General features: G+C 35.2%; 1 pseudogene; it reads left to right on the top strand.

Moving 5' to 3' along the window:
* The first annotated feature begins 116433 nt into the window (after window positions 1-116433).
* Window positions 116434-116828, top strand: LOC133089679 (small ribosomal subunit protein eS17-like; annotated as a pseudogene).
* The last annotated feature ends 27351 nt before the right edge of the window (window positions 116829-144179 follow it).

Below are 144179 nucleotides of genomic sequence, written 5' to 3'. Positions count from 1 at the left end.
ATTGGTTATCCCCGCCACATGTAAAAGAGGCATCATAACCCTCGAGTCATCTGCTAAAAAGAGGTCATTCCAATTCCATGAGCTTGGCTCTTTGGGGTCTCAGAGGGGTGTGTGCCTGGAGCTGAGGAGGTCCCTTCTGAATGGGCAAATACAATTACCCAGCTTCAATGGATGTTGCTGCCATTTTAGGTTCACTGATTCCTCTTCCCCTCAACCTGGCAGCCCCACACCATGTCTTTGTCTCACTGCAGCCCATCACAGAGAGCTGCCCCAGATAACTACAAGTTAAAAATGCTTGGGTGAATTTCTTCTAGAAAGCGGGGTCTCTATCAAATTCTTATTTAAAATGTGTGTGCCCAGCTGGAACATTTATTTATCTCAGATTGATAAGCAAGCCAGGCTTGTTTTCATCAGCTCCAAACTTGCTTTGACATGGGAATGTTGACACTACCAACCTGGGCTTAAATCTGATCACATGCTTTTATCGAAAGGGTGGCCAGCAGGCTAGGATTCCTCTAATGTGACAGTGCTTGAATGTACTATCCAGCTTTAAATGTAATAACATTTGAAAAGCTTCCTCTAACACTAAGAGGGGTTGTAGCATTCTTGAACAGATGCAGTTTTAAGTGCTGTGCTGTTCTCAGAAAAGTAACCAGGAATATGGAAGCTTTACTTACTATCCTCCAATCCAAAAAAAAAAAAAAATTACTCTCTCTCAGTCTGCTGCTTCCAAAGGAAAGTAGAGAGTATAAAGGGTATATATAAAATTTTTATTTTTCCTCTTTGCCTTGTGTCATATGAGCTGTATTTTATTTTTCAATAATAATTCATAAAATAAAGATGGAAAAATAAAAATTTTCTCCAACTTGCTTTATTATTTGTAGGATTTTTTTCTGACAGATCTGATTGTGACAGAGGAATATTAAAGGCTGACGCCTGCTATTAAGTTGGAATTTTTGATGAGGTTCAAAGATGGATCTCCATGACCTGGAAAAATAAATCAAGGTCACTGATTGACTCATACAAAGTCTCTTCAGCCATTTATATTACAATGTAATTATAGCAAACTGATGTACAATCCTGGAAGAGCTCTAACCTACTCATATTGATACATATGCATTGTACGATGAATAAATGAAAAGAGAAAAAAACAATATGCAAAGGAAATTGTCTATATTCTTCATTATAAGGAGGTTCTAAGTACTGCACAGCTACCATAAAGATTAGTTTCTGGATCCCCATCCTTCAGTGATGTTCAGATTGTCTTGATTTACTATAATTTTTCTGGTATTCACTTATTATTATTTGAATTTAATACATACTCTTATTATTTTACTTGATCTTAGAAATTAGCATTATTTCAGAACTGAAACACTCTCTGACTATAATATTGAAGAAAATCTAAACATCCATTATCTTGAAGAAACATCAAAGTGTGTATTGAGGTTTCCTATGCTGCAGTGACTTTGGGAAATTGTAGGAGGAGAGAAATGCTCATATTTCCAGAAGCTTTTTCCTCATTTATTTCAGGGTTAGATTCAGTCCTATTAAGTCAGCTTTTAGCTCTCTTGTCAAGGAGTGGTAGGATAAACATACAAAGAGAAGTATTCTATGTGGCTATGTGCGTTGGGGATGCAACTTTTTCTTTGCAACGTTTTCTTCCTTGGATGAAGAGGGAAGGGTTGATTGGCAGCTACATTGCCTGAAGTATGAAAGAGGGTAGTCAGAAATGTCTTGGTTCAAAAAGTACAACAAAGGATTGCTTAGCCTTTTCCTTGGTCTTAATCAAGAGCAATTCTTTTCATTAGCTATTCTTTGAAGGAAATTGAAAAAAAAAATACCACACACACAGAAAAGGTAGAAAAGATCAAGCTGTGGCTATGAAGTATTGTGACAAAATTCCTGTACCAGAGAAAATGGAAAATAGAGATACAGGTAGATTTTTCTTCTTTCTAATTCCAGGAGATTCCAGTATACTGTTGAATCTCACTTAGTCAGTAGGTGAATGCAATGCTTAAACACAGTGTACGTATTTAATTATCAAATCAAATTCTTTTTTATAGGAACAGGTAAAATATATAATTTACAGCAAAGTTTCACTATTGTTTGAAACGGATTCCTCCTTTCAGTATGCATGAATCTCGTGAATCTTCCCATCTCAGAGTTTTTGATTATGTTCCTTTGGGCTGTGTCCCCTAGATGTTCTACCTGGCATCCCCTTCATCCAAGATTGAATTAAGCTTTTCTTTACCTAGTTGGTATTATTGAAACTATCTCTGTCTCTCTATAGCTGGTCTAGCTATATAGCTTTCTATATATTTACTACATTATAATGCTGGGAATACCCTAACATGACCTTCTTCTAGAATATATTATTTATCATTCTGGGGATATTTTTTCATGTTTACTTTAAAACCTCAACCAAGAGTCACTGAATTCATCTTCTTATGTCTCTTTTTGTAAAGGCATTTTTAAAATTAAAAATTTACTATTTAATTTACAAAGTAATCATCTAAATATTTTCAAAGAGAAGTTGGAGTTTTTAAGATCATTTCTGGAAATTATATAGACATCAAAGTTACCTTCTATGGAACATTACTACCAAACTCAGAAGTTATGAAAATAGAAAAATAATTTATCTTTTATTTCCTGCTGATTAAAATTTTATGTCATGTCAACCTTAATTAAGACTATAATCTCAAATTTGTGTTTGTAGTCTCAAGAAGACTACTGGTAACTATGTATGTCACAAAGGTAATCTAGCTACACTTGACTAAATAAAGGAGACAACATATTTTCTCAAGAAAATTTGTAATTCAGTGGATACCACATTAGACACAGGAATAAAAGAAACGTATAAGCCAGTGAAATAAAATGAATTCTCATGTCTCTAAATATTTACATTTGCAGAATGTATGATGTAGAATGTCCTGAAAGTTGACTGAAAGGAGCATTTGTCTCCAGGTATGTGGGAGTGGGGCATAGCAACACATTTAAAAAGCTGAAGAGATTGCAAACCTAAATCACATCAGATGCTGCAGGGTAGCATAAATAGGATTGTATCTCTGTGCATTTTCAGTAGTTAATATGCAGATAGAGCACTTCTGTGGAATTAGTTTGGCTCCTGTTCAGCTCCCAGCAATATCAATATTAAATCTCTAGTACAGTTGAATAAGTGGGGGATTAACATATTTCCAGATTCATTTTATTATGTTCCTTGATGGTTGATTTCTTGTACTGAAAAAAATTACTTCTGAAGTTATTCCATCGACAAATGGTTTTATTCTAAAGATGTGGAAAATTGTAGACATTTTAGGTGTAACAAATCTATTTAGTAGCTTTAAGAAAAATTAAAAGGAAAAGGATTCCCTTCTGCATCACTTTAACATGACTAGTCGTTGATATTTTTGTACAAATAGCATTTTCTAGATACAGTTGATTAATATTAGCTTTGTTGCTAATTTATTAAAATATCACATTTAAAATGCTATTAATTACCCACTTTCTCTCTTTTTTTTCTCTTCTTTTTATGTAGGTAGGTATAACAAAAAAGTGTATAGCTGCTATCCCTAATGTTCCCTATAGTGAGTTCTATTTTTCTTGTGCTTTGTCTGCAATTTTCCTCTTGAAATTTGTATACATAAAAATTAGAATATCAACCACTAGTATTGTAGATTCTGCCAGACAGAACCATCAATAAGAAAAAGGGGGGAAAAAACCCCACTGCCTTTCATAGATCACCCTTCAACCATTACAGTGACAAAATAATTGTAGGACCAGTAAGATTAGTCAGACCACATGGGCACAGGACACCGAATCTGTGACAGAAGCAAATGTGCTATTAAGAAAGTAGCCAAGTAAGGGCATGCTGTTCTGACACTTCGAGTGCTGCCTTTGAATATAGAATGCCTTCTTTGAGTGAATGTCAGGGCACGGTGATTACCATAATTAAAACATACGTATATGGCACATTTGTAACTGTTTAAAGTTCCAGCAAGTAAAGATTACTCACAACTGGAAATCTGCCACAGTGACTGTGGCCTAAGGACACCGCAGAGTTCAGGTGTTATAGGTAACACCCATCTAAAGAAAGCACAGCCCTACATTCAAGGGTTTTGTTTGCCTCATGGAAACATGCTACCAGAGTCGATTTATGCCTGCTATGGTTTAAAAGAACAAATAAACTCATTGGCTCCAACCAATTCTATTTTTCTTACCAGGCAGCAGAAACTGAGAAGTTGTGGGTCTTATCTTTTATAGGGAAGCCAGAAAACATTTCTCCCTTTGTGAAAGCCTAGCAATAGAACAGTCTGGAAAGTCACATTAATTATTATGCTTTGAAGGTTGAACTGATGAGCATTCCATCAGTTAGTGTCTGGGTGTATGCTAACTTTTAAAATGCACTAATATCATGAACGGCTATGTGTGGTTATATGTACCCAGTAGATTATAGGGGTTTATGTACTTACAGCACCTGGTTGACTTATTTTTAAAAAATCCACTGTTTAACTCGCTGCTTTGCCTCTAACATTAGCTTTTTGGCACAAAATAAATGTTTTGTTTTAATAACAGGCCAGTCTAATAGGAGGTGATGGTAGTATAACAGAAAATCATTTAATAACCCAGGTAAAGATATAGTTTTGTTTTCTAAGAATGAGTATTGCCAAGGAATCTTCTAGCCTATTTTTAAAATAACTTAAACTTGGGGAAGAACTGTGGACACTAAATTCAGGCAGTTACTTGCTTTAAAAAAAAATCTCCTCTAAACTGTACTTCATATAAAATGTAAATTAATTTCATTCACAAAACATTTTATACTAGAATTTTAAAAGAAGGTATTGGAGAGACAAAAAAAATTCCTCGTTTATGCTAATTAACTGACTCAACGAATACTTATTATTAAATAGTTGTACAATATTGATCAACTATTTATTAACCAAGGGGGTGCTAACTTACCTTAGGACATATTTGGAAAATTTTGGGGCACCTTTCTTGAAGTCCCAATGAATTGGGGGCACCACTGGCATTTAGTGTGTGGAGCCAGCCCTAGTTATCTTGCAATGCATGTATTATCTGCCTCTTCCCAGCTAAAGTAGGCAGTTTCCACCTCAGACATCTCCGTCTCTTCTTCTCTGGCTGAGAGTTTTCTCCAGCATCACAGGAGCTTACTCAGCCACAAACAGGGGCAACCCCGAGGTGGGGAGTAGTTAAAGACCCCAGTGGGTCATAGGAATCCGTGGATAAATGCCCCAGCCTTCCCGTCCTTGGGCAGAAGATACTTCTGAGGCATGTTCTGCCTGGTCTCTCAGAGGCGATCCCGTGGGCTGGGTCCCATTTACCCACAGCAACATCCCACAGGTTAACTTACCCTGTATTCTCTTTTTTCCTGCCTTATACCCGTGTCCGTTTCTCATTGTATGTTTTGGGGAGATGCCAGCCTATGACATAATCCCTCACAAAGAAGGATCGTTCTCAATCCCTTACAACTATTGAATGTCCTAAGTATTCAGTTGCTTGTATATGCACACATACCACTCTTATATAATGTTTTATATACATTTATATATATTTAATAAGTCTAGAATCTACCTATAAATATAAAGCAGACTGCATGTTTTCAATATATATTAAAATTTTCAGGAATACAATTATGTATGGTAGGAAAAATGGGAAGATTTTACTTAATTTTGTTTCCATCTTCACCAAGAACTTTTCAGCATTTTGGAAAATCTTGTTACCAGTGGTAGAAATTTGTCTTTTGATCAGAACATTGTGGCTGCAATGTAGAGAACTTAACAAACAGGACAGGGTTGATGCTATAGACCAATTAGGCAGAATTGGCAATTTTTACAAAGGAAATAAGGGTAACTGGGACTAGAGATATAGTCACGGATCTGAAATAATTATATATATAATATATATTATGTATAATAATATAATATAATATAATATAACAATTTGGTTTGGGCAGGTGGAGTTGAGCTGTCATTGAGATACTCAAAGGGAGATGTCAGGTAGGCACCTGAATATGTGAGAAAATACTGAAGAATGGGAAATTGGAGAACAGGTCAGGGTTAAAGATATAAATGTCGTATATCATCATCCTACAGATAGTAATTAATTCTGATAGCATAGTTGAGATTGCCCAGGAAGAGAATGTAGGGTGAGACAAGAAGCCTGAAAGGGAGCTCAAAGGATCTCTGATACTTAATTTTTGGGTAGTGTTCAAAACAAACTGTAAAGCAGAAGCCAGCAAGGCAGAGGAAACCAGAAAAATTGTAATCACAGCAGCCAAGGGAAGAGAGTGCTTCCAGAAAGATTAAATGTCAAATTCTGCTGAAGGGACACAATAACAACTAAAAATTACTGTGGGTGATTTTGGCTCCACCATAGAATACTTCCTCTGTAAATTTGGGAAGTTACTTAAAATTCCCCCATCCATATGGTCTAAATAGAATTACTGACCTCATAGGAATATTGTCAGGATTAAGTGAGATAGTGTTTGTCTAGGACTTAGCAAACAGTCTCAATTTATGGAAATTTCAGCAAGGAAGAGGAGGACCCTGGTTGAGTTTACAATGTCCCTATAACCTGCTCTGCACTCACGGTAACCAAGAGAAACTGAATTGCTGATTCCTAGCTTAAAAGAAAGGTGGCAAATCCAGATAGTATAAAGTGATCCCTAAAGCAATTCCAGTAGCTAAAAATTCAGAGAGCCGAGGTTGTTACAGAACCTAATTACAGTTAAACCACATTTATTGAGCATCATTGGGAAATGATGGGATCTACATCAGGGCATTTTTCAGGTGCTATACTGTTTCATGTTACTTCAGTTACTGTGTCTGCTTTTTAAAGTGTTTCTTGTCATCTCCTCTCTCTGGTAGTCCATGGTGATTTCAAGTTGTGGTCAGGATGCCTGTGACTACCAATCATTCCTTTCTTCCCCACACAGTCACTAATTTACTGCTTTAATCAGTTATGAGGCTATTGCCTTTTCTTTTTCCCATGATATGGCTTAAGTTTGGGGTAATGAGTAGGTTCTTTATGCAAATATCAAATGCAGGCGTGTATTAGATTTATATACCAGGCAAATTTGCTGATGGTCATCTCTGGTTGATAATAAGAATTTTCACCCATGTCTTCAAAGGAACAACTTACTTTAGTTGGTCTCTGTACCTTTGGTGTACATATGAATCATCTGGGGAGCTTGCTAAAAATGCTAAAGCCCAGCCTTTGCTGCCACAGATTCTGATTCAGTAGGTCTTGTCTGGCACTGAGAAGTCTTAATTATTAAAAAGCCACCAACATAATTCTGACATATATCGAGCAGTTTGTGAAGGAGGTGTAGTGACTTAACATTGTAGAGAGTCTAACTAGATATACTGGATTTGAATCCTAGCTCTGTCACTTACTAGCTGTGAGAACTTAAGCAATTAAGCTTGTTTCCTTATTTGTAAAATGAGACTCATAATAGTAGCTGCATTATAGGTTTATTGTGAGGATTAAATGAGTCAATCATAAAAGTACTTAGCACAGTGACTGGCATATATTATGTGCTTGTCTTAGGTTGAGTTCCTTGGAAAACAGAGCCTAAAATAAGGACTTGGGCATAGTTGTTTATTTGAGAATTAATCTTAGGAAACGAAGTGAGGGATGAAGGAGAGAGAGAGGGAAGGGAGAAAAGCCAGTAGAGGGTAAATTAATGGGCTGGTTATGACGTGACCAGCTGGGGTTCAATACCATGGGGGCCTTCCAAGGGGCACCCTAGAATTGTCCCACCAGGAAAGAAGGAGGCTGGGGAATTAATCCACTATCTCCTGTCCCCCATTGGTTGAAAGTTACGACAGGGAGGAAACTTCATTCAGTTATGGGCTGATCTGTCTTCCTTGGCTTTAGAGAAAGCTTTGAGGCTCAAAGCAGAAACACCACTGGCAATTTGAGAGGGTCCTGGCGTTATGCATGGAACTGAAATGGGGGTGGGTTATGTGATGGGATTCATCACAGGCATCTGCTACAATTGGTAAATCCAAATGGCATGTTATGTGCTCAATGTTGATGGTTGTTATCAGATTTTAGACATAGTGCCAAGTTCTTTACATGCTTATTCCACTTACTTTCATGAAACCCTCTGTGGTATTACTATGTCCATTTCACAGAAACTGATAACTGGGAGATGAACAAAAATTAAAATGCACAATATCATACCAAGAGGAGGTAGACAGGTTTTAAAACTAAGTTGTCTTTCGCCATAATTATCTCAGCCTCACTAGGGATAAGGCTGAACTGTGGTAAGAGAGAAGAAATATATATTCCCAGAATTTAAGTTCTTGAAGGACTTGTAGGAACGGCAGCAACTTTGTATGCCTTAAGATTGCAAAAGTTAAAGAAAAACTTTACATATTTATTTATAAAACACTGGATCACTGCCAGTTTGGATTCGTGCTCTTTATAGTCAACTCTGAATTATTCGTGGATTAGGTTGTGTATAGCTAAACTAAGTTTTTCTTTTTTCCCCTCATTCCTCTTGGCATTTTGCCATTAAGCAGTTACTCTATAGAAGTCTGGTCGTGAAATCTTGGCCAGGTGAGTTTTATAACTTATGGGTCGGTCCTATCTCAGTTTGATGGAAAGGAATTTGAAGATTATGGTAGGACTGGATGAATTATTTAACTAGTCAAATAATCCATGATTTATAGAATTTCAGAATTAAGTATTGCCTTAAAAGTTATCTAATTGGTTTAATTTCCTAATAGGCGAGTTGTTATTTTTGTCAACATGTTTAAGAACGCAGCCTAAAATGACTGATAAAATTATTTTTGAAGCTAACAAAACCCAGAAAAGTACAGAAATAACCTATCAGTCATTAACGTCTAATGATTTTTGGCAGATATTGGTAAGAAAATAATTCTTATTATGTCCATTTTGCACAAAAGACAATTCATGTAATAAAAGAAATTATGTGATGAGTTCTGGACCTACTGACTGATCATCTTGAATTAAAAACAATTACTTAAAAATTTCAGCTTGGTGTTTAATTAATATAATGAAATGATATAATGCAATATATTCCTTGTAAAACTCTTGTCTGTTGCAGCATAGAGTTGAAACAATACCTCAAAGGGAACCTTTTTTTTTTTTTTTTTTCTGAAGACTATTTTGCTAAGATTGAAACGTGAAATCTCTGGTATGCTGAGGAGTGATTTTGAAGTGGGGCCGGGTGCTGTGCCTGCACTTGGGCTGAGCAGACCAGCTGTGCTAGTTGTTCTGTAGGAGGGAATACCTGCTGAGAGACTAGCCTGCATGTGTTCCTTAATTTCCTGAATTATCATATCCTTATAATCAGTACCTGAGCCGTGACGCCATTATGAAGACTGAAATACTAGGTTCCAGGAGAGTTTCTTTCTAGGAGATGTAGTTTGAAGTGGAATATTTTATTTGGCCTCTTATCACTCAATATGTGTGTGTGTGTGTGTGTGTGTGTGTATGTGTGCGTGTGTATGAATTTATACATATATGTATATACACATAGATTTCTATGTTTGCCTTACCTAAGCCATGAGCCACTTATGTTAATTTATCATAATGAGGTTTCAGATCCCCAGATGGTCTTCAAGTAGTTAAGTAAGAAATATTATCTCACTTAAGGCTGAACCAGACAAAATATATTTGGATTATGCATACACAGAGAGAAGAAAAAAATCATGTCTTACAGACACGCTGCAGGGTCCAAAATAATGGATACACTTTTAATTGAAAATGACAGTGATATTCTTTGCAGTTTAGTGATTAACTTCTCTTTGCATGAGAGTGGATACATGAAGTAAATTGATCCACAATAACCACAGTTTGGAGGCTTCATTATTCCTTGTTTATCTTTTAAATATTCTTGAACCATGAGCTGCCATTTTTATTCCATGAAGTTGAGCACGTCATACAGACATTATGGACTTTTGCAATTAGTAAGAATTTAAAGTTTTAAATTCAGAAAACAAATGATTGTTACTATTAGGAATACTAATTCATTTTTTAATAGAACATTTTGATAGGATTAAAGAGTCAAACGCGTCTTCCTTTATACTTTTCAATTGCAGTTATTGGTAAGACTAAGTATACATCGTTTGAAACTCAAAGGTTTCAAGCATGGGTGAGATGGAGGATGGTGTAATAATATAGACAACAAGATAGGGTGTCCAGGAGAGAAGCCCATGTTCAGGGAAAATTAGATGCTTAGATTAGGGCATGTTGGGTCTGAAGTGGTGAAGAGACATTCATGTGGAAGAATCAGCAGGTCATTTTTGCATGCTCTGCTGAGCCAAATGCTCCGATTTCCTCAAGCAAATTAATAATGTTTACTTCATGTTTGAAGTGACCCTATGAATTCATAAAAAAAAGCAAGTTCAAATTAATTTGGTGATAAGAATCAAGCGTGAGCAACAGTAAATAGCTCAAAATAAAAAGGCTCAAAAATGTGGGCATCTAGCTTAGAGTGGGTGCAACTCTGGGCTAAGCATGAAGCCTACAGCATTAAATTGTCTAGGCCCAAACTGCACCCTGTGCTGATGACTCACACATCTATCTTTCCAGACTAGATTTCTTTGTGAAGCCCCCTGGATTAGTTCACTTAAATGACCATAGGACACATTCTAAATATGCTAAAGGAAGAAGTCATACTTTCCCTATCCAGCATCTGCTTGTCCTGCGTTCTTTATGTCAGTGAAGAGCATCTCAGGCCTATAAAATTAACATCCTAGAATTTGTGTATTCTCTAGGACTTTCTTTTTTATTTTAAAAATAGTGTGAATGGAATATTCCTTTATCTCTCTCCTTTCTGCTTCATTTGAAAATGGTCCCCAAATAAGACTGTAGTTTATAATGTGTCATTTTTACCATATATTGTCATTATAGCTGTGTTATTGGATTTAAAAATACACGAATAAACATCTTATTATTCTCTTCCACTGTAAACCACCCCCCAAACAAACAAATCCCTCAAACTGAATTAAGTTACTCTCTGCTTATGAGTAACCAGGGGTTAGTAGCTCTTGGTTCATGATAGCAGTACATTTCCCCAGAATATGTCTCCACCATAGTCAATGAACAAAAACTTTCATTTCATACCTGATGATATTGGCCATGTGCTCTTCTGTGAAAAGGATTGGGGTGACGGAGGGGGTGAGGAAAACTCTTATCTGGCTTATTTATTTATTTATTTCCATGTTCTACTCGCACAATTCTTTCTGAGTGTGTTCAAGCATCTTGATAAATTACGAGTTGCAGAGTGCAAAATTTAAGTGCCAGGCTGCTGCTGTTCTAAGGCAACTTATAGAGGCATCAGAGCAACAGGTCTGCTACTTCCCACTTCAAACTTATTTCATTGCAAAAATTGGCTGCTAAAACCAGACAAATTGTAAAAAGGAAAAAATTCTTAAAATTATAATTAAAAAATTATATACTGAAAACATTCCTCATCCAAATCTGCTGAGATCTTGGTCTTTATTATTTATTTATTTTTGCGAGACATGATTGCTGTATGGTGAAGTACTTTAATAACTAAATTCAAATAATGACATCTGAGTTATCACATTATTATAGTGATTTTTTAAATTAGTAAATATTTGTATTATAATGAAAACCTATGAATCAATAAATGAAATTATTCCTATTTAATACCTTGAGTTATCAATCTAATCTTCCATTTACTTGAAAAATGACAACCACTTTCATCAAGTCAGCTAGAGCTTAAAAATGGGGTTTGGAGAGTTTGGCCAAGTGTTGCATTCTTCCCAAGTTTGCTTTTTAAAATTCCCCATTTTCATATTAATATTAAAACAAGAACAAAAGTATTTGACATACTACTATAATAGTCCCTGTCTATACATATGTTGGAGTCAATTGAAAACATAGTCTAATATAGTATCTCTTGGGGTCGGAGTTATCATTTTACTGTCAATTTTTAATTCATTATTGGCCAAAGCATTTCCAAGACATTAATGTTGAAGATTTCCCTAGCCAGAACATCAGTACCCTAACCAGCTTGTCAGAGTGACTGAGGGTTAAAGATAGTGCATATACACACCGATTCCTTCACCAGCATCTCCAATCTAACTTCCCTAGGGAGGTGGCAGTCATTCTCTAGCTAAGCTAGTTTTCTCCTTGGCTCCATTTTCCTAGCATGTTACAAGGCCTTGGAGATGCCTTCTGTATTTGCTCCATGTCTCGTTATTATATTCCAAGAGATTCAGTGTCCTAATACAAGAAGATCCCTATACTTCCTGCTCCTGTGACTGTTGATTTGGTAGCTCTTGTTTTCTGAGCTATACTTACCCTACTTCTTAATTTCTCTGCACAGTACCGTGCATGATATTGCTATATTATTTTTTTAAAGATATTTTTGATGTGGACCATTTTTGAAGTCTTTATTGAATTTATTACAATATTGCTTCTGTTTTATGTTTTTTGGTTTTTTGGCCACGAGGCATGTGGGATATCAGCTCCCCAACCAGGGATCGAACCCACCTCCTGTGCATTGGAAGGTGAAGTCTTAACCACTGGACCGCCGGGGAAGTCCCGATATTGCTATATTGAATTCAAGTTTGTTTTCTTTCTTCAAATACTTATAAATTTGAGCTTTCTTCCTTTTGTTTATGTTTTCTTTTTGAATTTGGCAACGATTTTCAAGCTGATTTTTGTTTTCTTTTGTTTTATTGAAGGACATGCTTGTTCTAAAAATCTAATAACACAGAAAAATAAAAGAATATAATAATCAACCTAATTCACATCGATCACCCAGGAATACCAGTTTTAATATTAGATCTCCTCACATATATGCATATTAGTATAATTATTATTTATGATTAGTAAATAATAATAATAAATTAACTGATATTAGTTATCCTCACATATATACATATATACAAAAAGGAAGATCATAACAAAATTTGATATATAGACAGCAAAAAGAATTTTATAAAAATTAAATCATATTATAAAAGCTTTAAAAATAAAGCATTTAATATAACATAGAAACAAAACCAAAGAAAAACTGAAGGAAATTCTGTACCTCATAAATGTTTTATTTTGATTTTTTGTGTCAAAAATATATTGCTTCTATAAAGTTCTAATATTAATATGCAATACCATTAAAGAGATGGAGTCTTTTTCTTTTTAAAAACTACTTATTTCCTAGTGGACTCCTAGTAGAGTTTTTCTAGCATATTTTTCCGCTGAGCATTTAGCCCTTTGAAACTTCTGTCTTTTTGCAATTGTCTCTTTTCCACCTCATCAAGGATCTAGGCCTTATCTCATTCCCCTAAAGACATTTAAAAATCCTAGGTTCCCCAAATTTGTAACAGCTTCAGTTTGTCATTTTGGTTATCATTCATTCAGTCTGTTTTGCTTTCAGTAATACATTAAAAAGTGCTTTTAAAATAATTTAAAACACTCTTTTGTGTTTTAGAACAGGAGAATTATTCTGAATATTTAGCTTGCCATATTGGTAGAAGTGAGATCCCCCATTGCATTTTCATCTCAGCTTTGTTTCCCCCCCTAGATTTTGGGTCCTATTTTTGTTTAGTTTTATTGATTCATAAGCTTGTTCATGTTATCTTGTATTCTCTTTCTTTCTTCCTTTTTTTTTTTTGCTTTTGTGGTAGAATAATCTTTAAGTTTTCAGGGTATTGATCCATTTCCTTTAAGTCTCAATTAATATTTTTTTTAATTAAGATGATCTTGACTAAAAGTATCAGAGATGCAAAATAACAGTGCCTTAAATAAGATAATGTTTCTCTCTCTTGTTGAGTGGGTGGTCTAGGCTTGCCATGGTAATTCAAGTCCAAGAGACCCTTGTTTCTTTCAGTTCACCACTTCTAGCAAAAGATAGTGGGTACTGCTCCAGCCACCACTTCCAGTTTTAAGCCATATACTAGAACAAGGGACAAAGAATTTTTAAAGTGTGGAAAAGGCATACACCAGTAATTTCATAAGAAAGGTTCAAAGAAGTGACCAAATGACACTTGGTGTACATATTATGGACCAAAACTTATTCATATCTTGCTGCAAGGAAGACAGACAAATGTGTTCTTTATTCACTGTCTAGATAAAAATCAGAGTTCTGTTACTGGAGAAAACAGATTTTGGAAGTAGTGACTTTTTTCTGTCACATTACTCTGATGAGAATGAATGGTTTGCAAGAGAAAGAGTAAAGAGATCCCCACAACATTCTATGGTAGGTGCTATTATCATCCTCATGTTAGAGGTGAAGAAACTAAGATGTAGAGGGATTAACTTGTTGAAAGCCACAGTGGTAATAAATGGCTCAACTGGCACTCATTCCAGAAAGTCGGGAGCCCAGGCTTTTAATACCCATATGATCCTGCCTCCTTTTACAAAATGTGACTATTCCAAGGTCTACAAAATAATAATGAGAATTCTCCATATATTTTGAACATATTAAATTTCATAACCATGAAGATTAACATGTCATTATTTTCTAAATTTATATAATATGTGAAAAACCCAATGTTTACTCACTCAGCTTCCTGGCTCCAAGCAGGAAAAAACAAACAAACACACAAAAAACCCAAAAAACAAACAAAAAAACAAAAACCAAACAAAAAACCTTTCAGTTTTGATTAGTCAACTAGAGGCAGCTTAAAGAGAACATCTACTCAGGGGGCCTTTTTTAATGTACCATCTTCAAATGATTTAATGTGTTTTCCATGATTATCTTTGACACTTTGAATAATTAACAAAGACATTTATAATTTTTGAAAAAGCTAGGATACTCTTCTTCCTGGATGATGAGAAAATTCAAAAGATTTAAAATTATGACCATCATCTGACTTGTGAGTGACCATGAAGTCATCTACTTACGCATCATTTGATAGAGGAAAAAATCCACCAAAATATTTCTTCAGATAATTGATTGACAAAGATTATGCAAAACCTTATTTTTACTTACAAGTTGTAAATATTTGGAAGCTTTATTAGCCCCTTCAAATAATCAAGATATTGCTTATTAAATAGGTACAATCACGATATTATATATAGGTATACACACATACATACATATATGTATGTATATATAATATATATAACAAATATATGTATCATATATAATATTCAATATATATAACGTATGTATGAAATAAGATTTGGTAATGAACTGAAGTGGTTAGCTTAATCAATATAATATGATAATCTTGCTCTTCTGTGCAAATGATGCTAAGGATGTTCATATAGCTACTATGTGCTCATTCTCTTATTCACAAGTCTGTCTGCCTTCATAGCATTAGGAAACTTAACTGTCTTGTTCTCCACTCTATTTCTTGCACATGTCTCTGGCTTGTAGTAAGATTTCAATAAATACTACTGATTGAATGTTTTTGTTTCCCAGCCAAAGGTTTGTAAGAAGTACATGTTTGTATTCATTCCATATTTGTAAAATTTGCCTTGTTTTTTAAAAAAATATTTTCATATGGCTCAGAATTTAAAACAGCATATCATGAAGTATCTCTCCTATCCTTGTATCCAAGACTTTTAACTTCCCTCCCTAGACTCAGCCCACATTACCAGTTCTCATGGGTCTTCAAGAGATATTTTATGTACACACAAGAGAACAACTTTACATATACCTTTAAAAAAGCTTTTTCATACAAACCTGGTGGCATATTCTATATGTCAGCATGTAGTTACAGACAGTAGAAACTAGCTACATAGCTTAAAGAGAAAGTTTCTTCCAAAAAGTTATAAATAGCTCATAGAAATATTGGAACATTTAAGAAGCAGACTTTAGGCTGAAATCCAGGGATACTATGAAAACTACACCTCATCTAGGACTGGAACTGTGAGAGAAAGTTCTGTTGGCTAACTATGCAGCCACATCCATGATTGTTGACAGGAGATCCACAGTGCCTCTGTCTGGATTCACACCACAACATAGACGCCTTACATTTTGCCTCTCCCTCTCCCTAGGAAATTTCAGGTTATATTCATGTCTCCCAAGATTGTTTCTTTCTCCACGTGGGTTGGTTCTGAGCAAAGGTTGAGGTGGATCTGTCTCACTGGTAGGACCCAGACCATATTTGGAACTCTAGCTCTTAGGTATCAACAAAACACATTTTTCCCAGGTATATATATTCTGTTTCTTGTTTTTTTTTTTCCAATTAACATACCTTGCAGCTTATTTTATGTAGTAATAAAGATAGTATAGCTTTTTTTAATGGATACAACAATAGTCTAATATGGCCTTACTGTGATTTACTCATTCTGCTCCAGTTAATGGACAATTGGGTCATTCTAGTCTTTTGCAATTGTAAACAAAGCTGCAGTAAATAACTTTGTATCTACATTACTTTTGTCTTTTCGCTTGCGTTTGAGAATATCTTTGGATAAAATGCAAAAAGTGGCATTCCTGGGTTCAAGAGCAGTCTTATAATGTGCACATGTATTTTCAGCTCAGGAGTAGAGAGAAATCAGTGTTCTGTGGGATGAAACTTTGATCAGTGGGAGAAGAAGCCAGCAGAGAAAGTCGTCTCTCTCCTTTCCCAGCATGGGCTGGTCTGAGAAGCAGCTGTTTACATGGTCTGCAAGATGGTCTCAAGAGACTGAGCAGTTATGCTTGATTCCAGGTGGTTGCTGGTTTGCTAATTCACTTGGTGTTGGCTCTCCCTCACTTCTCAGTCCTATTTCCCTTTAACCTAATCCTTGTTCTCTGGGGTTGCACTCTTTAAGAAAGCAGTTGGCTCATGTTCTTCTTTTGGGACAATCCTGTATCCTGTATAAGCAAGGAGACATATAATAAACAAAATGTATAAATAAAATACATACTATGTTAGATGATGTAAGTGCAGGGGAGAGAAAAAACAAACAGGGAAAGAATAGAGCTGATATTCGGCAGGTACACACTAGGGCAGTGCAATAAACATAGTGGTTTGCTGTTCAAATCCCTTCTTCCGGACTGAGGATTCATCTGCACTGATGGGAGTGTAGTCAGTTGTTGGGTCTCACCTGAATCTCTTTCTGAGAATTGCCCTCAGTTGAAGAGAGCCCCTTCCATAGTAATGTTCCTTTTCCTAGGGCAGCCTGTATGCAATAAATGGTTCATGTGGAATGTAAAACTTAGTTGTGGGCAGTACTAAAGGGCCATCTCAACTTCTGAGTTTGTGGGATCTGCCAACACCTTTGCTGGAATTGCTTTACAGTTCAACTCACCCCTTTGTTCCATCCTATTTTATTCACTTTCTCATAGGTATTGCTCCTGTGGGTACTCCCTGATACATTTGCTTCCTGCTAGTCTCTGTTCCAAATTCTGTTTCCCAGGGAACCCTACATAAGATATTAGGCCATATGATTTGGTAGAATATTGGAATACGGATAAGATGACTCCCTCACCGTGGGATGACTCCCATCCCATGCTGCCACCCTGAGCTCTCTCCTCTGCTGCCCTGGTCATGCCAGGACCTTCCTCAGGATCTCCAACCTCCCTTACTCTCTAGAAGTTCTGAAATTCAGAAGGAACCTAGAATAGTAAAATACGCACAGCTGCAAAACAAAGTTTGAATATAAATTTTGACATTCAAATTCTAAATTCTTATAACATCATGTTTAGATCGTGGCATCTCCATTGCCACACCCATCTACAATTATGTGTAAATGACAATGTAAACCAATGAAAAGGCACATTCTCTTATATTTATGCAATTTACAGAATAAGAAGATAAACTATTTTATAAAGCCTGCTGATGAAGTATTTTTTTACTGTCAGTAAATATATGGATAAAATATATGGATGAATGGACAAATGGATAAATGGACTGATAATAGAGACATACATGCAAATAATCATAATAGCTGTACTTTTGATTGAAAACAGAAAGATCTCATCAATTAAGTCACTAAGTATCCAGCTCTTTGATTATCTTTGTGAGAGTATGATCTTAAAGGTACTGTGTTAAAAAATTGGACCACAAAATAACCCATGACATATTTAATAATAGCAAATTTTCAGTCTTCAAGATTTAAATATGGTCAATATTATATAGCAAATATTTATTGATTTGCATAATGCTTATATATTTAGATAGGCATTATGCAAATCCAGAAACACTAACAGAAGAGTGAGTGGCTCTGGGTTTCAACCCCCTTTAAAATATATGAAGCCACTTCTAAGGTTCATTTTTATTAAGATTACTAATTTACTCAATTAAAAGGCCTATCCTTTAAGAGCATGTCTGTCCCAAATTTAGTGTTAAAGTTAAAATGAGAGGATGTTCCTTTATTAAAATGATAGTAGAAGTCACTTAAAACATACTAACACTTGGCAAAATAAAAGTTGGCAATCCTATGTCTGCCCTAGTATTGTCATTATTGACATTTACTCTTTTTGAAATCCCAGAAGTCTAGGCATTTGGAGTGACAAGACTCTGCTTCTTTTTCAGATGCAAATCCAACCTCAAAAGAGTATAATGATCATAACAAGAATGGTCACTTACTGGATGATTCCTCATGTAAAGCTGTATAACTTATCTTCTTTATTTGAAATATGTAAAGGACAAGATGTATAAATTGATGCAAATATGAGATTTTAGAGACTTGAGGTAGTCTCTGCGTCACCACAGGGTTAATTTGAAATTCACTCAGCTTAGGTGGATGTTCTTAGCATTAATGCCACTGATTATTTTAGGTTAAGAGAGAAAGAAGTGGATTTATGACACAAACACAAATGGGAAGAGAAACATGTAACAGACAGAAATGCAGCAGGGCAGTTTTTTTGTCCTTGTAATCTTGATAGTGTCTTCCAGGAGACTTCCTGGGGTTAAACTCCTCTGGAATCAGCTTTCAACTGTGGGACCTGGCAACAGATTGTGGCAAAGTCTGACAAGGCTCCCTGGAGGCCATAGCACTCTTCATCACCATATGGCCTGAAAGGGCTTTTCACATGTTACAATATTCTGAAGTAGGGTCTCTTGGCTAATCTTCAGAGTACATTCTTAATCTCATGAACCTAATTATCTGTAAAGAACAGTTTAAGGGGTCCTTCTTAGAATTATTCATACTAGTCCGTGTACTTTTATCTGGGGGCGTATGTAACTGTCATTATGCAGTGATTACATTGTGGTTTTGAAAATGTATTCTAAGAAGGATTAAAAGGATTATTCATCTCCATGGTGATCCGTGCACCCATTGTTGATCATAAACACAAATGTATCTGACTCATTCACATTTTCAGAATACCTTAGCTTTCACAGGCATGTTAAATACTCATGTTTCACATAGGTAAAGAAGAAGCTGTATGGAAATACTGAATTTCCTGCTAGAGACCAATATAAAATTTATATGAAATTACTTTTTAAATTTTATATGAAAATATTTGTTCTCATGTTGTATTTCAGAAACATATAATTGAGAGATGCGTTGTTGATTATATTTCACCTCTTCTTCACAACTCTGCTCTGAATACCCTTTCTTTATAACAAGCATGGGCTCCAAGGTGATTGTCTTTATGGGATATTCATGGCTGTTGCTGTAACTTTAGTTTAGTTGTCATAAACTGTGCCATGTGAAATGAAGAGAGACTGGATAACATATTGTGAGCTTGTTTACTGAGAAGAGTGTTTTCAACCTCATCATGGACAGTCACATTCCAAGGAACAACACAATGACAAATGACCCTATTCCTTAACATGCAAACGTTCAAATAATAAAAAGACAAAAATAACAATCTATTATTCATGAAATGCTTAATTAAGTTTAATACAATTAAAACTTCAAAAAATCTATTACTTTAGCAGATACACATGCAATACACTATTTCTAGTAAACTTTGTTCACTAAAAGTAAGTTCTCATTCTTTCGATGATATATTGAGCTGGAATGATAATGTAAGTCAAAATACATCCCCCCAAATAAAATAAGAACATTTGTAAAAATAAATGTCAAATAGCAAATAGTTCTAGCTAAATGCCTCTAGTAGCCTTAAGACCGAATTAAATAACCAATATTATTATTATTTTTTGCTTATAATAGCTTACCAGGAAATAACACTTTTAGAATATGTTATATTAAAAATTAAATCTTCAGCTATTTGGGCTAAGAAATATGCTTGAAGAAAATGCATGGTAATAAACTGGTAGTGCAACATTTAAACTTTCAGAATATCTTCTTAATAGCTGGACAGCCACAAGCAGAATAGTTACATCAGAGATTCCATCAAATGAAATACAGAATTGAACAGGAGGACAGTTAGTAACAGTTGTGGAACTAAATTACTGAAGACATCACTTAGACACATTGTCCCACCTCTACTCCTTTAAGTGAACCTTTAATAGGTTCATTTGGTAATAAGCTGAAAGGGGAGAAAAGTCTTGCACCCCAGCTGCACTGCTCATTCACCTGTGCAAACAACTTGAACTCGACTTCTCTCCCAACGGTTTCCTAGTAATCTTACCAACATACAGCTGCTATATGTAAAGCATGAATTATAGTAGAGAAGGTCCTGCTGTGTTGTGAATCACAGTGCATTCGACCACACTTCAGCAGGTTATGGGATGAAAAGAATAAAATGTCTGCAGAGACCTTATTCTATCCCCTTTTCCAGCTGGTAAAGTCAACGCACAGCAGCTTCCTGGAATGCTTTATTCTGTATCCAGCTGTACCAGACATGACCTGTCCCATTCCCTTGCCATCCTTTAGTATAAAAATAAATGGTGAGAGCATCTTTCCTTTCTTGAGGCACTGGGGGCCAAATCAATTGCCTAATCAAGTGAAAGCAAAACATCTGCGATGTATGAAATGGGAGGGTGGCTTTCTCCGGAGATTTTTATAAACTGATTAAGTCAGGGCACCGCTAATCCTCTATGCCGCACTTCAGATGTTACATTGACAAGGAAGATTAGAGTGAAAAGATAATGGTTATGTCACCAGTGTGCAATAAACAACCTGTGAAGAGCCAGCAGAGGTCCAGAAATGTTCCCATTACAAATGTAAATGTGAACTTTAGCAACTGGGCTGGAGAACGCCGTGAGAGACGCCTGCCTCTGTGTCAAGGAGATACAAAGGAGAGCAGAACAGAAAAGGAGTTTATTCTAATGACATAAGACATCTACCTCCACGTGCTTATCAAATGCAGTTTAGGATATATGATAACATCTGTGCTACTTAATCATAGAGTTGTTTTGGACATTAAGTGATATTTTGAAAGTGCTTTTTAATTAAAAGGAATCCCAAACAGTGGTATTTGTAAACTGGCAGAATAGTGCCTATACAAAACCGAGTTCCAGAGAAAGTAATCTTTAGAGAATAAAGCTCTGATTAGAGCTGCTCAGAGGGTCCAAGTTATGCATTAGAAGGAATCATGGAGTAAAGGAGACCTTAGGGTTTCAGTTCACACACACCCGTTCATCTGTAAACCTGAGCACATACTGCGTACACAAACTCCTCAGGTAACAAAGTCCATTTCAATGTTACTTCCATATTTGAAGTTACTTCCAATGTTGAAGTTAACTTCTACCTTTTAATCTTACACACATCATACATATGAAAGGTGGTTTTTAGAAAAATTTTAAACTTGTAGCAAGCAAGAAAATATAAGAACAAAATGACATTATTACAAAAAAAGATTATCAGGTGAAATAATTGCCTGCCTTCTGGTAAAAGGATAATTAAAAGTAAAAGTAAATGCATCTCAAAAAAGTCCTGTGCTAATTTGTAATTTTTTCTGGTCATTCAGTATTGATGGAAATAAGAAAACTAGCATTGTTAGCATACTAAGAACAAAAACTAAAATACATACGATGGAAAATGATAAATGTTTTTGAGAACAATAGATATTTTCCTCAGGATAAAAGGTGATTATGGAATATCTGCTATGAGAGAACGGACACAAGGATTAAAAAGTTATTTTTCCTGTGTCTGAGAACTTTACAACCAGGGAAAAAAGAAATATGAGTAAATGTATAATAGCCACACAATGTGACAAGCGCTCTGGAAACTAGAAACATGTTCTCCCGTAGGAGAGCATAGGAGAAACAAAATAACTAAGATAATGGGTGAGTTGTGGGGGGGGATTGGGAAGGGAGGAGATGAGTTTTGATGTTAGTTTTTTTATTTTTAACTTTTATTTATTTATTTTTTAACATCTTTATTGGAGTATAATTGCTTTACAATGGTGTGTTAGTTTCTGCTGTATAACAAAGTGAATCAGCTATACATATACATATATCCCCATATCTCCTCCCTCTTGTGTCTCCCTCCCACGCTCCCTATCCCACCCCTCTAGGTGGTCATAAAGCACTGAGCTGATCTCCCTGTGCTATGCGGCTGCTTCCCACTAGCTATCTGTTTTACATTTGGTAGTGTATATATGTCCATGCCACTCTCTCACTTCGTCCCAACTTACCCTTCCCCCTCCCCACGTCCTCAAGTCCATTCTCTACGTCTGCGTCTTTATTCCTGTCCTGCCCCTAGGTTCTTCAGAACCATTTTGTTTTTTTAGATTCCGTATATATGTGTTAGCATACGGTATTTGTTTTTCTCTTTCTCACTGATGTTGTTAGTTTTTAAATATAGAGCAAAATTACTGGAGAAAAGGTGGGAGGCATTTCAGACAGAGAATAACATGTGCAAAACTGTGGATGTGTGAGGTGTCATGACTCCTTCAATAGTTCAGGGTAAGAGGTTCCCAGAAAGTGAGGAGGGATTGAAGAAAAAATAAGGCTGCATATATAAGCAAGGATCAGATCTGAAGAGTTGTGTTTTCTTCCTATGGAATTTAGACTTCTGCTTGAGGGCTCAGGTATCATCTAGCAAGTACTTTAAAATATTTTCTGAATGAGTATGTGACATTTTTTGGACAGGTTTTTGTGACATTTGTTTAGATGAGCAGTTTAGAAAGATCAATCTGTTAGCAGTGTGGAGATTGAACTAGAGGGTTGATGCTTTAGGCAAGAGGACCAGTTAGGAGTCTTGCATGATATAGGCAAGGAGTGATGAGGACCTGAACTGAAGAGGAGGGCATAGGGTTGAAGAATAGGTCATTGATTGTGCCGGAGGCAGAATCAACAGGATCTGTGGTAGATTACATTGGTGAGCTCAGAGTTCAGTGCCGTTTTGCAAATTAAAAAAAAAAAGATGCTTATTCTAGACAAATGCAGCTCCTCTAGGCTGGCAAGCAGGAGACCACCTTGTGAAAAAGGTGTAGCCCTCTGCCTGACAGAGCACAGGGCTTGGGAAGCAGATGGTAGTCTAGATTTCAACCCCTACTTGTCATCGTAGATGGACACCTTTGTGTGGTCCACAAACTGCACAGTCTTACATAGCACAGGGGGACTGTTCTCAGATTTCTGACTTGAATAACTTCATCACTGGGATACAATTTGCTGAACTAAGAAAATCATCTGGAAGAGTAGATGTTGGGGAAAGAAAAATGTTTTAGACTTATTGAATTTGGTATGTCTGGGGACATTCAAAGGAAGGTATCTTGATTTCCATTCAAAATATGGGTCTGCAGTTTACAAAATTGATTGGAAACAATTTATAAGTGGCAGAAAAATGCTGGGGTGAGGTGGCTTCAATATTTCTCTTCAGGACTATCTTTGGGATGAGAATATAGTTGGAAGTGGAGGGAGTGAGCACTTAGAGATATGGTTATTGGAACAATCAAAATCAAAAATGAAACAAGTCCCGTAATGTGGTATCGAGGAAGGTCAGGGTCAAAAGGGTTTTAGGGCATTTGCCATCTCAGAAGTAATTGTGACCTTTCTAGGCAAATAAATACTTAGTGTGATGATAGAAGCAGTGGGTATGTTGGGGTGAGTTTATTTTGTTTTGTTTTTAGATAGGAGAGTTCAGATTACTCTGTCTGCTAAAAGTCCATTTTTCTTCATTCCTTTGTATTAGTAACACATATTAAAACATCATGTTTACTGTGCTTTCTTAATAGAATTTTCTCTTCAGTTTTGTCTTTTACATGTTTCAGTTCCAGCTACGTGATAGACTCTGACCTTTATTTTGGGAAATACAGCAATAAAAACATAAAATAATGTGGGGATATTTGATATTAAGCATTTCTTCATAAATTCATGCATTTATTAATCTATCATATTCTACTTATTTATATATTTATATGACTTAGGAAGCAAATGAGGGTTAAGGATTTTGTGGTAGTCAGCCTCCAACGTGGCTTTCAATGAATCTCACTTCCTAATATTCACATCCTTATGCAGTCCCCTCCCATATTGTACCAGGGTGGTCTGTATAAACAATACAATGTGGAAGAAGTGATGAAATGTCATTTTCGGGATTAGGTTATGAAAGACTGTGGCTCCCATTTTGGTGTTCTCTCTTTCTTGGATTACTCCTTTTGGGGGATGCTACCTACTATGTCACGAGCAGCCCTAAGATGTGGAACTGGGGATTGTCAACAACCACTATGATTGAACTTGGCAGTGGATCCTTCACTCCTCGTTGAGCTTTTCTATGACTGCAGCCAGGCTGACAGCTTCACTGCAACACCATGGGTGACCTTGACCTAGAACCAGCCAGCAGATCAGCTTCTGGACTCTTGAACTTCAAAAGTTATGTAAGAAAACAAATATCTGTTGTTTAAAACTGTGACATTTTTGGAGTAATTTGCATAGCATAAAATATTTAATACATATTTGGATCATCTCAATTTGATGTTTACCAATTTCTTTCTTAAAAAATGAAAACTAGAGAATATATAATGTAGATATATTGTACATGGTTATTTTTTACTCAATTTATTCTTCAGGACTGAAGTACAGTTTTTTATCCTCAGAATACTGAGATTTAGGTAATCCTTTGAGGATTCAGGTTAGTCTACCTGCAAAGTCTTAATCTTCTTAAGTTAGATAATTGATTAGTGCTTCAACAATGATCTAGAACTTAGGACTCTACAGAGTCTCTCTCCACATTGGCTGTACATGATGTTCTCCCAGCTATTCTCCTCTCTCCAGGTTTGCAAATGGCACTATCCCTTCGGCTAGTTGTGGGGTTAAGAAGGGTGGGCACAGATCTCAGCTGATTCAAGCTCAGGCCAAAGGAATTCCCTCATCATTTTTTTTCTCTCCTACTCAACCTTTTATCTAGACTTTCTTTCCTTTTCCTTCCTCTTCTCCTTTTCCTCCCTGCTGCCCTTCCTGGCCTCTTGTTTCTCCTCTCAAATTATAAAATATTTTTGGAGTGAAGTCAGCAGTCCACCCTTGCCGTTTTTGCACTTTCAGGTGATGGATGGAAAGACCATGAAAAAGCATTCAGCCTTTGCCTCCTCTGGTCTTTTTCAGTGAAGACAGCCGCTTGCAGAGGGGGAACCAGGGACTTTCTGGGAAGTTTTAAACCTCTGGGTGGTGAAACAAACAAACAGACAATCAAATCTATATAGGACTGTGTATATACAATGTAGATACAGATTTATACACACATACACACTCAGACATGTATATCTATATTATATATCTATATCTACATATTTGATTTCAGAATACTTTTCATGCAAATATGAAAATATGCAAAAATTCTATGACTCAATGTCTTAAATAACTGTACCATTCCATTTGATTTGAGTTTATAGAACAATATGAACTACTTAAAGTTCTTATCAAGCTAACTGTATTTTGCCAAAAAAAAATCCTTTCTGATTGGTGACTTGGGTTAAGTACAGTTTTTAAATGCTAGGTTCAAATCAATGCAAGTGTATCATGTGCAGAGTAATTCTCAATTGTTATAAAAATTATGTCCACTATGCTACTTGCTGGGATTCTAGTAATCATCTAAATTCCATAAAACTTAAAATTTTCAAATTATCCTCAGTAATTTAAATGTGTTATTAGGCCTTTCATGAAGCATTTTTCTTCTTTGAAGAAAACAAGCTAAGTTTCTCAAAAGCACTGCAGGATAAGTTATAAGTGACTTTCACTTGTAATTTGCAGATGCTGTAATAGGAATTTTCCTTTTACCACCATCTAAGTCCAACTATTTTGCATTCTAATTTGCAAGTAAAAATTTGCTTTAAAAGTTGGTATAGAAGTTTGTGCGGATTTTAAGAGATTTAAGGTATATTTTTGTAAGAGTCAGAAATTAGGTATGAAACTGAAGATGTGACTCCTGAAAAAGATGGTAAAGAATATCTGGAAAGGAATAAACGAGGGAATATAAGTATCTTTTATTTGACATCTTACTTTTTAGAAGCAGACGACATCCTTAGGAGTTTGCATATGTCATATAAAACAAGCATGTTTTAGGCTCTAACTTTCCTTATTTTTCATAAGAGAAATGAAGAAATATCAATAGACACCCTACGGAGGGAAAAAAATATCCAGATTTCTACCCCTAGTGATATTGGCCATTCAGATGTGACATTTGAGACAGAGAGTGTCTCAGTGTTACCAAAAGGATGCTATATGGCTAGAGATGTTGTCATCTTAATAGGGCATACACAAGGTCCATGGCTTTGGTACTCAACCCTAAGAAAAACTGGTTTTCTTCACTAGGAGTCTTAGAGATTCATATAAGAAGGTTAAATGAAAGAACATAGCCGCCACTTTGTTTGGAGTCTTTATTGCCATTAGAAAAAGGCTACTTACGGATTAAGTTAGTAATGCTTAACATTAGCAGTTCTTCAATGAGCATTAGGCTAAGAATTAATTGGTTTGAGTTGTTACCACCCTTCAATCAATAATTCAGAGTACTGCAATGGATTAGTTATTTCAAATGCCTGAAAATTCAATGAATGCTGAGAATTTCATAAGAATCATAAATGCCAGAGTTGGAAGGTACCTTGTGTATTCCCAGGTCTAGTCCTGTCATTCAGGAATGGAAACTAAATCCGAGAGGTGAAATGAGTACTACAAGAACATGTGGCTAACGAATTATTCAGCTTTCCAGACCTGTTTCGGGCCACATGCAGAGATCCCCGATTTCTTTGGAAGAAACAAAATCCAAATAAATGTACATGGAATGAACATATAAATCAGAGAAAGGTAGCATATCTTCTTCACACCTCTAATCCTTTTAAAAAGTAGGTATGATAAAAATCCTATATAAATACAGACATCATCCCTATACGCTGCATAGACCTCAATAAACATCTCAAATTAGAAATGCCATTACCATATTAAAACTCAGGAGGCTTGAAAAAGCTGAAATTTTCTTTAATTGGTTGTGTAGTTAGTTCACTGAATTTGGTAAATAGTAAGTTTATTGTGTTGCAAGAAATGTGGTATAATGCAGTGACTTAGGACCCAGGGTCTAGAACCGTAGCTTCAGGTCCATGATGACATGAGAAATTTCTGTACCTTGGGAGAAGGTATGGGACCTCCTCTCTCATTTCATCTTTTCTAAATTTATTTATTTGTTTTATTTTTTGGCTGCGTTGGGTCTTCGTTGCTGCACAGGGGCTTTCTCTAGTTGGGGTGAGCGGGGGCTACTCTTCGTTGTGGTGTGTGAGCTTCTCATTACAGTGGCTTCTCTTGTTGCAGAGCATGGACTCTAGGCACGTGGGTTTCAGTAGTTGTGGCGCACGGGCTTAGTTGCTCCATGGCAATGTGAGATCGTCCCGGACCAGGGCTCGAACCCGTGTACCCTGCATTAGCAGGCGGATTCTTAACCATTGTGCCACCAGGGAGGCCCTCATCTTTTCTAAGATGGGGCAAGTGATGATATTTGCCTCATAAGGCTATTATGGGGAGTAGTAAGCAGATGTATAAGCATAGTATATGCTGCTGTGTATGTGTTAGTCTTATTAGCAAATAATAAGTTGTCAAACTTTACTATTTCAAAAGATCCTTTTAATCACTAATAAAAAAGGCCATATTTAAGGGGGAGTAGAGGATTTTTACTTTGCCTTATTGCTATGCTTAATCAACATAATTAAAATAGTTTTCTATAGTTTGAAAATATGCATCATTTTAGGGAAAGAAATAATTGGTGCTATTTATCAGAAATATACTTTTTGATTGCTATAAAATATAATTTAGAATAGGAAATCAGTATATATATATAAATAAGAAATGAATATATATATGTATATATATCCACATATATTTACAAACACACACATTTCTTATATAGTGGAGAAAGATTTGTCAAAGTTTTCTTCCTGGAATGCTTTGCCTTTAAAGGTAAACTGTAAAATCTGTTGCAAGAAAATTTTCTAAACTATGAGCCATATTACATTAAAAGGAAAACATATATGAATGTGGGCTGAAAACCCCACAATAATTGCCATGTTAATAATGACTGTATCTATGGCTATAACATGCAATATTTAGTAGCTGTGATGCGGTAGATTAACAAAAGAAAGCTCTAAATGAATCAATTAGCTTTTTAACAAAGGAAATATATTTCTGCTTTTTGCACTGTAGCAATTTCCATAGATGGTAGCAATTTACAAGGATTAATAATACAAATCTGAGTTTCGTGGAAGGGGTCCACATGCAGAGTGTTTCTTTGCCACACAGTTCTCAGAAACAATAGGTAACTATTCATTACTTTTACTGTGCATTATTATTACTTCAGCTTAAGATGGGGACAGAGAGATCCTCCAAATTGGATATGGACTAAGAGGCTTGAAAGAACAATGCTTCCAAATGATCCTTATTGTGTATCAGAAGTCATGGTATGTCCAAGGAGAGTGTGTAGCTGAAGGTGGGCTGGTAAAGAGCCCCAGGAGAATGCTCAGCATCACATCGCCCACTGACATACAATTACAAGGCTTTGAATCCAATCCATGACACAATCCATGGTGATTACTCAGAGAAGCCAAAAGACAGATAAAAATGCTTAATTTGCTTGTTCTCAAATGTGGCAATTTGCCTAATGAATGAAATTGACTTCATAAAATGCCAAGGTTATCTTTTCGTTTCAAATCTGGAATACAAGCATACCCAGATCCCAGTACTCGCAGCTACAATGGATTCAAAGTGCAGCACATGGAGTGCCACGTGGCTGCAATCCTACAGAAACAGGTCAAAATAAACAGGAGTGGTCAGCACAAAGATTTTGCTAATAGAATAAGAGAGAACCTCAAATCCTGGTCAACCAAGATTATCTCTAAACACTTGCACGTAAGGATATAGAGCTGTAATTTATCAAGGCATTTTCTTTCATTTCAGCATCCTTCAACAACATATTATATTGTCTGTGTGACACATGAGTACTGTGAGGTAAGCACAAAAAGGAAGATTAACCTTTCTGTTTTACATGACAGAAAAGTCCCGGGATGTAGAGGGGGGGATCTATGGACCTCATGGGTAGTGCTGGTGGTGCCGCTGGTGGTGGTGGTGATGACAGTGTGCCTGAAGAAGGAGGAGTTTTGCACTTAAGCCCAGGGGATTATTTCTGGAGCACAGAGCTGAAGGTAGAGTACTAACTGCCCAAGATCACGTACTTCATCAGGGGGAGAAACAGAGCTTGCACCTGGACCTTTAGACTTATATTCTAAGGTTCTGTATGGAATGTGCTCTCTTAAAGTCGACTCTGAATGTAGCTGCTCTTTGCAGTGTGTTCTCCACAGTTAACTGCCATGGATGGGTCCAGCTGGATGACATCTTTTCTGTAGAGATTCATCCATATGGTTTTAGGGTCTCAGAAAGATGGCTGGGAAGTATTTATATTACAAGACCGAATGACATCCATCTATTATATTATTTTAGAATTCATTTTGCAGAGTTCAAAAGAGAATAAATGAGACATAGGGCCTCTCTGAAAAATTATTGTTTTGGACAGAAATCAAAAGTGCCGAAGATTTTAGAAAATTCAGTTTTATGTATTTGTTAAGCAGAAAGAATAAGTTAAAAAGTGTAGAAGTGTAGAAAGTAGGAAACATTTAAGAGACTGAGTCATTCAGATAACTATCACCTGATTGATTCTTAAAACTGGTGAAACTAAAGGGTGGGTACTTGGCATTCATCAGTGGGCAGAGTTTCTTATAAATCAGAAAAGATGAAGCCCCCAAAACAAGGGCTGAGAAGCAATGGTGGGAACAGACTCAAAATATGCAGGTGATGCTTTTAATTTTAATCAGCTAGCAGGTGTTTTTTGGCATAGACATTAAGTGAATTTCTTTAAGATAAAGAAAAGGACTAGACATTTCTGATTATTATTTTAAAACTTAGGTCAATAGATGAGCATCTAAATCAGGGACTGGTGATATTTTCTTTTTTTCGGTAAAGGACCAAATGGTAAATATTTTCAGCTCTGTGGGTCACTTCGTTTCTGTTGTAACAACTCAGGCCTGCCATTGTAACTCCAAAGCAGCCATAGACCCAGTGTAAATGAATGAATATGGCTGTTTTCAATAAAACTTTATTTACAAAATTGGAAGTGGATCCGATTTCACCTGCCAGCCATGGCCATAGTTCGCCAACCCCTAGTTTAACTCTTTATTAGCATTGATTCTTATTAATACTAGAAAACCAAAATTAAAGTCCTGGCAATAAGAGCATCTTTTTTTTTCTTGCCAATTATTTCCCTTTTAAATGTCCTATACATACCAACCTTCCTAAAGTAATAAGTGTACTGAGTAGAAAATAATTAGTGTGTCTCCTCTCCCTTAAGATACGAGGAATATAGTTGAAAAAGTAATATACACTTAGCGGTTCACCAGCTCAAAACATTATTTCTATTGTAAATATGTATCAGGATGACTGAAACCCCACATACTATATTTTCTGAATATTCAGTAGGGAATTAACTAGTAGTTCTACATCATACTTAGAAAATGGAATAATATCTATATACAGTCATAAGGCAAAAGCTGAAAAAAGAAGACTAAGATTAACTTTCCCTTTCCCATGTGCAATCAGACCATGTTGGAATCAGTATCCTCATTACTTGCCCACAACACGCATAAGCATATGTATGAATACATGTGTGTTTGTAGATTTATGTATAACGCATAACTTTATAAAAATGCTCCCACTCACATAATTGTAGAAATAAACTAGTTAGATAAATGTTAATTCCATAAGCACTTTCTTTTCCTACCTAATTAGACACGAGTTTTACAAAAATTTTATGAAGAAAACTTACATGTGCTTTCTCAATTTAGAATGGCAAAAAAACAAAAAAATCCACAATCATCTTTAGTCAAATGTGGCAGAAGACATGATTCTAAAATGACAGTGTAGGAAAAGTAAGAAGTAAAGACTAATGGCCTATATTTCAAAGTATAAAAGGCTTATTACTCTAGGTCTGTTTTCTGTCAAATGCTTCCCTGCTCATTCTTATCCATTTTTCAATTTGGCATTCCCTTATGTTGCCAAAGCAGGTGCCTTGCTCACAATAGCAGGAGTATGTGTTTCAAAAGGTCCCACAGGGAATAATTTAACATGCAAGATTACTTCATGACTAATGATGATCTCTATAAACATTCAGGTGCTATTTGACTGCCTGGATGGTGGTGGTCCAACCTGGTGACAGTCGCCATGTGTTTTATCTCATCTCTCCTTCCACAGTTTCAACATAGTCTAATACATGTTGGAAAGAAGCTCTGGGATGTTATAAGGAATAAAGTGATGAATAGAAGCTATTAAAATTACTACGAATAAAACATTGAACGTAGAACTTTATCATCTCTGGTTTTATCAGTGACCTAGGAGGTCCTTTTGAAGCTGTATTCCAAACCTGAAATACTGACTGCTGGACCCCGTAAGATAACAAGAATCTCATTCCAGCCAAGCTTAGGATTGGGAATGTTGGTGGGGAGGAGGAAACTGGTAAAATCAATATGCTACCCTAGCTGAAGCTTCAAAGCTACAGATAATAATGCGTGTGAAATGCTGCATAAACACTCGATGAATATGAGGTGTCTTTTGTATTACTGTAATATTTAAATCATATATTTTTATTAGGTAAATATTTTAAATGACCTAAGTTTATATTTTTTAATTTTGATGGTTGACTCTAGTCATTTTGAGCTCATCCAGCAGCATCAGCAAAGGAGCAAACACAAAAAGCAAATGTGTTTCTGACCTAAAAAGACACAAAGTATATTTTGATATTAGCATGTACAACATAAGAGAATACAATTTATAAACATGCTCTAAAACTGATCATTTTACTTCTTAGCATAATTAAAGTTAAAAAATAACATTTTAGTAGTAAAAATTTGAATTCTACACAATTTCCAGAAATATATCTAAAGCTGTAAACATTTTAGCTGCAGATAAATCACTATGGAAATACTTTAACCAAAACAGAAACGTTCTCCACCACCATCCCCTTATAACATCCAGCATAGTCTGGTGACCTATGCAAGCAAGTAAAATAAAATTTTCAGTTTTCTGCATTTTTGGTAGATGGATTAGCATTTTTCTACATGACTAAAATTTACCGCAAGCTCATTGTTTCTTCCCTCTTTTCATATAGATATTGAAATTACAAAGCTCTTTAAAACTTCCTAATAAATAGGAGAATTGCAGTTAAGAGCATTGATTTAGGAGTGAGACTGCCTGGCTATGGACCCTAGATCTCCTACACCAGCTACCTCATCTTGGGCAAATGACTTGGTGTCTTTGTCACCCAACTGCTTCAACTCTAAGCTAGGGGAAACAATAGTGCCTGCTTTCTGGAATTACTTTGAGCATTAGAAGTAATGCATGTAGAGAACTGGCAATGATTTTGACACACAGGGTGTATTCAAAATTACTTTATGTTAATATTATTATCCCTTTAATTTATTTTTAAACATATAGTTAAGTTTTGAAAAAAAAATGGCATCAGAACTTGGCAACTTGATGAGTTGTTGTGTGGCAACAACTGTTCAGCTCCACACAGACTTGATTAGTCTCCGTCTCACTCACCACAGCGACGCCGGGACCCAGCACAGTGCCTGACACTAAGGTGCATCAGTACCTGTCAGATGCATGAACAAATGAATGCAGTAATGAACTTGACCTCAAGGCCAAGGGAAAAGACTGGGTGGTTTTCTCTTTGGCCAAGAACAGCCAAGGAAGCATCTGTAAACTAATTCCTGCTTAATCTCAGATGCCTTCTGTCACTGTGTCCCATCTGTTTTGGCCTCAGAGGCTTGCCCTAACATTGAGTAAATGTTCTAATTTGGTATCCCACTACTTCAGAATATTATTTACAAACTTCTGTGTTGATTTTCCCAGCCAAGTTTGAGAACCTGGATTAAGTAGGACATGGCTTAAGAAAGAAGATATGTGCAGACCTCCAGAATACTAATGTTAATTATAATAGCACCTATGTGTATATACTACTATAGGCTAGGTATAAGTATATATACTCTCATTTAATCCTCATGCAAATCCTGCAAGGTTATTATTTCCATTGTACATAGAATTAAAAAATGAACACTACAAAAATTAAATACATTTGCTGAGATCCTACAGCTCAGTTAAATATCAATCACAACTACCAGCTAATATTTATTGAATGTTAAGTGCCACACATTCTTCTATGCCTTCTATATGTGTGTATCTATTTGCAATACTCTGACCTGGGTACTATTGTAGTTGGAGAAACTGAGGGTAAGAAAGATTATGTAATTGGACACAGGACACACACTTAAAAAATGGCACAGCTAGAATTCAAATCTAGGCAATTTCACTCTCAACCCCACATACTTAACCACTACAATGCAAGGATTGCCACTATGAGGTCAGTATTAAAACTGATTTCTGTTTTATTTCAAAGCCTATTGTTTTCTTTTATAGTGAAGTTCAACCTTGATCTCAGTTACAAATATGTTATGGACTTTAAAATATATATTCCCTTATTCATTCTGGGTATGGAATCTTTGCAAAGGCAATTTAGAGATTGATTGAATATAAAGATGAGGTTACATTATTTAGTTTTCTTATACATTATTACATTTATTATTTTTAAATTTAAGCTGAAATTAAATCATAATGGTTAAAAATTTCAAGCTTGATGGAATTTCTAACTGGCATTCCCAGAAATACCATAATCTAAAGTTAGAAATGGAGGTAGTCCAAAGCAATCTACAGATTCAATGCAATCCCTATCAAAGTACCACTGGCATTTTTCACAGAACTAGAACAAAAAATTTCACAATTTGTATGGAAACACAAAAGACCCCTAATAGCCAAAGCAATCTTGAGAAAGAAAAGTGGAACTGGAGGAATCAGGCTCCTGGACTTCAGACTATACTACAAAGCTACAGTAATCAAGACAGTATGGTACTGGCACAAAAACAGAAATATAGATCAATGGAACTGGATAGAAAGCCCAGAGATAAACCCACGCACATATGGTCACCTTATTTTTGATAAAGGAGGCAAGAATATACAATGGAGAAAAGACAGCCTCTTCAATAAGTGGTGCTGAGAAAACTGGACAGCTACATGTAAAAGAATGAAATTAGAACACTCCCTAACAGCATACAAAAAAATAAACTCAAAATGGATTAAAAACCTAAATGTAAGGCCAGACACTATCAAACTCTTAGAGGAAAACATAGGCAGAACACTCTATGACATAAATCTCAGCAAGATTTTTTTTGACTCAACTCCTAGAGAAATGGAAATAAAAACAAAAATAAACAAATGGGACCTAATGAAACTTCAAAGCTTTTGCACAGCAAAGGAAACCATAAATAAGACAAAAAGACAACCCTCAGAATGGGAGAAAATATTTGCAAATGAAGCAACTGACAAAAGATTAATCTCCAAAATTTACAAGCAGCTCATGCAGCTCAATATCAAAAAAACAAACAACCCAATCCAAAAATGGGCAGAAGACCTAAATAGACATTTCTACAAAGAAGATATACAGATTGCCAACAAACACGTGAAAGAATGCTCAACATCACTAATCATTAGAGCAATGCAGATCAAAACTACAATGAAATATCACCTCACACTGGTCAGAATGGCCATCATCAAAAAATCTACAAACAATAAATGCTGGAGAGGGTGTGGAGGAAAGGGAACACTCCTGCACTGTTGGTGGGAATGTAAATTGATACAACCACGATGGAGAACAGTATGGAGGTTCCTTAAAAAACTAAAAATAGAACTACCATATGACCCAGGAATCCCACTCCTGGGCATATACCCTGAGAAAACTGTAATTCAAAAAGAGTAATGCACCACAATGTTCATGGCAGCTCTATTTACAATAGCCAGGACATGGAAGCAACCTAAGTGTCCATCGACAGATGAATGGATAAAGAAGATGTGGCACATATATACAGTGGAATATTACGCAGCCATAAAAAGAAACAAAATTGAGTTATTTGTAGTGAGGTGGATGGACCTAGAGTCTGTCATACAGAGTGAAGTAAGTCAGAAAGAGAAAAACAAATACTGTATGCTAACACATATATATGGAATCTAAAAAAAAAAAAATAATAATGGTTCTGAAGAGCCTAGGGGCAGGACAGGAATTGAGGACACAAATGTAGAGAATGGACTTGAGGACATGGGGAGGGGGATGGGTAAGCTGGGACGAAGTGAGAGAGTGGCATGGACTTATATATACTACCAAATGTAAAATAGATAGCTACTGGGAAGCAGCCACATAGCACAGGGAGATCAGCTCTGTGCTTTGTGACCACCTAGAGGGGTAGGATAGGGAGGGTGGGAGGGAGATGCAAGAGGGAGGAGATATGGGGATATACGTACATGTATAGCTGATTCACTTTGTTATAAAGCAGAAACTAACACACCATTGTGAAGCAATTATACTCCAATAAAGATGTTAAAAAAAAAAAAGAAATGGAGGTAGCATTCTTCGACAGACTCCTTTAATAAAGAAACTAAATGAGATGAGTATATGACATAAAATTGCATATAACTTGTGCCTTTTACTTAACCATTGTTCTTCGTAGAAAACTGTCTCTGCTCCACCTCTACTCATCACCTTGTTTGGTTGACACACAGTAGTCTTTTTATTTACAAATGTGGAGCTCTGTAAAATAAAATATTCTTTTTATGAGAATACTTAACCTCATTCATACGTGTTAGAGTTTAGGTTAAGCAATAATTTAGTTCAATTAGAGATTAACACCTTTGTGAGACATCACAAGGAACTAAGTGAAATAAAGTAAAACTGTGCTTTCCAAAAGAATCAAAATCAAGTAGACAATCTGGGTTTGGATAAGGAATTTATATGTTTAGTTAAATTTTTAAATTTTAAATTATTTAAATAAAATAAAACAAAATTGTCAGTCATGTTATACAGTAAAATTAACTTTTTGGTAAATCCCAATTCAAGGATTTAAGAAGGGGGAAACACTTCTTAGGTATAACATTAAGATTAAATGTGTTTTAAATCAACATCCAAAACATCTTTTAGTGTGGTATGGGATATAATGTAATTCCCCCTCCCCCGCCTCCAAATTGTCCCTGGACATGTTTAAGGTTGATGAAAGCAAGTTGGGAAAATCCTAAGATACCAACAATCAACAAGAATTCCCCAACGTAGGACTGTACATCCCCAAAAAAGGTACTTAGAAATTTGACGTAAGTTAGATACTTATATTAAATGCTACAACCTGATAAAAGTAGGCATTATTATTACCATTCTACAAATGAACAAATCAAGCCTTTGAGATATTATAACTTCCCAATGGGTCCACAGCTAGGAAGTGGTGGAGCTGGCGTCTAATTCCAGGCTCTCTTTACTCGACAGCTTGAACTGTTTATCCACATTATATTGTGTTGGCACACCAAGCAGCTGCATTCATTAACTATGTAAATAAAAACACTAATCGAACACAAATTATGTGGTGTAAGTCATGATATGTTCTTTAGATGGGAAAATAAGACAAGGCATTCTAGTTTCAGCTCTCAAGGAGTTCAAATCTAGGAAAAGAAAAAAAGCTTCTTGGACAGATACTTGTAAAGCAGTGAGATCAGTGTAACCCCAGAGGTGATTGCACTGTGGAGTGAGAGCATAGATGACGAATAAGCTGTCTTAAATGATGAGTTGAAAAATTTTCCAGATAGACCATAAGGAAAAAGGTATTCCACATAAGGAAAATCATATGTAAATCATGAAACGTGGGATGCCGTGGTATATTAGGGAACAGCAAGTGACCTGTCATGGGCTGGTGTAAAGGCAGTAAAGTGAGGCGGGTAAAATCATTGGCTCTTCACAGTCAAAACAGCAGTAATGTGTGTTTTACCCCCATTTTCCAACAGGATGTCCAGTCTCTTTAGAGCAATATTTAAGGCTCTTCATCCTCTGGCCCCTGCTTACACACCCCAAGTAATCTCCTTTCCCTGTTCTCTTTGTAGATAAAGATATATCCTTTATCCCAAATAATGATCTTAGGGAGTGTATACAATGACTCAATCACTCTTTTAAGTACTTAAAATATACTAACTCATTTATTCTTTTTAGTTTGAAACAATTTTAAATGTACAGAAAAGTTGCATGAGAAAAGTACAAAACACAACTTCTTTACACCCTTCATCCAGAGGGCCCATGCGGGTTTTGATAACCAAGACTATGTGTTCTTTACAGAAAAAAAAAAAAAAAATCCAATTCAGGATCAAGCATCATCTTTTGCCATGTATCTCTAGTCACCTTCAATGTAAAACATTTCCTTTGTCATTCTATGACTTCTACAACCTGTGTATGTATGGATATTAAAGGGTCCTATTTATAAAATGTCCCATCATTTGGGTTTTTGTGATGTTTCCTCATGATTAGTTGCATGTTACTCATTTTTAGTCAGAATATTGTGGTGGTACTATGTTCTTATCATGTGATAAAATCACGCTTAAGAAGCAAGATGCTAGCATAAAAAATTTCCACTAGATTTCATGATTCAGTCACTATTGGTGATTTGATTCTATACTTCACATTATTTACTAGCAATCTGTCTCTATAACTGGAAGACGGTGAAAACACTTCAAGAGTAATGGCATATAATTTACCTACTTGGAAACCTCACACTATTCTCTGTGTAGAGCAAGTACTCAATATGAAGCTAACAAATTTATCAAAGGAAATTGAGATGAACTTGAGTCACTTAGGTAACTTTACAAAAGAGCAATTCTAGAACAGGACAGCAAAGGATAGAAATTGAGAGAGAAATGTTATAGGAGTTTGGATTCAAAAGAGAAAAGTGAGAGGAGATAGGATTTTTAGGTCTTTTGGGGAATGTCTTGGTAAAGAAAGAATCACTTTGAGGCTGCCTAATTTGCTTCCACAGCAAAAACAAATTAAATGTTTTACTAGCAATCTGAAAAATGGTAGTTTATTTAAACTTAAAAACTACCTCAGGATGTAAATATTGTTATTTTCTCATTTTGTAGACAAAGAAGTTATGACAAATTAAGGATCTTGTCTAAAGTCACACAACCAGAGAGTGGCAGACACAAGTTCCAAAACTATTAACCTTTCATTCTAGTTCCCTGGTTCTCTGCAAGGGGGCTTTAAGCTACATGATATTTAATACCATTTGTAGTTCAAAATTGTATGATTAATGAATCTGAATGAATTATACCTATGAGAACAGAGAAGAGAGATGGGAACTGAGGGAGAAGATTATATCTCATAGAGATGGCACAATTTGTTATTCAGGGGGTCCTTTAAGTTAAGATGAAAATCTTCCAGCAAAAATAGTAGTACTAGGTAGAGGAAGAGGAGGGGGAGGGACAGTAAAGGCAGCAGTAGTATTTGTCATAGTTGTAGTAGCTACTGAGGGTATCCACTGTGTACCATGCATTGCTTTATATCATTATATAATGTTTGCTTACAAATTTTCCTTTCTGGCAGGAATTCCTATATTTTCAGATTTTGGACTGCTTTTAACTACCATTTATTTTCATGCAGGCCTCTGGCATTTGAAATGAGATGGACAAGAAAATTTTTCCTCTTTCTTTTCAAATTCTCCCCACAAAATGACCTTTAGGGCTCTAGTTCAGTTTTAATGGCAGGCAGGATGTAGCTGCTCTCATCCATGTCAAACATCCATGAATTGTCATTGTTTTCTCTCTCCATTATCATTTAGACAATCAATATGTATTTAGCTTCTTTAGTAGATAAGTCAATGATTCCAAGCCTTCACCATTATTTGAACTCACTCTAATTTGTGTCTTTCTGGTAATGAAAGGATGAAAAACAATCATATGGTTTTCCAGAAACAGATCATTAGTTGTGTAAGAGAAGGATTATCACCTTTTTTATGGTGCAATACCTTTTTGAACCCCACTCAGAATAGTTTGTGTGTGTGTATGTGTGTGTGTGTGTGTGTATACTATAATAAAATTGTGTTTAATGGTGCCATATTGATACATATTACAACTTTATCTCCTAATAGTCATTTCTTTACTTTTCCTCTTGTGTATCTCTGCTTATTCCCGCCCCCCCCCCCCACACACACACCAGTGATAAGGGGGTAAGGTAAGTATTAGCATGTACTAAGTATAATAGAATTTCCAAAGTATACTTAGGACAAAAATAAAGTTGATATTTAAACACAAAGTTGTTTTGAAGAAAAATTTAAACAGTATAAGTCATATGTGCAATACAGTTAGCTTTTGCTACAATAAAACTTACTCAAAAGCTAATGGTTTATGATCACTTCTTTATTTCATAATTTTGTGGAATGGTGGTTTTGGCTGGCCTCTGCTGGCTAGTTCTTTTGGTCTGGGACCAGCTTGGTTGATCTCAACTGGACTCATTCATGCATCTCTCAGCAGCTGGCTGTTTGGCTGTGGACTAGCTGGTTTATAATGTCCTTGGCTGTGACAGCTGCGATGACTGGGGTCTCTATCTAAAAGGTTTCTCACCCCTCAGCAGGCTAGGCAGGTATTCATATGATGGCAGAGTTACAAAGCTGTATGAAGTTGCATACCAATGGGCAAGTGATTTTTCTGTTCACTGTCTTATATCACATTTGTCAAACTGTGTCAGGTTTGCTATTACCCATTGGCTAAAGCAAGTCTCATGACCAACCCTAAAGTCACTATGGGAAAGCAACCACCAAAGTGTGAGGATAAAGGGGAGATGTAAACAAATTTACCATATTAAATATGGTGACTTTGTGAAAGTTGCATACAAATGCCCAATATAGGCAGCATGTTATATATAATTATAAACAGCAGTATTTCAGAAATTATGATCAAACTATATTCTACAATTTTGGTAAACCAAGAAGTGATTTAAAAAAAAAATCTTACTTTCGTTATTTTTCAGGGAATCTGCAATTATTAGAGATTAAAATGTTCTAAGAACTGTAAAGACTCTAAGTGAATTATAAGATATGAACTTAGCTTGAAGAACTGTATATATTTTGGAACCAATAAGAGTGATATCCTTAAGCAAAATGTGAAAGTTTATAAGAAGAAAGTAGTAATAAAACATTTAATTAATTTACTAAAAATAGATTGTAATATGGATATTTTGAGGAAAATAATATGCTTTCCTCTATTGCCTTTCTAAATACATAGCATTGTTCCTATTCTACTGGTATCTGTATCTTCACGATAGATTAGTTGTTAAGACAATAGGCAATTTTAGGAAATTTAATACCTGTAAGATGAGTAGTTAAACGGGGAATGATGGAACAGCCACAGATTAGCAAAATCTACCATCCAGGGCTAAAGGTATAAAAGCTGGAAATGGTATTACCTTGATCTAGAAACCTGGGCTGTCTGGTAAGAGCTAGACCATAGCAGGCACTGCTGATGGAGGGAAGAAAAGGAGATACCAAAGAATATGTCCCCCAAAAGAGGGAAAGAGAGGGGAAAAGTACCCTGACTTTTCCCTGTCTTCTGCTCTCCAGTTTCCTATCAGTGCTTCTGTTTGACTGAACCTAGCCGAACTTGGAAAGGGAGCTTGGGAAACTGTTTGTAGAACAAGGGAAAGGAACAGATGTGAGAACAAATAAGCAATGAGGTGAGTATTCTATCTGGACTGAAGAAGGGGTAAGGGAATGAGAGCAGAACTTTGTTACAGGAGAAATACTAGGAGTAAAAAGGTATAGATTTTCAACCTCTGACATACAAAATAGACTTATGCCGCATGACAGAATTCTTGTAAGCCGGGCCAATGTATTAAGAGATTTTCCAGGCCTCATTATCTTTCCTTTAGCTTATTGAGGGTCAAGGCTTGAGTATGCAACCCTAGAATTCTCCAGAATTGTACAGAATATTACTACTGTTGTCGTTATGATTTGACTATGATGTTGAGGTTGGAAGAAAGGAGGATAAATCAATATACATCATATTTTCTTATTCCTCTATCATTTGCCACAACTTTATTTTTTCCCCACAGATGAGGTACCTATAATATAAGTAAAGTATTTTTATAGGATAATTTCACTTCTCAGAAACTATATATAAAAAGTAATAGCCAGTTTTCTGTCTTGAATAAACTGGAGAAATGATAGTACCATTTACTGAGAAAGAAAAGCAAAAGCGTGTGATATTCAGATGGTCTATGCTTACAAGTTCAGTTTTAGACATATTGAGTTTGAGGGGCTTGAGTCATCCAGTAGGAAATGTCATATAGGCCAGGGGTCCCCAACCCCTGAGCCATGGACCGTTACTGGTCCTTGGCCTGTTAGGAACAGGGCTGCACAGCAGGAGGTGAGTGGCAGGCGAGCAAGCGAAGATTCATCTGTGTTTACAGCCGCTCCCCATCGCTCGCATTACCGCCCGAGCTCCACCTCCTGTCAGATCAGCAGTGGCATTAGATTCTTATAGGAGCATGAACCCTACTGTGAACTGCACATGTGAGGGATCTAGGTTGCGAGCTCCTTATGAGAATCTAATGCCTGATGATCTGAGGTGGAGCTGAGGCGGTTATGCTAGTGCTGCAAGTACAGATTATCATCAGCAGAGAGGTTTGACTGCACAGAGACCATAATAAATCAACTGCTTGCAGACTCATATCAAAACCCTATCAGTGAGTGGCAAGTGATAAGCTGCATCTGGTGGCAGGCTTTATAGTGGCAAGTGAGTTGATGTACTTCAATTGTACAGCTGCATCTGGTGGCAGGCTTTAAGTCAGAATCCGACACTTATTTTAGTCTGCGCATGGCCCACCCATTATTTTATTTGCCACTTCCATCCGTGCCTCTTTCCTGCACTGTGCACTTGTCTCAGTCACAGTTTTGGTAAGCCCACAACCTGACCCTAGCCAAAATGAGTAAAAAACAAATGTCGCTGGAGAGCTTCTTTGAAAAGGGGGAAAGACCCAATAATGAGACAGCAGAAGACTCTAAGACTGCCAACAAAAAGGAAGCTGCATTTAAGAGAAAATACCAAGAGTCCTACTTAAATTATGAGTTCATTGCAACAGGTGATTCACATTCTCTAAGCCCACTTTGTGTAATATGTGGCTATCCAACGAAGCCATGAAACCTTCAAAACTGCTTTGCCACATGGAGACCAAGTACCCTGCATTAAAAGACAAGGCTTTGGAGTTTTTCAAAAGGAAAAAAACATGAACACGAACAGAAGCAATTACTGAAGGTCACCACTTCATCAAATGTGTCTGCACTGAGAGCATCATTCTTAGTGGCTAACCGCATTGCTAAAGCTAAGAAGCCCTTTACTACTGGTGAAGAGTTGATCCTGCCTGCTGCTATGGACATTGGTTGTGAAGTTTTAGGAGAGGCTGCAGTTCAAAAGGTGGCATGTGTTCTTCTTCTGGCTAGCACCATAACTAGACCAATTGATGAACTAGCAGAGGATATTGAGGCACAATTGTTAGAGAGGATTAATGAGTCACTGTGGTACACAATCCAGGTTGACCAGTCTACCGATGTTGACAACAAGGCAGCAATGCTTGTTTTTGTGTAATATATTTTTCAGGAGGATGTACATGAGGATATGTTATGTGCACTTTTGTTGCCAACCAACACCACAGCTGCAGAACTATTCAAGTCTTTGAATGATTACATATCACGAAAACTGAATTGATCATTTTGTGTAGGTATATGCACGGGTGGAGTGGCTGCCATGACTCCACGGCCTTCTGGTTTCACTACTCGGGTCAAAGAAGTCACTTCTGAATGTGAGTCTATGCACTGTGTCATCCACAGAGAAATGCTGGCTAGCTGGAAAATGTAACCTGAACTTAACGTTTTGCAGGATGTGATTAAAATTATCAACCACATTAAAGTACATGCCCTTAACTCACGTCTGTTCATGCAGCTCTGTGAGGAGATGGACGCAGAGCACATCCACATCTGTGTATAAGAGAAGACACTTCTGTGTCTTCTCTAATACACAGAAGTGAGATGGCTTTCTAAAGGTAGATCACTGGCCAGAGTTTTTGAGTTACGAGAGCCACTCCATAGATTTCTTTTAGAAAAACAGTCACCACTGGCAGCACATTTCAGTGACATAGAATGGGCCACAAAACTTGCTTACTTGTGTGACACATTCAGCCTGCTCAGTGAAGTCAATCTGTCACTTCAGGGGAGAACGACAGCTGTGTTCAAGTCGGCAGATAAAGTGGCTGCATTCAAAGCCAAACTGGAATTATGGGGGCGACGAGTGAACATTGGGATTTTTGACATGTTTCAAACATTAGCAGAGATTTTGAAAGAAACTGAGCCAGGACCTTCTTCCTCCCAGCTGGTGCATGATCACCTGTCTCAGCTTTCAAAAGAGTTTGAGCATTACTTCCCAACCACAAAAGACCCCCAAACTGGGAAGGAATGGATCCGTGACCCATTTGTGAATAAGCCAGGTGAAATCGACTTTGTCTGTGCTAGCAGAGGATCAGCTGCTTGAGATTGCCAATGATGGTGGCCTTAAAAGTATGTTTGAGACAACTTCAAATCTCCGTACGTTCTGGATTAAAGTCAAGGCAGAATATCCTGAGATTGCCACAAAAACACTGAAAAGCCTGCTTCCATTTCCAACATCCTATCTTTGTGAAGCAGGGTTTTCTGCAGTGACAGCCGCCAAAACGAGATCACGGAAACTGGACATAAGCAACACACTTGGGGTGTCACTGTCTCCCATCACCCCCAGGTGGGATCATCTAGTTGCAGGAAAACAAGCTCAGGGCTCCCACTGATTCTGCACTATGGTGAGTTGTATAATTATTTCATTATATATTACAGTGTAATAATAATAGAAATAAAGTACACAATAAATGTAATGTGCTTGAATCATCCTGAAACCACCCTCCCCCAATCTGTGGAAAAATTGTCTTCCATGAAACCGGTCCCTGGTGCCAAAAAAGTTGGGGACCACTGATATAGGCTACTGGATTTATAGTTCTAAAAATATTAGGATGGGGTTCTAATTCACAAGATTAAAAAATGATTTCTGTTCAAGATTTGCATTTATTTAGATTTAAAGTGGTTTCATCAAAAACAGTGAAATGATCAAGACTGTTTAATTTCCAGGGGTAATTAGCACAGAATTCAGTACTTTGATCTTTTTGTTAGACAATTTAATCATATATGTTTTTAAGGTATATATCTTTTTTTTTTGAGCATGAATCATTTTATTTATTTATTTATTTATTTTTTTAACATCTTTATTGGAGTATAATTGCTTTACAATGGTGTGTTAGTTTCTGCTTTATAACAAAGTGAAACAGTTATACATATACATATGTTCCCATATCTCTTCCCTCTTGCGTCTCCCTCCCTCCCACCCTCCCTATCCCACCCCTCTAGGTGATCGCAAAGCACAGAGCTGATCTCCCTGTGCTATGCGGTTGCTTCCCACTAGCTATCTAATTTACATTTGGTAGTGTATATATGTCCGTGCCACTCTCTCACTTTGTCATATCTTACCCTTCCCCCTCCCCATATCCTCAAGTCCATTCTCTAGTAGGTCTGTGTCTTTATTCCCGTCTTGCCACTAGGTTCTTCATGACCTTTTTTTTTCCCTTAGATTCCATATATATGTGTTAGCATACTGTATTTGTTTTTCTCTTTCTGACTTACTTCACTCTGTATGACAGACTCTAACTCCATCCACCTCACTACAAATAACTCCATTTCATTTCTTTTTATGGCTGAGTAATATTCCATTGTATATATGTGCCACATCTTCTTTATCCATTCATCCGATGATGGACATTTAGGCTGCTTCCATGTCCTGGCTATTGTAAATAGAGCTGCAATGAACATTTTGGTACATGACTCTTTTTGAATTATGGTTTTCTCAGGGTATATGCCCAGGAGTGGGATTGCTGGGTCGTATGGTAGTTCTATTTTTAGTTTTTTAAGGAACCTCCATACTGTTCTCCATAGTGGCTGTATCAATTTACATTCCCACCAACAGTGCAAGAGTGTTCCCTTTTCTCCACATCCTCTCCAGCATTTATTGTTTCTAGATTTTTTGATGATGGCCATTCTGACTGATGTGAGATGATATCTCATTGTAGTTTTGATTTGCACTTCTCTAATGATTAATGATGTTGAGCATTCTTTCACGTGTTTGTTGGCAATCTGTATATCTTCTTTGGAGAAATGTCTATTTAGGTCTTCTGCCCATTTTTGGATTGGGTTGTTTGGTTTTTTTATTGAGCTGCATGAGCTGCTTTTATATCTTTTTTTTTTTTTAATTGATTTTTCTTTTGGTGCAATTCAGTGCTTGCTAATGTCTGTTCCTTGTATTCCGTGCCCTCTAACCATAGGCTCTTGGACTGGCTGCCCCCACCCCGTCCTTCCAAATCTTTCTCTCCACTCCCTATTATCAAACATAGTTTTTAGGTTTCTCAAGGAGTCCTTTACTACTTTCCTGATGGAGAAATGCTCCTTATCAAACACTCAGAGCATAAGATAGCTTTCTTTGGGAGCAATTACCATACTTGCAGTGTTACTCTCTTTGTGTTTATTTGGCTAATAACTTATATTCTCTTAAGAATGTTGTATTCACCTTGGCCTACTTCAATACCCAATTCAAAGTCTGACACGTAGCAGTGCTCAATAAATATTTGTGAAAGAAAAACTAAATGAATCAATTAGAGAATAGCTGTTAAAATGCAAAGTATTTAAGTAAAGTACTTAATACGTTCAATTTATTAGTTCATAATTTTTCCTATACATAAGAACTACTGATACCACTAGATATCTCTTTTAAGAATGCTGGTTTTAAAATATGATTTTTCAAGGGCTCTTTCTACAATTTACTTAAGTCTTTGTTTTATTTCATGGAGAAAACTAAAATTATGTTAATCTTTTCTTGTTGACTTGGAGTCATTATGAGCATGCTTAATTATCCTGTATATTATTAGAGTTGGTGTTTACCTTTGGTTTTTTTCTTAGGCATCCTTTAAATCTAATGTATAATTCTTCCATGTGTCACATTCCACCTCTTCTCATAGACTCTTTGACTCTAACCAACCTTTCTTCTCATCCCTTAAATTGTTCTCCTCATCTATTGTTGTCAAGGAAACAAACTAACCAAGCTTTTTAAAAAGATAGTTAAAATCTGAGTCAACAAGGAACTGAGTATAACTTTTAGGACTGAAGTAGAAAACATTAAAGCCAGGATTTATTGAATTATTTCAAACCACAAGAAACTTTTCACTTATATTTGAGTTTACAGATTTATTAAGGGCATTGTTTTTTCTCCAATCCAAACCCTCAAGAAGTAAGGTATTCTCAAAAGGGAAATGATGCAGAGGTGGTTTGGTGGAGCTTGCCTGTATAAAGTCTAGCTGTTTGGACCATGAGAATATAATCCAGACACCACTTCACATATGGCATCATGAATCCAAACTGAAGATAGTAGATCTATGATGACGTAAAAAACTTTGTGAGTATAAGCTGCTAGAACGCAAACTTATAAAGATATACCAAATCTGATGCACTCAGGCTTTTGTCTACAGTGCATGCTCTAGAACTAAGAGTATGAGATCTCAATTCAGGACATATATCGTAATCTCTTACAGAGGTTTGAATAATTTTTCCAGTCTTATTTTCAGAGAAGTGCAAAATTCAAGAGCTAGTAGATCTGGAACTGAGTCTCACATGTCTTTGTGTATATGAAGTCCCCCCAGTTATTCTGTTGCATGGCTGGATCAAGAAAGAGCATTATCAACCAGGCAACTGCTGAATTTCTAAATGTTTACAGTGTAATTTCACCCTAAATTTTCATTCTTGGCTCTGAAATAATCAGCGCTACTGTACTGTGGTGAAAATCTCTCTGGCACTCATATTATAGAGGTTGAGTTGAATATTTCCCAAGAGTAAATGCAGAGGACTTTATTCCACACATTTATGATATTGTGCTCAGTGTGTTAGAATCAAACTTACATTCTTACCATTTTTTGTTATGGTCAGTTTTAGAACTTCAGTCAATTATAGGGCTACCGTATGATTTGTCACTTATATCAACCTCTTAAATTGGGTAAACCAACAGTTTAAACCTCTCAATTCCAGTTCTAGGAAGTAAATAGATTTATGTACTACAAGAAAGTTGAGAATATAGAGAGAAAATATAGCTAAACTAGGGCATTCTCTAAATGAGCACACACGTGACAGTAGACTGGAGGAACCTTTTAAAACACCATGGAAATGGCTGTCTATGACTGAGATATTCAATACTGGTCAACATCTACATTTTATCTGGAAAACTTCTGCTCAATCTGTGCTATTGATTAATTTAGGCACAGTGATATATGGTTTTTGAATATACCCATGACAATATGAATCAATTTGGGAAGAACAAGACTATGTTTGTATCTTTTTAGCTTCCTAATTATTTTACATTTTAATGTAACAGAATTATTTTTCTTATTTAATTAAATTTTACATTAATACATAAGTGCGGACATCAAAATGGTACTAGTAAACATGTAAGGAGAGTGTCGTCCAGGAAGGGTAACCCTGACTTTGGCATCTTAATTCTATCTTTAGATTCCACTGGTGAGAAACTGGTAATCTATATATCACTTAGTTCAATGAATAGTCACCTTTCCCCTAAAATTATTATAATATATGTTATTATAAAATTCTATCAATAAAGTGAATCATAGTCTGGACTCTGGATGCAGACCTTCTGGATTCAAATTCTGGCTGTCTATTTATTTGCTCTGTGATTAGGAGCAAGTTACTTAATTGTTCTGTACCTTGGTTTCTCTAAAATAAGTACAAAAGTAACGATACCTTATAGGGTTATAATGAAGATTAAATAAGTTTCTATATATAAAATGATTAACAGATAATTAAGTAACAAATAAATATTAGTTTGTATTGTAGTTTGTACATTAGTTCAAATAATAGTTGTAATAGTAGTACTAGTGCTAACACCATAGTTTTACTTGGAATGGAGAGGAATTAGTTAACTCTATGATAGACATCATAAAATATTGAATTGAATTTAGTTTCTTCATCCTAAAATCAAGGGAAGATACTTTTTAGGAAAGTGAGTACCAGTTTGTAAAGATACTATGGGAAAAAATTCTATCTGGACTTTTCTTGTCTCTGATTTTTGGAGATCATTTGAAAATGGATCTGAATAGAAATATATGTAGCTTACCAGAGGAGCAATATACGTTTGTAGGTTGCAAAAAACAAAGCACAGTGTGGAAACTACAAGGTAACTTCAATGAAAAGTAGAAACACAAAGTTATTTTGTATGTAATGTAAGAAGTTCTCTGGAAAGTTCTTTTAATTCCCAAGTTAGAGGCATCATGAGTACTCAGAGTTGAGAAACTCTTCCATTGAATCATGTCGAGGAAAAGAAATATCAATGTAAGTGGACTGCTTTACAGCCTTTGTCAATTAGCAGGCTGAAGAAGACTACAGTAGACTGCATTAGAAGTCCTCATGAAACTGAAGATTCTCAGCGTATACACTGGGTCAAAAGCTAATCTGTTTGATGTTCCATAGTATGCTAAATGACAAAGAAAAACCTTGATCACATTTAGAGAGAACTAAAAAACACAGAATAGTGCCAACTTAGAATCTAACTACAGAACTGAAATCTACTGATTACTGACATGAGCAAGTTTCTGTGAATCTTACTTTATTTCTACTCAATGCCCAAGAAAACTGACATTTCAGAAATTGTGTAAAAAGGTTAATTAATTAATTTTAATTTTAACCTCCTTTAAGGTTAATCTTCATAAATATGTACTAAATAATATTTACAGAGTGCTTACTATATGACAGACACTATTCTAAACATTTTACAAAGATTAAATCATTTAATTCTCATAACCATATGAAGTAGACACTAATAATCTCCCTGTTTTACCGGTGAGGAAACTGAGGCACAGAGAGGTAAAGTCAGAATCCAATGCCTCTATTACTACCTACCTAGTTAAAAGAATTTGTGTTTTATCTTCTTGTTCTGATATCATACAGATATGAAAATAGCAGATAATAGTAATAAGAGTGACAGCAAATTTTTCTGATTATTTGAAAAATATTGCTTATTATTTATTAGTTTTTCAGTCATTTTCAGAGAAGCTAGAAGGAATTACCAGTAGGATTTTTGAATGTGAATAAAAAACGGCTATAGCAAATGCATTTCTACATGTGGAATTTTATTGGGGTCAAGAGTGAATAAGGAAATCAACACAAGAAAATAAAATTCCACATATTAAAAGGACAATTTACACCCATAGGTTCATTTATGTGTTCCAGATTAGGCACAACTCTGAATATTTATTTTCAAAGTGGAAAGAGTCAAAGGGAAGAAGCTATGTTTTTTTTTTGTCTCAGGGTACAGTCATTTTACAAAGTGGAGAAAATTATATTTTAAAATTTGAATCTGTTTACATCTATTTCTCTGGTACTTTCATACAAGAAAATAAATTTCCTCCCTTCCTTTAGGTGTGGGTGAAAAGTTCCCATTTTAGAGAAAAGCAGCACAAAATTATGAGCTCTGAATCATCACTGTTGTTCTACATCGTGGGGATAAGTTTGAGATATGAATAAGTTGAGCTATGTCTCTGCAACTGTGTGATTTACTTAGGGTGCTGCTACTGAAAGCATCGTAGTTGCTTAATTTGTCTTTTGCCTTATCATCTTTTCTTTTACCTTCTTTATTGTGGTCCTATCTAGTTTAACTGAGCATGCTCTTCCCATGATTCTTTGCTCATTTTTTAGGGTCCTGGGGAAACAGCATACATATTTATAAAGTTAGGACCTTACTGTAATTTCACAGTGCTTAATATTGCCATAGATAACAATAAGACTTGCTACATACTTTGAAAGCCATGGACTACCATTTCTGAAAGGTAATCCTGTGGACTTCTTTCAGGTTAGTCACCTAACCAGAATTCTTTACAGCCCGATTCAAATATGGGATTCAGACTCACTTCCTCACAATGTCTGCCCTGATTATTAATGTCAAGTCACTCTAGCTCTCTTTTAGTGCTGTCTCATTAACACTTCTGGATCCAGCTGAGTCTATGTCACTTCACCCTGGCTGGCATGTGTATGGCAATAATGTGAATGTCCATTCACCTAAGTGGAAATGTTCTCTTTTCTTTCACACTTCCTTTCTAGAATCCCTAGTTATGAATGCAATTCAATAGAATTACTCAGTGCAGTTCCCTTATATGGTTCACATATTCTCTATTAAATACCGTGAACAATTTGTTTCTTCCATTATTGAGTAACTACTGTTTGCCAGACATCATGCTAGAACCCAGATGTACAATGGAGAGCTTATGTCTAGATAGAAGAGACAGATAATAAAGAAGGAAATACATGATAAACAGGAAAATTAGAGATTTTGGAGAGTGATGCAAAGCCGACAGGGTGTTATGGTATGGAGTATTGGAGGGTGGGGTTATTGATGGAGGGAAGGAATTTAAGTGGCATGGGTCAGCAGCAGAGAGGGTGTGTCCTTTTTCTGAGAGAAGAGAAGGAACCAGCAGAGTGATGAGCTTGGGGACAATACAGAGGACAGAGGGCACAGCAAGTGCAACAGGAAGCCTCAGGAGATTCTTTGATGACATATTGAAGGTATTGAAACACAAGATGAGGCTGAAGAGGTTGGAAGGCACCTTATTGTGGAGAACTCTGCAGTAAATGATACAGCAGTGTTTCTGTTCTTTTTAATAGTGATGATAAGCCACGACAAATTATCAACTCTCCCCCGGGCTCTCATGTAATAAAGGGCCTGCATAGGTAAAATGTTTTATGCGGGTTAGAGTCTGGTCAAAGAACAGTGTATTCGTGTGAAAAAACAGGCTATTAAGATGATCAGTTCACATCTCTGATTATTGGTATCCTATTCTTCCCAACTGGATCAAGTCGACCAGGTTACCTAACATATTATGACATACATAAAAGACATGGTCCTTGTAAATATAATGAATCTATTTATGCGGGACTTTGCAGTACTTTTGGTAATAATAATTGAGTTAGTGTTGCTATATCTGTTTTGTATCCTTTACTTTTATGAGAAAGATAAGTACATTTGTTAAAATATATGTAGTGTGCTTGATGTAAATGTACCTTTTACAAAGAGAGACTATGCCTCTTATTAGCATCTTGTTTAGGCATTTAAGCAGTATTGCAAATATAGTCCCTATCCTTAAGATAAAGAAAATACAGCAGGGCTTTGAAAATCACGTTGAACAATATTTTGCAAATGATCATGAACATATATCAAGGCTTATCTGTACAGGTGGTTCTTGTACAGGAAACAGCATTATACACAGTTTGACTAGAGGTCACAAAGGAATAAATACAGTTCTTTTTGAACTTGACAATAATTTATTGGAACGTAGCTTGCTTTAAGTAACAAAGTAGCAGCCTAAGCCTCACAATTCTCCATTGTATACACTAATTTCACTGACTTGATTCATTCTGGGGATAAACTGGTCCTGAGTGAAGGAGAAGGAAGTTTGTGTTCAAAGATGCAATGTTAACCCTTTAGTTAATACTAGAGTAAGAGGCTTCCAAGAACACTTATCTTAATTTTTATTATCTTTGGGAGATTGACTGAAATCCAACAGTCAGTGATTCAAGAGTCTATCTTCTATCTATCAATCAATCTATTTAGCTAATCTATCTGTTAAAATTAAGTCTAATGTAGAATTTGGGCACAATCTCAGTATATCTAACTAAGATGTATAAACACATAAACCTCAAATTATACCTTAACTATAAAGTGCTAACTTTGGTTTCTTAAATTCTATTAGAGTCCTCTGTCCAATTATGGCTTATTAGATTTTTCTCTGCTTCCTGAATCAATATTTTTTCCCCTTTATCCTTTCTCTTGATAAGGTAGGCAGGGTAGCAAAGATGTCAGAAAAAAATAATTTTTATAGAATTTTATTCTACCTGGGGATAGAAAATATGTTCACAAAATAGTGAACTTATTATTATTCTATCTATATTTTGAAAAATTGATTTTCTAATTTGCTAAGTATATATTGAACAAGTAATTCGTGCATCACCTTGCACTAGGAATTGCCCATGTACTTCATTCCGTGTGTGTTCCAGGATTTATCTAACCACTTCGCTCTGGCAAACCACAGTCTATTTCAGTTTCTTCATTAATTAAAATGCTTCAATGGATATTCTTGTCCACGTGTTTTTGTAAAAGCCCATGCTCTTAAGCATTGTAATATATGCTCTAAAACTGGGAGGAATCATCTTTTTAACATAGGTATTTTACACTTGGCAGAAAGTAAAAAATGACTTAGGCTCAAACAGAGAGGCAGCGTGGGGAGCAGGGCTGAGGTTTGGAAGATTATTTTTAAGGAGATAAGCATCTCATCAAACACTGCAGAAAATTCTCATCCTGAGTCAGTGATGACAATTTCCCCAGACCACATCTACATTGATCTTTGTGGAATTTATAAGTAGTCTATGAGGTCTGAGTTGGTGTATCAATTTTTCTACCTATTTAACTACTATTTATCTTCCCATAGAGGTTGCTTTCTATATGCTCCTCTTTTTTTTTTTTTTTTACAACACTTATTGTTAGTCTAAATTTTAAAAATGCTCCCAATTGAACTCTAAATACTCTTCCTTGTATGAAGGATAGACAATAAAACTGCCACCCATGGCTTTGAATTTTCTTTTGTCTCTGCTCTCTATAGCCATATTCCCTCATAGTTTCAATGATGACTGAGATGTCAATTTTTAGATAAGGTAAAAAGGCTTTATTGCCCTTTTGGTTGGTCAGAGCAGAAATGGAAAGAAAATTATTTTTGATTTTAAAGGTGATTTGCTTAAAATAAATTAGTTCAAAGTGTTTTTTCTTTTCTTACAGCTAAATGTTTAAAAGACTGGTGAAAAGGAAGTGTGGTAATTTAGTAACTGTAAGAGGACAAACCCCTTAACCCTCTGTAGATGTTACTTCAACATGATTTCTTGTGTTAATTTTTATAGTTTAATATAAATTCAAAAAGATACAATTGCTTTAGATATTTATATTTAAGTTACAAGTATAAAAGCTCAATGGATAGTTGTAAGTCCAACCTCCCAAAATGTACTAATAATATCCAAATAAGGGTTAAAATGAGGATAAATTGCTTTTAAACATATAAGTGTATATTAAAAAAATTCTCTCCTTTTACAAAAAAGCATCGAATTGTAGGCAGCTAGATTGGAAGAGTTGCTTATATTATAAATAAATTATGCCTCCTGAATTTTAAATTAAAAACCTTTTTTTTTTTGTTCTCTAATGCATGACACAATAATGTATAAGTGACAAGCTTTGTTAAGAGAAAATCCAGTTTTATAAGTACACAGTTTAATAAGGTAAACATGAATGGGGTTATAATATTTTAAATGGAATAATACACTTATCTATTAAATAAATATAGTATTCCTTCACACTAAGAAGAGTAGGTAAAATAACATATATCCTTTCCAAGCTTTATAGTTAAAATTATCCAAAATGTCAGCGGTCAACTCAATTAGAAAATACCTCAACTGAATTAATTGAAAATAAATAGTTTAATGGATATGTGATTAGAACTTTAAGAAGGAACTCTCTTCTTCACAATCTAGCATCCACACAGAGGTATCAGGGGTAGCCACAATTTTATAGGCTGAAACAAAAAGTTTCCTTATAATCAATTTATCAGAACTGAACAGTAGGGGACGATATTTCACCAGCTTGTGCAAAATCTTTCAACATTAAAACAGAAAAAAAGCCTTTAAGCGCGTGATATAGCTAGCCAAAAGTAAAACAAATCTGACAGTTGATGATTAAATTAAACTACTTTTATTTAAAAATGTTTCCTTTTACTTGTTTATCAAAATCAGCTTTTGTTACTTGTAGAATGTTTGGCTGTATCTCATCAGCTTTTTTTTTAATATTTAGATTTTATTGGAAAGAAACACTTATCATTAGTGCTATTTCCACTACATCTTCCCAATTAGAATTCTCCATAGAGGAAGAATTTACATTAAAAGAGATTAATTTATATTGGAAATGTTTTATCCTCTAGCTTTGCCAAGAAAAAAAAGCCAAGAGTTAAAAACATATCAGGAGGGGCAATGTCACTGATGACGTTTCAATGGAGTTTATATCAGTGCTTTCAATTCTATTCTATGTAATGCTCTGGGCAAAAATTAACCTTATCAAAATTACATTTTTTTAAATTGCGTTCCCAATAAGAGAGAGAATTCAGGCAAAGAATGGTTCTAGAATTTTCACTGACTAGGTTGAATTTCACAAAATAAATGGCAGAACATAAATCCATATTTATATACAGATAAAAAGCAAGTGTATTATTGTAAAATATTCCCGAATAGTTTTTGCATGCTTTTGAGGTTTGCTACATATTTCTAGCATGAAAACCAGAATTGGGAAATATATATGTTATTTTAAGTAGAGTGTATTTATTGGTTACAATTATGTGGTTTTGATATCAAGCATTTTAACTATATATAAATGAATAATTAAAATTAATTAGTAAAAGGTTTTAGCAAGAAATTTCATAATTCATATTTCTGTATTTTTTCTAGAAATAGGATTTCTATTTAATACTCTAAGAAATGATGCTGAAGTAATTGGAGTATAAAGCCTAATATATATCTTAGTTTTTCATCCATTTACTTAATGTGGATTAGAATCCTACTTTAAAAAATTACAAAATATAATGCATTGAGTGACTATATGAAGGCAAGTTCAGTAAATTGTTGTTAAAACAATGTTTCTGAGAGTTTAATTAATCATGGAATAATGAACAAATCGCATAATCTCTGTAAATCTTAATTTCCGTGATCGTCAAAGGCCCAGAAAACCAAATACAAATTTTACCCCCTTTATAAGTTTGTCAATGATTGGATTGATTTGTAGAGAGTATTTTCTTAGGAGATCTGATTTGGCTAAAAGAGAATTTTGCTGAAACAAATCATAGTACAATGCAAAAATCATTTACAAGACAAAAGTAGGACATGGTTTGAGAGGAATTTCTCATACTGATAGGAGCTTAGCTGGAAAATAAACAAGACCTTAGAATTCGTTCTGGGTTTCACAATTAATGACACTTATATATGACTTGGATAATGAAAGGGATATAAAAGATCAATAAGGGTAAAAGATGATTAAACAAGGAAGAAAAAATATCTGAGCGGATGGACTAAGCAGCCCTCAAATGGCATGCTGTCCCTAACTTCTCTCATGCCTGAGGATTTTGCAAACCAAGAAGAAAGATCCTGGACTAATAGTATTACATATAGGATTGATTTTAGACCTTGTCATCACAAAGATTTTATATACAACACAGTAATAGATTGTGCTTTATCTTTGAAGATCTTTTCAACATACCAAACACAAAAGAACAACTACCTGGCATAATGAAGTTCATGGTCTCATTGAGCACCCATCAAATTCAAGGTGTTTGTCTAGTCCTACAGAAACCATCTGGCCCAAAACAACAACACAATAGAATCCCCTTCGCTATCCTAGGAGCATGTGAGCTTTGTTTTCTGAGCCACATGTGAATGTATGTGTAGAAGTTTAAAGGCACTAAAATAGAACTTTTAAATTACTATGAGTAAAAAATGAGTCATAGATTTAGTGCAGTTTTTCTCCATGGGAACAATTTTGCCCCTTACGGGACATTTAGCAATGTCTGGAAACATTTTTGGTTGCCATGACTTGAGAGGGGTGATGCTACTGGAAATTGGTGGGTAGAGTCCAAGGATGGTACTAAATATCCTACAATGCACAAGGCACCCCCTCCTTTCTCATGACAAAGTATTATCTGACCTACATATCAGTAGTGCCAAGGCTGAGAAATCCTGATTTACAGGGAAGAGAAGAATAGTCAGGAAAAAGATAATTCTCTCTGCTACCTTTGAGGTCAAGTGGAACAAAGGAGTAAAGAAATATGAACGATTCTTTGGCTGGAGACAGGTTGGCGAGCCCTGAGAAAAGCCCTATGGAGATTTTTCAAACAAACACTATGTGCTAAGAGATGTGATCCCTTACTGTGACTTACAAATCTTCAATAAAAGTACAATGTATCTGTTGTGCTTGATATCTCTCTAAAATCCTGTGCAGGGACTGAGTGTTGCAATTAAGGCTGTTGAGTCCATGAAGATGCGAGAGAACAAATGCTATTTTAGTCAATACTTAGTTGGTGCATGCTAACTCACTGATAGTTCAAGTATTGTTATATTTTCACAATATTTGATAAATAATAACTATCTTGAACTCCCTAAGTGTTCTTGATGCTCTGACTACCCTCCATACCTCTCACAATCCAGCATATAAAGGGATGATGTCTGACCCAGTTGGGGGCCCAAACTGGACTCCAACACTAGGCCAGTGTCTTTTCAGATGGTTTTGTGTCCCTACTATACTGCGGTTAAATATTTTGAACTTCACTTGTTATACTCTTAATACAATCAAACCTCAATCCTCCAAAGTTGGCACCTAAAGGACAACCTATGTAGGGGGTCATGGGGAGGGCAGTAAAAACCAGTTACTCTTTCATAAGTTTAGATTTTTCTTTCTATTGCAAGATTGGAAGTAGAGTTTTAAATTTATTAATGAAGGTGGCATATTTCTGATGAGAGATTTAGTGTGTGAATCTTGTCAATATGCTAATTTTCTAAGTAAAGCTAGGATATTTTAAATAGCATAATATTTATTTGCTTAGTTTAGGACCCTTGAAGTGAAAATGCTTTGAGAAAACTGGCTCAGTGTCAAAATAATAAACATGTCAAGGAATGGAAATCTCCTTAAAAGCAAAATGAAGATGGGAATGGAAATGTCACATTTGGACTGTACAAGTTCTCAAATCAATGATCTCAAATGCATTTTCATTATCTGAATTTACTTGCTATATTTTTAAGAAATTTTTATGGTTGCTATAATACTCATGGCACAACAACTTGGATTGGTTTGCATTTTTCTCTAAAGGGAGATCTCTGAAGTAATGTTGTGCATAGCCAAAGTAAGACAGAGGTCCTGGATACTGAAAGGCTATGGAACTCTACATTTGTGTGTAGGAATACAAGATCAAAATGTAGCCTGAGCCAGAAAGCTGTATAGTAGTAGATATCTTACTGTGGCATTTGAACAAGTATTTTTCTTTTTTTTTAATCTTTCTTTTTTTACTGAATTATAGTTGATTTACAGTGTTTCAGGTGTACAGCAAAGTGATTCAGTTATACATATATATAGATATGTATTCTTTTTCAGATTGTTTTCCATTCTAAGTTATTACAAAGTGTCGAATATAATTCCTTGTGCTATACAGTAGGTCCTTTTTGTTTATCTATTTTATATATAGTAGTGTGTATCTGTTAATTCCAAATTCCTAATTTGTCCTTCCCCCCTTCCCCTTTGGTAAGCATAAGTTTGTTTTCTATGTTTGTGAGTCTATTTCTGTTTTATAAATAAGTTCATTTGTATCATTTCTTTAGATTATACATATAAGTCATCATATGATATTTGTCTTTCTCTGTCTGACTTACTTCACTTAGTATGATAATCTCTAGGTCAATCCATGGAAAATCCTAAAGGTGCCACCAGAAAACTGCTAGAGCTCATCAAGAAATTCAGTAAAGTTGCAGGATACAAAATTAATATACAGAAATCTGTTGCATTTCTATACACTAACAATGAAATATCAATTAAGCAAATAATCCCACCAATATACCATGTTCTTGGATTGGAAGAATGAATATTGTGAAAATGACTATACTACCCAAGGCAACCTACAGTTTCAATGCAATCCCTATCAAATTACCAATGACATTTTTTACAGATCTAGAACAAAAGTTTTTTTAATTTTTATGGAAACACAAAAGACCCCAAATAGCCAAAGCAATATTGAGAACGAAAAACAGAGCTGGAGGAATCAGGCTCCCTGACTTCAGACTAAACTACAAAGCTGCAGTAATCAAGATAGTATGGTACTGGCCCCAAAACAGACCCATAGATCAATGGAACAGGACAGAAAGCCCAGAAATGAACCTGCTCACTTATGGTTAATTAATCTATGACAAAGGAGTTAAGAATATACAATGGAGAAATGACAGTCTCTTCAATAAGTGGTGCTGGGAAAACTGGACAGCTACATGTAAAAGAATAAAATTAGAAATTCTGTAACATCATATATAAAAATAAACTCAAAATGGATTAAAGGCCTAAAGGTAAGACCGGGTACTATAAAACTCTTAGAGGAAAACGTAGGCAGGACATTCTTTGATATAAAACACAGCAATATCTTTTTGGATCTGTCTCCTAGAGTAATGGAAACAAAAGCAAAAATAAACAAATAGGACCTAATCAAACTTATAAGCTTTTTCACAGCAAAGAAAACTGTAAACAAAATGGAAAGACAAGCTATGGAATGAGAGAAAATATTTGCAAACTATGCAACCAATAGGGGATTAATTTCCAAAATATACAAACAGCTCCTACAGCTCAATATTAAAACAAAACAAAAAAAAACTAAACCAAACAAACAAAACCACAACCCAATAAAAAAATGGACAGAAGACCTAAGTAGATATTTCTCTAAAGAAGACATACAGATGGCCAACAGGCACATGAAAAGATGCTCAACATTGCTTATTATTAGAGAAATGCAAATCAAAACCACAGTGAAGTATCACCTCACACCAGTCAGAATGGCCATGATCAAAAAGTCTACAAATAATAAATGCTGGAGAGGGTGTGGAGAAAAGGGAACCCTCCTACACTGTTTGTGGGAATGTAAATTGGTGCAGCCACTATGGATAACAGTATGGAGGTTCCTTAAAAAACTGAAAATAGAGTTACAATATGATCCAGGATTCCCACTCCTGGGCATATATGCAGAGAAAACGCTAACTCAGAAATATACCTGCACCCCAGTATTCACAGCAGCACTATTTACAATAGCCAAGACATGGAAGCAACCTAAATGTCTATTGACAGAGGAATGGATATATATATGTTATATATATAATATATATATTATATATATATACACACACACACACACAAAATGGATTAAATGGAATATTACTCAGCCATAAAAAAGAATGAAATAATGCCATCTGCAGCAATATGGATGGATCCAGTTATTTTTCTTAAATGAGTAGAAAGTATCAGTTATTACTTTCATGAGATGTTCTTCCAGAAGCATTATATTGTAAGACTAAATGACATTTCAGTGAAATACCAGCCTACGTAGCATATTGTTTTGAAGAGTGTCAAATTCTGTTACAGAGGTTTAGTAAAGAAAAAGGTATCTGATTTAAAGAAATGGATATTTAGATGATGAGCTTCACAGCATGGAAAATGGCAGTGTACCAAAACCAGAAAGATCAGATGGCTTTGATAATGAATATTTGTATTAAAATAATTTTCTATTGCTTACACTGATAAGAACTAAATAAACTTTGCGTTCAGCCCACATGTATACCCAACTCTATATCCACACCCATCCAGTTTGCTCTCATGAAAACACTCACATATGCACACAGATACATGTCACTCTGCTTGTTTTCAAAGAATCAAAACTCCAGTGCCATCAAGACACATTATAATCAAATTGTCAAAATCAAAGACTAAGCAGATTTTACAAGCAGCAAGAGAAAAGTGACTCACCAAGTACAAAGAACCACCATAAGTCTGTAAATGGATTTCTCAGCAGAAACCTTACAGGCCAAAAGAAAGTGGGATGATATAATCAATGTGCTGAAAGGAAAAACTACCAGCCAAGGATACTATATCTGGCAAAATTATCCTTCAAAAGCATAAGATAAATAAAAATATTCTCAGATAAACAAAAGCTGAGGGAATTTATCACTACTAGAGCTGACTTGCAAGAATTGCTAAAGGGAATCTTTCAAACTGAAATGAATAGATGCCAAACAGCAATATGAAACCATATGAAAATATAAAGCTTGCTGGCAAAGGTAAATATATAGACAAATACAGAATAATATAATACTGTAATGGTGATGCATAAATCACTTTTAATTCTTATTTAAAAGTTAAAAACAAAAGTATAAAAATAACTATAACTAAAATATGTTCATGGATACACAATATAAAGGGATGAAATTTGTGATATCAATAGTATAAAGTGGGGGAATGAAAAAGTGTAGAGTATGTGTATGTGGTTGAAGTTAAGTTGTTGTCAGCTCTAAAGAGATTATTATAACTATAAGACGCTTTATGTAAGTCTGATGGTAACCATAAAGAAGATAGAGAAGATATACAAAGAAAGTGAGATAGAAATCAAAGCATGTCACTACAAAAAAAATCAACAAAACATAATGGAAGACAGCCAAAGAGGAGAAGAGAGGAAAAAAAGCAGCAAGACAGACAGAAAACAATTAACAAAATGGCAATAGTAACTTCTTCCCTATCAATAATTACTTTAAATATAAATGGATTAAACTCCCTGTTATGATGTATGTGATTTTTTGATGTGATTCTTGTGAATATACATATGTTTGTATATATTCATATATATATATTCACATATATATATGATACAATAGGAAAGGAGTTCTTTGAGGCATGGTGTTAGCTCCATCAAGCATGAACTAAAGCCTAGACTGGAGATTGACTCCATGCCTTATGAGGTTTCACTTTTTGTTATTGTTGTAACTTAGCCAAGATTGATCTGTGTGTGCTGATACAAATAAATGGAAAGATACCCAGTGTTCATGGATTGGAAGATTTAATATTGTTAAAATGTCCATACTATCTGTGTGGCTGAACCACACTGACTCCATTTTGTCGGCTCCATCTTAGGCCTGCAGTACTACGTGCTCCCCTTTCTGTGTGACTGAACTTTAGCCTACTCACACAGAATGCACCCTAACCAAATAAATTCCCTGCCAACTTTTACCCTTGCCTTTGTCTGATACGAAAACTGGAAGTGTGCTGTTTGCTGCTGCATAGATAGTGAATGGTCAGGAGATCCCCCCATGGTGAAGAAAAATCCCCAGTTACAGTCAGTGCAGATGTGCTTCTCACTTAGATTCTATTTTTAGCTTTGTTCCCTTAAATCTCCCTATGCCCCTTTGGGTGGTGTGGAGTGCAGCTATGAATGCCTCTAGTTTGTTCATCCACCCACTCTTTCCTGCCTATATATAAGTTGCCCACAATAAACTTCATAGTTGCACTTTATGGAATTGCCCACTTCATATTTTGGCCTCCTTCTCAGTTCAGAGGATATTATTCAATATCTCCACCTTCCAACACTATCCAAAGTAGTGTACACATTCAATGCAATCCTTATCAAAATCCCAATAGCATTCTTTAAAGAAATAGAAAAATTAATTCTAAAATTCATATGGAACCACAAAGGACCCCAAATGGCCAAACCAATCTTGAGAAAAAAGAACAAAGCTGGAAGCCTCACACTTCCTGATTTCAAAACATATTATAAAGCTACAGTAATCAAAACAGCATGGCACTGGCATAAAAATGGACATATAGGTCAATAGAACCGAATAGAGAGTCCAGAAATAAACCCATACATATATGGTCAGACCTGATCATGGACAAGTGTTCCTAGACTACATAATGGGGAAAAGATAGTCTCTTCAAAAAATGGTGAAGGGAAACTAGATATCCACACACAAAAGAAAGAAATTGGATCTTTATTTTATGTCATACACAAAAATAAAGTCAAAATAGATTAAAGACATAAACATAAGACCTGAAACTATAAAACTCTTAAAATAAATCATAGGGGAAAACTTTCACAATGTTGGTCTTGGCAATGATTTCTTGGATATAACACCAAAAGCACAGGTGATAAAGCAAATAGACAAATGAAGTATACCAAACTAAAAAGCTTGATTCACAGGAAAGGAAACAATCAATACAATGAAAAGCCACCTACAGAATGTGAGATATTGTTAAACCATATACCCGATAAGGGGTTAATATCCAAAATATATTTGGTACTCTTACACCTCAATAGTAAAAAATAGACAAATAACCCTGCTGAAAATGGGCAAAGAACTTGAATAGAAATTCCTCTAAACAACACATACAAATGACCAAGAGGCATATGAAAAGATGTCAACATCACTAATGTCAAGGAAATGCAAATCTAAATCACAGTGAGGTATCACCTCACTCCTGTTAAGATGCTTATTATCAAAAAATGAGAAAATAACAAGTGTTGTCAAGAATGTGGAGAAATTGAAACTCTTGTGCACTGTTAGTGGGAATATAAAATTGTGTAGCTGCTATGGAAAACAGTATGGAGGTTCCTCAAAAAATTAAAAATAGAATTACTGTATTATTTAGAAATCTTGCTTCTGAATATTTTCCCAAAATAATTAAAATCAGGATCTCAGAGATACAGTTACATTACCAAATTCATTGCAGCAATTTTAGCAATAGCCAAGAGGTGGAAAGAATGTAAATGTCCATGGATGAATGAATAAGGAAAATGTGAGATATATGTACATATATATATATATATATATATTAGAATATTATTCAGCCTTAAAAAGATATCCTGCCATTTGCAACAACATGGATGAACCTTGAATATATTATGCTATGTGAAATAAGCTAATGACTAAAGGACAGATTTTACATGATTCCACCTTTATGAGGTATCTAAAGTAGTCAAACCTGTAGGAAAAAAAGTTGAATGATGGTTGCCAGGGGCTGGGGAAAGGAAGAAATGGGGAGTTGCTATCTAGAGATCAGTCATACTAAATAAACAAGTTCTAGAAGTCTGTTGTACAACATTGTGTTTATAGTTAAAAATAGTGTACTGTACATTTAAAAATTATTAAGAGGGTAGATCTCATGTTATGGATTTTTTTACCACAATAAAATAAAAAAAGAAAATAAGGAGGAAAGCCGTAAATATGGAAGACAGAAAAATAGTGGACTATTGGGTCTATGTGGGCAGGGGTTCTGCCATCTTGTTCACTGATGTACTCCCAAGGCTTCGAATAGAAGTATCACAGTTGTTTGACTCAAAAAATGTATTGACTAAAGGAAATTTAAGATCTGCATTGTTCCTAGGGGGAAAAAGGAAGAAAGGACACCCAAAACCCAAAGCATTTGCAAAAAAATTATCTAGAACTGGAAAAATAACATGCTCAAAATATTCTTGAGAAATACAATGAAACCTTAAAAATTAAAAATGTACTGACAACATTTGAATTAGCATGGTGAAAGAGAGTGAGAAAATGGAGAAACGCTCCCAGTTCTAGTAAGATAAAACGCTGACATATCTTTACATATATTCTTTTTAGGTGTTAGAATGTTGATGTTGAATAAAATATATTAAAACTATGATAAATGTAATAAAAATATAAATCATAAAATATAATAAATGTTAATGCAAATCTTTTGGCAAAGGGGAAAAAAATGAGAAAACACATGGGAAACCCTCAAACTAACACTAATTTCTCTTAATGTGTAGAAGGTTATTATCCCCCATTTGTCTACAACTTCATGTTTTAAAGACTAAATGAATAAGGAACAAGGCTTTAACCATTGGGTGAAGTAAGGAGTTTAAATTGAGACCCCCCATTTAAACTTGGGCCTTGGAAATTGTGCTCCTAAGAGACATGATAAAAACTCTGTTCTCTGGCATGGTGGATTTGAGAAATTAAAACTGTTGACCTGTGCTCTCCATAGGTTTAGGATTTAGATTTATACTTCTCACTTAGTTCAACACCCCAGATAAAAAATTAACGACAACAAAAAATGGATCTTTAACTGATGATGCCTCTCAGGTGCTTGGCAGAAACAAATGCAAAACCATTCTGGAAGGAACTCATACATATTTCTTAAAAATATATACTTTTTTTTAGAAAAACTTGTGAGGTTAGCTCACAAACATACATAAATATATAAATACATACATGAAAGTATATAAACAATATGCTAGCAACAGATTCCAAAAGTTCTGAGAACATGAGGCTCCATGACAACAATGTCCCATGACCTTATATAGCATCTATATAATGACAAATCATAAACGTATATCTCCAGCTTGACCTCTACTCTGAATGTTCATATATATGAGAATAATAATATATGAATAGTAATATCACTACACTTATAAATATACAAATATATTATGAACTCAACATCTCCAATTGGATATCTAATGGCCATCTCAAACTTAGTATGCCCAAAATTATTAATTTCTTTAAACTGCTCTTCTCCCTGTCTTTACCATCCTTAATTTCTAATTTTCTTTCACATCCTTTGTCCAAATATTTGTACATCTTCTAAGTCAACCTTTAAAATGCATTCTAAGTTTGATAACCTTTTACCACTTTCTCCAAGCTTACCCTAGACCAAGCCATTGTTAGCTCCTTGTACTCCTGCAGTAACCTTCTAAGTGGCTTCTTATCTTCTACTCTTATCTTTCAGTTTGTTCTTTACATATAAACCATTCATTAAACAAGTATTTATTGAACATCTACTATGACCCAAGTACTCTTCTAGGTTCTTAACATACATTAGTGAATGAAAGGGACACATTTTCTATACTTGCAGTGTACATATTTGGCGAGAATTTTTTTTTTTTAAGTCAGATCATGTCATTCTTCTCAAAATACTCTGATAGTTCCTATCTCACTCAAGGCAAAATCTAGACTCCCTATAGGCATGAGGTCTTAAACAGCCTAAACCCCTTTGGAAAATTCCTGATCTCACTCATCTCCTACTGTTTCCCCTTACAATTCAATTTCATCTACACTGTTTTTGTTTTTAATCTTCCTCTTTTATGTGAACCATGCTTCTCCCTCAGAACATTTATGTTTCTGTTCTCTCTGTGAAGAGTACTATTCCTTTTGTTCCTTCACACCATTCAAGTCTGATCCAATTTCACCACTCTCAGTGCTCCCATGATAACCATTTTAAATTGCGCTCATATCTACCTCTTGATCCTGATTTATTTTTCTTTAGATAATTCATAATGTACTAGTATTTTTTATATTTACTTGTCATACCTCCCTACGCCTGCAGTTTATAAACTGCACCAGAGAGCACTGGGCCACCACAGTGAACTCACAGGGGCACTGCTGGATATTGTAAATATGTGAGGGCAACATCATTGTACTTAGTATGTTTCAGAAGCCACATAAACTGCTAATTTGAGGAATATTAGTTTTAATGTTAGATCAATTACATTCTTTTGGGGTGTCATATTTTACAAAACTGGGTTTTTGTTGGGGTGACAGTGCTAAAAATGCAAGTACCATGAAAAAAATCAATATGAACTAATAAATGAGGATGGTGGGTTCTAATGTAATTCCAAAGTCTGGGCAGTGCCCAACAGCTGCACACTTTCCATTACTAATTCATTGTGGTCATTAAACAATAGGATAAAATATTTTTTCAACTTACGTGTACTATTGTTTTAAGTGATGTATTAGGACATAAATGCGTTGTTTAGACCTAAATACTTTTTTTTTTTTTAATTTATTTGGCTGTGTTGGGTCTTCGTTGCTGCGCACAGGCCTTCTCTAGTTGCGTAGAGCGGGGGCTACTCTTCGTTGCGGTGCTCAAGCTTCTCACTGTGGTGGCTTCTCTCGCTGTGGAGCACGGGCTCTAGGTGCGCAGACTTCAGTAGTTGTGGCACGTGGCCTCAGTAGTTGTGGCTCACGGGCTCTAGAGCACAGGCTCAGTAGTTGTGGCACACAGGCCTAGTTGCTCCGCGGCATGTGGGATCTTCCCATACCAGGGATCGAATCTGTGTCCCCTGCATCGGCAAGCAGATTCTCAACCACTGCGCCACCAGGGAAGTCCCTAGACCTAAATATTTAATAAATGGAACTGTTAAGTATTTCTTTTGGCCTAGGGCTGCTGCAAAAAATTACTGAGAAACTAAGGGTGCTGTGAACCAAGACAGTTTGGGAACATGAGCCCTAAACTATTAGGTTCATGCAGGCAGGGACTTTGTCTCTTTTGGCTTTTTCCTCAGTACCTAAAAGAGAATTGACATATAACAGTACTATAGCATTACTCAGAAGTAGCATTGAAAGACAGTAGTAAAAGGAAGTCTTCCTAGGGAGAAGGATTTTAGATATTTCTTGTGGTTCACTTTATGTGAAAGAGATGGCCTGAGGCTTGGATTGATACTGACTTACAGTGGCTAATAGTTTAGGTGGTTGATAAGATAAAACTAGAAAAAAGTGATAATTAAGAAATCCAGGTGAGAAGTATGTGCTTGGACCTCTCATAAGTGGAACAGGATGTGGAGATAATAATACCTCACAGAATGCCCACCAGAGGCCATTCATTAAAAGGAGACTCTCATTAAACAGATAGACAAGATGACCTATCCTGAAGGTATCAGTTGGCTTCTTTCCCTAGACAACCTTTATCAAAAGGCTTATGTACAAAGGCCTATGGACACAGGGATTGAAGCTATACATTGGCTCAGCAACATGGACTTCTTTTCACCAAGATTGTTCTGGCTTCTTTCCCAGTTGAGTTTTCAACTTGCCAACATCAGAGGACATTCCTGATCCCCTAACAGGGCACCATCCACCACTGGCAGGTAAATTACATTGTCCCCTTGTCCCATGGATGGGAGCAGAGATTGACACATTTTATGCAAATTAGGTTTCTTCCCTTTGGGTGGTGCTTCTGTCAAAACAACCATTCAAGAACATTAAGAATGCCTTACCTATCACTGTGATAAAATTCCATACAGCATCACTTCTAATCAGATGATTCATTTTATGCAAAAGAATTTCAACAGTGGGCTCTCCCATAAAATTATCTAGAAGCTTTATGAGGCTCAGTGGAACCTGGCTTTCATTACCCAGTAGCAACAGGTTTGATAGGATGAATAAATAGCCTGCTGAAGACTTAGTTGTGGTGCCAGCTGGGAGAAAACATGAGGCATTTTCCTACTGGATATGCCATATGCTATAAACTTGTGGTCGATAATTGCTGGGACCATCTCATACCCAGAATTTGTTGTTCTAAGGACAAAAGGGTAAAGATAGAAGTGGTCCCTTCATTATTCCACTAAATTACACACTGGAAAACATTTTGCTTGTCTTCTCTGCTACCTTGGACTTCGTGTGTTTGGAAGTCCTACTTACTACTCAGGAGAGGAATCCTATCTGAGAACACTGTCATAGGTCAGATGAATTGGAAGTTGAGGGCTTTCCTGGACTGTTTTGGGTATGTTGTTTAAACAAAAGGCTGAGAGAGGGGGGTCACGTAAAGTCAGGGAGAGTGATCCTAATTATCAATGGGGATATTGACTTTCAGCTATACATTCGAGGCAAGGAGGAACAAGAGCCCAGGGGGTTTACTTAGGTACCCCTTAGCACTCTCTTGCCTAATATTCCTGTCAGTGGAAAGCTATAGCAACTCCATAAAGATAAGATCACCAAGGACTCAGATCCTAGGAAAATGAAGGTTTGGTTCACACCAGTAGGGAAAGGACACTATCCAGTTTAGATGATGGATGACTAAAGCTAAGGGGAGCATGGAATATGTGATGGGAAACAAAAACTGAAATTATCAATTTGGGTCTCATGATCAGTTATAGATGCAGGATTATAGCAGTGATTTTTTTCCTTCCTTCCTTCCTTCCTTCCTTCCTTCCTTCCTTCCTTCCTTCCTCTTTCTTTCCTTTTTTCGTTTTTCCCTCTTTTTTCATTTTTTCTGCTATTTTACTATTTATTTTTTCCTTTTCTTCTTATTTGCTCATGACCTTTAGAAAAGAATACAATAAATTGTGAACTGAAATTACACAGCCATGATCTGAAAACAGAAAAAGAATACATTTTACAAGGCAAAATGTGTGGATTTTACAGGATATTTTCATTTTTCCCCTTCATATCTCTACCATTTGACTCCTTGCTTATTTCTTTGGGAGACAAAACTGTATGGACTTCATTATAGGATTCCCTTGCCTTTGGCTTCTGGTTGGATTAGGCCAATGTGGGGTACCAGCAGGAGACTGCGGGGCAGGTGATGAGTGAGGTCCTGTCTCCTTCCTTGTCTGCATTGGCAGTAGCTCTAACCCTCTGTTTTAAGGCTGCATCTGCTGTGAGTTGTCCTTCCCTGTTTTACAACTACTCTCTAAGTTCCAGTAAACGCTCCCTCTACTTGTACATTCAGATCTTGTGCTAGGAACTGCACCAGTCCTTGTTAGTTTCATTTTTTTTCCCACCCACCCATTTACAAATGGTTCTTTTATTAAATTCTCAAGTGTGCTATTTAAATGTGCTATATCTTACATGCCAGGACCCCAACTGATAAAAATAAATAAACTTAAGCAATAGTCTTTGTGGATATACATTGAGGGCTGTTTAGAAAACTTTGGGTGTTGTGGGTAGACAGTCCTACTCCAGAGCCTCTCTTAACTACTCTATATCATCTTCAGGAAGTTTGAAAACACTTTTTTGAAGTCTTTGCCCTGATTCTTTAACTCAGACTAAAGTTTGGTTACATTGTCTCATCCTTTCCTTCTATTTGCAAACAATTTCTCTGTTGTCTGCTGTCTTACTCAAGATGATACAGTGAAACTGTACCCCATCTTACAAGGTCAGCAAGTGCCAGTCCATTTATCTGTGTAAAGCTTAGCTGAAACATAAAATGATTAACAACTTATTACAGATGTTTATATTTGAATCTTGTACGTATAAATATTATTTAGGCATACACAGTGTACTGATTATTGCATTTCAGCTAAACCAACCGCCAAAAATAATTATCTCCTGGAGAATAATCAATAATCTCACTTCTCATCCATCTGCTAATGAACCTATATACTTTGCAATTAGATTTCCAATTAGTATTCCATTCTACACAGCAAAATAATTACCTTTTCTCTGACTTGTTCCATATTCTCAATGGAAAAAAATCCCTTTCATGTTCTCTTTATCCAAAATCTGAGTTTGAGACAAACTTTAAGCTCAAACAAATGGTACAATGGTTATTGGCAAGAAAAGAAAGAATGGTACAATGGTGTGCAGCAATAATGAAACACAAAATACTCGGAAGCATTTCAAGCAGGTGGTGCCACGTGTACCCATCTAATTCCTATCCTGACAGTCTGCCACCCACTTGTTAAAAGGATGGAGAACTTGATACTGGTTCAGTTTTGGTGGGGAAAGGGGCCTGTGGCTCTAGCTCAAGTACTAAGTCAGATATGGAGGAGGGGATTATTACTGTTAGTGCCAGTGGATAATTTTCTTTCTGTGAAACAACTGTGGGGATCCCCCCAACAAATCTAGCTTTGATATTGGCAAGCTATCAAATGCGAGGCTGGACACCTGTGGGCCAGGAATTCCCAGCTGTACTTTTGTCCTGCTGTTCCAGCTGGCGGGCATTTCCTGACAAAGAGTATAGAAGAGGGTCTGGATGAGGGGGGAGATAATCCATTAGAGAAGCTCAGCCTGCTCTGAAATCAAGAAATATATTAGGAGATCATTTTAAGGGGTGTCGTCTTTGGGGAACCCATAGAAGAAGAATGAACCCAAATAAAGGAGTATCTTTTAAGAAATTCCTAGGGTGTTCTTTGTTTCAATACATTATGGTAGGGATGCTATGTGATCGGCTCTGGAAAGAAATAATGTGAAGCATGTTGAATGAATAAACACATGACTAATTGAATCAATCAATGAGTGTTACAGTTTTGTTTTTTTTTTTCCCACATTCAAACACCATAATCAGGCTATACATGCAGAGTTCACTTTTGCATCTTTTTACTGAAGATGCTGTTGTTAAAGATGTTATTATGTCTGCCTTGTGTTGGGATATAAAATTAATCACAACTATTTCTGGCTCTGTTTGTGTTTGGTCATAGATGAGTCACTTTACAATAAGCTGTAGATTCCCCACCATCTAATACTTCTGCACATCATTGCAAAGAAATTGGACTAATATTGTAAGAAAACATAGTGGTAACTTTCCCAGTCATAGGAAAATCCAAGCTTCTCTGATAGATAATCCTAATCTGAGCGTTTCTTTTTTAAAGAAGTAAGACCATGTGCCTTTGAGAAAATCTGTCTATAGATATTATTCCTCAGCAAATGATAATTTGCTTCAAGTTACTTTATGTTGATTTTCTTCAAGTTGTACTTCTTGAGTAAAATCACCAAGATAGGCCATGTCTTAGCATAACCCTATGATCTCTGGCCATTGTTTTCTTTCTGGTCAATGACAGCAGAGGAAGAGAGTCATAATGGTGGTGATATCTTTAGATTCAAACTCAGCCCTTAATTTATCCATTTCCCAAACATGCGGTCACTGATGGACAAGAGTATTTACGTCATATTCTCCATCTACCTAGGTGTTGCATCTGAAATCCCTTCTGGTTTGTGTGGCCATAATTATCTAACAATAGTAGGTAATCTATGGAATTATCTCATCTCCCGTAATAGGGAGAAGTAACAGGCAAAAGATGTCTCTTGGAGAAACTAAAGTAGCTAGCATTATAACAGCAATTATTGAGAGCTAACATGAGTTATCCAGGTTTGGAGTAGTTAAAATTGTCTTTTATAAGGTAATGTGTTCTTCCGCTATTAAGTCATTTTGTTATTACCTGTATTCCAATCTCAGAGAAGGAAGAGCCTGACAGCCCTGGTGGTGTGAGGTCCAAAGTAGGATCCTGTTACTAAATTCCTTTTAGAAGCCTAGAATTTCTTCAAGAAAATGAATGTCTTATGCTGCTATATCTTAATGGATCAAAGGGGCCTGTAATTTGTGTAAAACATCTATGTACATGGCAACATATCAGAGTTCCATGTTAAAAGAAAATCTTTCTAGTAGGGATATAAAGGGACTAAAAACCTAAGAAAAATAACAATGGAAACTTTATATTCATTTTCTAGGCAACCTATTCAGATTGTCATGTGAAACAGCATTCAGCACCATACTTAAATCTCACACCAAGCAGAGTAACTAATCTCAGTACAGTGGTGACAGGTGCAAGCCTTATGGCTTTTTACTGTAGGTTCGCTGGGAAAAGGCACCTAATAATGCTGCCCAGGTTCATACTGATTCAGAGAATCTGCTTTCTTACATCTTTAAGTCACAGATTTTCTAATTTTTTAGAATGATGTTTATTTCTATTAGTAATCATTCAGCTTGGTAAAAATATTTCCACTTTTCTTTTTTTTCTGCTCACCCTGTTGTAAAGAATTTTTGTTGTTGTTGTTGTTTCCTTTTACTGCTAAAGGAATAAGACTGGTTTAGAGGAATGTGTGAAATGGTTATGTGCAAACCACTCTGAATTTGAATGTATTTAACATTTCTGCCAAAGAGCAATACTACCTAAAGCAAATGTTTATTTAACATTATGCATAGAAAAGATCAGGTGTGCACTACGACATATGCAAACAGATCCAATTATATGTGTTATATTTGCAAATGGCCATGATGCCATCATTTATTTCTCATATCATTCCTGCTATAGTGGTTCATTTGTATTTTTAAAGACATGAAAATTGTAGGATGAGGCTCTTCTTTTGGCCAGGTACAGATTTAGTCTCGTTTACTGGCTCTTTTAAATCATAAGATACCTTTGTAATTTTGAAGAAGAGGAAATATCATTCATAAACTCCTTTTACTTCACAATCCAAACAAATAAATAGTGACCGTCACCCCACCCACGCCAACACACACACACAGAGAACAACATTATAATTTAACAGGAATTCACATTATTTCGTAGTTAATGAATATTTTCACATTTGTTTACTTATGGAGTCACAGGGGTTGGGTGGAGGGGCTTAGGGAGGAAGAGGGTGTACTTGACTTATGATGACTGCTGTCCCCTCGTCCATCCTAAATTATTCTCCTACTGGAATCTCACCCTTAATTTTACCTATCAACAAAGATTCTAAATAACCTATACTCATACATCCTTGATGGTCTGAAGAAAGCTCACCAAATTACTAACATAGATACTCTTTTAATGCTGCCAATTAATGAGTGAAGAAACTGAGGCATAAAGAGGTTAGGGGACATTCTTTAGGACCATGGTTGGCTTCATGGGCATGAGACCTGCTGTTGTATAGGGCCTCATGCTCAGAAGGGTCCTGTACTTGAATTAGTGCTCAGTTGTTACCCACTTAATAATTTTTGAAAAAGGGTTTATGTGTTTTAACTTTGCACTGGGCCCCAAATATTATATAGCGGATCCTGTATGGGATACATGACCAGTTAAGTGTAAATTGGATTCACTACTCTTACAACAATATGATTTGAACTCAAACTCTTAAAATTTAATATCTATTGTTCATTGTTATCCTTGTAGCAGTTAGTATGAGCTGCATGGAATAGAAAACACAATTAGGACTCTGTATCAAGGCAGGATCACTGAGTGGCTTGATCTAATCTGGACTTAGCTTTAGGAACTGCTTATGGACCAGCTTTTGCCAAGGCATGTGGACATGTAGGAGTAAATTAAATTGCTGAGCAAAATTAGAACTTGTGAAGAAAGGAGGAAAGAGACTGTATATTAACAAACAACAGTATTTATCTCAACTCTGAATTTTTTACTTAGTAGGTTATTAGTGCTTTTAATTGCTGTAATTATTGCAATACATTATTTAGAGAAATGTTTTTCCAAGAGTAGAGTCTGTAGATTAATTTCACAAGTCTGCTATGGAATGAAATAATAATTTAGTAAATTTTTCATAACACTAAATTTATTTAATTTCAAATTTACTCTTTTCTCAATATCTGTCCAAATTTTAGTGTCACAACATTTTTCCTTTATAGAAATAACAATAGATAACAGATAGAAAACTTACTTGACAAAATTGAGTTTGGTAATAATATAGCAGTTCTCTTATTATGATTATTATCATTGGAGTTATTTTTTGTTACTTTTACTGTTTATTGAAATCTTTGAAATTTAATTGGAAAAATTTAAAAATTTAAAGTAATAAATATTTCTGAGACAAAATTTGGGCCTCAAATGTGGTAATTAAGTGAATAATAATAATAAAAATAGCTAAAGTTTCTTGAATTCTTGAATGCTTCCTCTTTGCCTGGTGTTATTCCAGGTTTTTATATGGCATGGAACTCTGGACACTGGGTGTTATATTTCTGATCAAATGCTTGAGTAGGTGATATATTGATAATAGAGGTGATACCGCTATTTAAAGGTAGTGAAGCCAATGCTAGCAGAGAGGAATAAGTGCATGGTTAAGAACGTAATCTATCTAGATTCAAATTGTGCCACCACCACTTACTACCTGTGTGAACATTGGCAATTAATAAAAATTCTCAGTGCTTGAGCTTTTTCATAAATTTAGATAATATTAATAACCTCCCTAGTATCGTTATGTGAAGATTAACTGATTTAGTAAATATAAAGCACTTTGAAGGAAGTCAGTCATGTCATATTGTAAACATTATAAATGTGTTAACTACTACACAAGTCAGGGTTCAACCAGGGAAACAAATACTACCCTGCATGTTTCAAACAGAGAGAATTTAATGCAGGAATTGATTACACTGGTGATGACAGAGTCAAGATGCCACCTATGGCACAGTGAGGCAACAGAGAGATTCGGAACAGCAGGAAGCTGCTCTCATAAGGCTGAAGGGATATGGATAGGAAGAGAGGTTAAGGGAATTTAGAGATAATTCACCCAAGAGAAACTGTAACTAGACCAGAAACTCTGGAGGAAGTTGAAGTTATGGAGGGGATGTGGTTGCAGCTGGAGTCACTGTCCGAAGGAGGAGTTGAACTATTCTAGCTTCTCCCGTTCTCCTAATCTCCAGTTTTCCACCTGTGTCTCTCCCGAGCCACACGTAGCTAGAAGTCAGCAATGCAGGCACCTAGGGAGCCTACAGAAGCTAGCCCTCCTACCATACAGAGCAGAGCAGCTGAACTGTGAAGAACTAATCTGTGAGCAAACAGAGCCAGTGCTGGTGTAGATACTGCTGTTATCACCTCTTTAGGTGAAAAGTGCCTTGGGAAAATTATAACCCTACTTGTGGTCTATTTTTTGTGATAAAAAAATAAATAAGATATTCATGTTTATCAGTTTATACAATTTCACATGTAAATTTATTTTTTCTTTAAATTGCCTTAATGTTTTTTTTCTTTCAGGATGTATTCATGTCTATTATCTCTTGGTAGAACATGAGGTAAAATAAAAGGCAACTATTATATTCTCTTTGCAACTGAAAAAGTTGAGTGTTCAAGTTTATATATCCAATTATTTAAGGCTCCTTACTGGGAAATGGGATGGATTCCTTTCATTTCTGTAAACTTTAGTCCATTAGTCCTAATAAGAGTACAACTGTAGATTGTTATTTTAGATTACATATTAAAGTGTTCTTTCTGCTGAGTAACCTCTATTCCTGCAGATATTTAGCATTCTGAAGAGCTGTAGCCTGGAGACGTATCTAACTATCTATCTATCTATCTATCTATCTCTCTATCTATCTATCTATCTACCTACCTATCTATCTATCTCCGGTGTATGCAGCTGTTATTTTTTCCTAAGGATTCTGGTAGTATAATTTTGCAAAATAATGTTTTTTGTTTTGTTTTTAAATTTAAATTTATACATGAGTATATGATGGATTCCTTACATATTGGGTTCTATGATTTTTATATATTTGTTTTTCAAATTCAAGTGTATTATCTTCAAATAGCCCAATTTTCGACCTCTCAAATTCTACTGAAGTATTTTATTTGATCTCTTAGCAATGGCTCTTTATATTGGAAAGACTTTCATGGAGCAGAAAACCTGGTAAATTATTTTAAGATTTAGTATAGCATTTTATTATTTTTAATTTTTTTATTTTTAAAATTAAAAAAAATTTAAATCGAAGTATAGTTGATTTACAATATTGTGTTAGTTTCAGGTGTGTGAATCAGTTCTATATGTATATTTTTTTCCCAGTTATTTTCCATTATAGCTTATTACAAGATATTGAATATTGTTCCCTGTGTTATACAGTAAATCCTTGTTGCTTATCTATTTTATATGTAGTAGTATCCGTTAGTTCCATACTTCTAATTTATCCCCCGCTTCCTTTCCCATTTGGTCACCATAAGTTTGTTTTCAATGTCTGCGAGTCTGTTTCTGTTTTGTAAATAGATTCATTTGTATTATTTTTTAGATTCCACATATAAGTGATATCATATAATATTTGTCTTCCTCTGTCTGACTTACTTCACTTAATATGATAATTTCTAGGTCCATCCATGTTGCTGCAAATGGCAATATTTTCTTTTTTGTGGCTAATATTTCATTGTATGTATATATACACACACACACACACACACACCCCATATATTCTTTATCCATTCATCTGTTGATGGACACTTAGGTTGCTTCCATGTCTTGGCTACTGTAAATAGTGCTGCTGTGAACACTGGGGTGCATATATCTTTTTGAATTAGAGTTTTCGTCTTTTCTGGATATAGGCCCAGGGGTGGGATTGCTGGATCATACGGTAACAGTTTTTAGTTTTTAAGGAGACCCCATATTGTTTTTCCATAGTGGCTGCACCAATTTACATTTGCATCAACAGGGTAGGAGAGTTTCTTTTTCTCCATACCCTCTCCAGCATTTATTATTTTAGACTTTTTGATGATAACCATTCTGACCAGTGTGAGGTGATACCTCATTGTGGTTTTGACTTGCGTTTCTCTGATAATTAGCAATGCTGAGCATCTTTTCCTGTGCTTATTGGTCATGTATGTCTCCTTTAGAGAAATGTCTATTGAGGTCTTCTGCCCATTTTTTGATTGGGTTGTTTGTTTTTTTGATATTGAGTTGTATGAGCTGTTTATATATTTTGGAAATTAACCCCTCATTGGTTGCATCATTTACAAATATTTCCATAGGGTGTCGTTTCATTTTGTTTATTGTTTCCTCTGCTGTGCAAAGCTTTTAAGTTTGATTAGTTTATTTATTTTTTTTATTAGTCATCAGTTTTATACACATCAGTGTATACATGTCAATACCGATCGCCCAATTCATCACACCACCACCCCCACCCTCCCGCAGCTTTCCCCCCTTGGTGTCCATACGTTTGTTCTCTACATCTGTGTCTCAATTTCTGCCCTGCAAACCGGTTCATCTGTACCACCTTTCTAGGTTCCACATACATGCGTTATATACGATATTTGTTTTTCTCTTTCTGACTTACTTCACTCTGTATGACAGTCTCTAGATCCATCCACGTCTCAACAAATGACCCAATTTTGTTCCTTTTTATGGCGAGTAATATTCCATTGTATATATGTACCACATCTGCTTTGTCCATTCATCTGTCGATGGGCATTTAGGTTGCTTCCATGACCTGGCTATTGTAAATAGTGCTGCAGTGAATATCGGGGTGCATGTGTCTCTTTGAATTATGGTTTTCTCTGGGTATATGCCCAGTAGTGGGATTGCTGGGTCATATGGTAATTCTATTTTTAGTTTTTTAAGGAACCTCCATACTGTTCTCCATAGTGGCTGTATCAATTTACATTCCCACCAACAGTGCAAGAGTGTTCCCTTTTCTCCACACCCTCTCCAGCATTTGTTGTTTGTAGATTTTCTGATGATGCCCATTCTAACTGGTGTGAGGTGATACCTCATTGTAGTTTTGATTTGCATTTCTCTAATAATTAGTGCTGTTGAGCAGCTTTTCATGTGCTTCTTGGCCATCTGTATGTCTTCTTTGGAGAAATGTCTATTTAGGTCTTCTGCCCATTTTTGGATTGGGTTGTTCGTTTTTTTTGTTATTGAGCTGCATGAGCTGCTTGTAAATCTTGGAGATTAATCCTTTGTCAGTTGCTTCATTTGCAAATATTTTCTCCCATTCTGAGGGTTGTCTTTTGGTCTTGTTTATGGTTTCCTTTGCTGTGCAAAAGCTTTGAAGTTTCATTAGGTCCCATTTGTTTATTTTTGTTTTTATTTCCATTACTCTAGGAGGTGGATCAAAAAAGATCTTGCTGTGATTTATGTCAAAGAGTGTTCTTCCTATGTTTTCTTCTAAGAGTTTTATAGTGTCCGGTCTTACATTTAGGTCTCGAATCCATTTTGAGTTTATTTTTGTGTATGGTGTTAGGGAGTGTTCTAATTTCATTCTTTTACAGGTAGCTGTCCAGTTTTCCCAGCACCACTTATTGAAGAGACTGTCTTTTCTCCATTGTATATCCTTGCCTCCTTTGTCATAGATTAGTTGACCATAGGTGCGTGGGTTTATCTCTGGGCTTTCTATCTTGTTCCATTGATCTATATTTCTGTTTTTATGCCAGTACCATATTGTCTTGATTACTGTAGCTTTGTAGTATAGTCTGAAGTCAGGGAGTCTGATTCCTCCAGCTCCGTTTTTTTCCCTCAAGACTGCTTTGGCTATTCGGGGTCTTTTGTGTCTCCATACAAATTTTAAGATTTTTTGTTCTAGTTCTGTAAAAAATGCCATTGGTAATTTCATAGGGATTGCATTGAATCTGTAGATTGCTTTGGGTAGTATAGTCATTTTCACAATATTGATTCTTCCAATCCAAGAACATGGTATATCTCTCCATCTGTTGGTATCATCTTTAAGTTCTTTCATCAGTGTCTTATAGTTTTCTGCATACAGGTCTTTTGTCTCCCTAGGTAGGTTTATTCCTAGGTATTTAATTCTTTTTGTTGCAATGGTAAATGGGAGTGTTTCTATAATTTCTCTTTCAGATTTTTCATCATTATTGTATAGGAATGCAAGAGATTTCTGTGCATTAATTTTGTATTCTGCAACTTTACCAAATTCATTGATTAGCTCTAGTAGTTTTCTGATGGCATCTGTACTATACTATGTATGTACTATTTTTATATTTGTTTATTTTTGCTTTTATTTCATTTGCCTTGGGAGACTGATCTATGCTATGATTTATGTCAGAGACTCTTCTGCATATGTTCTCTTCTTGGAGTTTTATGGTGTCATGTCTTATGTTTAGGTCCTTAAACCATTCTGAGTTTATTTTTGTATATGGTGTGGGGGAGTGTTCTAATTTCATTGATTTACATGAGGCTGTCCAGTTTTCCCAACACCACTTGCTGAGGAGACTGTCTTTTCTCTGTTGTATGTTCTTGCCTCCTTTGTTGAAGATAAATTGACTGTAGGTGTATGGGTTTATTTCTGGGCTCTTTATTCTGTTCCATTGATCTGTGTTTGTTTTTGTGACAATACCATGTTGTTTTGATTACTGTAGTTTTGTAGTATTGGCTGAAGTCTGAGAGAGTTATGCCTCCAGCTTTGTTCTTTTTCCTCAGAATTGCTTTGGCAATTCTGGGTCCACATAAATTTTAGGATTATTTGTTCTAGTTCTATGAACAATGTCATGGATAATTTGATAGGGATTGCATTAAATCTGTAGATTGCTTTGGATGGTATGGCCATTTTAACAATATTAATTCTTCTAATCCAAGAGCCTGGGTAGTATAGTATTTTAATGGTTAAACAAATAATAGGCTAGAAAATGTAAATTTCTGGTAAGACACCAGTTTAGCTATCTTCAATTTTTTCCATTAACATTTCAGTCTTAGGAATTGAATAAAAAGACCCTAAGCCAATGTAGCATTTTTAGGTATGCCAGAAGGTTAGGATTTAACCTTCATAGACTCTTGGTTTTATTTGAAGGTAGATAATGACCTCTACAAATTTGAAGGCTTCCCTTTAGAATATGAATTTTTCTACCTAATCAGCCCCCACCTGTGAGAATACAAGGCCTTCAGGATCCATTCCAAGGATCCCTTTTTGATATAAATAAGTTCAGTATATTTAAGATACAATTAAATTTTAGATTCTTAAAACATTATCTTAAATAATTATTCTCTCAATTATCATAGAGCTGTGCTAATTCTAAATTTATTTCACAGTAAGAAGAGGAAAGGTTCCTTTTATTCAATATTACACATTTATAGGGATCACATAGCAGGGTTGCTTGGACACAAAGTAGTACAAGTGTTTAATGAGATGGCTTATGCACAATATGTCACACAATGTCACAGAGTCACAATGTCACTCTTTCATTCTTAGGATGCATAACCTGTCCAGTGTGCCTGGGTCAAGAAGACTTTAAATAACAGCCACTAAGCTATACCCTACTGACTTTCATACTTTATTACTGAACCCCCCATATTAGGTTGGCTTGGTCTTTATTTTAATATTAATTTTTTCTCCCAGAGGCACAGATTCCCTCATGGTAGATTCTATCATTGCTTTTTCTGCATCCTTTTATCCCAGTTAACTTTAAGCCAGTGCAACAATCATGAACAGAATTAGTTTACTTTAGGAAAATCCATATCATTACATATACCAGGAGAAACAAATCTTATGAGAAGGTGTAAATAGTAGTTGTAATGGGGTTAAACCAGTGCTAAGCACATTGTATGCACCAAGTGCTTTCTATTAAATGATTGCATGTATAAATGAATGAACAAGTTAATGAATAAATGAATTGAACTCCATCCCAGATTTATTTGAATCTTCACTCCTAGACCAGTAAGTAACCATAACAATACAAAATAATTATTTATATATTTTCTCTCAAAATAAAAATTATTTTCCTTAGGAAGCTGATCTGGTTTAAATTTGGTAAATAAGCCCCAGTCTTTCTCCCACGCATAGACCCAGACTGGTTTTTGACATCTGCAACTCTCCTGGGATGGAACTTAATGCTGGTCCACATGGTTACACCAGTGTTGAAGTTTCAGCCTGGAAGCTGGTTATTTCCAGACATAGCCCACCGTCCATAGTTAATACTGTTATTCATAAATATGTCTGATTAGCCCACTACTGTTTACATGCTTTAGAGGGAGAAACTAAGTGTTATGTATCTCTTTACTAGAAATTTGCATCATAATGATTTGTACATAGTTAATAAAATGATTTTCTAATTATACAAATAAAACAAGGAATGATAGCTTTTTATATTTCAAATTTTTATCTTTAAGAATAACCTATCATTAGTGGAATATTTGGACTTAACCTATTGACAATGAAATAATTGTTTTATAGATAATGAAATTGTCTACTGAAGTTCTGTTTTCTACTTTTATATTTAAATCCTCAGATATGAGACTTGATAATGAGAAAATACTCAAATCCTTGAAGAAATTTTCATGAAAAATTCCACAAAATATAAATTACTTTTATGAATCTTTATCTATAAATTAAAATTTTTATGCATATTTAAGACTTTTCAAAGACACATGATAAGAATTGCAAGTTAAACAAAAGAAACACTCGAATACAGTTTAAAATTTGGTGGCAAAAGTGCTTCTGTCTAAAGGTGCTAATCTTGCATGCATGTCTAAATAAACAGAAGGTATTTTCCAAGTTTTTATGATGGACTTTTTTCAGTTTCTGTTTGAAAAAAAAAATGGAAATATCCTAAGCTTTCAGGAAGTAAAAAAAAAAAAAAGGAGTTTAAGCTCATTAAAAAAAAAAAAAGTATTTGTGGCCCTGCTTAATGTTCATGTCATCAGTTAAATTAGATGTGACAGGACCAGTAAGCCTGGAGATTTTCACCACTACTGTGATTGCCTTGAAGTATTTTGTCTCCTTAGAATCTCTTTGGCTCCATTTCCCAAGGAAGTTGACTCCATGTTAATCCTGTTGACTTTCACAGCAGTTTTAAACAGTCTGCATCCAGCCCCAGGGAAGAGAATGCTTCTCTGAAGACTGCTAGCCCATTTAGACACCCAACCATCATCCTTCTCCTTGGAAAGAATGCTAATTACAACAAGAGATTGCTTATATCTTAACACAGCGGTGAGAGGTGAAAGAGTCAATTACTTATTTAGGGATTGTGTATGAGGTTAAAGAGTATGCCCTCTTAAAGGCCTTTAAACTGAGAATTGCCACATTCAAAGAAGAAATGGCTTAAAATGGTGATGAAGCAAGGCAACATATTTTCATCACTCATAACACAAGCATACTTTATAAGCAAGCTGGTGTTTGGTTGACTTCTAGGGATCTGAACTCTTTATCATAATACACAAGACACTTGTTCAGTAGGTTGACCTTCAATTCTTAATTTAATTATTATCACCTTAAAAGTACCATTTGAGTAACTTGCTGTTAAATTACACATAGGTGAAGATTTTGAACTTTACCCTGTTTTTGCTTCTATGATGAAGATATTGGTGTTTGCTTTTATGCCTCTTCACCATTTTTAAGGTAGATGATTTATTTAAATAGTAAGGAACAAGAATCTCGAAGGAAATGAATGAATAAGTTTGAAATAAATTACTACTAAGAAAACATGTTTTATTAATAACCTAGATCAGAACTTTGGATGATGAGTGACAAAAGACTACAACTTAGTAGGAAAGAATTGCTTTTGAAGGGTAGAAAATGTTCCTTGAGAGATATTCAGCTAGAAGGAGAAGTATACACTTTAAAGCAATACTCTTATATTACCTAGGATTTAAATACATTTAATTTTTATATTTTTTATCATGATTATGCTTCAGTTATCTGATTTCTCTAATTGTATTTCCAGTATGAATGTGAAGTAGTTATTGAGTAAGATAAAATTATTACTCTGTAAAACATTAACCCATATTTATAGAGCTGTCATCAGTTTTACAGATCATTGATAGACCATCCGGTTTCTAACAAATTTCTACTCGAGATGGTTATGTTTCTCATCTTTAATTGTTATCCCTTCTAATGTAACAAAATAAAACTGAAAAAAATTCTCATGGGATGTATTCATAGAAGGCCTTTTAGTAAATAGTAATAATAGCAACTTAGACTAAACTATTTGTAGGGAAAGGTAAAAGCTGACATTCCTTCCCAGGAGCTACTTTTAAGCAAGGGAGCAATTTGAGATACTGTTGGTACATTCCAGAACTCCCCTTGGTCTTAATTAGAACAATTGAAAGAAACTGTTAATTTTGATCAGCTGGTGAAAAGCCCTGCTGTTGCAGTCAGTCATTTCTATGGAGTTCAACTTTCAAGTTCATAAGCAAAAGGGTTAGATTAAAGGATTTTTCCTCCTGGTAAATCATTAGCACAAATGCATCATTTCAAAATTAATACTTTAAGATTGAGTTGTATTTTAAGGTTATAGAGTTGCTAGTTTAAAATGTGACACACAATGTATGAGTAATTCATTTCACAGTGGGTAGTATATTTTTAGTTTCCAGCTAAATAGTTTAGAGCTAAATAGAATATTTTAATTTGTGGAAAATCCATCTTTGGGGAACATGTGCTGATATTCATGCTATACATCTACATGATAATAAAAAATATTTTTAGGAAAATAAAGGGACTGTAGAAAGGCCACACAATATGTTAGAAGGGGCTACATTGAAGGGAAAAATAAAGCAGGAATGTGATGGGTGACGTGCCTTCAACAACTTTTATGTTTGTAACATAAAACTAAACCATGGGATAGTGAGAAGAGAAAGCAAGATAAGACACCACACACAATTACCCACAGGAAAAATTGCAACACAAGATTTCTCATGGGCTGACACAGCAAACAAAGAGGGTCTCAATATGCTTACCCAAGAGATCTCGCATTGATGGTTGACAAATCAGCTGTTGGTGTTTTTGCTTTGCTTTCCCTTTCTATGTGGATGGTGATTACTTTTGCTACCCCGGTGATCTCCAGGTACGTGCACCTGATGGTACATGCCGGGTGCTCTCTTAGATTGATGAGGACAACACTGGAGCTTCTGGGTATATTTGTTTTTTTCTTTCGTATTTTTCTGTATGGTTTATAATGTGAATATTGTATTAATACAGTAGTTCACATATATCTGTTCACATTAAATACACAAATATAATGGTGCACAATTGAAAAGATTTGGAGGCTACTGATCTATGTAATGATTAGGTGTCAGTTATGATCAAGGTCACTTTACGCCTAACATGTAGATTCTAAGCCTGTGATTTTGTGACTGTATATATTTGTATACAGATTCGATATCTAAATAACTTTATATCTATATTTTATATTGCGCAGAGGGAAGGTTTTCTGTTAACTACTTAGTAACATCAATTAAATACAAGTATTTATGCACACACCTCCACTATCTGGTCTGCAACTTAGGTGCATATCTCATCTCATCTTTGAACACTACGATTCTTGATTAATCTCTATTGAGAGGGAGCATTTCTTAAGAAGTTACAGACATAGTTTCATTTGCCTACAAAGTTCAAAAAGCATAGGATATTAGGACAGTTGTTAAATATCCATTTGTATCTCCGTAAGCATCCTTAAGTGGTAATAAGTAAGGAAGATCCAATGTAAAAAGCAACAGCAGCTGGATGAATTCACCAAGTATAGAGGCTGAGGGGAACTAGAGGCTGGATACCAGAAGAAAGTGTACAAAACTGCTCAACCCTAATTCACAGGGAGTTCATCACTGGGCGGTCTCAAGAATTGTACTGGTGGAAGCCAGCCTCAAAAGTTAATCAATACACATACTTTAGTTTTTCAGTTGGGGCAATGCAGGAAAGAATAGGCTATCTCCTCCCTTTTCCCCAGATGGATACTTACCAGAACATAGGCTTTTGTGTAGCAAATTAATAAGAACTTTCTGGAATGGTCAGTTCACAGCTTCTCTATGTGCACTTAGGAGAGTAGCCACTAAGGTATATGTGGCCCCTTTTGCTTTCTAGTGGATAGAAGAGGGTGGTTCTTAAGCCAAGCAACAGGCCTTACCTGGGGAGATTGTTTAATAATGCTGGAGCTCAGGCCATTTCCCCAGATTCTGAAATCTCTAGTGTCACCCAGGAGTCTCCCCTTTCAAAAAGCAATCCAGGGCATTCAAAAATTTCTACAAAAATACTTTTCTCTAATCCCTTATTCACATTTTTAAGCATTAGAAGTATTTTGGAATTCTCAAGTTTTTGAATTTTAGAGTGGTAATATGGCATATGGCATATATCATATATTACATAATATACCCAGTAGGTCCTGGGGTAACATGCCAGTATCAGTCAGGGTCCAGTCAAGAAAAGAGAAATCTCACTAGGTACTTCAATACTGGAAGTTTCATGTACAAGATGCGTTATACAAGCATTGAAGAGATGAAAGAACAAAACAAATCTCTAGATCCAGAGAAAATAACAGCAAGAAGAGTTTATGGGAACTTAGAAGGTTAGAAAAAGGCATTGCCCAGCTAGAGCTATGAGGCTGATTCTGGAGATTCCAGAAGAAACTGGAGGTTGGAACCAACTGTGGAAGTGGTTCTGTTGGAGCAGGAAACCACAGAAAGAAGCAAGGCTCCTCCCCCGTTTCTGCCTCACATTAGTGCCACTTACCAGTAAAACAGAATGAGAAACCAGTTGGCAAAGGAGAAAATCTCAGCCCCAGATTTTCAGAGCCAAATATGGAAGGGTGGATTGGAGTATGAGACAATAGCTTAATGACAGGTTACTATGTCTATAACAAAAAATCATGACTATTCACCCCAAGTAGGAACAATGAATAAATGGTGTAACATCTGTTCAGTTGATGTTTTGTAGCCAAATGAGTTGACTGCAAATAAAAAAATAAATTAGAGCTTTTTGGATTCTGAAGTTATGGATAAAGCAGTGTGGACTTGTACTAGTATTCTGGGTTAGAGGGAAGCACCTTCTCTGAAATTCTTCCTGAAAGATTTTTCCCTAGGCACACATTTTGCTGCTTTACTGACTGTAAACTCAAGAGAGGTAGAGTGACTTCTTTGAGAAGAATAACTAGGCACACTCAGATCATAGCTGGCCTTTTCCTTCCTCCTGAGTACAAGCTTGACTCCAGAAACAACGAGTTCCCTTCTGCTCCTTTGCGTCATAAATTGGACCCAAGAAGGCTCCTTCTATGTGGGAAATCTTGTCCTAGTTCAGCTTTGCCAGTCACTGGAATTTAATAGTGCAAGCACGTGTGGCAAAGAGATCTAAAGCCACATCTACCATTTGGCCCCAGACAGTAATAAAGGTGATATTTTTGCCTCCTGATTTACTTAGTAGAGAAGGTAGAAAATAGTGGTATAAATATTTGGGGATCTCTAAGAGAATTTATTGTTTTATATAGTAATGCAAATTGCAAAGCTCATGATAGAGAAGGCACTTTGCAAATACTTTCTACCTCTTGATGGTAGTAGCTAATACTGTCCTTAAAAATTGTTGGTTCTTGGGAGGTGTATGCAATGAGGTTCTGTCTTACAAGTAAAATATAGTCAAATAGGTTATCAGGTGTGTTGAAATTTACACTGATGAGGAAATCTAATCTGGTTGGCCTTGACTCACTCTGGAATCTTTCAAAACATGGAGCCCCCAAGCCTCTTCCCATCCAGCACTTATTGTGTTGCTGATATTCTGAGATAATATCTAGAATTAGTGATTCACACTTGGGAAATGTAAAAATAGGATAAGAGAGATAGATCCAGGATGAGGTCCTAGCCTATGAATGGAGTGAAGTTTCAGGTAAAGAATTTTGAAGAAGGAGTTGCGGGGCAGTGCCAACTCTGAAAGCAGGGAAAGGTGATTAGGAACTGTAGGCCCATGGGGAAGCAACACCTTTGTGAAGAAGAGCTGAACCTCTCAGCTGGTAGTCCTTTGGATCCTAGAGGAAAAATCTGTTTATATTAACCTTGAACCTTTGACCAACTTTAACCATTCACCACCTTTGCTAAAATCCCACTTATAAATAGCCCTAACCCCCAAGTTTAAAAATTGTGTACTATATTTATTTGTCAAGAGAGTCACCTTGGATTAACTGAGGGGATGGTTTATAATCTTGAAGTGTGATTTTCTTATTTATATTCATCTGCTGTTGCCTGTTAATTCTGCCTTCTTGCACTCTACACTGCTACCGAACTCAGGTTCGGCAGCTCACTGCTCAAAAGCCAATACATGAGAGGGAAGTGTTGGTAGAAATGAAAGTTTGCTTTAATCAGAAGCCTGGAAATCTAGGGAGAAGGCAGACCCATGTCCCCAAAACCAACTCCAAACTGCTCAGACATGACAGTTTTTAAAGGGAAAAAGGGGAAGTGAACTCAGTTAATCATTGAGGCAGAAGGTTAGGCTCTGCCTCATTTTCCATTGTGTGCAGGCTGGCTGACTCCTCATGATCTTTCTTCAGATGTTATCTCGTCCCTTCATGGGCTTCCTGCAGGATTGCTAAGGGGGCTGTTGGGAGATAGAGAGCTAGTCATTCTAGCTCATTAACTACTAATTCTTCATTTCTACTTCTTTTAATCTACGGAAAGAATCAACAGGTTAGGCAAGATATTGTGTGCAATTAGTAGAGCATAAGTCAGGAGTTAGGTTAAATATTACCTAGTGATTGCATTTTTATAATTAAGGTTTAAGGGGAACAGAAATAGGCAAACAGGAAAGGGGCAAAAGGGCTGTTTACAAACCCTCAACTGTCAGACATCATTCCATTTCTATGGGATTAGGGGTGAAGGTCCATCTTCTGTAACTTCTTCATGATGACATAGGGCACCTTATTCTTAGAGTGGAAGGTGTCAACATGAGTTGGTCGCATCTCCTTGCTGACGTTTTTAGATGCCTGCTCACATACATGGGCAGAGCAAGCTACAGTTATTTTGATGCCCACAAAGATATAGATTATTATTGCTCATAATGTTAATCCCATTATCTTGAGGCCAGTTCTTGGAATTGTGCTAGCCATAGATTTAGTACTGCTCAAGATGGAGCAGCTTATGTCATGGCTACAGTCTGGTCATCATGCAGTTAGCGTCTTCCCTCTTGTGGCAGTTATAATATCTGTAAAACAACTCAGAAATGTGCATCAGACACTGAAAGATTCTGTAACTCTATTTTCCTAATCATTAACTGCTTGAGCTTGCTTTTTTGTGACTCAGGGAGGCTTGGGAGACTTCAACTTTTCTACAAACAGGAGGCAGGGGGCATAGAAGGGCTTTTGCCCTTGAGGGAGGGTGGCTGCAGTGTTCTGTTTGGCTTCAACACTACTGCTAGTTTGTACTTCATGATGTTCTTCTACTGCTTTCTTGTACCTACATGCCTTTATGAGACTCTCTCTCTAGAAAGTCTTTCTTTGTATCTTCACATGATCAATTTGTCAATTATTATTTAGCTCTAAAAATTTTTCCCATCTCCCACATTTGAGTCTTAACATCCTTAGATTTGACTATAATAACCTGTGCTTCCTCATGTTATAGCACTGACTTCTGGTTTCTGCCCTAACGTGGAAAGAGATTAGAATTCATCACTCCTTTCCTTACAAGAGGAAAAAAATTGGACAAACTGAAAATCAGTGACATATTGGTTTTATCAAATAACTGAGGTACAGGGCAAACTGCCACTCCAAAATCTGGAGAGATAGACTCACACCAAGAAACATAGTTGAGATCTGCTTATATGGATCATAAGTTTGTTGGAGCCTTACACTGGTAGGAAAACTTAGATGGTAATTTTAACAAGTTATTGGAATCTGAGTGTTGACTGGCATGAGAAGAAGAAGCTCCTGCAGTCACAGTCTTATGGGAGCCATCCCTTTTTCATTGGCTTTACCTACCCAAATTTTCATGGTGAAGATCTGAGAAAGATCCACTTATGATTCTGACAGGGAGTAGAAAGAAGCAATCATTGAGAAATATGCTCGGAACCTTTTCCATATAAATTGGGCTATGATGAAAGAAAATCCATGCAAATGTCTACTAATTCCTTTTGTAACCTAGTAGAAATATGGGAAGATCGATTGACGGGGGAATTGAATGTGTACCTTGTATTTCTTATATTACCTTTCTTAGGAATCTGCTTTGATTGTAGTTGTCTATTTCAATAATAACAGTAGAGAGATATGATTTCTAAAACTTGTGTTGTGATAAAAACAAAGCAAATCTCTACTTATTTTCATGAGGATTTGGTCATTAAATACTATACTGTTTATCAAGGGTAGTGGTGAAAGGACATGAGCTTTTTGAGAAAAATTAAAATAAAGCATCATTCACTTGATGTAAGATTCATAGTTAATTCATTTAAGTGTCCTCTAATGCATGTCTCACTGGGTATTCTGAGCTTGACAGCTCCTAGAAATGTGCCCACCTTACATAGCAAACTTTGCTTACAGGTTATGGGGTTAGAAATGATGAGTCAGGTCTCAGAGCTTTTTAAATTTAAAGTTTGTTGGTACTGAGACAGTAACACATAAGTTTGGTTGGCTGAATTACAGGGTGAATGCAGGGAAACCTACTCAACCACGTTTAGGTAGATCAGATAGTATCTGTTGCTTACCACTCCGGGTCACTGCTTACCCCAAGTCTTCCCTATAGAATGATAACTAACTTTCCTCATTACTCAGTTTCACATTCAATTCTTCATAACTTTCTAATGTAATCCTATGATGACATACAATTTGTAGAAAGCACTTTGGATTGCTTTGCTTATTTTTCTTTTACTGGCACCAGCATAGTTTCTCTGAGCCCTTTCAACATAGTTTCTCTGAACCTGCTTCTGGACTGGATTATTTCCTATAATGCAAGAATACCACTAAAAACGCTTCACTGAAAATAGAGAATGGGCAAAACACTTAACAAATAATAATGGAAAGGTAGGTAATATTAAACAAATTTTGTGACAGGATTTGTGTGTTTATTGTAAAATAATAATTATTTTCCTTATTTTAATTTTATTAGACAAACTATTCCTTCAGCTTAGAATTTCCTATTGAAATAGGAAACATTTATCTTTGGAGACCTGTTGTAAAAGAAAATATTTTTGAAGTAGATAGATTACTCTCCAGTGATAAAAGCTACATGATTACCATTTAGATTTTCTCTGTCATTGATTTTTGAGCAGCAGAGCCTTACAGAAGAGTATTGTAACTAAGAGTATTGTGACTTAGTTAACTGGATGAATTTCCATAGGAATTTCAAGTGCTCTCAAATGAACTCATTTTATTTTAACTAGAATATGTAAGAACCTACTTTTCTTGGATATTTGTACTCACAGGACATTATTAGCAATGACCTGAATCCGTAATAAGACAACACATTTCCTTAAATATCTTCTCTTGAGCTAGACTAAAAACTTACCATCTTCCATGAATGCCAGTACTAACATAAATTTATTTCTCAAGCAGAATAATATAAACTCAGCCCAGTGGGTTGGAGGAAATTGATGTTCTGCCCTGCCATTAAGTAACAAAGAAAAAATTCCTAATCAGCATTGGAGTGTAGGCCTATGCAAAGTAAATAATATGAACCTCCAGTCAGTAACAGGTAATATACAAGGTATTATCAAAGATGAATTCATTTGGGACTGACAGGATACTGAGAAAGCTGTAAGTATAGATTTATTTTATATCAATGTTTGTATTATAATATCTATGTACCAAAGTATAGTGACAGAAAAATATATCACTCACAGAATGACATTTAGGACAGATACCAACATATACCTCTAAGATTCACTTACTCTTAAATCAGAGACCTTCCTATACCTATATCATTCAAGAGGAGGATGAGTGTCACATAACAAAATCTGTGGGAAAAATTTTATATGAATTAAGGTTTTCTCAAATTGATTTTAAAATAGAACATACCATATTTTGCATAGGAAAACTTTTTTACTTTCATTTTCTCCAGTAATTATTTGCCAAAGCTAATTTATACTTCCAAAATAAAGTGAAGAACTTCAAAGACTACCCGCAGAATATTTATGCAACATACGCTTTTTACAGGGTTTACATAAGAATGTTCTTGCAGTGGAAGTGGGTGGGGAAGCAGGGACAGGGAGGGAAAGAGTAGAATTTTATATGTGGTCTAAAAAGCACTTCCATTTCCCACTTTTCCCCCTCATAAAGGAAGACAGGATGAACAGCTAAAATTACTAATTGGTTTACTGATCAGTTGTACTTTGTTCGATTGATTTGCAATTAATTCTGGTTTGTGGTGCACTGAAGAAGAAGGTTGGCGCCAACCTTTGAGGCAGCTGATACTTAATACCCTGCTGGAGACGGCAGGCCAGGGTATCAATATTCGGTCTGGAGACAGCTCCTAGACCCTCGTGTGAAGAATTGCTCTGCTCCCTCTTTCTAGGGAGGCTGAACTCATGTTATTTGTTTCAAGAAACAATAAAATGTAAGCTTTATAATTTTATGTTTAATCTTGCATAATTAAGAACGAAAACACCACACACAAACACAATTTGGGAGTATAAATCATTTCGCTCATTGTCTTTCCTCTTATCTGTATCCACATCGAGTCATACAGTCACACATAGGCGCACTCCCAATTGGCTAAAGAGAATCTGATGAACTGATTTCTACTAAGTAAAAAAGGATTAATAAAAGCTTAAGTATTAACCTTCCTAGGTTAATTTTAAATGTCATTTCCATTTTAAATATCAGAGTCAGAGGGCTGAAGAAATAAAGCTCTAATACTGAAATTACCATTATTAGACAATCAATGGGTTAAAAGTGTGGAAGGCAAAAATACCATATTGGTCTTCAGGACATTGTGCATTTGCTGACTCTGCTAATATTAGTCCCTCTCTATCCACCCCCTACTAAGAAAATTATGAGTTTGGTGCCTTCTGTTCTTTTTTTTTTAACTTATATAGATATTTATGAAGATTGATATTTTTAATTGAAGTATAGTTGATTTACAATGTCCTGTTAGTTTCAGGTATACAGCAAAGTGATTCAGTTATATACATATATATATATTTCAGATTCTTTTCCATTATAGGTTATTACCAGATATTGAATATAGTTCCCTACGCAATACAGTAAATTCTTTTTATTTATCTATTTTATATATAGCAGCGTGTATCTGTTAATCCCATACTCCTCATTTATCCTCACCACCGCCCTCCGCATTCCTCCCGTAAGTTTGTTTTCTACGTCTGTGAGTCAGCTTCTGTTTTGTAAATAAATTCATTTGTATTACTTTTTAGATTCCACATATAAGTAATATCATATAATATTTGTCTTTCTCTGTCTGACTTACTTCGCTTAGTATGATAATCTCTAGGTCCATCCATGTTGCTGCAAATGGCAATATTTCATTATTTTTTATGTCATGCCTTCGGTTCTTAAGTGATATTTTTTCTGTCCATGTCCAATCTTTTATAAGACTTTTAACAGGGTCATTTGTTTACTGTATTGTTTTATAATCAGGAATATATTAATATCAATATTTTAAAACTATATGATCTTGTTTAATAAGAATTGAAATCATAATTAATACATATTTTTCTGGCCCTAAAATCTAAAATCCTCCTATATAGATACAAAATGTAAAGTTTCACAAAAAAATTTTAAACATTACTTGTATATTTTCATAATGGTAAAATATCTCACATTAACTGCTGACTCTCTGAAGCATGTGCACACATTTTTCTTCCACTTATACCTGAATAACCACTGTGTCAATTAGGATTGCATTGGGGCGCACTTAACAGAAACCTAACTAAGTGGCTTAATACATGTCTGCTTGTTGGTTTATTTTTCTTACCCGACATGGAGCCTAGAGTTAGGCAAGCCATGGCTGATACTGCTACTTAAGAACTAGGCTCTTCTCTTCCTACTTTGCATCCTTAGGGCATGACTGATTTTCATGGTTGATAATCATCTGTTCCACTTTTCAAGTAGGAGGATGGATAAAGAAAAGCAGGCGAAAAGCAAAAACAGCCTTGGCTGGCCCATCCAGTAACTTGAGCTCATTGGTTAGGAGTGCATCACATGGACATACCTAATTACAAGGAATTCTTAAAAGTGAATAGGTTGAATGACAGATTGCCATCTTAAAACAAAAATGGAGTTCTCTTAAAAAAATGAGAATTGATATTAAATATAATATTTACTTATTTAATATCTGTATTTAAGGCTCCAAGATTTTATATTCTTTCTTTTGTTTGTTTACCTTACTCTATTTGAAGTTACATATTTAATGTTTATTTCTATCTCTTCCTAGTAAGATAAAAGCTCCAAAAGAGTGGAGACTTTGTTTTCTTTTAGCTCATTTTATTTTTAGGGCCTAGACCAGTTCTTGAAATATAGTAGTCATTTAATATATATTTGTTGAATGAATGAGTGAATAAATTTATTCATTCATCAATTCAGTACAAATATATTAAACATCTACTTTGCATCCCAATGCTAAGCAGAATGCTAAGTATTAAAAATACAAACTCAAATGTCAGTTTCGTAACATCAAAGTGCTTAAAGTTTATGAAGAAGTCAGTCATGGAAACAGGTGAAATGATATGTGATAAAGGCCACCATCAAGGTTTGTACTGAGAAGTTTTCCTGGAGACAGGGCATCTAAATCCAGGTTCAAAACAAAAGGTTCTATGAGCTGGGGGAAGTATGGTGGGGATTAGATGGACAAGAGAGGGAGGAGATATGTTAGTCAGTAGGACAGAAGAATAGTATATGAAGTCAGGAGCTCCTGGTACAGTCAGGAAACCCTAAGTAGGCTAATATAACCAGACAAGAGTTTGTGTGTGTTGGGCATGGGGGAGAGGGTGGTCGGGGTGTGTTGATTGTGTGAAGAAGGTTAGAGTTGGAAAACAAAGGCCAGGTTATAAAAGGCTTATTAGTCAAGCTAAGGAGTTTGATCTTGAAGGCAAATAGAAAGTTTGACACTGGTGTATGACATGATTTGATTTTTAAAAGTACATAAGGTAAATTAGAGGTAAGGAAAAAGTCAAGAGCAAAAAGACAGTTTAAAACGAGTTGGATGAGGGAATAAGGGAGATGGATTCGTAAAGAAGAGAGAAATTACATGACATGGCAGCAGTTTAGGTGGTGGGTTAGTGTAACAAAGGGAAGGAAGAGTCATGGATGACATGATTTCTGAACTGGTTACACAGAAATACAGAAGGTTTACACCTTAGTGGGGGACATAGTGGAGAGTTCGGTTTCACAAGTGTTCAATTGCATTTTCATTTCTTAATAATGTTTCTTTACCCTTTGTTTTCCCCTCTCATGGTAATTAATTGAAAATAATTTAAATTCTACAGTTTGTAACACCCGCTGAATATGCTATTAGCAACATTAGAATCTTTTCTTACCTTTTCAAGTTAGACTTCACAGGGTTTTCTGTATATAGTCCCTTATAGAAAAAAAAAATGCCTAAATTAACTTGAAGCAACTTGTGGAATTAATTTTAAGTATGACATAACTTCTTTTTTTCCCCACATATTACTTCAGAAAATTTATCCTGCTATAAAGCAAGTTTCAATAAGTAAACAAAGAATGTATTCAGCTTACTCCGTTGTAAGTTTCACTTGGCAATGAGAACAGTCCCATCTCACCTGGAATCTATTTTACAAAAGAGGTACCTATTTGCATTACTATAGTTCTAATTTCAGCACAGATGAGTTCTGATTTCCAACAATCCTAATCTTGAATCTTGTTCTTGTGTAATTTATTAACACCTGATAATGGAGGCCCTGTTTATAAATGGACATTTGTTTCTTTTCAGTAAGAATGTGATGGCATGCCACAGATGTATAACCAAGAGAGAACAAAATAGGGCAAATAATAAGTTGTTCAGACTCCGTAGAACTAATAAATTAGGTGCGTGATTTGAAATATTGAAGAGCAGTGATCAGAAAATGAATCTCAGACTGCATATTACTCTGGAGTGCCCTTTTCACTCTATTGTGATCTTGCTTCTGCTGCTGAATGAGTTTCCAGCTCCATTTATAATCAGCTACATTAGGGACACTATAGTCATCACGAGCATCCCCATGAGAATTGTGAGAGCTTCTTGACTCCAGTGTAAGAAAGTTATCTGTCACTTTATCTGATTGAGCGCTTTTAACTGATGCCAAGCCTGCTTATATAAAGGCATCCATACTTTCTCAGAGAAGCTTGTGTGGTTAGCAAGGATGTGAGGCAAGATGGAGGAGGGAAGAGAATGCCTTTGCTGAATGAATAAGTTGATCCATGTGACTTTTTTAATCCGATCTATTCATTGTGATATTTAGTTGTACAGCTTCTCAGTTGGGAGAACATGAATCCTTATGGGACAATTTCATGACTTATGTCATAATTTAGCCAGCGTGTCACATTATTTATGTGTTATAAATCAAGAACCCTGATGTTGAGTCTAAGAAATCTATAGATCTAGTGCTTGATAAAGAGAAAGCTACATGTTCTAGTATTCAAACTACCAAATCAATCACTTACTGTTAATTGAGCACTAGTCCAATGACAGTAGTTGGTAGAGAGGATGTTGATGAGGCATAAGATGCAATTCTTAAGTTCACAGATAAATAATTATCATACCACATGACATTGGTGATGAATCTACAGGGTAAGAAAATGGAGAAAACCACCATGAGGAGAAAGGGAGAGAAGCACAGAAATACAGGAGTTGAATTAAATTGTGAGAGACAGTGGAGAGGGTGGGAAAATAAATCGTTGTATCTTTTTTGTTTGTTTTTTATATCACATCCTTTTTAAAAGTACATTCTCAGAAAATAGATTTGGTGCTTTAAGACAGCATCATCTGCATGAACCACACCGCAGATCTGTGGTTCCCTACAACAGGAATAACAAATAAAAGTTGTGCTTATTAAAAACCATTTGAAGGGAAGAGAAAGAGTTTGAGTGGAAAAGAGTTCAAAAGATGCATTCTCAAAAAGCAAGCTTATGAGAAATGTGCTGTTTGGGTCTAAAGTAATTGTCAAGGTGCAACCATACCCCAAGGGACGAATAACTTCATCACAGGTCGAGAAGCAGGTAAAGAAGACGTGGGCAAGTCTTATAGACAGGGAAAAGGAGTAAATTTTATGTATGATTTGGAAAGAAGGAGTAGGAAGAATATTGCAAACAGAACAGAGGATAGGAGATTGATGAGATTGTTAATAAAGTAAACATTATGACACGGCCAGTGTTCAAATGCTGTACGATAGAATGGGCATTGTGATTGATAACATGCTAGGATAGTACCATGTAGATGGTAAACACTGAGTGCCCCAGACCCTCCAAGTGTCTCTGCTGTTCTAGTCCCTTCCATGAAACTCTCAAGAGTTTTCCCAAATCCTCAATTAAGTGCTTAAACCTGGAGCAGCAGGGTCTTTATTTTATTTATTTATTTATTTATTTATTTTTGGCTGTGTTGGGTCTTCGTTTCTGTGTGAGGGCTTTCTCTAGTTGCGGCAAGCGGGGCCCACTCTTCATCGTGGTGCGCGGGCCTCTCACTGTTGCGGCCTCTCTTGTTGCGGAGCACAGGCTCCAGACGCGCAGGCTCAGTAGTTGTGGCTCACGGGCCCATTTGCTCCGCGGCATGTGGGATCTTCCCAGACCAGGGCTCGAAACCCGTGTCCCTGCATTGGCAGGCAGATTCTCAACCACTGCGCCACCAGGGAAGCCCCAGCAGGGTTTTTAGAACCCTGTCCCAGATCTAAGGTCACCTTCCATTCTGATTGCAGCACTAGTGCTAGTGGCTTACTAGTATTCCAGCATTGGGACATTAAAAAAAATACTTTAAAAATGTATTTTAGTGTTTTTTTATACCAAAATGAGGATAATGCCTTAGGAAATTTAGAAATGGGACACAAATTTATAGACTTGTACAGTTATAGTGGTGCAGATGTATTCTTAACAGAAATTAATTTGAAATAGGGCTCTATAGCAGAAGTACCACAATCACATAGAAAACAGAAAATTTTCATCAGTATTTATAAGGACTCTGTGTCTATCATTGGGCTAAGTTTTGGGAGTAATGGGGATGGATATAAAATGTGTGTAGAAAAATTTAGAAATCTTACAGCTGCAAGGGGTTTTATTTTTCTCATTTTCATAATAGTTAAGCATACCGGGTAACAGGTACTAACAGGAAAATGACTATTGGATATTTTCTTTGTATTGTTTTCATGCAGCATTTTTCATATGGGTAACAAAGTGTACGTATTTGACAGTAATGGAATTTAACTTTTTCTTTCCAAATTCTGAAAGATTGTATTTCATCTCTTATGCATGTTACAGCTACCAAAACATCAGGCCATAAGTCTATCATTTTTTCCGCTAAGATCTTAACATATTTTACTTTTATTTTTGTTTTTACAATCTTCCTCCAGAAAATATTTATCCATTTAACTTTTTGCCCTCCAATCCTCTTTTCTCAAAGTTATTTTAATCCATTTTCCACATAGCCAACAGTTGGGTTTAATGTTTGGTTGTTATTATCATTATTTTATATTACATTCTGCTTAAAACCCCTCTGTGGTTTTTCATTGTCTTTAGGATAAAAACAGAAGTTTTCCACAATCTATCCTGCCTACTTACCTTTCCAGTTTTTCCTTGTGCATCTTACTCTCCTATGTCTTCAGCCTTCCACCCTTCCACAGACACACATTCTGCTTCAGCCAACTTCTTTTACTTTTTGAAAGTGTCACATGATCCTTAAACTTTAAGACTTTATACCAGACATTCCTTCTGTCCGAAATCCTTTTATCCCCTCTAGTCTTCCACACTCAGCCAACTCTTACTGATTCTTCAGATCTCAACCACTTCATCTTGAATTGTCTACCCTACGCATGTATAGACTATGTAACACTGATCACCATGTCTTGCACATCGTAGACGCTTGGCAAATATTAGTTACACAAATACATAAAGAACACCCCTCAACTTCCTATCCTCTTTTTAAATCAGTTTAGAACGTGACTTTACTGAATTTTTTTTTCCTGTACTTGAAGAGGAGATGTCCTTTTTGCCATTCAAGGCTAATTCCTCCACAGGAACTCTGATCACCATTTCCTAAAACCCCTTACACAAAACCATCTTTCATCACTTATCCCTTCCTACTTAGATATTGTCAAATTTTCCCTATTTTCATTGAATAGGTTTTTGGCATCTTAAATGCAAGTATAAAAATAAGGATACTTATTACTTACATGTAAAAGGAGACATTATAAATTTCCTAAGAGTAAATTAAAACAAAATAAATCTCACCATCCATATTTTCTTTATATTTCTATAATTCTGTGGTTGATGCCAAGCATGCTACGTTACAGGACCAAATTAAGCTACTCAGATTGCATTGTTTATTGATTGAATCCATTTGAAACATACAGCAGGAAGTAAGGGAAAAGAGATGAGGTAGGTTTACACACTTTGAAAAGGGTATAGTGGGATGGACTAAGCACACTACCCAAATCCTATGGTATTTAATGTTCATATGGAAAGTAGGTGAAACTAAGTACAGAAGCAAGTAGCATGTGAGACATTTTAGACAAGATAAAATAAGTAAAGTATATGTGTGATCATAGATAGGAAGGGATAGAAGGACCAAATCAATGATAAATGTTCATATACTCATCACTTCGCCATTGACAATGTGGATATCAGGACCAGAGTTGAAGGCATGCAAAGGCACTCAGCACATGAAACTTCCTTGGAGCCAAACACACTTGCCCTATTAGAGAGATGCATGGCTCACAGGACAGCACCCACTTCTGCACTACCACTCCTCATGCAGCTTCTGCCTGGGATATCTGTCTTGCTTCCATCTCTGTTTGAGAGATCCTCACCACGTTTCAGATTCCTGGTCAAGCCGTCTGCCTCTAAGAATCCTTGATCTCCGCTTTTGAAATTCTAGGTGCTATTGTAGCAGAAGAATATCCTCTAGGTGGCTAAATAGAAAATATTTTAATGTAGAAAATGTCCTTATCATATGTTATACATAATTATATATCTGTAATATGTATATCTGTAATACATATATGTAATAATATGTTTGCAGATAGTTTGAATTATTGTTGAATTTGTCTTCTGTGGACCACCTGTCAAAATGCTGCTCCTTGTCAAAGATATATATTTTTCCAGGACATCGCTAGCAAATATTAATATTTGGATTTTAGAGAAAGCGATACATACAGTTTTATTTCTAGTAGTGTAAATCTAGTAGTGATGCCTGCTAATTCAATTTTGTGTGCATATTTCCTCATTTATAAATATGTATCTATATATTATAAATAATTGGATTAATTATAAAAATATGCAGTTATTTTTTATGTTCTTTGCTCTAGAGAGCTAGAATAGTTATTTTAACTTTGATTAAGGCTAGAATGAATATTTATTAAAAAGGGCATCCTAGTAAAAAGGGGAATCAAGGGTACTTTCAATATTTAAACATTCAGTAAAAATTGTTAAAGTGAAAGATTATTACCAGTATCTTCTCTTTAAAAAACTCATGCAAGTATTTCATGTTTTCTTTTTATTAGACAGACTATTACTTCAATAAAAAATTGTGAGTTTCAGAAATAGTACTTAGTGATTCAAAACGTAGAAAGTTAATTGCATGGTTAAATATATGTACCCAGGACCCTCTGAAAAGTTATGGTCCTAAGACCCATATAACATGTTCCTATTTTCCTAGGACTTGCTTATCTGCTTTTTATCAACAGGAGTTTTACAAGGTCCTTATTTTCGCAGTCAATTTAATAGTGAGTTGTTGTAAAGAAATCTCAGCTAGGCACTTTGATTTCCCAACATTCTAGGTTACATTCTCATTCTTGTTTTTTACTAAGTTTTTTGCTTTCAAATAATTAATCAGAATTTTATTTTTTAAGGGCTTCTTGAGTGCCTTAAATCAATCACCTATTCTCTACTTATGGCTTCCATATGATTGCTTCTATCATTTTAGGTAAAGAAATGGAACAATTTTAGAAAAATTATTATATATACTTCAGTTCTGAATCTGTTGCTTTCACATATTACTACTTATTCAATTTTAGTTCAAAATTCTTTACACGCATGTGTTCTATGTGTTGCATGCCAATTGCAAAATGTATGAAATTATTTTCTAAACTTTTCTTTTCCTTAACAACAAATAGATTATTTTAAATTTAAATTTGATTAAAGTTGGGTTATTTTCTAATGAAACAATAATAATAAATTATAACAAAGGGAGAATCAAAGGCCAGAAAGTGTTCTTGCCTTCCATATTCAAAGATTCAATAAATATTTGTTAAAGTGAAAGATCATTAAAAGAAAATATCTTTCTATTCAATTTCCCATAAAGGTAGAGGGTGGGCAGTGGGATTAGTAGTCTGGGGTTTCTTGAATTTAATTGCCTGAGGGACTTAATATGCTACTTAGTAACTTCTTTTACCTGAAACAAATATTTCTCTGTTTCTGTCTACATAGAGATGTAGAGTTGAGCTCACCGTCTTTCGTATTCCTCACTCATTCTTTTACATGTTTAACGTGTTGAGAACACAAAAATAATTCATGAACCTCAGTCTTTGCAAAGTTGTTTTTTACCCCAACAAAACCATCATTCTTCTGAATCCGCTAGCTCCTAGGGGAGAAAAGTAGAAGGTTTGGAGAAGGATGTTCTAAAATACAACAGATTTTTAAGAAGCATCTGAATATTGCCCTAATTAGTCATATGACACGAGATGAGAGGGTTATTTGTTTTTGCTCTTTTATTTATTTTTGAGCAAATTGAAGTTAAGAGGCAGGTCAGTAATTAATTACTGGATGAGAAAAGAGGTAATTATGGTTAAGAACTGAAAATATTACATATATTTGTTTAATTTCCTACTATTAATAAAAAGTAAAATCTCCCCTATTATGTGGATTATGGCATGTGGACATTGTTTCCCCAATTGTTCATAGAAGATCAGTTGATAAATAAATATAACAAAAGACTGACCAGGCATCAATGAGCTTTGAAAAATGGTGATAAAAATGAGAGGATGAGATTTGGGGTAAAACAGACTGAACTTCCATTCCTACTTGTAGCACTTACTGGTCATTAACACTCTGTCACTTGATTTTCCCTTATGTTTTTAGAAAGGTTAAATGGGAAATGGCATGTAAGAAAATTATTTTCAGTCTCTAGTTGAGTATGTTTTAATTACCCCTGCTGTCATTTTCCCACTTTGGCCATATTCCCCCCTTCTCCTTTACCTGTTTCCGCATATATACACATATATTAGATTTCTCCCCAAGGTCTTTCCCTTGTACCTTTTTTCTTTTGTCTTTATTCTGAGGTGTAATCAACTCAAATGTCTTTAACTGTCAACTGTGCAAATGACTCCCAAATCTCCATCTTTTACAGTGAAACTGCTCCAAATCTTACATTTTCTTACTTTTAATTTTTTTCTCATTTTTCTCCATAAGTACTGTTTCTTTACCTACCCTATTTTACATAAAATCCTTTATTTTCATCCACACTTTGTAGATAGTTTCTTTGTCTTTTTAATCGTTTATTATTGCAAAGCTGCTCTAGTTTTATTTCCCAGCCACTAGTGCTCATTAGAATTTCTTGTCTTTATCTTTGTAATTAATAAGTAGGTATCTTTTTTCATTAATTTACTTAGAACACAGTGAACCCATGAGGAGTTTAATTTGAATTGTTATTATAAACAAACTATATTATTCAAAATTTGTATAACTAATCCATGCAGCATTTTAGAATTCTAATTTTTAAAATTCAGGCTCAAATGTTTATATATCAAGCTTCCTGACTTGAATTTAAAGATAAAAATATGTTAAATAATACCCACTGATTAATTAAAAACTAATTCAGAAGAAACAGGGACCATAAATTTTAACCTAGAAATTTTACAGTCTCTTGTTTCAAAGGAGCAGTATAATTCTTAATTTTGAACAGTGTACAGTTCTGTGAGGTTTGGCAAACACAGCCAAGATTTAAATGGCTCCATCATCCCTCCAAATGTCCTCCTAACCTTTTGTAGTCTCCTCCTGCCAACCCTAGCCCCTGGCAACCACGATCTGTTTTTTGTCTCTATTGTATTGCCTTTTCCCAAATGTCATGTAAATGGAACCATCCGGGTGTAGGCGTGTACTCTTTTGGGCCTGGCTTCCTTCACTTAGCAAAATGCATTTGCAATTCATCCATGTTGTTGCATGTATCAATCATTTTGTTACTTCTTATTGCTGATTAGTATTCCATTATAGTGTTAGTATTCCATTACATGAGGGTATCAGTTTGTTTAACCATCACCAGTTAAAGGACATTTGAGTTATTTCCAGGTTTTGACAATCATGAGTAAAGCTGCTCTAAACATTTGCATATAGATTTTTGTGTGAACAGGAGTTTTCATTTCTCTTCAGTAAATATCTAGAATTGCTGGGTCATATGGTAAATATGTGTTTAATTTTAAAAGACAAGCCTGTTTTCTAAAGTGACTCTACAGTGTATGTTTCCACAGGCAATGCATTGATGTCCAGTTGTTTTAAATCCTTGCAGCTACATTGTATTGTTAATTTCTTCTTCTTTAAAAAAAAATAAAAAATCTTGGTCATTCTGTTAGATGTGGCGTCTTGTACCACTACAATGGTGGTACAAAATTGATTTAATTTGCATTTCCCTAAAGACAAATAATTATGAGTATCTTTTCATGTGCTTATTTGCCATCTGTCTATCTTTTTTGGTGAACTGTCTCCCCAAAAGTTTTGTCCATTTTTTATTGGATTGCTTTCTTATTCTTGAATTTATGCATGTATGTATGTATACATACACAAATATAGACATATTGATATATATTTTTTCCTGGATACATATCCTTTGTCTCATGGATTTTTCAAATATTTTCTCCTAGTCTATGAATTAGCCTTTTTTTTTTTTTTTTTTTTGCACTGCTCTAAGTGCACTTAAGCACTTCTGCCCCTGATTTATAGTAAAACTTGCCTTTTTTTAAAAGGACTATTTTTTTAGAGTACGTTTAGGTTTACCACACAATTGAGAGGAAGATACAGAAATTTCCTATATACCTTCTGCCCCCATGCCTGCATAGCCTCCCCCATTATCACTCACCAGAATGGTACATTTTTTACCAAGGATGATCCTACATTGACATATCCTAATCACCCAGAGTCTGTAGTTTACCTTAGCGTTCACTCTTGGTTGTTCTGTGAGCCTCCAGGACCTGTGATTTGGTGTCTGACCTTAGTTTATGGGAATTCTCAATCATTATAGTTTCAAATATTTCTTCTGTTTCTCTCTCTTTTTCTTCTTCTGATATTCTGATTACATGTATGTTATCCTTTTTGTAGTTGTCCCACAGTCCTTGGATATTCTGTTCTGGTTTTTGCCAGTCTTTGTTCTCTTTGCTTTTTGGTTTTGAGGATTCTAGTGATATATCCTCTAGCTCAGGGATTCTTTCCTCAGCTGTGTCCAATCTACTTATACGTCCTTCAAAGTCATTCTTCATTTCTGTTACAGAGTTTCATCTCTAGCGTTCCTTGTTTTTGATTCTTTCTTCAGATTCATATCACTCTGCTTAGATTACCCATGTGATCTTGCATGCTGTCAACGTTATCCATTAGAGCCCTTAGCATATTAATCACAGTTTTTAAATTCTCTATCTGATAATTCTAACATCCCTGCCTCCAGGTCTGCTTCTGATGCTTGCTCTGTCTCTTCAAGTTGTGCTTTTTGCCTTTTAAGCCTTGTAATTTTTGATTGATAGCCAGACATGCTATCCCAGGAAAATGGACCTGCTGTAAGAGGCCTTCAGTAACATGGTGGTGAGGCGTGAGGGGGGAGGGCAAGTGTTTTATAGTCCTATGATTAGGTATCAGTCTTTTAGTGAGCCTGTGCCTCTGTACTGTGAGCTTCACAGGCTTTCCTTTTTTCTCCCCCCTTGGGTGGGACCGGATGGCTAGAGTGGGCTGGAGTTTGTTACATATTTCCCTTCTCCCAAGGAGAAGGCTAGAGTCAGCTGGAGTTGGATAGTTCTCTTCCCCTTGGTTAGTTAACTAGTTTCACCTGAAGGTAGGCCTCGTTAAAAGGAATGGAATGCTCTGCAGTATTTCAAAATGGTTCCTTTTCCCTCCCATCTGCCAGGAGGCTGAGGGGATTTCTCTTCCATATTTACTGTGGGAGTTCAGTTTACCACTCCTGGTGGCAAATCTCACAATACTGATGATTGAGTCTTCCTGCAGTTTTTAATCTCTTGAGTTGTCTGCACTGAGCCTTCAGCAATTTGTCAATTAAAGTTCAAGTTTTCCTACCCACCCGTGGTTCCCATGGAGGTTTCTTTTTGTGAATCTCTGCTCTGGTAAGCCAAGACTCCCTTTATCTGTCTGTTTGTGTCCAAACTTGGGAGTAGTGTTTTGCTCTGTGTCCTCCCCTGTCTTATGGATGCAAGAAGAATTGTTGATTTCTTAATCTATTCAGCTTTTTACTTGTTATTAGGACAGCATGGTGACATCTAAGCTCCTTTCATGTGGAACCAGTGAATTATTTTTTCATTCTCTTGACAATGTCTTTCACAGAGCAAACTATTTTAATTTTGACAAAGTCCAATTTATCATTTTTTTTTCTCTGAAAGATCATATTTTTGGTAATGTAGCTAAGAACTCTTTGTTTAACCTAAGGTCAAAAAGATTTTCTCTTCTGTTTTCTTATGCAAATTTTATAGCTTTATGTCTTTTGGTAGATCTTTAAATTATTTAGGGCTAATTTTTGTTAATAAGTGAGGTTTAGATTAAATTTTTTGTTTTTTGTTTACAAAATGGATGACCAGTTGTCAGCAACATTATCTGAAAAAATCTCTTCTTTTTCACTTAAATTGTATTTGCATTTTGTCAAAAATCAATTGCCAGTATTTGTGTGGGTACATTATTGGATGTTCTATCCTGCTAAATTGATCTATGGGCCAACCTTGACAACAATACCACACTGTAGTCTGGAAATCAATTAGTGTGAGCCTTTCAACTTTATTCTTTTTTCACAATTTTTTTTTGACAATTCTAGTTCCTTTCTTTCCATATAAATTTTTGAATCAGCTTGTTCATCTCTCCAAAAAGTTCTGTTTGGATTTTGATTGAGATTTCTTCAAATGTATAGATCAATAGAGGAGAATTGTCATCTTAAGAATATTGTCTTCCAATCCATGAACGAGATATATCTCTCCATTTATTTAGGCCTTGTTTGATTTCTTTCATCAATATTCTGTAGTTTTCAACCTAAAGTTAGTAAATATATTTTGTTGGATTTAATTCTATGTATTTTATTATTATCAGTGCTATTATAAATGGTACTTTAAATTTGAATTCCAATATATTATTGTTAGTATATTCAATTGATTTTAATGTACTGACCTTGAAACTTGTAACTTTTCTAAACTCACTTATTAGTTCTATGATAGTGTTTTTTAGATTGAGGTTTTTTTTTTTTTATGTAGACAATCGTCATTTGCAAAGGGACAGAATTTTATTTCTTCTTTTCTAATTTATATTTATTAAATTTCTTCTTTATGCCTTATTTAACTGGTGTTAGGACCCTAGTACAATGGTGGATAAGAGTGGAAAGAGAGAACAATCTTACCTTTTCCCAATCTTAAGTGTAAAATGTTCAGGTTTTCATCATTAAAAGATTGTATAAAAAGATTGAATTAAAACTATTTGTTCATTAAATGTGTGATAAATCGTGCAGTAAAATCATCTGGGCCTTAAGTTTTCTGTTGGAAGGTTTTTAACTATGAATTCAATTTCTACAGTAGATATTGTCAACTGAAGGGACCATGAACTATAAAGAGGCAAAAAGGCAATTTATTAATCTGGGGTCTTAGAACTGCAATTTATGAATCACAGATTCCTGAGGAACCCAGAATATTGTCCCAACAGAGGAAAATGGGTGAGGGCTTTTATGAGAAAACAGGGAAAGTTCATGCAGGGTTGTACAAATTGTTTACCAAATATTTGATTTGGAGTGTAAATTTTTTCTGTACATATAATTGGGTTATAGAACACATCTCATTTGTCCCTAGGGAAAGGTATATTTTCTTTGTCCAGAAAAAGTCCCATTCTCAGCATTATTATTTCCCTTTGGCAACTCACCAACTATTCAGCAGTTTTATTTCAGAGTCTTTAGCAAAGGTGCAGCTCAGGCAGTAAACATAGAGGTCCTTATGTCACGTCTCATTCATTCCTGACATAGCTCCTTTCACAATATAATACTATTCAGATTATCTGTTTCTTCTTGAGTAACTTTGGTAGTTTGTGTCTTTCAAGGTATTGATCTATTTCATCCATGTTTTCAAATTTATCTGAATACAATACTATTCCCTTATTATTCTTTTAATATCTGTTGGGTTTTGAATGATGCATCTTCTCTTGTTCCTAATATTGATAATTTGAGTTTTTTCTTTTTCTTTTTTTCTTGGTCAGTCTGGGTAGAAGTTCATCAATTTTATTGATTTTTTCAAGGAACTAATTTTTGTTTTTATTAATTTTTTCTATTAATTTTCTTATTTTAATTTCATTGATTTCTGCACTTATTATTTTCTCCTCTTTGTATTTATTTAGAAGTCCATTTTCAAATATTAGAATATTTTAAGAATATCTTTTTGTTATCGATTTTTTAAATTTTAATTTGATTTTATATGGACAGAGTATAACCTTTGTATGATTTGTATTTTCTTTAAGCTAATGAGATTGATTTTATGGTACAAAATATGATCTATCTTAATTAATGTTCCATGTGCACTTGTTAAGAATGTGTATAAGAAGAGCTGTCGTTGTAAGAATTTTATACATGTAAGTTAGGTGAATTTGATAGGGAGTGCTTTTCTGGTCTTCAATATTTTAACTTTCATTTTCTGCCAATTAGTTCTACCTAGTACTGAGAGAGGAATGTTGAGGTCTCCAACTGTAGTTGCGGATTTGTCTATTTCTCTTCCAGTTTTGCTTTATGTATTATGAAACCCTGTTGTGGGTGCATGCATATTTAGGATTTCTCTGTTTTTTTTGAGAATTGAGTCCATTATCATTATGTCATAGCTCCCTTTATCTGTGGTAGCATTTCTTATTCCAAGTCTTTTTTTGTCTAATATTAATATAGCTACTCCAGCTTTTAAAAAATTTGTTTTCATGTTATATCATTTCCCATCCTTTAACTGTATATGTAAAATGTGTTTATTGTTGACAACAGTCAGATCTTGCATTTTAATCTAATCTTACAATTTCTCTTTTAATTGGTGTGACTATTAAAATGACTGGTAAAAATTTTACCATCATGGTACCTGTTTCTGCTTATTCAGTTGCTTTTTTTTGGGTGGGAGGGGAGCTATTTTCTTTCTTTTCCCCTCCCTTCCTTTGGGTTGATTAAGCATTTATTTATGATTTATGTTTTTCTACTTTTTTATTATTTATACATTTTTAACTATTCTAGGAATTTCCTAAGTTTTACAACATACAACTTAATTTAATTAGAGTCTGCCTTTAAATAATATTACATTGCTTCACATGTTGTGTAACGACCTTAAATACATATATTTTTAAAATTTCCACCTCCCAACCTCTGGGCTATTTTTGTCACACATATTACTTTTACATATTCTATAAACACAAAATACATTGCTACTATTTTTGCTTTAGATAGTGTGATGGTTAATTCCGTGTCAACTTTGAGAGTGTTTTTGTATGAGATTAACATTTAAATTGGTGAACTTTGGGTAACACAGACTGCCCTCCATAATGTGGGTAGACCCCATCCAGCTGAAGGGCTGAATAGAAAAAATGACTTGCCTTCCTGAGTATGGAAAATATTTCTCTGGCAGATTACTTTTGGACTAGAGCTGCACCATTGGCTCTCATGGGTCTTGAGCCTACTGGCCCATCCTGCAGATTTTGGACTTCCCAGCCACTATAATCACATGAGCCAATTCTTTACAGTAAATCTCTCTGTCTCTCTCTGTACCTGTCTCTCTTTCCATATCTCTCTGTCTCTGTCTCTCTCCCTCTCCACCCCCCTCTCTTCTTATGTATACCTGGAGACCTCTGACTAATACAGGCAGTTATCTTTCAGAGTAATTAAAGGAAGAAAAAAATTTATTTTATTTTTTTTACCTTTGTTTATTTTGTTTTACCTTCCATGTTCAGTAAACTTCATTTCTTCGTACAAATTCAAGTTTCAGTCTGGTATAATTTTCTTCAACCTGATAAACTTCCTTAATATTTCCTTTAGTGCTGGTCTTCTAGCAATAATTTCTCTCTTTGTTTCTCTGAAAGAGTCTTTATTTTAAATGCATTTGTGAAGTATATTTGTGGAAAGTGAATTTTTTCTTTTTAGCACTTTTAAATATCACTCAATTGTCTTCACATGCGTGGATTCTGATAAGTGTAATGTAATTTATGTCATTCTTATTTCTCCATTGGTAATGTATCATTTTTCTTTTTTTTCAAGAAGTTCTTCCTTTTTCGCTGGCTTTGGTAATATATATGTGTGTGTGTGTTTTAAATTTATCTTGCTCAGTGTCTCTGAGCTCTTGGATCTTTGGTTTGTTATTGTAAACTTTGGAAAATTATAGGCAGTTATTTCTTCAAATATTTTTTCTTCCCATTCTGGAATTCTAATTTTATGTAAGTTATCTCATTTGATATTGGCTCAAAGTTCTTAAATCCTTTAGTCTTTTATTCTATTATTGTCATCATTATTATTATTAATTTATTTTATCTTTAGTTTGGGTCACCTCTTTTGACTTATCTTCAAGTTAGGTCTTTTATTCTTTCCTTAGCTAAGTTGCATGTACTTTCTTTGACTGAATCTATGAGCCTGTTGAAGGCATTCTTCTTTTCTATTACATGCTTTTGTTTTCTGCTTCTAGCATTTCCATTTAATTCTTATAGTTTCCATCTCTGCTGAAATTATCCATCTGATTTTTCATTTTGCCCACCTTTTCTATTAGAACCTTTAACACATTGATTATATTTATTAAAAAATTTTCTCTCAGTTGCAACATATGTGTTATATCTGAGTTTTTCTTTATTAACCTCTTGGCAGTGAGTTGTTTTTTTCCTTTTTTTTTTCTCTACTTCATAATTTTTTGTTGTGGTTGAGTGCTATATATTTTGTGTAGAATAATAGAGACTGAAATAAATAGTTGTAATGTCTGGAAATGGGAACAGCATTCTTTTTGTTATTCCTTTAGTATCAGGGTTTAATTTAATTGAATGAGGAGATGAAGTGGATTTGAGGTTTGTCATTGCTATGGTGACCCTCAGTGAAAACAGGGTTCAAAATTTTCTAATGATACTGTGTTTACGTTGAGGGCTTGTATGCCAAGGAGATTTTCTCAATGCTTGCTCCATCCTCAGCTTTTATTCTTTTCTTTGTTTTAAAGCTCAGAGATTGTCTCTCTCCATGTTCTTGTGTGTCTCTCAGCAGCATTACCCTCTTAATTGTTACTCAATGCTTATTTGCCTGGTAGCAGGAGTTATTCTCTGTTGTTCTGGTTAAACCTCAGTCTTAGGCAGTCACTGTTTCCAAGAAGGAGAGAAATCAGAGAGACTAAGAATGTTAAAAACACTTGACCCACCGTTCGTGGCTTCGAAGATGGAGAAAGGGACCCCTTGATTTTAATGCCCTTTTTATTGCCTTAATTCACCTGCTTGTTATCTCTGGGCTGGATGTGGATAAACTCTACATGAACTTCCTTGACATTAGATTGACCCTCTTTTAATCCATTGTTCACATTGTCAAATTTATTTTTTAAAGCACTGATAAGACTTTGGCACATCTATGCTTAAAAGCATTTCATGGTTTTTTAGTGCAATGATTCATGCATTTATTCTTTCATTCATTTGTAAAAATTGAAAATGTTTTTTGAGAATTTACTATATACCAGTTATTATTGTAAGTGATCAATCTGTACCAATTCATATAATAGTCATAACAACTTTATGACGAAGATAGAGTTAGTATTTTTTTTTAAATGAGAAAGGTAAAATTTCCAAAAGATAGATTTTAAAAGCCTGATATAAAATTCTGGCACCCTAATTTTCAGAACTCATGAACTTAACCACCATATTATTCATTCAACAAATATCCTCTGGCTGCTAACTAAATGCTAGTTATGCATTATGCTACAAGCCTGGTCTATTTGAAAAAAGAAGATAGAAAGAGTCTTACAGAAACAAAATTATACAACAAGAGGACTATGGCAAAGGAAATGAAAAAAAAAAGATTAAAATGAGAGAAATATTATGAAAGAAGTTTACCAAGAGTTAATAATTAATTTTGAAGAAAAAGAAGTATAAATATTAAATAATAATTCTGAGATTTCAAAGATACAGACCAGTAAAATGATGGTATCATAAACATAGATGAGGAAATCAAAAATGATCAAGTGAAATAGTGCTATATTAAGCCATTGAAGCTATCTATTTCTTCTTGAGTGAACTTTGGTAGTTTGTGTCTCTGAAGGATTTTTTTCATTTCATGTAAGTTGTCTAATTTATTGGCATAAAGTTGTTCATTATTTTCAATATTAGTAGAATCAGTAGTGATAGTACCTGTCACATTCCCAGGTCAGGCATCAATGACATTCATTGACAAATATTCAGTGTCTTAAAAAAAATTGTTTTCCATTTATTTTGTTTATTTATTGGCTGTTTTAGGCAGGAGGTAAAGTCAATTTCTTTTCATCTTTCTTGGTAGAGAGCAGAGATACATAACATAAATTGGATTTGGAAAATGTCAAGAAATTTGCATTAAAATAATTTAGTAATTAGAGAGAAGGAAATAGAATTCAAGAAAAATTCTGGATTAATATGTAATCATTGTATCTATAAATGGATGAACTGTTTAATGAAAGAGTATATAGGTGTAGAAAATAAAGTGAAGAACTCAGGAGTAGTCTTTGGAGATAAAGATTTAGAATGGAAATATTCTTTAGAGATGTTTAAATCAGTGATTTTGAGGGAAAAGCATGCCCCACTCCCATGTCATCTCCCAAGGAAGTATGGTAAAATCTCTTTGGGTGAGAAGAATTTTGTTTGAAAACATAAAGTGGGATCTATCTAACCTCCTTGTTTTACAAATAAGAAACCTAAGCTTAAATTTTTTAAAAAAATCACGAATTAGGAGTTTGGGATTAACAGATGCAAACTACTATACATAAAATTGATCAACAACAATGCCATACTCTATAGCACAGGAAACTATATTCAATATCTTGTAATAAACTATAACGGAAAAGACTCTGAAAAAGAATATATATATACACATAAATATATATGTATAAAACTGAATCACTTTGCAGAAACTAACACAACATTGCAAATCAACTATACTTCAATTAAAAAATTAAAATTAAAAAAATCACGTGACTTATCACAAACATGAAGTTACTTGGCAGCAGAAATGTTTGAAGCACAAAAATTATATTGAAGCAAGTATTTGCTTGATGCTGAATCCCTATTTTGGTTGATTGGGGTTGAAATATGTGGATCTACAAATTCTTTTTTTCCTCCAAGTATCTGTACCTTTTGAAATGTTATTTTGTAGCTCCTGACCTCAAGATGTGGAATTTATCATTTACTCTTTTGTATCTGGTCTGGTTGTGTGAATTGTGTTGGCAAACCTGTGTCAGAAGTGATGATATGCTAGTTCTGAGCTTAGCTTTCAAGAGGCATTGCATTCTTCCACTCACTCTTTCTCTTCCTCTCTGCACCCTTCTCCAGAATGAGAATAAATTCAGGCTAACCTCCTGAAGGGTGGGAGAACACATGCAATTCAGACAAGTTGTCACAGCTGAGGTTATTCTGGACAAGCTTGTCAAAACTTACCTGTCAACTGACCCCAGAATCATAAGCAAACCCAGCCAAGATCAGCTGAGTCGGATTCTTATCAGAACTGCCTAAAAATCTGCAGAATTGTATGATAAACAAACATTTACTGGTTTAAGCCATGCAGTTTTGGAGTGGTTTGTTATACAGCAATTGCTAACTGATACATCCATTTAGTGTTCTACCAAAAAAAAATAATAATTATAGTTTTGTTCCTCTCTCTTGACTAACAAAGATTTTTACATTATTTTCCTCTTTAGCATAGTAAGAAAAATCGAGTTCATTGTTTAAAGATTTTCTGATTTAATCATGCACATTGGCAGTTTTACATGTTATGAGGAAGATAACATGCATGTTTTGATCCATGCTCATAGTTTTGCATCTCCAACATTAACAATACACTTCTAAAGCAGATTGGAAAAAAACCAGATTAAACTTATTTATTTCCTTTAATTCAGATATGAATTTCTAGGAGTAACTCAACTTTTCTTAAAGGTCAGCTAGAAGTTTTTGGCAGAAAAAATGTTATCTCCTAAACCATAGCCCACTGTGAATTAATCTGTCACACTAACCTGTCATAGATTTGAAAATGTTAGTGCTATCCAGAGAGATTTGGCAACCTCTACTACATTTAATTGCAGAGTTTTTCTGTATATATGATAAGGCTTTTGTATCAGTTCTGCATCATAGAGTTATTTTCTTGAAGACATTTGGAAGAAGAATTTAAGATTTATTTTTAAGTTCAATCAATTCTAGAACTACCAATAAAAATATCTCAACTGAGATGACAAGCAGGTACCGTCTAAGCATTTCTAAATTTACACAAAAACAAGCAATGACAACTATATCATAACGTAATCCATTGCCTGACAGATGACACATTTCTCTGGCATAAATCATAAGAAGAATTCCCATCTTAGAGAAGATAGAATGTGATAAAAGCATGTGATAGAATTGAAGAAAATTAGTACCTACCATTTATTGAAGGCATTCTATATGCAAGATCTTTCTAGTTCCAAGCATTTTTATAGGGGCTTTATGTGTATCATGCCATTTAATCGTTATAAAATACCCTATGAGGAATATAGAATTATACCCCTTTTCATATGATGGCACTAAAATTAACAACCAGAAACCAAGTCTGTGATCCCATAATCCATCAGTGGTGAGGCATGAGGCCTTGAGAAAAATCATGCTCACTCCCGGGACATCTTACCTGACCACAAAAGCTCAGCACTGTGACTCTCAAATGGGTTTGGGCACCCTGTCTCTATGATCATGCAATCACACCGATATAAATATATCACTATGTTTTTCACATTGTATTATAATTATCTATTTATGTGTTTATCAAAAACCCAAGAGTCTGAGCTTCTTGAAAGCAAGAACTATATTTATTTAACTCTCTTGACTGATGAAGCAGAACAGAGAGTTCTAGCTGAGGATATATTTGACCTTTTTGGTTTAACTCTAGAGAGGCCCAGCACTAGGGAATATCAGGTTTACGAAAGGGTAGATATAATATGTGGGTGGAAAAAATAGAGGATATTTTACAAGTCCATATATGGAAGAGTAGACTGGCTTGTACCTTCCAATAGAACAGCAGCAGCCGAGGACTCTCCCATAGGCTCAAAATGCAAGTATCCTTACCTAAACAAAGTGAATGAGACATCTGGAGGAGAGCTAGGCAGCTAGCATAGGTGACAGACCGCTAGAGTCAAGACCTTTGCATTCTGGCATTTAGAGCACCCCTATATGATGTTGGCTCCCAGATAACCATCATAGCCTCTCACTTAAAGTAAAGCCTATACATTAGCAAACCCACCTATGTGCACAGAGCTTTGTAAAACTTTATTTTGGGGTAAGTTTATTATTAAATATGAATGAATACCTATGGGTCACCAAAGATTTGAGAAAAGCCTACAACATAGGCAAGAAAAATTAAGAGAAATAAACAACATAACCCTAGGAGAAAAAAGAAATGATTTGAAGTACAGTATAGAACTTAAAACAAAACTCTAAGTAGAATCCTCACATAGAGTTGAAAAAAATATTATTTCTGAAACTCTGGAATAGGATGCCAGTATAAAGGAGCCAGTAGAAAGAACTCTTAGAAACTTAACACTAGCTTCCAAAATCTAACACCAAATAGGAGTATAAGTACAATTGAGGAAAACTCCTAAACAAAAGCCAAAAAGCAATGAGATTCAAAAATTGAAAGAAAAAAAAGTACAGAATTTAAACTCTGGATGGCCAAAATCTGATCAATAGAGGTTTGACAAAGACAGAGTAGAGAAAATGAAGAGATTTTCAAAGAAAGAGTGCAAGAAAATCAAGATAAAGAGAGATTTCTGCAGACTAAAATGGCCAACAAAATACTAAACAAGATTAATGAACAAGACCTAATTAAACCTATCGTGAAGTGGTAGAACAATAAATTAACAGTCACCACAACAAAAATAATAATCACAAGCAGCAAGGATTGAGTGCTTACCGTAACGTGCTATTTTACAAAGATCCTCTCTGTTTTTGCCCATCCATGTACCTCTTTCCTGATTTCATTTGTCCTGGATCTTTAAATCTTGCTTCCTTCTGGTTTCTGCCCAACCGACTAAAGCCATTTGCCCCTACACGTTATTCCAAGTATACACTTATCTCGGGATACTTCTCTCTTCACAGAAAGGTGATGAAATGTACTGTCTGAAGCCCTGCCCTTTGGAAGGATTTCCGCTTAGCAATGAGGACCACCTTTGAGTGGGTCTGTGGTTCATGAGTAGTTTATATTTAGCTTGTCCTCACATGCCAAGTTGACCCATCTGAGAACAAAGTTCAAACTATATTCTCTTTGTTAGTTGGTCTTGGCGATCTTTCATGAAGCCATATATATATATATATATATATATACCAAGGGAGAGGCATTATTTCAATTGTGGCAGATTATAGGGGTTCTAGGCCACCTCTTCATGCACACTTACTTGTACAACATGAACCTTCTCAAGGTTGATTCCAGGTGCACTGCTTCCACTTTAAAATTGATTGCTATTGGACCTACCTAACAGAATGACTTGGTAGGTCTGACAGAGTTCAACTCATGATGGACAGTTCTAGTCACATGGTCAATTAGTGTCCCCATGATTTGGTAATATATTCACAGGTTCAGGGAGTAGGATACAGACATCTTTGAGGGAACGTTATTTGTCCTACCCCAGGTTAAAATAGTTTCAGACCACAGTACTATTCCAGAAAGGTTTTGGCTAGGCTAGTGGGAAGTCCTTAGGCCACAGTTGTTAATGAAAGGATCTTGCATCTTGCAGGAATGGGACTGCATTAGTACTCTTGCTGTTCTCAGTCATTGGCTGGGAACAGTTTGTGGGAGGTGTGGACTCAGTGCAAGCATGGTAGTGGATCCAAAAGTGGAACAGCCAGTGCCATTAGTCAATTATGATCCCTGAAGAGGTGTGTTTTTATGGCTTCTATAGAGGCCTATCAAATATTTCAATTCTCTCTGATTATTGGTTGACTTTTCAATTGCCTACTCTTATCCACCATAATTCACATAGGTTTTTCAGATTCCTTACTGATGAATTAAATGGGAATTATTATGGACAGATTAACACAGAGGTGTGCCACCCAGATCCCCTCTGAGGAAGAACTTGCTGCCTACTTGTATGGAGTGTGGTCAGAAGAGAGTATCCAACTATGAGCTCCTTCAGAATCTGTTTAGCTTCAGAGAATTGCTTTGCTGAAGTCATGATCATCCAACAATTGATCAGGGCAGGGTATAAAAGGCCAGTCACTTACCAATGTGGGACATTCAGAAAAACATACTAAGTCCAGAACTCCCAGCTGGATTGGTCAAAATTTATAAGCTCTGCATTGAATTTTGACTTCTGCCCATATTGCTTTTTCCTCCTTCTTTCCTTAGGTGCTGGTATCTAATAAATATTTTACACCAAACTTCATTTCAACCTGGTTCCAGAGAACCCAACCTACATCAGACAAGAGCCACTACCCCTTCATTCTTTAAGTATTTGAAGGTATCATAATCACTGCTACTTTACCCCCATCCCTGGACAAATATTGTTTTTTATTTACTGTATCAGACGGGGGAAGGTGGGAAGAATTTCCTACTACAGTAGTTCTTACTGTGCAGGTGAAGGAACTCTTAAGAGTGTTTTGCCAATTGTTAAGATTTATATACTGTAAGATTCTTTCAGGCAAGTTTATCTATACTTTCTCTCTGCAGCACAAGCTGCTGGTATATTTCATGACACGTATAAGACACTCAATACCTGCATGTTGAATGGGTAACTGAATAAACACTTGAAAGAATGCAGGTACAATAAGTAGTGTTTCCTACTTGGGCAATCATTCTATTATAACTTTACTTCTAGCTATCTACTTAGAGTAGAATGAAATATTTTTCAGCAGAAAGACACTATATACAGAAGTCTGACCGTTAGCCTTTGGTGATTCTGCATGTGTTCTTTTTGAAAGTCAATGTGACATTATATAGTAATTCCTGTTAAGTTCCAGGATTAATTATTGGAATTCTAATTGTAGATTTGCCACTAACTAATTAAGTGGCTCATTTGAGTTTTCTGAACTGCAGAATACTCATCTTTAAAGTGAAGATATTAAGACTTGCTTTCCTTATGTCATAGATTTCTTGAAAATAACAAATGTATTAATCTATGCAAATCAGTTACAAAGCATTTGGCTGCAAGTAACAGAACAGTCAGTTTAAAATAGTCTACTGTCTCAAATAATAAGGAGTTAGGAAGAGGGTGGCTCCAGGTTTGACTAATTCAGTGACGTGACAATGTAATTGGGTCATTGAAACAATGGTCTTTCCCTTTTCCTTTCTGCCATCCCAAGCATGACTCTTTAATCTATGACTCTCGATATGGTACCAAGGTGGTTGCTGCACTTCCATGTCTCACATGCAGTTATGACAACATCTGGAAGCAAGAGACAATAAACTTTCTTTTTTAATGCCTCTTTTTAAGATTTAAGAAAATAAATCCCCACTGATTGACCTCATGATTTACTGACAAATAGGACTACCATGGTTTTCCTTGTAATAGTGATTCTTAAGCTTTATGCACAATGATTAAGATCTTTCCATTTCTGCTTCTTCTCTGTAAGCTCAGCATTTACATTACATGGCACACTGTACACAGATGAGCAAAAGCAGTGAATAAACACCCATGACTTTATTTTCAAAGATCTAATCTTAGTTGAGTAGTAAAAAGACAAAGTAGTACAGGCTTCTTATAATACTGGTGAAGAATGACCCACCATCTGTGACACATTGCTGAGTTACAGTTATCTTATGTCAAGGTATAAAGCTCCTAATCAGGATCAAATTCTACCATGCTGAGAACAATGAACTAAATGTTGACACTAACTTCGATTTCTACCAGTGTACTCCTTTAAACTCTTGATCTCAATAATGTTTTTCCTTCTCATGTGTACCTAATCTTGCTACTCTGAAAATTGCAACAGTATACATCAAATCTATTACAACCACATTGTGATCCCAGTGGATAGGCTCAATCTCTGTTTTCTGATAAAGACATATTTTGTCACCTGCTGGTACATCTTATAGATAAATGCAACTTCTAATAAGGCAGTAGGAAATGAAGTAACAAAAGAAGACCCTTTTACCAGGCACCCAGCAACATGGGCAGCATTTGCATCAAAACTGTGAAGAAGGTGGCCTAGGCCTTTATAAAGAAGTACTACATGTGCCTGGGCAACAATCTCCACATGAATAAGCACATGTGCAAGGAGATTGCCGTTATTTTCAGCAAGAATTTCCACAAGACAGCAGGCATCTGATGAAGGGGGTTCAGAGTGGTCCCATGAGAGGTATCTCCATCATGCTGCAGAAGGAGGAGAGAGAAAGGAAAGGTAATTTTGTTCCTGAGATCTCAGCCCTGGATCAGGAAATCATTGAAGTAGATCCTGACACTAAGAAAATGCTGAAGCTCTCAGACTTTGGCAGTCTGTCCAACCTGCAGCTCACTCAGCTCGCAGTTGGAATGGATTTTAAAATACTGCATGGAGCCGTTTGACTCTTTCTGTAATGTTGTAATTTTGTCAAAAACCCAGGACAACAACAACAACAAAGTAGACCAAGCAGTGAATCTAGTTCTCCAAGAATTTTACCCAGTGTGACTGTTCTTCTCACAAAGATGCAAAAGAGAACCATTGTGTTTAATGAATAGCAAATGTTGATTAGGACGAGCAAGTTCAAAAAGGACAAAAAAAGAGGAGCAGAAGCACTGAAAATGAAAGTTCAAGAACCGGGTCCAAAAGGATAAGTTAGAACAATGTATTTGCTCTTGTACAATTAAACGTATGAGTATTTGTGTGTGTGTACACATACAATTTTATGTGACCATATACACACACATATGTACATATATACATATATACACATACATATATAAATTTATGAATAGATTACTTATTAAAGATTGTGTTTGATAGAAGTGATCTGATCCTCCTTTGAGAGACTAAATGAGAGACATGGAAAATAAAATCAGTTGGTGGTTAGAGGCAGAGACAAAGAGGAGCGAAATCAACAAGCTCATGGTAGATGAGCAGTGCTTCTCAACAATGGGTCATGGGCAAGTGCCCACTGAACAACATGACCAGAACTAGGAGAAGTTTTTGAATACCAGCTTCAGGGCGTCACTCATGAAGAATCTGATTCAGAGGGGACGCCAGGGAAATACATATATGTGACCAATCCCAATGGCCATGTCAGATTATGAAATAAAGTACAAAGAAGGACTAGATAATCCATACCATCTTCATTTGTACTGTTCTCAAAAGGACCTTTCGGTTCCATCGTTCTATTAAGCCTGGCAGTGTGGCTTTTCCTCTTTCCCTTAATTCTCTGTGCATCCTTAAAATACATTGCTTCACTTGAGGAAACATGAGTTTGTTTTTTGCAACAGAATGAAGTCCAACTCACTGTAACACATCTCACCTTTCATTTACTTTACACTGATTCAAAAGAATTGCTTCTACAACTACTTATATTGAAGATGGTAATTATTCATAGAATAACAAAAGTAGACCTTGAATTGTAAATTTATAATCCAGTTCAATTTTTGAGAAAGAAATAACCTGGTTTCCAGGTGTCATAGTGTCTATAAGATCATTTTTTTTTTACAAAGGTGCATATTATTGTTTCATAACTCTAATATTTAAGAAGTTCTAACACATGCCCTATTGAAAATCCAGTGCCCAAATTATTAAACTATACAAAAAAATTCTGTATGACTTAAAAAGTTAAATAATACTGAAATCCACATTATAAAGTATTACAAGAAAATATGTAAGAAAATACATAAAGGTAAAAAAATATATATATATGGGCTATAGCTATTGAGTGCTTACTCTGTGCCTGGTATTGTTTTCAGCTTTAAGTGTTACACACAGACTAATTCATTTAATTTTCAAGAGTACTATGTGAACAAGTGCTATTATTACCTCATTTTTCAGCTGAGGAAACTGAGGCATAGAGAAGTCAAGTAAAATGTTCAAGGTCACACAACTAGTAAGTGGCTGGATTGTGAAACAGACAGCTGGACTCCAGAACATGCACACTTAACCAACATCTAAGAAGGATAAAACTTAACAGCATGTCAAGTGAGCAGACTATTTTCCCAAAAATGTAATCCATGTTTTGAATGTATATACCTTCGCCATTTATGCATAGGTTTTTCATGATCAGTAAACAAATCCGTAATGATTGGATTATTTTGAATAGCCTTTCCCAAATTTACTACCAGAGCTCTAGTGACCATTTGCTGACCTGGAACTTGGGTGTCAAAAGTTCTTACTGATCTTTAACCATGCATACATTATAGATTCCCAGACAAGCAAAGGGGCTTTATTTTCTGCCTTGATAGATTTATGGATTTATTTATTGTAAATTACTCACTAGAGAGAGACATTTCATTGTAAAACACCCCCTGGTATTGATTCAGTAAAAAGAGGGTGTCATCATTAAACAAATCTTCCCGAATACTCATGCTATTAAAACTAATTGACCATGTCTCTTCTTTAACGTTAGCTGTGCATTTCATGTGCTTTCTAAGGAAGGTTTTATCTGACATTCCTACCCCATACATACAGCATCTCAGGATTATACCTCTTACTCAAGTCCTCATGAAGGTTTTCTTCATCTTTGGATAAAAGGAAAATCTTCTAGAAATGCTAAAAACAACTATGACTTTTAAAATTATTTTCACTTAGTATATCCATTATCTATTTAAAAATTTATGTATCTAAACCACTAGAAACTGAATTTTAAGAAAGAAACACCAAAGTTTTATTTATAGTATTTTCTGTGGAACATGTTAGAATTTCTTTTCAGTGTTTTTAACTTTTCTCAGTTACCCTGTATTAATTCTTTTATTTGACTAATGACTTAGAGGAGAGGTCATCGTCCTCCTTGCTCTTGATAGCTTCTTCAGATAATTATTCCCCAAATCACCTGCTTAAAATAAAGTAAGAATATCTGTTCACTAGAGCTAGTGCTCTATAGCCAAACCATTAGCTCCTTCTTCATAAAGTGTAAATTTTGGCGCATGATTCATGGTTTTCTCTATCGTCTGTGGACACGTCAGTATCCACATGACAGACTCACCCAATTCCCTGACTTCCAAGTTTCTTGATTTGTTTAACTCTACTTCATCCACACTACCAGTGTCACATGCTGAACACTGTCTACACCAGAAATTACTCTACTACTCCAGATCTTTGAAACAAACATGAAAGTCTCTGATAAGATTTTCCTGCTATTACTGCTTGAGAGCTCAACTATTCCTACTGGGACTTTTTCTTGACTTCTTGGGGACTGTCTTCTTTCTATGGATCTAGTCCCCTCCTCTTTTTATTTTTATTCACATCCATCTTAGGCTCCATTGTCTATCATTTCAGTAACAATTGCTTCTTAATCTTATATTGTCAATTTGGCAAAACCTCCACCCTGGGTGAACAAAAATATTCACTTTCTCTCTATAACCTTGCAGCTGATTGTTGCACGGAAAATTATGCATTAGTATAGATTGGTACCACTGTTAATGTGTGAATAACGAATGCCAAATACCCCTAAGTCAGCACAGAAATTCTATTATGTTTCTCTAGTTGACTCACTGTCCTGGCACTCACTTGCAAAAACTGTTTTAAACCTTCTTGATGCTCTTCAAAACTCTGATTTTGCCAATCCATTGCAAGTACTCTCAACAAATGGGCATGTTTTCTCCATCACAAAGAAAATAGAAAGCATAAGACAAGAATTCACTCAAATGTTCTTTAATTTTTGGACACCTGCACATATTTTTTCCTTGTTTCCTTCTTTGAGAGAAGGTGTTTATCTTCTCTCTATAGCCAACTTTTCCACCATTGCTCTGGATCCTGTGCATTCTAAATTTCTCAAAGATTAAGAAGGATAGTGGTTTTGAAACCACCCTGCCCTCATTCTGTGTAAGGAGAGTAAGTTTAGAGGGCTAAGAAAGAGCTGTTTGCACTAATATGGTGAGACCTATACTATACTACCAAAGAAAAATACAAATATTCATTTGCAATAACGCTCATGTAATTATTCCACAAAGGTCAAGGTCAAAATCATGTTCCAAGAAGGAACTCAAGTGAGATTAGACTGTATTACCACTGAAATAACATTCATATTTTCTTGGTTAAAATGGGTTTTATTTTTAGTTAAACAAGTGAAAAACTTAGTCCCTGATTAAAAAAAAAAGGAAGCTAGAATGGGAGCCTCTACTTTTACTCTCACTCCTGGGCCTACAGGACACAGCACTTCCTATTTACAATCACAAGAACTAAGAGAAGTCCTCATGATCATCTGGACTACGTTGAAATACTTTACTTGGTAAGGCACAAAAAGAGACTAAGGTTGAATCCCAGAATGGTAGGGAAGGGAGAAACACAAAATAGATTTCTCTTGGGCAGGTAAGGGGGTAGATATGAAAACTTGAAAATGGAAATTAGAGAAAAAGAGATGGTATACCCTCACAGTGAAAGTCCAAGTCTGTGAATCAGGAGGGAATAGAAAAAGGCAAAAGTACCTTCTTTGCATTCTCTATGCTATATTTTCTGAGAACACTTGCTTCTTCAGTGAAGAACTTGGTTTTCTGCCAGATAACTGAGGCTGTGTTAGGTCCAGAGAAAAATAGCCTAATAAGCAAAATTTAGGAATAGGGCAGTGATTACCTCTTAACCATATTGAGGGGGCTCCAGTGGAGACAGAGGCAAAGCTTGATTGACTTGAGAATTACTACATAATTTTTACTGGTCATCACAGTTATAGTGTGACCCGAGTGCCATGAGCATCAGAGAAATCCTTCAGAGATGTTTAAATATGAAGAACAAATTTACTGCCTCTTCACACCCTCACTGCCCCCAAATACTACCATCAAATATAGCATGAAGCTCTTTAGGACAAGAAAGAAGGCCCTGTAATAATAATTACAGTGCCCATACCTGGGCACTCTTCATTTACTTATATCACTCTTATCTTTTTGTCTACTAGAATCTTCTCAACTCCCTTACCTTCTAAGACAATAATATCAGCAACAAAAGGAGGCCCTCCAGCTACCATAAGATTTCTCCTCTGTAATTACAACATTTAATAAAGAAGGGAGTAGTTGTTCCCACTCACCTTCCATATTTCTTATTTATTTACTCAACTCACTCAGATTTGTCTTCTATCCATCCTCATCACTCTCTTGGAATCGTTATGCTGATCTTCCTACTGTGTTTTTTCAGTTCTAATAATACTTGGTCTTTTGATGGCATTTAAGATGTCTTTTCCATTTTTCAAAACTCCTTTCCCTTGGCATTGGCAATGGCATTTTTTCCTCATACTCTTTGGCCAATACTTGCCAGTCTTCTTTCCACTTCAACTTTTTCTACTTGATTCTTAAATGTTGAAACTCCTCAAAGTTTGTTCCTCATTTTCACTCTTCTTTCATGTTCTACTCTCTCTTTAGAATATCTTATCCATGCCAATGGCTTCAATTACTGTTTCTAGGACAATGATTCTGAAATTTCTGTTTCTAGCTCTGAGTTCTCTGAATTCCATACCACTATCCACCTGACTACTACGTCTTCACTTGGATGTCTCAAAGGCACCTAAACTCTACATACTAGAATCTAACTACGGCTTTCTTTTTAAACTTTGTCATCTTCCAGTGTTTCCTCTTTGGGTAAATTGACATAATGATACTGAAAATTTATATTCAGAATTTGTGATGATATAGATTTGAGTTACCTTTAAGGAACAATTCTTTTAAACAGAATTATACATAGAAACAATTTCTAGAGTGAGTGGTCTCATTTCAATAAGGTGGCTTCTCAACTGTTATTGCAGATGATTCTGGGCTGTTGAATTTAAAGCAATTTTATTATGTTTATAATATATTGCTACCGTGTTAGTTTTTTTTAAAAAAACTTTGCCACTTGTGTCATCAGAAAAATTTAATTTTTTAAAGTCACACAATGATGTGAATATAGTATATTTTCATTTTGGATAAAATTCTCATGATAGGAATTATTATAATTCCTATATTATAATTATTATAATAACTGCAAGTAGATTTTTAAAAATATATGTCACATTGTATCATGCCATTTTGTTCAAAAGTAATTTTTAGTAAAATTGAAGGAAGTGAAAAGTTGCCCTCATTTTGGATATTACATTTTGGATTTCCCAAGCAGAATCATAGTATAATCTCTACTATTAAGACTAAGTATGATGTTCCATCAATTTTAATTAAGGAAACCTTTCTGTGGGTTGTCTTTTGAAAAAACTTAAGAATTTTATATCTCCCTTCAAATTACTGACACAGACAGAGGTGTGAGGTCATTCCTTACACTTTTTCATCACACACAAAGTGAAAGAGAAATGGAAGCATGATGAGAATTAGCCTCATTTGCCCATTTTGAGCTTAATAAGGCACTTTTACACAGATACTTAGGGCTCTCCTGTATCTGCACTAGTTCTAATTAATGCTTGCCACCTCTCATCCCTGGGCTTAAGAACGAACCCAAGAGAATCCCCTTAGAAAGAGGAAAATAATTTTTTTTAAAAAAAGGTCTCTCTGAAAGATTTAATATAATTACTTTATGAAATAATATGAGATGATATAAAAAATGTCTACATGTTTTTCATTAATATGCTCACATTCATGCTATATTTGTTGAATAATTAACAGAAATAAATGAACATTTCTTTCTATGTATGATGCAAACATTATGGGCTAGTCCACATTTTAATTTCATACTTGGTGCTTCAGCTTATGCTATGTTTTTATTAGTGCTGGCCTATTAAGCTGTTAATTTATCTACTGTTGTGAAGGCCTCTGGAAATGCTGCTCCATAAATAATAGAGCAGTGATCCATAGCCACCTCCCATGTAACAGCATCAAGTCCACTGAGGCTAATAGGAACGAACTGCCGGTTGCTAGGTGCCAAAATGCTGCTTGCCTATTTAGGAAGTGATATAGTTTTGTCTCCCTGCTAAGATGACAAAACTGTAATTAGAGATTAATCAAGAGCTACATTAGTGCCACAGTTTCCTGCAGTCTGACTTTTGTTGCCCACCAGCAGTTAAGTGCATCTGCCTGTATTTACCAGTTCTCTGGAGATTTAGAAATTTATTGTAATATTTACAGGAACAGCTGCCATGCAAGTTGTCAAATCATAAAGAACTAACTCAAGAGAATGCATATAATTAACTACTCTGTCTTTATTTATTTTTAAAATGAGGCTTTATTTAGAAAGATTAAATAACATGTTACATAACCAGCTAGTTTTTTCATTCTTGGATTTTGTTATTTTTCATTAAAACATTTCTACCAACTATACAGTGATTTATACTGGATAAATAAAGATCAATTCAAATATTGGAAGGGAGTCAAGTACATGCTGGTAGCAAAGGAAACATGAATCTTGTGATTATTCTGGGAGCTGGGATGGTGATGTATGTTAACATCATTTAAAGATCTATGGTGCTATAGCGTTCTTAAGAAAAATAATATTAAGACTTACTGTGGAACTGATCTTTATTTAAATTTCACTGGATATTCCTTTAGAATTTTTGCTATATCTGCTATGGGGCAAATTATTTTTTCTTTTATATTTACATATGTTGCCCTTTGTTTTTTCAAATGCTATAGCATAGGGGCATGTTAACCACAACCATTTTTTTTTTGTAGAAAACCTGGTATCCTAGATAATGGCTTCTTTGTTTTAGTTGATTACTATAGCAAAGATAGTGTCAAAATTAAGACTATTGGAGTATCTTTAATCTTAAATTGTAAAGTTATGAGTAATAATAAATAATAAATGACTTAGCATTTTCATCGATATGAAATTATATTAAAAGTTGAAGTGTAATTAAATATAAAATGTATTTTTATTGTTCTAGTTGTATAAAAGATAGTTGTAAATGAAATCAGTGGAAGCTATATTCTTATGAGTACACTTTATAAAATTATATACATATCACATACACAGACACAAGCCAACATGTTTAAGCACATTCATAGTATGTATGTTATTTTGTATTTAAAGGAAATAGACTTAGATTCCATTTTGATTCTTCTAGCTTACAGCAGAATTTTAGAGCAGTTGTAACTCATTCTAATACTAACTCTGTTGATACAATACTAGTACCATTAGAACTTACAAGTCTTTAATAACATTGCAAAACTAAAAGCTATTTCAAAATGAGTTGAGGTTTTGTATTCAGATTTTTAATCACAGTACCATATTTCAAGTATAAAATGCTCTTGGAATCACTAATTTTTGGCTCCATGGGAAAAATATAATTTTCTCAGAGTACTTGATACTTTATTTTTCCTCCCTTAAAGCAAGGAAGAAAAAATTGACTGTTACCGCTGTTATTGTTTCTAAAAAATGTGTAATGTACATATATGTACATATATTTATATATAGTCAGATAAAAATTTGTCAGTCATTAGAATTATAATAAAAGAAATTATAAGATCAATTACAGAGCAATTTGTGCTAAAGCATGTCAGATTTACTTTGGAGTTTGTGTTTTCGTTTTCTCTTCGGTCTAATGTGACAAATTTCTGTATATTTGAGAAATATCATTAATTTAGAAATAAAAGGTGAAATAGAAGAAATAAAATATAGAAGGAAACTCAGCATCTGTTAACTGAAAGTGCCCTGCAGGGACTAATTAGGAAACTGAAATGGATCCTGCCTGCCCTCCATACTTTTGTCTGGGGAGTGTCCGTGCTCTAGAGCCAACTCCCGCACTGGCAGTAGATAAACACCTGGTCATTAACAAATTCTGAAATCAGATTTTTGCTGACAATTTATACATATTAGATTATGGTATTATATAATTTTTAAAGAATATGAAACTTTGATTGAAGCAGATGAGTTTATTTTTGGAAATACCAGAGACTTCATTGACAATTTTTTATAATAATTAATTTAGCCAACATAGAAAGAATTAGTTTTGAATAAAAAAGACAATGTCCTTCTTATGTGGAGAGTTACAGATATTTTTTAAACACTAATAATATACGTTTCAAATAACTTAAATTTTTAATCACACTGATTCAATTAATAAATATATATTAAAATGTAGAACAATATAAAATGAAAACACTATTAACTAGAGTCTCATGGAAGTAAAGTGTAACTAAGCTGTTAAAAATAATTAATAGGAATTTTTCTCCCTCCACAATGTGTTCCCTTCAGTTGAAAACATGGTTAGGACTGAGAGTTCTTAATGTTAATTACAGGCAGACCAGTTATAAGCTAAGGCCAAAAATTTATTTTACATAACATGTCATCATTGATGTAGAAAAGCATGTCTGGGCAATAAAAGAAATGTGTTAGCAGCTAGTCACTAGACTTGGTTTCATTATTACTATATTATTTGTTCTCCAAGGCTATTTAAGAAACATCAACAATAACAACAATAAAACTTGTTTTCTTCTCTTAGGAAGAAATCCAATACAAATATTAAAACTAAGAATTGTCCATGAGCCTTGAATTATCAAATTCCAGTGATTTAGAGTAAACTGAGGCTGAACATCCTACTTAACTCTGATGTACTAAGTACTTTATTTATTAATTCAGTTATGTGTGAAGTGTTAAATAAATTATTACTGCTATAATTTAGTGGATTAGACTAAATTCATCAGAGTGAAATATGTCTGGGAACTAAGTGCCATTCTGCTATATTTTTGTTTTACGGGCTCAGGCAAATTAATTGTCTGTGCCTCAAATTTCCCATATGAAAAAAATGGAGAAAAAAAAATCTACCACACAGGGTGGTTTGAGGTTTATATTATTTGCAACATGAAATGCTTAAGGTGGTACATATTACTGTTTCAAATATCCATTTTAGGAAATCAGGTAAACATAAATATGTTTAGAGAAGAAGCTGAGATGTATTTTCACCACCATCTCTCAACTATATCACTGTTAATATTCGAATTCGATTTATTTTTAGAATACACTCACACAAATATAGAGTGTATTTACTTACATAAAAATTCAAATTGTACAATTACACAATTTGTAATCTGTTTTGTCCCTTTGTCCCATTTAATATACTTTGAGCATTTTAAATGTCATTAAAGAGCTTTAAAAATGGACTTCCCTGGTGGCACAGTGGTTAAGCATCCGCCTGCCAATGCAGGGGACATGGGTTCGAGCCCTAGTCCGGGAAGATCCCACATGCTGCGGAGCAACTAAGCCTGTGCGCCACAACTACTGAACCTGTGCTCTAGAGCCTGTGAGCCACAACTACTGAAGCCCACGTGCCTAGAGCCCGTGCTCCAAAACAAGAGAAGCCCGTGCACCTCAATGAAGAGTAGCCCCTGATCACTGCAACTAGAGAAAGCCAGCACGTAGCAACAAAGACCCAACATAGCCAAAAATAAATAAATAAATAAATAAATATATTAAAAAAAGAAAAAAAAGAACTTTAAAAATAATTTTGATATATACATAATAATTCAATTAATGGATATATTTATTTAACAATTTCATCATCATCATAATTAAATTACTATTATTATCACAAAAGCACTGCAATGAATATTATTCTACATATATTTTGTTACCCCTCTCTTTAGGATAGAAATATGGCAACTATTATTATTGGAAAAACACAATGAAAAAAATGAAAGTTCTCTTTTTCCAAATTACTTACCCAAAACACTATGCCAATTTCTACTTTTCTAAGTACCTTGTGAAAATCCTTGTGTTATCACACCAACTTCTATATTGGAAGTTTTTTCATACTTGCCAATTTTATGAAAGTTAATGGCATCTTTTAAAATTTTGCAATTCTTTATTCTTTATATTTGAATCATGATACTGAGCCGCATTTTTCACTTTTGGTCACAAGAGGAAACGTGGTATCTATGGCAACAGAAAAGTTGAAGTGTGGTTCCTGACAGGGTTTTCATGTGACAGAAATGACAGTCATCTTTGTTAAGTAGTACTATGTTAAGATGGTATCTTTTGTGTCAAATTTACTGTGATATCCAAAATTGGGGAATTACAACTTTAAAGGAAAAGACAGCTCAGCAATTAAAGTGTATATTTGAGAGTCTTTAGCCAGAGTCCTTGTGACCTGCCTTTTGGTTCAATGCTTGATTTATAAAGGCATGGACTAATGTTCCAAAATCATGATTAGAGAATTAAAAGATGTCAGCATTGAGCCTGGACTGAATATGTTTCTCATTCAGCCTGGACTGAAATTACACATGTGGGTAATTTTGGCTTCTTTCTTATCCAACATATTGTAAAAATGGAAAATTCAAGTTATTCAAAAGCTGGTTAGCAAAATTTAATTAATATTATTTGAAATGGCCTTTTTTCCTTCCCTTTTCATTTTTTTAAAAAGTGTGCTTCCTCGAGTTCCCTAAGACACACACAGACACACACACCCTACACCACACTTTTAAAAAATTTTGCTTTTGCTTTGTTTTTAATTATAGTAAAATACATATAAGACAAATTTATCATTTTTAAGTGTATTGTTTGGTGGCATTAAGTACATTCACATTGTTGTACTACCATCACCACTATCCATCCATAGAACTCTTCATTTTACAACACTGAAACTCCCCCTTCTTCCCTGACCCCAGCCCCTCGAAACCACCATTCTATTTTCTGTGTCTATAAATTTTACTGTGGTAGGTACTTCATATAAGTGGAATTGTATAGAACTTATTTTGTGTCTTGTTTCACTTAGCATAATATCCTCAAGTTTCATCTATTTTGTAGCATGTGCCAGCATGTCCTTGCTTATTAAGTCTGAATAATATTCCATTGTATGTTTATACCACATTTTGTTTATCCATTCTTCCACCAGTGGATACTTGTATTCCTTTCTCCTTTTGGCTATTGCAAATAATGCTGCTGCAATAAACATGAGTGTATAATATCTCTTCAAAACCCTACTTTCATTTCTTTTGGGTATATGCCCAGAAGTGGAATTGCTGGATAATACGGTAATTTTTATTTTTAATTTTTGAGGAGATGCCATACAGTTTTGCATAGTGACTACACATACCATTTTACATTCTTACCAACAGTGTGCAATGTTCTAATTTCTCTACATCTTCACAAGTCCTCAACAATACAGCTAGCTAATATATTTTAAAGATGAATTTCAGAGATATTGAGTAAGTAGCCCAATGACATGGAGCTAATAAATGGTGGAAAAGAGATTCAAACTCAAAGGTATATTCTTGGTTCACTATGTTACTGTCTCAATTTTGTAAGTGAAGGCAAACAAAGTGTCTTAGTTCAGACTGCTATAACAGAATACTACAGACTGGGTGGCTTAAACAACAAACATTAATTTCTCACAATTCTGGAATATGGAAGTCCAAAATCAAGATGCCAGCGTGGTTGAATTTTTGGTAAAGGCTCTCTTTCTGGCTACAGACAGCCATTTTCTCATTGCATCTTCACATGGCAGAGGGATGGAGAGGGAGAGGGAGAGAGGGAGAGAGAGGGAGGGAGAGAGGAAGGGGGAGGGAGAAGGAGGCTCAGAATGAATGTTAGTCATTACAATTGTAATTATGAATGCTTTCTAATGATAGGTTTCTCTAAATCTAGACTTCTGTATCTGTAGGTTGGATTGTGTTAGCATTTTAGGGGCTCTGATTCTTTAAATTAGCAATAATAATTTTACTGAGAAAATACACCCTGTAGTTTTGCTACTACAATACGATTGCTATTACGACTGCTCCTATTACACTATTACTGCTACTGCTTGGTTTTTTCATGGGGAGGACAACTAACTGTCCACACAAAGGCAAAGACAGTATTTGGAAGACAAGCAATTAAAAAGCTAGCGTGGGCACTACTGAGGGAGGGAGGAGTGTTTATGGCAGCTGAGAACAACCCCAGACACACCCTGTCCACTGTGGCTCGATACAAGTCTAAGGCCAGGCAAAGCAGAGGACACAAGTGGTGGAGCTCATTCCGGGAACCCTTTTGCACTGTTGGTGGGAATGTAAATTGATACAGCCACTATGGAGAACAGTATGGAGGTTCCTTAAAAAACAAAAAATAGAACTACCATGTGACCCAGCAATCCCACTGCTGGGCATACACCCAGAGAAAACCTTAATTCAAAAAGACACATGCACCCCAGTGTTCATTGCAGCACTATTTACAGTAGCCAGGACATGGAAACAACCTAAACGTCCATCAGTAGAGGAATGGATAAATAAGATGTGGTACATATATACAATGGAATATTACTCATCCATAAAAAGGAACGAAACTGGGTCATTTGTAGAGACGTGGATGGACCTAAAGACTGTTATACAGAGTGAAGTAAGCGAGAAAGAGAAAAATAAATATCATATATTAACGCATATATGGAGAATCTGAAAAAATTGGTATAGACGATCTTAATTACAAAGCAGAAATAGAGACACAGACGTAGAGAACAAATATATGGATACCAAGGGGGAAAGGGGGATGGGATGAATTGGGAGATTGGGATTGACATATATACACTATTGATACTATGTATAAAATAGATAACTAATGAGAACCTACTGTATAGCCCAGGGAACACTACTCAGTGCTCTGTGGTGACCTAAATGGGAAGGAAATCCAAAAAAGAAGAGATATATGTATACATATAGCTGATTCACTTTGCTGTACAGTAGAAACTAACACAAAATTGTAAAGCCACTCCAATAAAAATTTTAAAAAACAAAAGGATTCAAAGTGTGAGAAGCAGATAGTTTTATACTCATGAAATAAACATTGACTAAAATTTTTAAAAATATAAATGTATGCTTTTTTTACTTACTAATTTGAAGATTTATAAATGATAAAGGAATTGTTATATGTGATAAACATATATAAAATCAAGGCAAAAACTATGAATTTAGAAAATATGTTAATTTTTCAAGGATTATTTGTTAATAAAGGCCTTCACCAGTAATGGCAAAAGGTACTTTTTCCACTGGGGGAAAATATCCAAGTGAAGCAGAAAACTCCCATAAATTGTCTCTTCTTAGTATCTCCAGGTTGAGCTGTCTCTCAAATAGTTCTAAAGAAGAAAAATTGAAAATGTCTTTAGTAATGGCAACATTTTACATCAAAAAACATTTGAAGAAATGGATTAAGATACAGAATTTAACTTTAGCCAATTGAATGCCATCAATACATGATAGATATTCTGATAGATTATCCAGAATATCAAATAGGTAGACTCAAGATAAGAAAAAATGGGTATAAATTTTTACACATTCAGCCACACTAAAAGATATAAAATTCAAAGAGTCACATTTTAAAACTGGTAATATTATTTCTATGTCTTCAATGAAGTGTCCAATTCTAAGTCAAAATTTCATAATATGATTTAATTACACATATATTCAAAATATTTTCCTAGTATACAAAGATTCTTAACTAAGTGTTAAGAAGCCAGAACATTTACAACTGAATTGAAGGCACAAAATATTTTGAATATTTATAGAAAATTAGTAAGAATTATTTTCATCAAATTATCCTGCATTTTTTTTAAATGCTGTAAGATTTATGTGTTATCTACTGAGTTTTTGGTTATTCACGTATAAATCTGCAAGGAAGAATGAAGAAGTCAAAACAAGTTTTAAATAGTGATTTTTAAAGTAAAAATGTTCCCCTGGATTAGAGAAGGACACTTTATAGTTGTAACTTCAGCAGTCACTTGGGATCAAACGGTAAATCCAAAAGGCAGCTGCACAGCACAGATGAACAATTTTGTTCTCCACAATTACCTTGATTGTAGATAATCTGATTTGGACCGCTGTGTGTGTGTGTGTGTGTGTGTGTGTGTGTGTGTATCTAATCTTATATAAGAGTTGATGCCTTTGGTGGCTGAATTAGGTCAAAATACAAAAGACAAAATAGCTAATAAGTAAGAAACATCATCAAGATTTTAAATCCACAATTGTACTCTATTTCCCCAAACCCAGAGCTTTGATGAAAATTGTTTATTGCATGGCTAAGTTCTTATCTGGAAGACATCTTCTGGGCTTTGAAGATTTTACCATAGTCTTAGAAATAAAAAATTGAGCAAATTGCAGTGCTTTTCTGTAATTTTGTAAAACAGGGTGTTTCAAGATAAATTATACCAGTGGACTGTATCTGTCTTGTACCACAAAACACATGTAAAATACCTGTAATTTAGTCATTTCAAGGCATGCATGAAAAAGGTAATAAACACAAATACAGACATCCTAGTTTGCAGACATGCAGACTTCACAAGTTAGAAAGATCTCAGACTTACTAAATATCAAAGATGAAATCTGTACTGCACACCAAACTACTGAAAATTGCCTTCAAATTTAAGGTGCAATTTATTTCAAATGGGGTAAAGTTGTAGCTGGAAGAATTGAAGCATAGAGAGCTGCACCTAGATTTATTATTTTATATTTACAATACAAACCCACAAACACATACATGCAAACAACATATGTCCAAAATTATGTTCTTTTTCATTTTGAATGGCTTGATAGTTTTAATATTTAATTTTTGTCAAAAACCTTTATTTTAAAGCATAATATTTGTCCTTCAAAACTTTCTGATTTCCAGATTTTCTCAAGATTTTTGGGATGCTTGGAAATTTTTTCTTAGAATAAAATTTTGTTCATGACATTAAATTATAAAACCATCTTGTCCTTGTAGTAAATTAATGCCAATAGTAAAAATGTTACTTTATTAATAAAATAAATATTTTTTTCTCTTTCAATTGACCCTGGTCTCATTTTCCTAAGAAATATATGCAACTCTAGGCAGAAAGGACACCCAAAAAATGTATAAACACAGTACAAGTATAACTGCAATATTTAGGTTTTACTTAACCTTCCCATTACAAGATACTAATGTAAAGGAGATAAAAGTATTGAGATATTCTTTTTTTTTTTTTTTTTTAAGAATGCAGACAAGTTCTCCCATGCTCACTTGCATCAGATTGTGAGTAGATTAAAACTCTATTTTCCTCGCTATTTCAGCAACAGATACAGGTAAATAGGTGGAAAATTCCACAACTGCAATATGGACATAGTTTCACTGGACAACTTGGCATATATAGAATATTGCAATTGATCTCAGGAAAACAAATGTTTTGTCTTTTATCTGTCTTTTATCTGTCTAAATGAGGGCTTCCCTGGTGGCGCAGTGGTTGAGAGTCTGCCTGCCAATGCAGGGGACACGGGTTCGAGCCCTGGTCTGGGAAGATCCCACATGCCGCGGAGCAAATGGGCCCGTGAGCCACAACTACTGAGCCTGCGCGTCTGGAGCCTGTGCTCCGCAACAAGAGAGGCCGCGATAGTGAGAGGCCCGCGCACCGCGATGAAGGGTGGCCCCCACTTGCCGCAACTAGAGAAAGCCCTCGCACAGAAACGAAGACCCAACACAGCCAAAAATAAATTAAAAAAAAAAAAAAAAGTCTAAATGAACTTGACCTCTCAATTGACCTTTGTAAGTATGAGAATTCAGTCTCACTGTGATAATAGGACTTGTCCTATCTATGTCAATTTAGGGAAAGACATAAGATAATCAGTAAAACTCATCTTTTGGTGAAAAGTAAAAAGCTAAGAGTAGTAATGTACATGCAGGAGCAGAAGAGTTTTTACTTAGAGTGACAATAATTGTGCAGGATGTAATTGGGTAGGTGTCAGAGGACTTCTGGTTAGAGTCAGTTTTATAGAGTACTTTCTGGCATTTTTGTGTTCCTTTTGCAACCTTGGTTACTTCAAAGGCTCTACCTTTCCTTAACAGTCTTGTTTATTGCCATGATACTTATGGTAGACTCAGGAAAGCTTCTCTATACTTCCATAAGGCCGGCTTCATGGGCTTATGACCTGTGATATTGGACAGGGCCTGTCATTCAGAGGGCTTTAAGGTCACTTGGTTTAACATCACTGTGTTGAAATTCTTTTTTTTTTTTTTTAACATCTTTATTGTAGTATAATTGCTTTACAATGGTGTGTTAGTTTCTGCTTTATAACAAAGTGAATCAGTTATACATATACATATGTTCCCATATCTCTTCCCTCTTGCGTCTCCCACCCTCCCACCCTCCCTATCCCACCCCTCTAGCTGGTCACAAAGCACCGAGCTGATCTCCCTGTGCTATGCGGCTGCTTCCCACTAGCTATCTATTTTACGTTTGGTAGTGTATATATGTCCATGCCACTCTCTCACTTTGTCACAGCTTACCCTTCCCCCTCCCCATATCCTCAAGTCCATTCTCTAGTAAGTCTGTGTCTTTATTCCCGTCTTACCCCTAGGTTCTTCATGACCTTTTTTTTTTCTTTCTTAGATTCCATATATATGTGTTAGCATACGGTATTTGTTTTTCTCTTTCTGACTTACTTCACTCTGTATGACAGACTCTAGGTCCATCCACCTTACTACATAATATAATCTTTGAACTTGTGTTTGTAACTGAAATCCAGTGAGACAATGGAACGTGCAGGCGAGCAGAGGAGAGGCTCGCATTATGCGTCTGCCCCAGTTCTTGCTGTGTCATATGCATAGAGCATTTTTGATGCCCAGGAGCACAGAATTCCTATGGATCCATGATTGTGGGAGTTCAGTCAGGCTCAGAGTACAACATAAACATGCTACATTTCCACTCAGTTCATGAGGGCACTGACAGGAAACCACCTGTGCTGTTACTTGAGCCAGACTTGCTTTGAATACAGAAGGAAGGCATTGGCCTTCTAAAAACCCAATGCCCAAGGAACCCTCTTATATCTTTTAACCTGTGTTACTTCTCTATATTTGCCAACCACTTAGTTTGAAAATGATGATGTAAAAAGAAAGGAAAAGAGGGCAACCCATAGTTCCTTTTCCTTTCAGTTCTTCTTTACTCATGATAGAATATATGTGTATCAAGTGAAATAAAACCAGTTAGTTAGTTTTGTGCACGTTTCTCACTGTTCTGGAAGGAATGAAATATATGTGCAAGCATGAGCTAAGGAATACAAATGTGTAATTTTGGTGATTCTGTATATGAGTTAAATGCTATTTTCTTTGCAGTTAAAACTGGCATTGCACAGTATAAAGGTGATTGGCAAAATCCATGCTAATGATTTTAACATTTAATTTGTCTTTACTTATAATATTAAATAGAAAACTACATTATGACACGTTGAGAGGGAGTGTGTGTGGAAGAAAGAAAAAGCTTTATATTTTAGTGCTTTTAATAGTAGTTTTTCATGTTTTTTGAACAAGAGACTCTGCATTTTTATTTTTCAGTGGGTCCCACAAATTATGTAGCTGGCAGTATCTTTCTAAATATTAACAAATAGGTACTGAGTGTCTACTATGTGTCTACAGTGGTGCCAGTCACCTGGGGTGAGGTGTGGGAGGGCAAAGCATTTTGCAAACCCTTCATTTTATTTTCACAATTAGGTAATTATGTGGTAATATACCTGTTTACCAGATGAAGAAAATGAGATCCAATGTCACAGAATAGGTAAAAGGCAAAGTCAGGATTTAATCTGAAATCTGTCTGACTCCAGACACATACTCTTTCCCCTCTCTTGTGACCATATAATTAACATTCCAAACTGGTATACTTTTGACAATAAAATGGGATGATATTAGTAAATACTCCAGGACTATTGACATAAACTGACTGTGTGAAGTAAACCAGGATGTGTCATCTCTCAAGCTGTAATTCTTCCTCATATGTAGATGGCCATTGATTTATCTTGTATATTCCCCCTATATCTGTAGGAAGACAGGTCTTGTTCAGCACTTGATAGCTGCTTCATAAATTATTTGCTGAATAAACAATTCTTTGCTGAGTAGATCCTAAATATCATGTGGTTAAGATTTTTCCAGTGGTAAAGTACACAAATAAGTGTAGAAGTTGAAAATAAAAAGAAAAGAATTAAATAGAATTATAAGATGTTTCATTTTATTTCATTTAGTTTTATGCCTGATAAACTTCAGGTATTATTTCAAATTTAATAAGATATTGGTTTACAAAACAAATGGAAAAATTAAGACTCTTTCTGGTCTTCACATGTTCAAAAATTTTAGATAGTATCATACTTAGAAAAGTTGTCATAGGAGTTTGTTTTTTTTTTTTTTTTCTCTAAGGGATTAAATTGGATATAATCCCAACACAGTCGAAAGCCAAGTGCACATATGTAAATTAGTGGGGGAATTTAATCCACCATCCAATGTGCAGTGGACTGAGAAAGAAAACTTTTTGGGTATTTATGATGCTTGGATTGTTGACGACCAAATCACTTGTCCCATTATGAGTTTATTTTTACTAGATCATTTACTACTTGGAGACAGAAAGTATCTTGTCTTATTTACCTGTGCACCCTACACAACAATCAGTGCAAGTCTCAGGGCAAAATTAGGACTTAATCAGTGTTTATGAATGAAACTAGCTATCAGAACATTTATGGAAGCTATGGATACAATTCTAAGAGTAATTGTTAAGAACCTTCTTATTAAAATGTAATTGGGGGAAGAATTAAGATACTTCCTTGATAATAAAAGATGTGATTCTCATGTTCTGGAGGAGGGAAATAGAAGTTACATACTCTGCTAGATAGAGCCTACAATATATTTAAATTTGAGGTATTTTAAAGAAATTTGGATGGTCATAAAAGTTTCTTGAGACTTACAATATTTAAAGCATGACTGTCCTTTTTCGTTCTATTTCTATCTCTTGCCCTAAAATTATTGATGAGAAAACTTCCTGTCCTTCACTCTGGTAATGATTACCATTTCTGGGAACATTCTCTCTGAATGCAGGACATACAGAAAGGACATCTCACTGCTGGATGTGCTGATTCACTGGCTCTAATATGTCATTTTCAGAAGCATTCCCTCTCACAGATATTTCAGCATAGCAGATTCGTGGGTCGAAGGGTAAAAGCAGGTTACCTATGGGTAGAAGCAGATAATGGGCATTTTATTACCCAGACATCTCTCATTTTAAAGCTGCTAGTCTCAAGGATTAGACAAATGACCTCCAGTCATGATTTTGATTCCATAAATTGAAATTGGTTGTAATACTGTTCAGTGCTCACATGTGATTATGCATGAAGTTAATGTTATGGGATTTTCTATCTGAGGTGATTTCTTAACCTTTTTTCTGCCTCACTCCCCTTAAGTGCACTGAATTCAAGTTCCCACAGGAATCTGCTAAATTCCATAAAACTCCTGAATGAAAGCAATGAGTCCATTTAAGAAAATAGCATATATTTATTTTTAGGACTCAGAAAGCTCAAATTTAATAATATCATTTTTACAGTTAGGGCACCTGGCTAGGTGCTGAGTGGTACACATGGTCCCCACCTGGAAAAAGATAGCTAATTATAATAGCAATGTTGACAGTACTTATGATTATAACAGCAAACCCTTCTGTAGTGCTTACTGTATACCCTTTGTTGTTCTAAATGTTCAAATATATTAATTCATATAAGAAATTTGCATTGTTTCTGGTAAAATAAAACAAGTGCACAAGTAATTAAAACATAAGTAGTTTTGCATTAAATATATAAAAACATGTACAGAAATGTCATATAAATTTGGAAGGAGGACCACTACCTAGCTGCTATAATCAAGAAAACCTATAAGAGGTTGCTTATTGGATGTCTTCTATATGCTACCACTGTGCTAGGTATATCAGAAACCTCCAAGAAGAACATGAGATTGACCTACGCCTCAAACAAGTTCAGGAAGCAAGACTCATACATAACACATAATTAGAGAACCAAAGAAGGTAACATGTACTTTTAAATTCCTTATATTTTTATGTTTTTGCATTTTTAAAGCATTCTCATATGTTTTATTCTATTTGTTCCGCTCCTCAAGCTTACAAAATAGGTATGGTTATTTTTTTTTAACAGCAAAAGCTGTTAAAAAAAAACTGAAACTGCAGAATGAATCTGCCTGATTTAAAGCACATGCCCATTTAGATAGAAGACCCAAAATGACTAGTAAATATAGCCAACACTTATTGAATACTTACTATGTATCAAGCACTTAAATCCAAAACGGCACTATGATATAGGCATATTACCAGGAAACTAGAATGTAAAGAAGTTATGCAGTTTGTCCAAAATAGTGTAGTTTTTAGTAGCAGAACTGACGTTGAACCAGGCTGAATTACTTGAGAGGTCTCCCTCATGACCAGTCTGCAATTCCCTATGTTGGTGTTGTCTAAATGTAAATGAAGACAGAACATAATGACCCTACATTCACCCAGTAAAAGTGATGACTCTGTGTTGCTGGAAACAAGACTATCAACATGGAGGAAAGTCTATCATTCCAGACAATAAAATAATTCCTAAAACTTTGTCCTGTACCCTGATACTCATCATCTAACAAGTCCTTTCAGCTTAAATATTCTTTTATTTCAGAAGCCTTCCCTTGTATGACCATGTCAGTTGTCACCATTATGAACAAAGCACCTTGAATTTCAAGCATTTGATAGGCTATATGGCATTTTTTAAATTAAAAGAATGGACTTTCTATCAGACACAAATGAGAAGACTAGTCTAAAGATTCTCAGCCAGTGTGGTTATTAGCATACCTTGATGATTCATCTGAGTGGTTTGTTAGTAGATTTTTCTTGCTTATGGAAATAGGAAAATCACCACAATTTTGAATGTCCGTCAACAATACGATTTAAATTCCCACTTTAACTGTCCATCAACATTATTTAAAACCTGATTCTGCACAGGAAAATATGGTAGTCCATAGTGGTGATAGGAACAGTATATGGATTATTGTTTAACACCAAGAAAATTAATAAAATTCAGAAGTATAATTTCTCTTTGTATGAAATGGGTACACTAATAATATTTACCTTATAGATTCACGGTGTTTATATTTTTATTAAATGAGATAGTTTGATTAAAGTAATTTGGAATCACTGCCTCATAGTAAGCATGGTATTTTTATTATAATACTACTTCTAGAATAAAGTTTTATGCTTCTATATAAATGTGGTATCTTATATGACAAACTTAGCAATTAATCTTGCCCAGAGATGATAAGGTCCTAATGGCATCATTATAAATAAAAATCTCATGGAAATGGAGCCTGGTTTGCAATTTATTAATTTACAGTGGAAAACCTAACTGTCATGCCAACTACACTATTTATGTCACCATGGTCTGTAAATGATGGTTGAAAGCAAATTTGTTAATGTGTCATTAGATGTTAAGCCATATTTGGGCAGAATTGACTGTCATCATATCCCCTGCAAGTAGCCCAATGATTAACATTGATGCATATTTTTTGAAAGAATTAATAGAACGGGTTTAATGTAACTTAGATAAAAATAAACTGTCATATGGACTGTGTTAGATAAGTATTGCACTCAAAAGAACTACTAGTTCACTACCCAGAAAAACAATTTAAATTTTACAACATACAGTATAATATCGAAATATCCTCTTCTTTTCGTTTGGCAATTGCTAAAAGAAATTATCTCTTTCTTACCATCTCTTTATAAATTCTTGCTCAAATTCCTAACCTTAATGTTTTCCCCATTATTTTCCTACTTTCTTTTGTTTTTTTCTTAATTTTATTTATTCATTTATTTTATATTTTTTTGGCCGCATTGGGTCTTCGTTGCTGTGCGCGGGTTTTTCTCTAGTTGCCGCAAACAGGGACTACTCTTCGTTGCAGTGCGCAGGCTTCTCATTGCGGTGGCTTCTCTTGGTGGCTGCTCTTGTTGTGGAGCACGGGCTCTAGGCGCACGGGCTTAAGTAGTTGTGACACGTGGGCTTCAGTAGTTGTGTCTGCAGAGCGTGGGCTGCAGAGCGCAGGCTCAGTAGCTGTGGCGCACGGGCTTAGTTGCTCCTTGGCACGTGGGATCTTCCCAGACCAGGGATCAAAGCCGTGTCTCCTGCATTGGCAGGCAGATTCTTAACCACTGCGCCACCAGAGAAGTCCCGATTTTCCTACTTTCTCTCTTCTCATTCTCTTACCTTCTTAAGTTTTCTTCCCCCCCCCCTTTTTTTTGAAGAGCTGCTCTTAATATTTCTAATAGGAAAGAACTCTATAATGCTTATCTTCTGTCTCTGTTAAATAACTGTTGTCTGCTGCAATTCACAGAAACATTTGTATTTTTTGCCACCCGGAAGTCCTCCACAGCCAAGATGCTCCTCCCCCTCCTCCTTCCCTACTCCTTCCTCCTCCTCCTCCTGGTCCAGGATAGAGTGGGGTTCCTCCCAGATGGGGGGAATGGGGAAATTGTACAATTCATCTTGCTGGTTTTTATCATTTCATAATCCAGCCAAGGCAGATATTGGCGAATTTGAATTCTCAGAGTAACAAACATATCTGAAACTGGGTTTAATGCTTCCTAAACTCACTAGAACTGATTCTTCTGCAAATAAAGATAGAAAGAATGAAATAGGATTCTTTTTTATCATGAATGAAGTTGGCTACTAATTATCCTTCTTTTTACAACTGAATTAAACAGGGACTTTTAAATTCTAACCCACAAAATGTCTAGGAAGTTCCAGTTTCTAATTCAATCTTTCTTACATGATCTGGGGGTTTCCTAAAACATTATGAGATTAGCATCCCATTAACTAAAGTGATTCCTTTGTGGTAAGTGTTGTCCCTCAATAAAAAAACCAAATGAACAAACAAATCAGGGGGTGCAATTCCTAACCCAAAATGGTTCTGAGCTTATCTTTTGGTTGACTTTGAGCATCAGCCTTCATTCTTGCCTATTCCAACCTTGATTGTTGACATCTGATATAAGGAGAGTGAATTGTCTACATTCATTTTGGGTCCCAGAGAATTTGGACATTTCAAGTCCATGATTCCTTCTGATATCTCATTCTCTGAGAGTCTCCATGAGAGTAACTTTCTTTTCATCCTCTCTAACTGGCTTTAGTAATGTTTGACATATAAGTGTTCCTTTGCTGCTGTTGACTTTTAAGCCCCATTAAAATAATTGGCCAACCTGCTCTCTTTCTTACCTGAATTCTTTGTTTTTTTAAAAAATCATTTTGCTTTTGTTTTAGTTCTCAAAACAGTGCCCATCACTGTAGCTGACCTGCTACAAATCCTTAAGACCTAAATCACTTAGAACAATAATTTTCATTCTTAAATGCAGTTGTAAACATCATATCAGAATCCCAGAAACACTCCCTCCTGAAACATACTTTTCTTGGGCAGTCAAGCTGTCCAGCAGAGAAACGGAATTCTTTGGGCATTTGAGTAAATAATATATATTCTAATGCTAGAAGTACAAACTCTCACTTACCCACATATTTCAAAAGACCTGCTCTTTAACCACTTCAATAGCATTTTTCAATCAGTTACAAAGTTCTTTCTTTTCATTCATAGAAGAGTGTTCTTCATGAATTTTTTTTTAGGTCTTGTAACAAGGTGACAATGTGACCTGTGGTTGTAAGGGCTGCACAATCTATTGTTTCTCAGTGACAGTCTATTTCTGCAGTTCTAGAATCATCCAGAAAAAATGAGTAAAATGCCTTGAATTAGACTGAGCATGACAGCTACTATTTACTTTTCTTAGGAAAAATGGGAGTCCATGGAGGTTAGGCTAAAATTCAATTTCTAATTGAAAATGCTATAGGATGTTCTTATGGACTTTCCCAATTATGTGAATTAATATAACTCTACATAAATTTAATATTTCATGTGGTATACTCTATTCTGAACAGAGAATTTTCCCAAAATCATAAGTTTAAACACAAAGTCTCCACTTCATCTCTGACTTTGAGGTGCTATTCTAAGAGCCACAATGCTTGTGTTTCCTCCACTGCAACTGCTGCACTGTAAGTCTAGCCTCCATTTGATCGTGGTGCAAGTGTGCTCTTGGCTTCTTGTCGTGGTCAGAAAATTATCTGTGGATCAGTGAAATGTTATATATTAGGTGCAAAATTCAGAATAATAACTTCTAAAATGTGCCCTACATAAAAGTGGACAATCTGTATACTCTCCAAATACTGGATCACATTAAAAATGCACAAGTTTATTATTTAAGGAGTATTTTAAGTGATTTTAAGACTTTAACTCTTGCGGATGGTGAATTAGCTTATATCAGATTAACCCTCCTACTGATAGCAATTATAAAGTCTGGATAAATATCTTTAAAAAAAAAGAAACCCGTCTCTTTTGAGGTACTGGAGAGCAACCTGTGGAAGATAGAAACAGGAAGACATAAACCTTTGAATTCCACATTTGGTTAGCTTCTCTAGTGAGGGCATTTGTCAGTTCTTTTCTTACATGGCAAATTAACCTCAAACATAAAATAGAGTTTTATGGGATAAGAAGTCAGAGACTGGGACTTCCAGAGCCAATATAAGTTAGGGTCAAAATCCTGAAAAGGAGGGAGACACAGAGAAAGGAGGCACCCAAACCTGCAAACAAACAACTGCAAATCCTTGATTGACTTCTGAATTATACATATGTGGAGTGAGACTCACAGGTGAAAGCAGCAGTGGGAAAGATGACAGACTAAACACAAATCTGAACAACTTCTCATAAGAGTTTGGAGTTCAGTTCATGTCAAAGTAGACAGCCTTGCTAAATATCTTGGGCTATCTGTTGAAATTCCAGAAGGATAATATCTTACAGTTAAGATCCCTAAGGACCAGGAATAATAACTATTGCCTACTATTAAGAAAAAGTATCAGTAGATATGCCCTGAAGACACCTAAAACCAAACCTTCTACAAGACTAAAGTGACCAACAGTAGTTTAACTGCCTAGTAGCACAAAACTCAATCCTATTCAGTATGTAGTGATATATCCAGTATAAAATAATAATTATTATGTATTTATATATCAATCATGTAAGGAAGCCCCAAAACGTGGCTTATAATGATGAGAAAAATTAGTCAATAGAAACAGATCTAGAGATGACATGTTGGAATTAGCAGAAAGAACTAAAATTTACCATTGTAGATATGTTAAAGTATCTACAGAAAACAGTTAATGAAAGTGGTGAAGAGATAAGAAAATTCAGAATATATAGAAAAACTCTATTAATAAGGCCAAAGGAAAATTCAAGGATGGGGCTATGTAATATCTGAAATCAAAGTTCATGGAGTATAATTAACACAAGATTGGACAGTACAGAAAAAAGGATAAGAATTTAAAGAGCCCTCACAAAAAATTATCCTAACTGAAGCAAGCAAAAATAAATAAATAAAAAATAATAAAGAGAGACTAAAAATGTGTAGGACATCATCAAGTGATTTAATATGAAGTTCATTTGGAATTTTGAGAAGAATGGAGAGAAATAATTGTTAGAAAAAGACTGAAGAAATATTGGCCAACACTTTCCCAAGGATAAAAGGAACCATCCACAAATTTAAGAAATCCAGCAAATTGCAAACAAAAGAAATTCAAAAGAAAAAAATGCACATAGGTGCATCACAGTCAAGTTGCTAAAAAAAAATAAAAGTCAATCAAAAAATCTTAAAAACACTGAGGGAAAAACAATAAAAATGATGATTGGCTTTACATCAGACACAAGGAAGTCTAGAGAAAATGAAATGACACCTTGACATCTTTAAAATGCTTAGAGGAAAACTAACATTTAGCCCATAATTTGAGATCCATAATTTTTTTTAAGAAAAAAATTCTTAAAAAATGAAAGTGATATAAAGATATATTCAGATAAACAAAAGCTGAGAAAACATGTTGCCAGAAGACCCATAATAAAAGAAATGCAAAAAAGAACATATTTAGGCTGAAGAGAAATGATCCAGATGGAAATTCAGATCCAAAAGAAGACATGAGAAGAACTAGAAATGGTAAACCTATGGGTAAATATAAGGTTTATTTTTCTTTTCAAAAATTATTTAATGATTCATTCACTGTTTAAAAAAAGATAAAAATATATAGTGATGTTTATAAAATGTATGGACATAATATTGCATAAAGTCTGGAAGAGCATAAAAAGAATTATGGTCTTTTAAGGTTCTTATGGTGGTATAAAATGAATTTATGGTAGACTGTGATGAGTGAAGGATGTATAATATAATCACTAGAGCAATCATTAAAAATGCAAAAAGTTCAGGTAAAAATCCAATAAAAGTGATAGAATGAATTATTTAAATTGTTAATGAGCCCAAAGAAAAATAGGGAAGGACCTATAACCCGAGATATTTAGCAAGGCTGTCTATCTTGACATGATCTGAACACTACACTCTTATGAGAAGTTGTTCAAATTTGTGTTCTGTCTGTCATCTTTCCCACTGCTGCTTTCACCTGTGAGTCTCACTCCACATATGTACAATTCAGGGAAAGAAAAATAGGGAAGGACCTAACAAGCATACAAAAGTAAGACAAAAAACAAATAGCAAACTGATAAGCTTAAACTGAACTGTATCAAATAACCACGTTAAATATAATTGAAAGAATTATTCTAATAAAAAACCAGGATTGTAAGAGCAAACTGAAAGAAATGCTAAGCATGGAAACACTGATGTGGATGCAATACATCAAATAAAGTAGACTTTACCAGTAGTAAAGAGAGTCATTTCATAATGATAGAAATATCATGAACTCATCAAAATAACAATAATAATAATCCTACATAAGTATGTACAAAATGACATACTTATGTCAAAGCTTCAAAAATACTTGATGCAGTCTGAGAAGATAATAGTTATAAATACACAAATCTATAATTATGGTTAAGATATTAATACTCTTCTTTCAGTAACTGATGGAACAACATGTAATAGTAAATATATTGAAGATTTAAACAATAATCTCAAACAACTTGACATAATTAGCACAATTAATATGTATAGACACTCCACCCAATAACACCAGAATATTCATTCACCAAGAGAGACCGTATACTGTATAGTAATAGTGTGG

The sequence above is a fragment of the Eubalaena glacialis genome, chromosome 4 (assembly GCF_028564815.1).
Source record: "Eubalaena glacialis isolate mEubGla1 chromosome 4, mEubGla1.1.hap2.+ XY, whole genome shotgun sequence".
In the NCBI taxonomy this organism is placed as follows: Eukaryota; Metazoa; Chordata; class Mammalia; order Artiodactyla; family Balaenidae; genus Eubalaena; species Eubalaena glacialis.
This window is presented reverse-complemented; position numbering and strand designations above follow the sequence as displayed.